Below are 121,812 nucleotides of genomic sequence, written 5' to 3'. Positions count from 1 at the left end.
TATTAAAGATAAATGAAAGCATTAAAAATGAAATGAAAATGATTACAATTGCCAATTTAGCCGAGCATAAAGAATACAATTGTAAGAATTTCATTTACATTGTTAAATTAGAGGAACAACTTATTAAAAAGATCATAATTTATGTTCAATAAAAATTTTGTTTACTAATAGAGTACATGAAAATGTCATTTACTTTTGTCCCGCTGTTCTATTGATATACCTATCAATGAAAAATGTTGGCATTGATAAACTTGTCGCTTATCAACGCAATGATTGCGTTCTTGGTACAGGAAGGTAAGTGAAAAAACTAAAGAGAAATAAAACTTATGGTAAACAAAAATTAGTATTTTTACAACTTTGAGTCGAATTTTTTGTACGGTCAACCTATACGTTGTTACGATTATAATTTTCTAAACGTGTTGTCATAATAAATTTATTTATTAATTTATTTTTTTCAAAACTCTTTCTTATACCTACGAATGGTAAGGAAATCTGTAAGTTTTCATTGAATGTAAAATTACGATTTTTGTTTATTCAATCTAACCCTGATGTTTGGTAATTATATAATCTAATACTTATACAAATAATATGCAATGTAATAGAAATTTTTATAAATAACTTTTTTAATTACTTTTAGTAGTATGCCCCTTTTGCAAACAAAAAAACCATTTGAATAACAATTATGAATGGCAAAAAATTATTATGTTACTTGACATGTGATTGAAACTACTCTACTTTCGTAAAGTAAAAGTTGAAGACAATCCCCAGAGTTATTATAAGTAACGAAGATAATAATTATATTAAATAAACAACAATACAAAGTAATTTTCGATTCACTTATAAAAAGTGCTTTTTGGCTTCATTTTTTACCTATACATATATAACACACGTAGTAGCGATGAAGCAGTGATCCAGGCTCGCTTTCGTCCTTGACCTTTGACCCAAAAAAATGAATACTTCATACCACCGAAACCTTTAGTCCGAGGTCGATATGTAGACTTCCTACTGATGTTATTTCTGCAGCGGAGAATTAGCTGGCATTTTGTATGTCGGGGTTTGGATTAGGAAGCTATAGAGACCATCCTTACATTATGCAGATGAGAGCTACTAAACTTTTTAAAGGCAGCACCAGCAGATCATAAGCAGACTGCAGAATAGGAGTTGGCACCTAAATAGTAAATATACCTACCTATAACTATATGTAGCAGCAGCAGCAAACTTGTTTATAATACTGGCTGCATCAGCTGTTGAAGCTTGCTCGGGTCGCCGAAGGCGGCGCTGATACTGGGCTCAGCACAGTGACGTCACTCGACGTAATGGGTTTTCGAACCATATACATATATTATAGGTATAGCTCCAGTAGACAACAGTGCAAGTGATTATACCCATAGAAAGGTCTAAAAGAGAATACTGATATGGTCAGATGCGAGTGAAAATAGACAGGTATGTCTAAACTTGATGAAAAAAAAATGAATGAATTTAGAAAACAAGCTCCCGAATGCACCCAACAACGAAAAAGAAGTCATCGTAAAGCCGTACTATTAATAGCTCGCATCGCCAATACACAGCAATGTCATCCAAATAAGTAAACAAAACTAAAAAAAACAAAGCGTAAGCGCGTAATAATTCGCAGACAAGATAGTGTGTGCAGAGGCGAATCTCGACCCGATAAAACGCGTCGCTCATATTTTAGTTTATCTAGCAAGTTAATGAAAGTCTCTGCTTTAGTTGTTGATCACTTCATTTATTTACGTAAGCGCACATAAGTAGGTACTTTTTTCTCCGAGCCAAAAGAGACAGCAAAAATAAAATTACATCAGCGCATAGGTAGAGCACAACGTCGCTTCGCGCGCCCCGCTTTTCTTGCCGAAGACTATATTATAGAATAATATATAATTAAATTAATCTATGCAGTATATACAGGTCGAATTCTTATATATTTGCCAATAAGTATTTGTGCGCATGCATTTATATTCATACATACATGTATAGAATGGAGCAGTCGTCGCGCGTGACAGTAAGAATTAAGAAGGACGGCCTGTTCCATCGACTAGATCAGCTGCAGATACTTTCGTTATCGACCTACATAAGTAGCACAGGCGCGTTAAAAAACGCGCTAGAGACAGATCACAGAGCGAGAGAGAGGCTATGCAAATAGATTAGAAACAGCGAGACGAATCCGCATCATCTGGGGACTTTGATTTCGAAGTGAGAGTGCGCCTTCGCAAGAAGTTAGAAATAGTCACAAGTCCCGAGCGAGAGAGAGAGAGAGAGAGAGAGAGAGAGAGAGAGAGAGAGAGAGAGAGAAGGAAGTTCGAACAGCTGCGGCTCGCAGCTGGTATACTGGACATATATACCTCTGGCTGGGCTGAAGATAGCTTATATCTATATATACCTACCACAGTGGGCGCTTGAGGAGCATGCTCGTGTAAAAATCAGCAGCTCGGGTGTGTACTCGGGGGAAAGAAAGAGCGAGAAAACGGAACAAAGTGCAGCGGCAGTACACGCGTGTGCAGTGGGGGACGAAGAGAGAGAGAGAGAGAGAGAGAGAGAGAGAGAGAGGGAGGGAGCAGAATAGTAGAGAAGAGAGCGCGCGAGAGTTCTCGTACCGTATGTATGCACGCCACTGCTCGTGCTCACTGCGTATTAGTCATATTTCAGCTGTTGACGACTCGCGCGCGCTCCCCCTTCTGTGCAGCCCTTTTCTGTTGTGTATGTGTGTGCAGTGTGCACAATTGTCTTATGTAAAATGCAGCTACTACGAGGATGATCGTCGTGCACTGATGCATTTAAATGGACTGATGCCTACTGGCAAGACTGGCAGCAGCAGCAGCAGCAACAAGAACCAAGTGCGTGTGTTTGCGTAGAGCAGCGTACAGCATAATCTCGTCAACATTAGGACGCAGCACGAAAACGACGTGATGAGCAGACTGTACGCGTTTGTGGTGGACGAGTTCTTCGCCGTTGATCCGTGACCATAAACAACGGAGGAGCTAGCTCTAGCCTCTGACGCGGCTGCACGTTCTTTGTTTGGTTGGAAAATCGATTCTTCCAGTAGCAGCAGGATGTATGCCTTCAAGCCCTTTGTTTTTACTAAGCACGATGTGCAAAGCCTTGAGAAGCCCAAAGCTCGCAGCGGTCACAGGGTTGTCTGTGATGAGAGGAACCTCTACTCGTACGGTGGCTTCAACCCCAACATCGATCGCAATGACCCAGACATGCAGAATGACCAAAGCTGGACAGCCAGCAGACCGCTCTTCAAAGAGCTCTGGAAGTTCAACTTTGCCACCAAGTGCTGGAGGCGACTACCCTGCCAGAAGATGATGCCCAACGAGCTGGCATCGAATGCGGTTGTGCTTAGAGGGGGAAACCTAGTGATTCACGGTGGCACTGGGGTTCCCTTTGGTGAAAACTGCAATAACAATGTGTACATATGCAACGTGAACGATGGTGAGATGCATATTATTCCTGCAAGCGGTGAGCTGCCAGATCCGCAATATGGACAGGCTGTGATCTGTCATGGACATTATTTATATACTGTTGGTGGCACAACTGGTTTGGAATATACGTGCGACATTCACAGATTTGACCTGAAAAATCAAGTGTGGGAATCGGTTTACATATGTGCTGGCAGAGATCAGTGTGAACCCAAGGGCAGATACAGACATGAACTGGCATTTGATGGGAGAGTCATTTACGTATTAGGCGGTGGTACTGCATCGGAAGCTTTCGGCTTTGCGGTATGTCTCAGAAATACAGCAATATTTTTTATTAATCCAGTCATACTATTCGTATTTTTCATCTCTGAATCATTTGATCTATACAGCTTAGTTCTATTTAATAGCTCTTTACTTGTGTTTCAGGAAATCCCTGCTTTTGACACATTTGCTAACAAATGGATGACTTTGTGCGCTCAAGGCGACAACAAAGAGAAGACTTTTCCTGCTGCGCGGCGATGCCATGGCTTGGTTCAGTATGTTGATGAAAGGACTAACTCGACACTGGTTGTCATATCTGGAGGATACAATGGTACACAAGTTTTTAATGATATCTGGAGGCTAGACTTGAGTATTCTCCAGTGGACCTGTTTGACAATGTGCGCATTACCTCAACCAACATATTTTCACTCTACCACTCTTACTCCAGCGGGTCAAATGTTTACATTTGGTGGAATAGTTAAAGAAGACAATGAAGTATGTACTAGACAATTGACTTAAATATTATTCAATATTATTTTCTTTCTTAAATAAGAATTAAAATTTAATGAAATCATTTTTTCATAGGTGGCAAGAACAGATGAAACTCATTCAGTATGGCTGACTATACCAAAACTTTCAGAAATTTGTTGGGAAGCACTGAATTTTTATCATCCAGATTTAAAGAAAAAACGACAAGAAGATCTGCTACATATTGGTGTACCTTTAAAATTTATTCAAAGGTTTGACACCTCATAATGATTATTTTATTTAGTTGAATCTACATTTTTAGGGTGCTATAAATTTACTTGTTACCAGTTAATATTGAAAGGAATATGATTGTTATATGTGAATGAGAAATTTTACTTATATTTTTGTATGCCTTAATATATACATTGTGATCAAAGGTCAATGATGTTAGTGATATTGATTGATATGGTTCTCAAAAAAGTAAACAAAACAGAGAACAAAAATCAGTTTGCATACCGCTGGATGTGAGCATACTTATTTTTACACACAAATTTTAGTGACAAATTATAACAATTCAAATCATGCTAACAATTCTTACTTATGTTAATTAATTAATTAAATTTACTGTAACGATTTTTGTTATAACCAAATCTTTAATAGTATTTGGAAATACCTCAATTATAATATTATTTTTTAAAGTATAAATTTTCAAATAATCATGTGTGCGTTAAGTATAACATATTAGGTTTATTATATTATGAAAGACAATATTTTTAACTTTATTTTATATTTAAAGATTATTTTTTATAATCTATGCCACAGTATAAGAAAAAAATACCATGTAAGAACACATAATTGATAATTATAACAACTGTATATCATTTTTGATAAGATGAATTAAATGAAAAAAACTATGTCATCAAGGTATTCATTAATAGCATTCAAGTAATTAATTATAATTTGGAATACTTACTATTTTCTGAAATACTAGCAAAAATCGTCTAATTTATCGAAACTCCAAATATTGTCATAATGACATTATGTAATGATATGACTTTGGATATCTATTTTTTACGTCTTTATCATCGCAACTTGTTAAATCTACTACAATTTTCAATGTTCAACTTATTTCAAAAGAATTATAGGACTCATGTACGTATGTACTTAAACTAAAATTTGATTACTAAATTTGAATTTCAAATCCTAGGGTAAATGAATCTTTCAAAAACTATGTTTTCTTACATTGTGGTATTAAACTAAAATTAATAAAGAATGCAATCTTAAATTATAGAGGCTAATCATCATTTGACTTATTATGAAAACAAATTAAATCTTAAAATTAATATGTAAGTATACTCAAATTATTGTAAATGCTGAAAAAATTTAATGCTTTAAAAAATAAATTTTTATTTGCAAATCATCACTTGAAATAAATAAAACGTTATTGGCCAAAAACTCAAAGAAAATTTCTAAAATAATTTAGGATTTTCCAATTTTATTTTTGATCACCGAACTTAAATAAAATTGTAAAAATTAGATCATTTTAATTAACTAAAAACGTGTATTTGAAATATAAAATCTTATTAAAGCGTTTATAAATGTAATCTACAATTTTTTTATTCATCTTTAAAATTATAAATATTGATATATTTATTATAGAACGATCAGTAAAAGAAAAAATCAATTGTATTGCCTACAAGTTTCTTTGCATTAACAGTAATTTAGTATTTTTATAAAAAGAACATTTTTTTTAATGACCAGATTTGACAAAAAAAAAAATGTAAAAAGGAAGGAAACAATATATGTTTATTCATAGCTCCTAGCAAACTGAACTGTGAAATAATGGACGAATTTTATTTTTATATCCGGAAATGTATAAATTAAATTGATTTTATTATATACACTTGTTTATTTATCCAATATAACAGTGTTAATCAATTTTAAAAATTTATTTGATAAATGAAAACACTAATTCGATTATAAAAAATTGATATAAACATTTAAACGTTAAAAAAAAATTATGTAAATTCGTTTATTGTAGAATAAAAGTGAGAATCATTAATTTATATAACTATAAATACATACATATAAACTTATATTGAATTATTTAATTTATATACTATAGGCATATACTAAACGTTTCAGGATGGCTTAGGTGTCTGTACACAAGTCTTATAATAAGTGCGTGTATTCTTATTAGCGCTTCTATATAAATGGATGTTTGGCGACTCATCTGAATGGCATATTTTTAGCGCAGTACATCTTATTGACAATCGAATTAGATGCAATTTATATTGGTTTTACAGATTGAAAATAAAGGAAAGTTTTATCCTAGATAACTTGTATCAAATGAATGAAAGCGGACAAAATAAAGCCTTTGCCTGTTAATTTACATTTTTTAACTGCATATCTTGTTTTTCTTTTCAATTTCAAACATTGTTAAAGTTTTAATCGTTTTATAGATATAAAAATGCAAAAAAAAAACCATTTATTACAACAATATAGTGCGTGTACCGCGGTTTAAGTGGATTTTTTGACAGTCTATATGGTTACAGTATATATTCGTACTGTCAACTCTGCACTAAGTCTAAAACAATCCACTTTACGTCCTCGGTACACAATACACTCCATCTAAATCTCAAAAGTTTGAATTTGAACTATGTATTTTATAACATACAATAATATTAAAGTAGTTCTAAGTAAATAGACAACAGATATGGTTAATTTATATTTTGGGATATTGAATACTTCTTAAAGCAAACTAAAGTTTGAAGGAAACGATTGTCAATATTTTGTGGAAAATTTATACATGAATTTTATGGGATAGCTGTTAAACATTGCAAAATTAGAGTAATTCTATAAATATTTCAAATCTTATGAGAGTTATTGCAAATAAATTAAAACATTAAATCAAATGCTTTAACTATCACTATCTGTAAGTATCTGTCTTTTTCCAAATTTATTAAAAATATTTAATTTCGTTTCACGTAATCCTTGAGAAAAAAAAACAGATTATTTTCATAAGTTGCTATCTGTTAAGCATCTTTTTATAAAATATAAATCTGGAACTTAATTTGAGGCAAACAAGATGTCTTTTTTTAAATGGGAAAAATTACATTTTGTATCTTGAAATAAGCTCTATTCCACTTTTCGTGTAAAAATAACAAAAATTGTCAACCTACATGGGTCCATTTTTAAAATTCTGTGCGAGTCCATACAAGACGATCGCATTTGATCGTTTATTTCATTCAATTTATTGAATATACACATTCTAGAATATTTGTACTACCTTGCGAACATTTTTTTATAATTTAGCGCGAAACCATAATTACGATGCCAATTATCTAATACCGTTTAATTGTTTACGTTCTAAAGTGTGTTTTCTATTGATACCATGCACGACAATTAAAAATGTGTTCCATAATAAACGTAAATGGCAGTATTAAAATTACATCGAAAAGTGGACTTATTATGTTTTGCCTCGAATCCACAATATTGTTATAAAACGCGTTATACATATATGCTTCGTAGTAAAGGATGTTAAATATATTGCTGATATTTAATATATACGAATTTTATTGTTTTGCCGCTTTCTCCGAACATAAAATTCACTATGTAAGAATAGCTATTGTACATAGGAAATATTTTGAACCTCTATAATAGAGATCAGCTCGAGCTAAGAGAATACAATATAATATGATGAATTTATATTAATTCAAAATATTAAAGTAATTTGTTCATCTCAGCTTTAAGCAATAATAATTGTTGATGCCGTCGAAAAAAGCTATAATGCATCAGTAGCGTATATATGTATTTATCGTCTAAATAATTATAATCTGCAGTTCTGCCTTAAACAAAAGTGAAAATCCAAATGAAGCTCAAATTGTTAGATAGCAAAACGATCTTGAAACATTGATTCTTAGTAGGCGCAATAAAAGCTACGAGTATACTTACTTATACTGGTTTGCAATAATGCTCCCGAGTGCTTTGATTCGTCTTTTATTCAACGTCATTGTGTAATGCGATTCGCATGAACGAAATGATACGAATGTGTTTTAGTTAGAATTCAGAGAATCGTCGAATTGTAAATAATAATTACTTATAACAGCAGAGTAATAACACCGACAGTTAAATGCAATTTTATATGTTTAATAAAAATCGATATACTAATATATCAAACGTATTGTTTGTTTTCATTTGCGTTCCTCCACCAAGTCATAGCCATTTTCTATAACTTTTGCTGAACTTTTAACCGAAATTTTTATTTTATGGCGATGTCATTTCAACACTTCAAAAAAAGCAATTTTCAGGACTGTACGATATACTTTTGTGACCAAGAATATAAGCAAAGTTACATAGCTCCGCACGTACTTTTTCAAAGTTTATAAGTAAAACCTGTAGTATAGTATTATGACGTTGGATGCGGGAAAATTGGGAATCCGCAGCGAATATTAGGTATAGTATCGAGTATCTCCCATGCGAATTAATATTGGATAAACTATATTAGTTTGAAGTTAGCGAAACGTCGAGGTAATCGCGACGGTCGCATAAACATCTTGTCTAGACACATGTTTAACTAAATAATGCGAAATTTGTAGAAGTAAATGCAAGCCTGTAAAATATAAACGTCGTTTGGCAGTTCGTGCTAGACGTTATAATAAACTGTATTATAGAGAGAAAAGTGCGTAATTCTTCACAGCCAGTCAAAATAGAAGATGGCCTGCAATGTTTGCTCAATTTATAAATGTCGTGTTACGAATGAATCATAAATGGCGAATCAGCCAATTTCAGGCTGTGAAATAATAACACTGATGCGTAAAAGTTGCCTTGCTTCTTTTGAACGCGGGAACATTTAAATCACCTACTACAAATCCAGTGTACGTCTTGCGAAAAAAGGTTTATTTAACTTGCGGAGTTTTTTGGGATCTAAAGATTAAAAGAATTGAAAAAGAGTAGCTTAATCAATTCAAGCTAAATCACACGAACGATCAACATGTAAGAGAGTGTAAAGGCAGTCAGCGATACGTTACAAAAAGCTCCAATTCGCATATAAAAATATGAATTCGTCTTATTTATCCTTTCCGTTGACTGTTTCAAAAACCATAATAATTTGCTCGTTTATTGTCGCTTGATCAACTTGCCTCACATCGCTCTATTTACTGCAGTGTCAGCGAAGAAAGCTCAAAGGACAATGCACTCTCTGTACAAGCTGAGAATCTGATAAGTATAAAAGATGTTCGCGAGTGATTCACGCAGCAGTCAATACACGACAAATTGCCGCCATCGCGTAGCGCAATTGTAACTCGTACAAACTACAATATAACATGTGATTTCATTTGAAAAAGGGATATTAGAATTGGGAGCTCCAAAATTGCCTTAAATATAATTTGAGGTTGACGAAACAAGACACGAACAGCGAACTGTTTCAAATCAAGATATATTTTATTGTATAATTGCATGAATACTTAGGCGTATATCTCGGTCGAGTGCTAGAACGCGCGCGGTTTGAAAGCCATTGCAGACTTGAACTTTTTACTCAAAACTTAATTACCCGCTTGGACAGTTCCTGCAGTTGTACAGCGAGTCGAGTTTCAAATCGTCCCACTGCTATAGGCGATCGCCATTTCAGAGACAAAGATCGTTTGTCAAATATAACTGCTCTGTTATTTTTGCCTATGCATATTGCGGTACATGCAATGCACATTGTATAAAATACTACCTCATTAGTGACACGAGTCTCGCATGAGCAAGCCCGGTCATAAGCGCAATTACATAAAGCATTCGGAGAGTAAAAATAACTTTCTTATGCCTTTTTATCTAACCAGCCACAGCGCGCTCTAAGGATTCCCCAGATCTATCCGTAATCCACGCAGCCCTGACTCCGTGACTCGCGTCGTGTGCTACTGATTGCCTGTTGGCTGTAACGAGTCGTCCTGAGGACGCGAAGGACGTATATTTAATTGAAAAAAGTGCATCAAGATCATCTATGAGCTTCTGCCTATTAGTTTATTTAAAACGCGAAATCGCAACCGAGTGCAGAGCAAACGAAAACGCGCAGCGTACACACCTGGCGTAGGTCCATCCGCGCACGATATATCAGTAATCTGCAGTATAATAAAGCGCGAGTATAGGTGAGCGCAGGCGCCCGGGCCGAGCGCTCCGTCACTGCGGCTGCGCTCGTACGTCCTCGTGACGACTCGGCTGGCCTCGTGGCTATAAGAAGCCCGAGCGTCGCCTCCACAGCCCAGAGAGCCGACGACGTTTTCCGTATCCACATCGACTCCGCCGCCGCCGCCGCCACAGTGAGTTTCCACACAAACAGCCTCCGACTCTCGAGCAAAAAAAAATAATAACAAGGAGAGAAGACGGTGCGAGAGTCTCCGCAACATCGAATACACGGCGAGCACAGTCGACAGCCGGGGAGGATCAGAGAGAGAGAGAGAGAGGGAGCCGCAAGTGCCAGGAGTCAGTCAAATGCAGTCGCACCATCATCGCCTCGGCAACGTCGCGGACGACGACAGCAATATTACGAGTTCACGAGGCAGTAGCAGCACGTGCAGACCTCGGTTACTCAGCTCTTAGGGGAAGCCTCGTCGCTGCGCGTCCGTCGTCTCGGCACTGCACAGTAGGAGAGCTGGACTTTTATTCCCATCAAGGGCGCATACGTCGCGTGTAACGCAAGTACGCATCCGCACACTTATAGCCACAGCTACAGCTAGGCGCATCGCGGAGCGAGGAGAGAGAGCGCGGGCTGCTCTTTTTTCCAGAGAGACTGGCGACAGAGGCACGCGCCACGGACAAAATGGAGCAGAAGAGGCTTTACAAGCTCGTGCTCACGGGAGGTGAGTCTCAGCGAGATCAAAGTTCGTTACATCTACTCGTGTTCCCTTCGCGCGCGCGTCTCCGCCCCGAGGATAATGTATACCTGTACTTTATTTACCTCTCGCGCGCGCAGTCGCCCAGGTTTAACCTCAAAAACGCCAGACGCCCCCTTCTCCGCTCTCGCGCAAATTCCGAGCGTGCGACTAACGATACTGGATAACCCGGTTTTTCTCGGACACAGCGCCGCGATAAACGCACTTCCATACTGATCTGTTGCGTATTATGATACAGATATAGATTAACTCGCTCGACGACGCGCGTCTGCACGTGCTTTCACGCGCCACGTGCTCTCCCGCCGTCGACGAGATGCACTTCTCGCGCGCTGGCCGTCTTCCGTTACGATCTCAAGGGTACAACGCGGACTTCCGTCTCCGGCGATGCGTGCTGATCTCGCCCTTCACTGCGCCTATACTCACCTATACTAATTACTAAGTATATCGCGATTTCGCCTACCCCGTGCTGCTCGCGCGCGCGGAAAGGCGACGCAGAAAGAGACGCGACGCAGCGCAGCTCGGCTTGAAACATTGATTTTCATCGCGAGCGAGAGGGCGAAAGCGCACAGACGGAGAAAGGACGTCTCACTCTGTATATACGCGTCGCGTGCCATGTAAGTGTACCTGATGTGTATGCAGTCCGTCTGCGATGTGCAACTTTTTGCCCAATATCGTTCGACTTGTTGCTCGGGGATCTTACTAATTCCATGCATAGGTGTACAGTCGAGGTGAACGCGTTCTATGCGTTGGAAAGGGCTTCGGAACTACGTCAGACGGAGCGACGTGTACTTTGCCCTGTCGAACCGAGTGACGTAGTTTCGCGGGGTCGGACAGAGAGAGAGAGAGAGAGAGAGAGAGAGAGAGTGCGGGTTATTTCAAAGCTACCGCCCGGCCTCGAGACTCCGCGCAGTTTTACGGCCGGATTCGTGGTATACTGCGCCCGACCTCGAAAAAGAACTAAATTTTCGTAAACTATTGTCCTGTCGGTCCCCGCAGGAGATTTATTATTATTATTATTATTATTTATATCCTCGTGCCTCTTGACGCGCTGTTAAAGTGCTTGGCTATCGTCTTTTTTCAGGGTACAAACTTTGCTGTTTTTGTTTCGCCGCGTCTGCGTCTTTTCTGTGTTTGTCTTCCAAGCTGCCGCTCGAGTTTTCTACTCGCGTTTCCAGTTTCGAACAACTTTGGTTTTGAAACGTTCAAAGGAACTAACGTCATCGGTTATGCTGAAAAATGCTCGTACAAGCAATCTGATCGTTAAAATCTGCACGAATCACCTTCGACCATTGAAATATCTCGATCGCCGGTCCAAATTTGGCGCCGATAATAAGGCGCGCATACTCGACTGTTGAATGCGGACTCTAAACTACGCCGATAACCAAAGACAAGCAAATTCTTGTTTGATAAGGTACTCTAATTAAGTGCGAATGAAATCCCCGGGCAGATAGAAACCCGCGAAGCGATTAGCGCGCGTGTAGCATATATTACACAATATACAGTCGGGAATTGCCTGAAATTTGATGGAGTGATTTTACTCTTTTTCCTGATGCTATAAGTAGGCGCACAGACATCAGTAGCGCGGCGCGCTGTTATTATACAAAGCTCTAAAATTAAAGCTTGCGCGCCAAGCTTCCGTCAATATACGTCAAATTTAAACGCTCGCGTGAGACCTTGCACGCCGAGAAATTTCCGACCGGTCCGTGCAATGTTGCTCGAATTTCTTTGGTTCTTTAAAATTGTAATTTACTTCTCAAGCGACTATACCAAGCGCAATCAGTTTTTATTTAACGGATGCGTCGCCTGAGTCATAGGGTGATAAATAAACCATTATACATGCGGTGCGGAAACTTTGCTTATAATTAACGCTCCCATTGCTTACACATTTCTTCTGTCTATCCCGAGGCGTTGAACTTGCTTTTCTGAATAGTATAGTGTTAAAATTGTATCAAGAGTTGTCGTTATAGAAAAGATTGAACCAATCTCGAGGCATTTGAGAAAAAACCGAGTAGCTCTCGCGTAAATATAAAAAAAGAACGTATATTTAAAGATAAGAGCCGTCATCGATCGGCCCGCCTATATTGTATATCGAGCAAGTAAATAACCGCTAGATGCCGAGGTACATATAAGCATGCGCTCGGTTGTAATAATTCAAGAGCTCGTTTCATCAGAGCAACCCTATTTTCATCCGCTCAAACTCTCGCGGATCGAGCATATAATATACTTATATACAATAATATTGCGAAGCACGCGACTTGATTATTTAACCTTGCGTTTTGCCTCTCCTGACTCTGCGACTAATGACACTCGGCATTATAATTACACACACACACACACACACACACATATATATATCTCCGACTTTGCTCGTGATAATCGCGAATGAGCTTCCTTCGATTCCGCGAATTCATGCACATACAAGTATCTAATAAACGTCCTCGCATTCCGTTGCGTTGTAACGGTACACCGTCGGCGGCGGTGGCGACCAAAGAAGCGGAAGATTAATTTCGCTTTTAAGAACCGTATGAACATGCCAGAGAAATCTGCATTTCACAACGTGATTGTAACTGGTCCCGATGGATTTATCGCTTTATCGTTCAGAGAAATATTGGCGGCGAATTGTGAAGGAGATGAGTGTAGTCGGCGATTGGAGATTCGTGAATGGCGTATAGTAGTGTCCTTCAATTGTATAGTTCCTGCATAACTATAAGCAACGGAGCAATGAAAGTAATTGTGCGGAGATAAGCGAGAATGTCGCGTAATCTCGTGCACACGTAATGGATCTATACGTAACCCATGCGATATTCGTCTCAACTGAGACCGATTTGCCTTTGTTAGTAAAAATCTGCTTTAATGACTAATTGTTCATTAGTCTTTTATCGCGAGTTAAATTGATTGATAGCCGTAGAGGTATATGTATACCTATGCGATTGACAGGTTAATTACGCATCGATCTATGTGAGCAACTTTTTACGCGCCTCGTTGTGATTTATCATTAAAAACTGTATACATACTTTATTCGTGTTCTATAAAAAAAAGTATACTCCGGACGCACCCAGTACATGCATATTTACGATTTACATTTCGATGCTTTGAAAAAGTTACCTACACGTAGCACAAAATGTTATATCGAACGGTTTTCCTAATCGTTTGGTCGCTAAGCTTTGCTGCTCCGGTGACTGACACAAGGATCTCTTGACTAACCCCAAACATTGACAAAACGTTTGTTTGCTTACATCGTGTACCCGCAGAGTCGAACTCGTAGAAAGCTAAAATTAAATTCGGTCTCTCGAGCTTGTACACACACACACACACACACACACACACACACACACACTTCATTGTGAAACTGCGATAGAACGTGAAAAAAGTGTGATTGTACTCTTTTTACAAAATCCTAATAAACGCTGGATGCCCCATTCACGCATGGAAAAGTCTCATTTCCACTGGCTCGAGCATATAATAGTCGACAAAAGGCTCCTCTTCGAATAGCGTCTCTTAGTACATTTCCAATTCAAGACGAGCGGGACTTTCCGCGTCGAGAAAGCTCCTCACCTGACGCGGCTCATCCTCATTAACGCTCTTGTAAAACCGCCGCAACACATATAGCCGCGTCTGATGTCGAGGGCGGAAAAACTCGATCCAATTGGCGCAGCTATCTTTGAACTTTTTCTGTTTTACACGCGCCACGATCAAGCCGTGTCGTCATCTCGCCCCGGAGAATTCATCGTATAAGTATCGCATTATCAGGCGTAATATTCTAAAATTGTTCGTTATCTGCTTATGTACACCTGAAGACGATTGTCATTTTGACTTCCTTAAATCAATCTTGACGATACGAATCGTTATTACACGCGCGTGCCCGCGATATTTTCCGTTGTATCTGGAATTTCCGATGTTTGTAATGTCCTCTGTTTGTTTTCTGTGGGCAAATATTGTACGTTTTACATTCTCGTATTGGCGAGCTCAGTGTAGCTGCGGTGACACATTTTATTCTTACTAAGGTTGCTAAAAACGTTTAAACAGCAAAATGCGACGTTGCTTTTGAAAATATGATTGTTAACTGCGCATAACGATGCGACGTGTAACTTTATAGCTACTCTATCGCGTAGATAACTGGCTTACCTATGCAAAAAAAAAAAACAATTTCTAACAATGCCAAAGTTTATGTGCGTTTGCAATACTTTTTCACTCCAAAGTAAAAAAAAATATTCAGCTGTGCTATTCGGAAACAGCATTGCATGAGTATAATCAATATGTCATTGCAATACGATGGATTTTAGGCAAGACCTATTCGGACGAACATCCAGACGTTCAAAGTTTAACATGAGGAAACGATATTTTCGAAATTGAGATATCAATATATTTCATTGATAATAAAAATCGCGACGCCAGTTATGTCCTCATTAGCACTGCGCCAATCGGTTACTTGACCTTTACCTTGAAACAAAATTATCGCTAGCATGTGTCTGCGAGTGATTAACTTTATTAATTGTAAATTTTTTGTATGCTTTCAGGACCATGCGGAGGCAAAACCACTGGACAGACCCGATTGTGCACGTTTTTTGAGAACCTGGGATGGAAGGTGGGCATATTTTTCGTCTTGACAGCGTAAAAGTAGAGTTTTCGTTTCGCGTTCTCGCTGGTTGTATTAGTATACAATAACGTATTTCACATATTTCTCTTGAAATTAACAAAGAAAAATTAACTTCACATTTATTGATGCAAGTATTCAAAGTTGAATTTTGATTTTTGTTTTTATAAGAAGGAGAATAATTTTAAATCAGTCATCTTTCTTGATATTGAGTTTCGTTTTTCTTTCTGTCTTCTACTTACCGCCAAATCCGTCAACAACGAACCCTCTGGATTGTTTTAGACAAAAAAATTTCTCGTCTCACACGTTTCTAAAAACTTGAAAAAAAAATCTCTTTGCACTATGATTAGATGACTTATTTGATTTATTGAGCGGGCAAAATCAATCGCATAAACCAGTAAGACAGGCGTACATACTTGTGACTTGTTGAAAAACCCAGTGATTATTAAGCATTAAAAAAACTTTTGAATGTATTCTCTGTGCAGAGATTTATCAAACTTTCAACAAGTTTTTACATTGTCAATGTCTTTTTAATTTAACGTGTTAAATACAGAGATTAAATTTTTCTTTTTCGCAGAACAGATTGCCACGATATAATGTAGTACAGCATTAACAACTCTGTTTCGATTTAGCTTGATTATGGAACTTTAACTGCTTTTGTTATCAGGCAGCTGAGAAAAAAATAAATCATTGCAAAACAATGGCTTCTCGAGATTTCACATGTAATTGTATAGTATTTCCACGTGAGATTATGTATGCTTATTCAATCTTCGTCCAAGCTATTTTCTCCCACCGGAAGCGTCGGGAGAGTTCTCAAGCTACCGCTCGAGAGCTTTATACGCGCATCTGTCGACAAGCTCGTATACCTTTTGAAAAGCTGACCCGAGAAAACTTTTCGCGAGCGATGACGCAACGCGCAATGCACTTGAGAAAATTCTCTCGACAACATAAGTTTCCGCTCTTTTCTCGTCGACAGTACTTATATCTCTCTCGTCGATAAACATCGCGTCGCAGGAGTGTACTCGCGGGAGATGTGCGAATTTCAAATCACTGATTGATAAGCGCAACAAGAGATACGCCGTTCGCATGTGTAAAGCGCGATGGAGGGTAATTTCTCGGACGTGATAAGGAGCGATGGCATTGATTCGAGTGAAGTATTATTTATTGCCTCTTGATGAAACAACTTTTCCACGGTACTTAACGTTTTGTTTGCGCTCTCTGCAACAGGTGGAACATTTTGTAGAAGCCCGTGTATATAGTTTCTCGGTGCGAAAAATTACATTTCGTCAGCGCACTGTCGAGATTGATATTCTTGGAAATTAGCCGTGCATAGGAAAATTATGGAATTAGGATGGACTCGTCACTTGCTTCGGGCTTGTTTATGCGATATGTTCTTAGCTGCACCGGTGCTAATTGATATCAACAGGTTTTCATGTCAATCCATAAGTGAATAAAGCAATAGAGAATAATCGTGCATTGCAAAATCGGCTTTTTTCATTAATTATTCGATAAGAGTCGTTGACGCGCGGTGTTTAATAACGCAGGCACCAAAGGCTCGCGAGTTGAAAAATGACTTTAATTTCAGCGCACTCGCGTCGCGGTCTTTAATTACGCAAATTTTTCATCGCTCCGTTTCACATCTTCGCCTCGAGGAAAGGAGGATAAATTTTTATTGTCCATTAGGCGGGAATTCCGCTGCAGTGCACGACGTGCGTCGCGAGAATTCGCGTACACTCCTAACCACTCTTCATTATATTAAATTGCACTCGGAACAGCACTGGGTTTTCGTAACATAATGCTCGGGTAGTACTATATAGCTTTGTGCGATAAAAAATGTGAACGTCGTGGTCTATGCTGTATTGATTGGCTGCGCATTATTAAATTTTTTTTTTATTTCGCGCGTTCATCTGTGCAAACGAGAAGTTTGATTTTATTTTTGCATTTGTTTAAATTAATCAAATAAGTATACTCTGTACACGCGCAAGTCTTACTGGTTTATGCTCAATGAATATAATCCGACACTGTTTCGACGCTCTCGTCGAAAAGAGTGTCGAGGATCATGGTTGTCTAGCCCTTCTGGCAGAGAAACCTGACGAAACAAAAAGAACATATTGGTTTTGGGGTTGTCACCTTCGCTGTGGATTCGATAGAGTGGTGGTTGTCTTCTTTTTCAGGTGTTCCGTGTCCCCGAGACAGCGACCGTGCTGCTCAGGTATGCCACAATTACACGCTAACAAACTTCGCATTTCGAAAATTGAAGAAAAATGAACCGTCCCACCCACGCATATTCTAAAAAAGAAAGAGTTCTCTCTCCATTTAAAGATATAGATTTCAAACTTTGCCACGGTTCTTTAATTCTCAGCATCGAATTGTAGTCGAGGATGGTTTAAATTACTTTTTTTATTTGTGTCCATTAAATTTTTTGTTTTCAAATAAAACCATCTGTCTGATTCAAAACAACGACCAATACTTATATCTGCTTTGAAATTGCAATCTAGCAAGCATGACATTTTCTAGTCGACAGTATACACTTTGTCGGTAGACATTCTGCTGTACCCGAATATTATTTTTGCAGAACCCGCTATCTTGAATTTTAAAAACATATTCCTTTCTGATTAACCGCACTGGCCTCGATCTCTCTCAATTAAAACTTCAGAATCTCGTTTGCAAGAATCTTGTCACTTTCGCGTTTACAGCAAAAAAATTATTGTTTGAGCAATTTTCTGAAGGTCGGAATCACGGTTAGGGACACAGACTTTATCAGGCCGCAATTTCATCCTCCGTCTGCTTTTTTCAATTTCAGTGGCGGCATCAAATTTACAGACCTGAATGCGGAGCAGGGTGAGTTGATTTTCTTGTAATCTTATTCACAGAAGGAAATGTTCAAACTCGACGAAGGAAAATTCATGTTTACTTATCGTCTTGTGCGACTAGAAAATTAAAAAATTCCATCTAAATAAACAAAAGAGATGTCGCGATAAGTTTACATAAGCATAAAGTTTTAAAACCCGTTTTTTTCTTCCTTGCAAATTGTCCACATCTACGTACTATTCATGCTCGACACTTTGCAAGGAAAACAGTCTAACGAACAATGGCTAAAAATATTGATAATGACTAACGATCATTATACAAAGCACTTGGAGAAATAAGCGTGTGACAGGATATCCGGTTGTTATACTATTGCAGTCCGGGCGTTATCCGTGCTTTTCGATCAAAAGTCAGACTAATGATGCAAAGCCTCTGTATACACAACGAGAAGTGGCCGCTTGCCAAGTAACTTGGCCGCTCGCTCTCTTTCATTCTTCTCGTTTTCGAGGATAGCCGCTCGCGCATGAGGAAAGGAAGCTTCGCCGAAAATCCGCGGGCGTTGTGATAAATTACGCGGCCGTCACTTTATGCGGCTCGAGAGTCTCTGCCTTGTTTGCCATGCCATAAAAGACCGGGATGCTGGCTTAACGAAAAAGTAAAAGCAAGTTAAACCAATAAATTTGTTTGTTTACGCGCGCGTTGAAAGTAGGTATACGCTCGAAAAACCTTTGCACAATATCTAAAGCGCCTTTGTTGAGTACATCGCTGTCGGTAAATGCGCAAATTCGATTGTCAGTCGCGCGCTGCAGGAAACAGCAGCGTCAAAGTGACTTTTCTATAAACTCGTTTCGATCGTTCACCCGATTACGTAAAGAGCACTCGCTGCTCGGGAAAAATGTCAACCTTGAATGCAGCTACATTGTAACACGCAGCAGGTTTCCGATATACGATGGATTTTTTTTTCTACTGGCTTCTTTTTCTCTCTGCGCTATAGCTGCTGCTCGCGAATAGTATATATACATGTCTCAGATCAGGCGCGCCGGCTTTTAATTAGCTGGATTTCAAGTCGTCGCGAGAAAGAGTTGTATCATTACGAGTGCGGAAAAAGTGCAACTTGAACTGCGTCCGAGCAGTTGCTCGATGGTTGTATTCATATAACGGAACAGAGTAATTCAATTATGGAAACTCGAAATGGAAGTCGTACGTATACTCCGACCGGGCTTCGTATACCTTTTCGGTCGAATCGAATTCACTCGTACGTGGTCTACAAGCAAATTAGCCCGACATACATCACCGACGTATGTTCACAAGAAAATAGGTCCGATACCCTCGCTCAAGAGTGTGCATTCGCGTAATCGAGTTCTGCGTGTGAAAGTAAACACTTGTAGTCGAGAAAATGGACGTGCCGTGTCATTTGCCGGCCGCTGGCTTTTAGCCATCGAAAAGCACGTTTTATCGCTCAAGTCGTTAGACTCGCGCGGCCTTAACCCACAACTTGTTATGGCTCCTTCTCTCGGGATCCGAAGCTCCGAGCTCTTCGAAAACAGCGCGCGACTCTCGATTCTCCGGCCAATCGTCGTTAAATGTAGAATTTCAAAAAATATTCAAGATAAATCAAACATTCTCTTGGGCCATTAATCTCGAATTCACGAGGCGAAAATTCGAGACGCTTTTCAATAGGAAAGACCAATGGATGTCGGCCAGGAGAATTTCCACCCCTAATGAACGCGGCCATTCGGTGCTCTTTGATGTGTGCAATTAAACACCTCAAAATTATTAACGAACCTTGAGAATTTATCTCGGGCGTCAGAAATGCTCCGCAGTTTTCTCTCGATATTCCGAAATTTCCCGTCTGCAAAAAAATAAAAATAGATTACATTACGGCCCGGACAGCGAATGTAAAAATATATTCACAACAGTTGCGCCAAGTTTGACATAACGGACAGGCCTTAAAGTTTCTTGCGTTTCAAAGACGTGCCGAAAAATCGGCCTTCGTAGAAGAAAGAGTAACTCCGCGCGAAACGAGCCCATAATGTAATTAACGGATCGGCCTGTGCGTGCAATTAACTGTTTGTCCACCCGGCGTTTTGCCCTATTGGCGTTAGTCCCGGCGTAAATCACCGGCCGCCGAGTCGTATGACAGTGAATATCATTTGAGAGCATTCCTTGTCGCGATAGTGACGCAAGTGATGTAAATTTGCGCAATAGAGTTTTTGGACCGGCTCCAATATGGAACGTGCCCCTCGGCGCGCACATATAATATGAGCTCGTATTGAGGGAGCGCATTGTGTGTCGGTACGGGATATAACAGAAGCGGCCGCTAATTGAGCGCGTAATGCGCATTGTTATAAGGAGCTTTTTTGCACGACCGCGCGCGTTCCGTGAAATTAGTTGATGCCTTGATGAAGACTGATTGCCGGCATGAGTAGAGAGAGAGAGAGAGAGAGAGAGAGAGAGAGAGCTTCGTTTGATTGTTTGTACTGGCATCGCGGTCAGAAGTTGACGTATTCCGCGATGGTAGATTAAAGTCCCGGAATAAGCAGAGTAAATTAGTCCCTATGCATACAGTTAACCGTTTGATTGCGCAATACACGTGTTTCTTTCAAATTAGAGTAAAAAAACTCGCCCGTCGTCTCAGCTCGAACATTTTATCGTCCGCAGTCACGTACGGATATTTTTCTGCCAGACTTTTCGACTCATTACGAGAGCAGCCACTCTAGAATCTTTCGAGACTCGCGGCGTCTCAAAAAAGCTCTGAATTCGAATGAAGAACTTTGCCGAGCGCGAATTTCGCGAGATTGTTCGAAACGACAAATGGTATATGAATTGAGGAAATTAAAAAGGAAACACGCGTTGTTCCAATAACGACGGTTACTCTAAAATTATACGACTAGACAAAAAAAGCTCTTTATACTCGTTCCAGCTACTAAGCTCCGCCGATCGTCGTGTGACTATGCAAAGCGTCGACCTCTTTCGCATTTCAAAATATAAAGTGCCTGGGCGAGTTTCAACTAGTTGACATTTCGAACAAATCATTTTTTTTTTTATTATTAATATAATTTTTCATACAATTTTTTTATGCTTTCCGAGAGCTTGACGTAAGTACACAGGTTCTGCAATAAACGAACTCTCCTCGAGCCCTCGCTCAATAAGCCTTTGCGCAGCGATTCCGCCCCCGCGTTCACCCGTAAACCTGAAACTTCCCGTCGACTTCATCCCCATCAAGTCGACGCGTGCGCCTTATCTCCGACGCCACGTGACGCCGCGGCGCGCAATCAAGAATCTTCAGTCCTACAGCGCAATTTCCCCACTTTCCCAGTCGCCCTCCCGCAACATCCTCTGCATACAGCTCGAGACGGAATTTACGAGCCGAAGGAATACCGACGAGTCTCTCTCTCTCTCTCTCTCTCTCTCTCTCTCTCTTTAGCGAGTCAAGGTCGAATCGATAGCCGGAGTTCGCGGCATTGACTACAGCGAGAAACGAGAAAGCCTGGACAGATTTTATGGTGGACAGCTGCGCGCAGCTCGCCGTTTTTGTGCGCAGTCGCCGTCGGGAACGGGATTTCCTTGGGCGCGAAGTCGACGGCTGCGATTTGCTCTCTATAAGGCTCGAGCCAGATCTGGGTAGCCCGGGATTCCTGAAGCGCTTCTCGGGGTTACTTTTTTCTCATCCCACCTCCCTGCTTGACAGAGTGTTCTGGAATAATCCATCTAACTCGATCGTTTCGAGGGCTAAATTCGCCTCCGTCGCATGCCCTCCACTCGGGTATCGCTCATTACAATGGTATAGGTCGAAAAAATATAGCGAAGCGCGCAGAAAACCGATCGCGCGTATAATGCAGCAAAAGCGGTCAAGGCCATCCGTCGGCGGAAAATAATTTCGCTCTCGTTCATCTACAAGCGCGCACGACTTTTAACGAGAACGGACTCACTTGTGTGGGCTGTTGCCCGTCTCCGCGGCTATAGTTGGCCGGAAAAAGCGTGAGAGAGTCGAGTGTGACCCTCCTGACTTTTCGAACCGCGCCGCGCCACGCGAATGTCACGCCTGATTGCGCATTCCCCTTCCTACTCGGATAACTTCTTTTTATTCTAGTTCTGCGGTCGACGCGTGCGATAACCACGTTCGCGGAAATTGCTCACGCGAGCGAATGATTTTTTCCTTCATCCTCCGTGTGTCGCTTTTACGTGCGGTTCGCGATATTCGAGATGAACAATCGAGACAAAGGCGTATCTCATCGATTTAATAAGTCGCTTCTCTGTGTATTCAATATTGAAATATGATAGGAGGCTGCAATTACCATGTCTTATATGAGCGATGTAGCAAATTTTATTAAAGTCACTCTTCGATAGCTAAGCCCCTGGCTCAGGATTGGAGAGCTTCCGTTAAGGATCCCAGCATCAAATGGCCCGTGTTTCTTTCAGTCAGCTCCTTCGAGGGTGAGTTGACGCGTACGTATGGAGCAGCCTCGACTCGATTGAAAACTTTCCGTAAAAAGGCATCACCGGACTTATTCTGGGACTCGATATTCACGTTAAAATAATGCGTAGATCGCCAAAAAGTTAAAGATGTAAATTAGACATCGCTCGTTGAGATATTAGGATACGCCCCGCGAATACTGCGCACATCTTATGTCGATTCTCATGAGCTTGTGCTTTGAATTGCAGGTATATACGAGATTGCATCATTAGAGTAATTCCATTTTGCAACATAGACAGTCGTGTCATGTCCAATTTTTTTTTTTTTCAATCAGACAAAAACTGGATTTATTACGATGGATCACTCTTTTTCGTCGTTTTACGATGGAATAAAGCGTTCGAATTAACATACACACGCCTTTATCAATGGAACGGAGTCATTAGAATTAATCCCCGCCGCGACGCGATGAATATACCTTGAAGAATTCACGAAGCCGATCACGCGCCCATCAGCGTCGTTGCCTCCAAAAATACCCGAAATCCGGCGAAAAAATCCCCTGCAGCATCATCTCCAAACCTGATGCTCCGGCGTACATCGTATTAACTCTCTAACCGAAAAAACCAGTTTACTTATCGCGACCGACACGCTTCCGCGCACGTGGTGCCCGATACATCCGCGTATCTCACACTACACTCACATGCGCAGACTTCGAGCCGTTGCCTTGAACCTGAACTCGCGTCAGAAAAGCGGCTCATTCATACGAGCGCAAGCGAAGATGCTCCTCGCAGAAATGTGATTTATCGTGAGCTATAGGCGAGAGAGGGAGAGAGAGAAACGGGCCGCGATATCTCTGTAACGAAGTTCGCGATGATACATGCATGTGACGCAGACTATTTCTGTACGTGTGAGGACGAATCGCGAGCTGATTGACCGATCGTCAGGGCCAAGTTCGCGCCGATTTCGAGACCGAATGTTTATTGCGGGAAATTCGAGCGGCCGAGACGTATAGTTCTTTTCTGAAGCCGAGCCAAGTTGCGCGGTTGAGTTTTATTTTCGAGCTGACAAGCGATTAGAACGTGACGGTTTTTCGATGGACCGATGCGCGGCCGCTTCGCGAAGAATCAATTTTTTCCTTCGCGGGAGGAATGTCAATAACGTTCGAACCGAAGTGAGAATATGGCAATACGTGCTTTTTGCGTTGAATTTTAGCTGTCATCGTTTTCGCTTGTTTTTCATATTAATGCCTCGATTTGACGTTTCGCGTTTGAATTCTTTTGCGGAGCCACGCGCTGCTCATCGATCCGTTTTCTAGGGTATAATTTGTCCCAATGCTCGGAACACTTGAGCACAGTTCGCTTATCGGGACGTCCAATCATAATAAATTGATTTTTTTTAATCATGCTGATTGTAAATGTTTTTCAAAATGATCAAAACGCTGCGCACTTTAGCGCTAAATAAAAGACTCGATGTAATATACGCTCTGTGAATCACTGTGTACACTTCAAAGTTGTAAAATTATTCCTCTGCATACCGCAGGATCAAAAGCCGGAAAGTTATGGAACGCCGCAAGGCTGAAAACCACATTTTGTGGCTAATAGCTACAGCGACGATAGCGTAATAAACTATAAACCAGTATTATGAATCAACAGATATTATAAATGTATAATTACTCGTCAGTTGAACATTGAACCCGTGCGTTTCTTACAATTTATTATCATCGTTTATACTGCCGTTCAATGTTAAAGAAAGCGAAACACGCATTATCGAAGCGAATATATCTTAATTGCCCAGCTGATAACGCTCATCGTGTTCTTAATCGAGTGCTCAGCCGCCTCTCGATTCTATCCCGGGTATTATCACTCGCTTTTTTCCTCTGTTTACATTAATGCGCAATTCCGTCTGGCGATAACCATTAGACACTGTATGTATAGCATTATGCATAGCGTATCGACTCGACTTAATTAGCCTAAAAGTTTTACGTAATACCTACAGCATTTGTATGTCGATGAAATAAGCCGCACATTGTTTTAAGCTCCTTGGGAGGGTGTGTAGATAGTAATGCGAGAGTATTAAAACGCCGTTTATTATGCAAAAGGTGTATTATCGTCTGCAGTATAATTTTATATACGTATATACTCATCGCTAGTCCTGCTCACACGCTTATATTGCGCACAATTATAGTAATTATTCAACGAGTAATTTTCAACGCTATGTATCCACGTTTATCAATAATTCATCTCTCTTAATTAAGCTCTTTCCTCGCCCTCGAGTTTTAATTAAACTTTCACGACTACTGCAGGATGAATCATCCGTTTGTGTATGTAACAACGTTGAAATAACCGGCGAGGAGAGTGGTTAACCTTAATATATTACACGTGAATTGATATTCGATGTAGAAGGCCGCAGAAATTAAAGGATATCTTTTTCTGTTGCAGCATTCAAATTTCAAGAGAACCTGCTGAAAACGATGCTCCAGATTGAAAACACCTTCTTCCAGCTGGGCGAGAGCCTGTCTCGGAATTGCCTTATTATCTGTGATCGCGGTGCTATGGACGCATCTGCATGTAAGTTTCGCACATCAACCCTGATTAGATAATATATATATATATATATATAGACGCCACCCACCGCCAACACAGAAAGCGCAACGTAATAGGCTTCTCCGATGCTATCAGTGTTGTATATACTTGCAATTCGTATCTTTTCGATGTTTTTTTCTTTGATTATTGGGATCAAGACTCTTGTTTATTGTTTGGCTCTTGGGTATCGATTGCGCGTTTCAATTGAACTGATGGAGCTGTTAAGAAAATTGATTATAATTGGATAACTTGAAACTGTTTAATTACTATCTTTTAGATAATCAATATTATAGCCAATTTACGCAGTGCGCACATTGTTCTGTTTGCGTAAGAACGTGGGATAGCTGTGCAATAAAAGGCAAGCTAAGTAAGTCGTTTGGCAAATTGCAGTTATTTCAAAGGACAAGTGGGAGCTGATGATGGCGTCTAACGGCTGGAACAACGTGGAGCTGCGCGACAACCGCTACAATCAGATAATCCACATGGTCTCGGCGGCCAACGGCGCCGAGGACTTTTACTCGACGGAGGATCACGCCTGTCGCTCGGAAGGCATCGAGCTGGCTCGCGACCTCGACTACAAGGCTGCCTCGGCCTGGGTCGGACACCCCTACTTCGACGTCATCGACAACTCCCAGGACTTCGAGAGCAAGATCTGCCGGATGATCGAGTGCGTCTGCCAGAAGCTCGGCATCGACACGGGCGACCGTCTCCGGGCCAGCAGTCGCAAGGTCAAGTTCCTCGTCAAGGGGCCGCTGCCGCCGGACAGCGCGTTCCCGCCTTTCCAGGACTTCGATGTCGTGCACAACTACCTGCAGAGCAATAACCCCAAGACTCAGGCGCGACTCAGGAAACGCGGGCAGAAAGGTTGGCTGCTGCTCCCTTGCTTTTTCTTTTCATTCAATAAATCGCAAAGATCACAAAGTACTAAGCCGATCGCGCGCGCGCGCGCGTGTTTGCAGGACACTGGTCGTACATTCACACCCTCAGGCGGCCGAAGATGTGCGGTCAGGTGGTCGAGGTGAAGACCCAGCTGACCCACAGGGATTACTTGAACATGCTCGCTCAGCGAGACGATTCCCACTTCACGATCTTCAAGCGCCGCCGCTGCTTCCTCATCAACAATCAGTACTTTCAGCTGGACATCTACAGGGAACCCGGGCATCCGAGGTAAGCACACTCTCGTCGAGCGCACTGCCATAATAACGCTAGAATACTCTCTTACTCTTCATCGAATGTGCAGATGCAAAGGTTTGATGCTGCTAGAAACTTACACAGCGTTGCCAAGTGACAAATTAGAAAATATACTGCCTCAGTTTTTGACGATTGAAAAAGAAGTTACTGGAAACCCTGACTACAGCATGTTTAACTTGAGTTTACGCGAGGAATGGAATAGTACTAACAAATACTGTCATAACTTGAATGGTGAGTATTGATTCACAGCTTCGACGTCGTAACTTTCCTCATTCATCCTGCGCTTATCGGGAGTTTTCAAGTCATTTTAATGCGCGTAACATAATTATTCGGTTATATGCATATGTAATAAAATTGAATCGATGTTTCCAGGTGCAGTGAGCACGACGAAGACCAGCGATGTCAATCTCAGTGACATGAAGAATCCATTTTTGAAGAACGGTATTGATGCTATAGGCCAAAGCGTACTGACCAAAATGAACGGCACGACTAACGGCGTGCACGAGTCCTCCGGTTGTCAAAACGGAGCCGACAATCTACACAGCTCCTGCGCGACAAATGGTCAGGCTAATGGTAAGGAATCGAACGCTTGCCCTATGAGCAATGCGGTCTCGAAACCCAAGGGAAACGGAGCGCTTGATGAGGTGAATCACAAAAAGGATCTCGTAAACGGCGCGCAATAGCGATAGGATATTACTGTTGAGGTACCTCACGAATTATCGACGCAAATAGAATCAATTGATAAGAAATTAAGTCTGGATTGATTTTATTCAATAGTTTACTTTTAATCAAAATCTTTAGGTTTAATGGAGAAAATCATTGTAGATTAAAAGGTGACATTTTTTTTCAAAAATCTGCTCTGCATGTTATAGCGATACCCCGCCAATTTTACTGCAGTATTAGGGTGAATGTAAAAGACCAATGTCATTTTCTTTGTTTTCACGATACTATCGATTGATTCATCTTTCATATTTTTATCAATGCCATTTTTATAATTTAAACTATATGCAATAAAACGCCGCTGTTAGTGTAAACTCTTAGAACATGTTCCTATGGATCTAGCAGTTTCTAACTCGTATTACTTACATGAAAAATTGATGTTTTTGAATGGATAAAGCTATAGTCTTATAAGTATCGTTTTGTTTTAACCTTAACGTAATTAAACTCACTTTGAAAATGTTTAGAATGAAGGTATTAACTGAACAAATTATATAACGTATTTTTATTCAAGCGGTTAGTTTCAACTATTTGTCTACCACTTAAAATGTAACCCATGTTTTAGAAGTATGAAATTCTGTCAAGCGAGTTAAAAATTAAGAAAGAAAATCTCGATCGATTAGCGATTTGCTACAGTTTACCGCTATAGGGCGTCATAACGATTCATTAAAATACATTACAACAACAAAAGGCGTGATTAAATTACTGAGGAATATGTTATATTACTTCATTATGCTAGAACATAAGGGGCAGGAGAAAGACGCTAAAACATGAAAGATACATGTCAAATAGGACAAATTTCAATCATAGACTTGACAATGAAGTCATTAACATTAGCGAACAGTTGTGATATTAATATCTTTTAAAAATCACTCGAATTACACGAACTTGATTCGATATCTTGTTTCTATTACTGCAAGTTGTTACTATTGTAACTTTTTTAATGAATGCCAAAATTATCAATTTGCAAATGAGTGTATAAAACTTTAACGTATCAAAATAAGGTGTGTTCGTTAAAACTCAAAGTCTGCTTAATCCATTGACGTATCAATGAATAACTATCAATACAACACTATCGGAACGTCTGGAAATATATTCAAGTATGTGTTAAAACTTTAAGACGCAAAATTAGCTCGAGACATTAAGATAAAATGAATCATTTCGAAGAAGAATAATTTACGAACGAGAAGTTTGAGAGAGAAATTTTAATATCCTATATAAATTACCGTCAATCAATTATTGTTCTTACCGCCGTCTTGATAGTGTTAAATCAATTAATCGCTATTCGAAATTTTTTAAATCCGAGTGATTTTTTACTTTTCAATCATGTGAGTGTGAAATAAACTTTCAAACTGTTACACATACACATACCCTCTTATAGAGAATGATTTTTATATATAAATTAAATATTTCGATTGCAATGATTTTATTGATAATCTGTAATAATTAATCTGCGTTTACTGTAATTTCTACCTCGAATATTTTTATTAACTGCGCGACAATGATGACAAACAAAACCATAAACCTGCGACAAACTTTCCACTATATATATCATATACTTTACAATAGTCACGTTGAAATAATAATTTAAAAACATAAAACAGACAAGAGTATTGTAAGAAAAAAATTATTAAGGTGTACTTAACAATTCTGTATTCAATGCATTGATAACATCAATAGCAGCCTTAGTTTAAAAATATATATTTAGGTAGAATTTAAAATTATTTGTTTCAACAACATATTATTCTATTTTCGAGCTTCGCTTAGATCAAATGGTCATAATACAAGTGAATTTTATTTCTTTGGGTTTTTATGTAAATTGATTGATATTTGTTTTGGATTAAAATACCTCAGAATGTAAATATCATGTACTTATTAAGCAAAGAATGTGTAGCAAACTTGCTGAAGTTCTTACCACTGAAAAAGAAATGTCAAATAAAAAAATTCAAATTTATATGAAATTATTAACAATTTTGTACATTTATGTAAAAATGAAACAAGCACTACTTAAATTGCACATCATATGTTGAATAATTGTATAAATTATATAAATTAAAAATAAGTTAAGACTACAAATATTGCTTTTCAAATATTGTCTTTCATTGTAAAATCACAATTGTTACAATAATGAATTAACGTAATGTCAAAGTTGGAAATTATACCAACAAATTTTTTTACAATCTGCAACAAAATTAGGTTTTTTACGAAAAATTTGATTAAATAAAATAAAAAGCAAGAAAGCCACTTGATAATGGCCATTTGAATAAAATGTGCTGTGATTAATTTCGTTATGATTACTAAATATTTTTTAAGAAAGAATAACACATGCACAGTGTGAAACCAAAAATATTTCTTCTATAGTGTATTTTACTGTGATGATTCAATTTGATGTACGCTAAATAATAACTTATCACAGACCCTTCAACTTCTGGCAGAGACAACTGACAAAGTGCCTGTGACGCAAAAATGGAAAATAATGGAAGAATCATTATATTTTCAATAAATGTTGCAATGAAGATAATTGTCAAAATATGTATGTACATACCCTTAAATGCATACAATCTGAATTTATATTGTACTTATAGTGAATGAATAAAATGTCGTTTGTCCGCTAAAGCTTGTACATTTTTCTCTTTGCCCGAAGATCTTTATGGGAAAAGGATTTTGGAAATGTTTAAAAAAAAAACAAATCAAATAGACTGACATAGATTTTATTCTTTAGTAAAAATTCAAAACGAGTTAGGTGCACGAATTATAACAATGACATATTGTAAATGGATTTTTTCCCGTTTTTACTTATTTCTTACTAAAAACTGGGAGTAAAAACTCTCACTGAATTCAACGCCAATTTTTATTTTTTACAAATAACAATTTTACGAGAATAGCGTTCATGTGTAACGATTAGATAACTATAGAATGAGTTATTTATGGAAATATAGGTCTTTACAAGTTTGATTTTAATCAGTCAATCGCTCAAAGAAATCAAATCTATCAAACTTTCTTTATGTTTTTTTACAAAATGTTTAGTAAACTATGTAATGAAAGACAGTCATATAATTTTTAACGACTAGTAATCGCGCCTATTTTATAGTTTCGCAACATTTAAACATAAAAATAAAGTTAGTAAAGTTCTACTACGATTTGTTTTTGTACAGCACAGATTTTAAATTATTAATATTTATCGTTGTAATATGATAAATAGTGAGTACAAGAATGGTACAATTACTGTAACTCAAGGAAGATTGTTTAAATGAGTAGAATAGATATGATACAAATCATGATACAAAACGTAAACTAACAGCTGAGGCTTTTCTCTAGTAAAACAAAATTGTAAATTGTAATTTACTTTCTTTCTCCGTCCTTTAACAATTTTTACATCTACATAGTTAATAATACATATATATGGAAGTATAACTTGTGGATTTTATGAGTGTTATATTATAAGAGATCTCAACATTACATTAGCATATTAGATACTTTCTAACTAAAGTTCAACCCTACAATGACGGAAGCTAGATGATTAACAGGGCAAGACTTGTAACAAGAGAACTTTTCATATTTTTTCAAGAAAGTAACATACTTACATTTTAACTTATTGATTTAATCTCTCAATAATTTTCATATCTAATTACATAATTACTATCATAGATGGTACTTTAAAATAGCTTGAAATAGTTATGTATGAAAACGGAATAAAAAGGATAGTTGGACCCAAGCTTTAACTACATATATAAACCACTCTCCGTCACAGGAAGGTTAAGTATGATGCAACATTTTATGATTTATTTGTATGTTTCAAAAGACAGTTCTACTCTGTTTTTCAGTCTAAATAGTTATTTACTTCGTATCAATTACGGTATTTAGAGATTATTTTAGGACTGAACCTTTTTTCTTAATGAAGTATTTCAGAAACACGTATATAAATATGCTTATTAGTTTGGTGTTCATTAGTATAATTCGTAGATTATTTATGACTATACTTTGTAAAAAGGAGGTGTTTCAAAAATTTCAACTTTCATATTAATTTTGTGAATTGCTTGTGACTTGCTCACAAATTTATGAAATGGCCAAGAATGTAGAACTGACTTGTAACTATATAAAGCATTTTTGGTAAATCGCCTATAACATTGGAAACTGATTTTAACTAACTATATTATTAGTACTCATAGCAAAGAGCACATTGCTATTGACAATTTGTATTGACATCTGAAACAAGGACACTTCATGCTACTTTGAAATATGATTGTTTGTCTTATGACAAATTTTTACGAGAATCTGAACAGTGCAGAATAGATACTACAATAGAAGACGTTAGAAAATTGTAATTGATCAATGTGGAAGCCCTAACTACCAATAGGAAAGTGAGATTAAAAATCTTTTATCCGCGATTCTTTTTGTTGTAAAAGTTCTGAGTAACTTTTTTCTTTATTTTTCCTAAAAACACACTGTTTTTGCAGAGTAAACGTTCTATTTCAAAGTGAAAAGATGTCCATGTCTATGAAAATAGCTTCACACCCCGTTGCAATGCAATAAATATTTTAAGGTATTCCATAAATATTTTAAAATTTATCTACTAACTGCCTTGGCTTGTTGTGCTTTGTACATTTTCAAAACTTTTTTGCCAGGTACCAAAGTTTGACTCAAGCCTGGTCTTTTTTTACGCTTTTGCGTCTGGTTGTTCTCTTGGTCTACCTCATCGTCATCGTTGATTCTCACTTGGCCATTATATTGAGTTTGGCAGATAATAGTTTCCTGTGGTGCCCTCATAGCTTCTAATTCCGCTGCAGATCGATGCAAGTCCGAATCATGGGCAAAGGTACAGTTGTGGCCAAACCGGCATCTCCCCTTGCGATAGTTCCAGCATATTTTTCTGCCATTGATCATCTTGGTGTCATCCAAAGTGGGAGTCATCTTGACATGCTTTTCAAGAATAGCACTCTTAGCTTTTTCAGCTTCGACAAAGGGATTTTTGAAGACAGAGGTTTTCATGGTGGGTGCACCGTTGAAGTCAGGCGTGGGTAATGGAAGCTTATTATTGGAAGCAATGTCTTTCTGGTTCTCCTCATCTTCATTCTCGATGTTCTTCTCCTCTTCCGCTTCATCCTTAGAACTAACAGTTAGGCAATATCAGATTACAAAGAACCAGTTTGCTCTTACGATGTTTAGCTGATTTTCATATTAATCCAAACACAAAAATTTATGAACCGACAGTGCACATTAATTGATTATAAAGCCATGCTGATACTATTTCGCGTTGACTTTAATAAAAAAGAATCTAAATTATATTATTATAAAAGTTTTCTTGATTTGCATTTATATGTTACTTTTTAAAATTTTTGAACATTCATAACAAGATTCTCGAGCTCTGTGTGTATCGGCAAAAAAGTATGAAAATTCAACGCGAACCAGTTTGTTGACCGGGGCCTCAATTTGTCACAATGAAAGTCGACTAGAAAGTGTTTTTTTACGCGACCGGTTCGCGCAACAGCGCAATACGGAAATTCAAGGAGCCCGAAAAAAATCAGAACGTAAAACTCAATTATACGTTACATAATTTTTAATGACAAGCCTTCCACAGCAAACCACAAACCATACTCATTCCCCTTCATGAAAGCGCATAAGCGCACGTATAGCTATGGAAAACCAGTTCTCGTGCATCAGTAAAAAAAGTCGCAGCCAAGAGAGAGAGAGAGAAACGTTAAGGTCATTCGGAAGCGCGCAAAGCAGCAAAAAAAGGAAAACCCGATGTCACCAGCTATACAGAAGTGATTCCACGAGGAAGGTATGCACGGCCTCGGCGTATATATATATATATATATAATATAATATAATATAATATATAATATATATATATATATATATATATATATATATATATATATATATATATATATATATATATATATATATATATATATATATATATATATATATATATATATATATATATATATATATATATATATATATATATATATATATAAGTATAAGCTATAGGTAAACACGCACGTATGCAAGCGACTGCAGCGTCAAAGTGAAAATAAACAGAGCAGGTAGCCACAAATAGAGGTTAGAAAAAAGTGTGTACGTGAGCGAGATGAGAGCCAAGGGCGACGTAGGAGAGAGGGAGAGACGAGAAGAGCATCCGAGAGAGAAGTGCACTTACGATTCGGAGTCGGACAGCTCGTCCCTCTCGCTCTCGGAGCCCGAGGAAGTCCCGTAGTCTGCCACCAAGGAAGCCATGTCTGTCAATAGGATGACCAGTAGCCCTAATTCGACTAATGCTGATGGCAAATTCAATTGTGATCGGGATCCCCCGAGAGCGTGTACCGCCGCCGTACTTGTGCGCCTTGCGGCGGTGGAGTGCGTATACGCGCGCAATAGACGCACACCGCCGTGCTGTTAGCTGCTAGGCTGTAGCCTGTAGCTATAGACTAACCCCTTCCCACTGCCCTGCTGCTCCGAAATGACACACACACACAGCGGGGAGTGGGGGTATGCGAGACACGGGATATTTAATATTTGTAGCGCGCGCCGCCGCTGGAGTCTGATTATGTATCGATGTATATATATATATATATATATATATACAGCGGCTCGCCTACGCCGACGTGGCAACGTCGCTTTTGCGTCGAATTTCAAAGTAAGTACTGCTATAGCTGCTGCGCACCATCAGCTGATTTGAAATTTCCTCTAGGGCTCGAGTGGAAAAGTGCGCGACTTTGCGGGGAACGCGAGACGATGGCTCTCTGAGGATTGCGTGCGAATCGCTTTTAGGCGAATAAGGAACAATGGAAGTAGGTTTTTGTGCCCGGTATCGCCCGGCACTGATAATAGTGGAAATGTATGCTTCGCCAGTGCGTGCTTCTAACGTTTCAACGGGAAATGAGTATCTACTACACGTTTCGCATTAGCATTACTTATTCCGTTTAAACCATTATAACACGTATGAAACAACGATAGGTAAAATATCAACTCGAAAGTATCCCCTCGTCTTTGATAGTCACAAAGCACTTCTTTCCATCCTCCAATGGGTCACTACTCCACACGGATATCTCTCTCCTCTTGTTCTCCAACTGCGTTATCAACAACCTAACGTTCGGCACACCCAGCCAATAATTGCCCAGAGACGGTTTCAATTTCGCATTCGCAGTTATGTCGCTCTCGGCAAAGAAATTGTCGCCGCCCTTCTGGAGCCTCACCGTGTTCACGATCACGACCGCGACGCGCGAGTTGTTGACGAGAAATCTGCACACCGAGGCCAAATTGCTGAGAATAGGAGTCAGGCCAGTGTTGGGAACGATTGCGCACAGCGCCGATAACGAGTCGACGATCACGAGCTTCTTCGACGAATCGCTCTTCGGCAAGTTCGACAGGCAATGCAAGACCGTAAACAATTCGTGGATCTTGTGGATCTGGTAGACTCTTATGCCGCTCATGACTTCGCCCAATATCTGAAACGAATATAGCTTATTGGTTGCGCCTGGTGCGCAAAGTTCATATTGGAGAAACTATAATGTATAGACTATAGAGTCTCACAGTGTCGGTGCACTGCTTCGCCTCGAGCATCATTTGAATTCTAGAGGCGCAGAAATTCTTGCTGGCGTCTACGTAGTGCACTTCCGTTGAGGCGTTCAAAGTGGCGCACATGGAGATCCAGTGGCACAGCTGTGACTTTCCCGACGACGAGAACCCGCAGAATTCATATATTTTGTGACAGTGCAGACCTCCTTTCAGCAGCGCATCCAAGCTGGTGCATACATTAAATTTTGATGAAAAATATGGCATTATGTAGGTCTTTCTGAGATAATGAATTGTTTACTTGTTCGTCCCAGTCGGAATGACGTCTTGAATTTCGCGCTCGCCCAGATCGGCCGGATTGCCTATGATCTCGCCGCCAAAACTTTTGAAAATCGATTCCCTGATGCTTTCGATTTCCTGCAGCAAACAATGATATTATGTAGACGCAGGTAAGCGACTGTAGCCATATGCTGCTATATAGAGGAAAACGAACCTTAAAACTCATGCCAGTTCTTCTCATTAAGTCGTCGCACGTTTGCAGAATCATGAAATCGTAAACGGTGAAAATGTTTCTAGACTGTAGTTTCGCTATTACATCTTCTGTGAGAGCTGGAAACGTTTTCGAATCCAATCTCGCCATTCCTATCCTATGAACGCCGGATTAGTGCACGTGTAAAATTTGATGTACACTTTCAGCTGCGTCGATATGGGTGAGCAGTAGATGCCGAAACGCCTGTAAACCTAAAATAAAATTGAAGTTTTATTAGAAACGTGCTTTATGTGCTGTAGTTCTGTAGGTATACTGGAGAAGGTATAGGCGTAATACGCCTTTACGACGTTACGTTGCATTCTAAAAAAAGTTGTTTGGAAAACTCGCGGTAAAGTTGAGCAATAAGGTTTTTTTTTTAATCAAAATGTTGATCAAGATTGATTAAAAGAACTGGGTATTATAGAAATATTTAAATATTTTCCGTATAAAATGCTTTCGAAAACGAAAACATTATTTATTAAATATAGAGTTCCTATCGTAGCATTTTTTTCAAGCTCTTACGTAAACCCATTTTAAAGAAAGCTATTCAATAGACGCGAAAATGTATATACCCTCTTCAATTTTCTCCTCTTATATCAGCCCCTGTTACTGTATATATTTATCTTCCTTCCGCAGTTTTCTTTGACATATAATATCAATGCAACATAAACTTTTGCAACGAGGAAAATTTAGCTTCCGGCAGATGACGATTTTTCGATCAATTTCTTTTGTTCTACTTTATAAATTAATTAATACGTTCCCTCGACGTGTTTCGAAACTTCTCAGTAATAAGGATTATAAGAATGAAAATAAATACCTATTCAATATAAATTGCGCCTAGTTACGAGTACGTCTCCAATGTATCGTTAAAAATTTTCCTATACTATTCATATACTAAAAAATGTCCTCTTGACTATTTTGTTCTAACCACACCTGAAAGTTTCCACTCGGAAACAGTTATCAACATACAGTTAAAAACAACTTTTTTGAAAAAAAATCAATCGATCACAGAGCTACATTCCGAATCTAAAAAAATAAGCTTACAACTCCAAATCGAACTATATAATTGGCCATATAGTGGAGCGCCCGCAAGGGGCCGATAGCATAACAAGTGCACAAACTCGGCGGCTCTAGTATCCCCATCGGCGCATAAACTGTATAAACTAAACTCCAAATTCTTATCAAGGGAGCATAAAGACTACCAAGCGCGCAGCTACCTCCTCCCCTCCGTATCGAAATACCTATGTACATGCACACACACACACACATTCAAATCGGCGGTCGCCAGAGCCCAGAGGCCCAGAGCAGAGACTCGCAGTCCTCGCAGAGTAGTGTCTGTCCACGTGTGAGCCCCCGAAAAGAAGGCTACACTATACACATATATAGGTACTAGGTATATATCTATAAGCAGCAGTACACACAGCGCTCTAGACAAGGACCGAGAAAACGCGGCTGTTGCTCGCTCACTACGTCGAGGCCGACATCGTCGAGCAGACGTGCTGTCTCGGCTACTAGCAGCAGAGACTTCTTCCGAACAGCAACGGACAGCGAGCAATGGACAGCCGACGAAGAAGACGAGTCGGCAGAGGCGGCAGCGTGTACAGCTCTCGCGGCAACGAGCAGAAGCGAGTAGCGGATTGTTACAGGAGGCGGCGGCGCGAGGAGCCGCGAGTCAGTATGACTAGCGGCACGAGGCGGCCGCCAGCAGCAGGCACGAGGAAAAGCCGTCTTACCCGCCGGCTCTAAGTAGTCGACCTCATGAGGTGAGTTTTCTTCTGCATTCTTTTTTCTCCCCCGGCGCTCGGCTTCTTTTTCTTCTCTCTCTCTCTCTCTCTCTCTCTCTCTCTCTTTCTCTCTACCCGGTGTCTATTTACCTCGTGGGACCGGCCTGATGCTCATTTTGCGGGCTTTCCTCTATACTTACACGCGTGCACACGTGCGCCGAGTTCACTTGTATCTTTTAGCGGCTCTATGCAGGAATGTAGTTTCGCCACGATCCGGTTTGTTTATTACTCTGTAGGTAAACATTAGTACTTAGTGGCACTTAGCAGGCCGCGCAGTTTTAGAACCGACGCGATAAGTAAACGTTCTCTCTCCGCGATTAACGTTCTGCGGGAGAGTATAATATTCAGACGAACTGCGTAGTTCGAAAAGATATCGACGAGACGAATAAACAACGTCGTTATGTAAGTAAGGGCGCTCGCCGATGTTCGGAGTTGGTTAAAGTTCAAGTTTCGAGCTGAATTACTCGTGTGAGAGCCGGACGAGCCGCCAAAAGTATTTCAAACGATTCGAGGAGCCGAAACTAGTCGATTCCGTCATCGAAGACTCGGCGAGTCGCGAATTACTGCGGTAAAAAGCGAGCCGATGATACGCGATTATTCAAATTCGTCGCGACCACGTGGCGACGCAGTGACCGCGAGAAAAACGTGCGCGACGCCGCAGTAGAATAAAAAACACGGCGCCGGATGTTCGCCATCTTGTTCAGCCGCCCGCAGGCTGGTTGAAAAGGAGCCTCTGCTCTAGGCGGATTTCCAGCCCAAAGAAACATCTCTGCGCCCGGGGACTTGGCCAAGAGATTTCGCGAATCCGCGAGTCGAGCGCTAAGTCGATCGGCGGGGCGAATCATTCTTCGGCGCTCGCGTGGTTGGGCAGGAAAAAAAGGAGCTCACTCGCCTGACTCACCGGAAGCGCGAACTGCTCCCAGTTCGGCGCCGGAAACTCCACCCCTCCGCCGCTGTTGCCAGCTCTCCTCTCCGCGGCTCGCGACTTGTTCCTGACCGTCACGCCTACGCAGAGAGCGCGGGCGATGCACTCGCTGCAGCGAAACTGACGGTCACGCACCGGCGCGAGCGCCGAGCGGGCAAAGTTTCCCCTCCAACGAGCGGCGCAACGGAGGGGGCTGGCCGCAACCTCGCCGCAGCGGCAGGGCGGCAGGCCGTCGTGTTGTAGTGTCCCGGATGCAGCGCCATCTTGCGGGCCTTGCTCCGCGCGTCTCTTCCGTCTCTTGCGAGCGGCCAAAGCTCGCCGAGCCGCACGACGATTCGGATATACACACGGCGAGAGAGCGCGCGAGGCCCGGTCGCCCCCCAGGTCAGTGCGCGTGCGCGCGGACCCATCTCTACGCGAGCGAGGAGTGAACCCGGTCGCCATGTTTAGCAGTGCCGTGCCGTGTGTCCTTGAGTGAGTGCGAGTGAGTGTGCGCGAGTGCGAGGAAGACGGAGCGAGAAGACGCCGGTGGCGCCACGCCGCAGACATCGGACACACGAACGAAATAATAAGCGAGACCTGCGAGAGCCACGTTCGGGGCGCGGGCAGCTGTCGCGCGGCGCACGGACTGTGCGAAATAATCTCGAGAGGGAGAGAGAGCGCGCGCGCGCGCAGCAGCAGCAGTGGATGCGCGGCGAAATGCCCTCCGAGGCCCAGCAGCTCCGACGAGCAGCCTCATCGAAATAAGCGCCGTCGGGCGCGGCTTATCGGTGACCGCCACTCAGCTTGCGGCATCCATTTCGTGACCGACTGCGTCCGTCTCTCTCGCTCTCATTCATTCTCGCTCGCTCCCTGCACGAGAGGGATCGCGGAGGGCCACACAGACATACACAGTATAGACACACACAGAGACACACCGGGACCGCGAGCTCTCCTCCGCGCGTGCAGTGCGTGCACGGATGGCTCGCCGTCGCGGAGTTTCGCTGATTACGCTCCGGTAAGTCTGCAAAAGAGCCGAGTCCCTAGCTCTCTTTCTCTCTCTCACTCCGGCCTCTCCCTCCCTGCATCACTCTGTCTTTCTCTGGTTCGCACGCGCTGTATAGCACACACGCGCAACGGAGCCCCAATATGGCCGACGGGAAATTTCCTTTGTGCGAAGCGAGGCCTGCTGCAGTCTAGTGCAGAGTTGCAGCCTAGTCGGGGCCCCGTGGATACATACACGCTTCGGAGTCCGACGGCGCCCCTGCCTCTGCGTCTTGTGTATAGAGCCCCGGTGCACGACTCCGTAACTCCTCCTCTGGTATACGTTTGCCTTTTTTGCTCCGATCGTTACCCAGCATACCTGCCTCTCTCTCTCTCTCTCTCTCGCTCTCCTCTCAGCTCTTTTTCTGTGCCCGTAATTCCTCGGCTGTTATAGCCGTCCCGCACCTAGCGCTGCGGACATATACCTCTGTCCTTTTCTGCTTCACGCTCTCGCTCTGCGCCGCTCGATACATGTCTGCTCTTTCTCCTCTTTTATTTCCCCGTGCAGAGCCGTGTCGACTTTTCGTTTCTCGATTTCTTTGCCGCTTTTCGTAAAGTGTCGCGCGTTCGATGGTGTAGATATTTATGTATTTATTTTGATGATACGATAATACCAGCAGCCGACATTGCCGGCTGCTCGCAAGTATATATATATACACACACAAATTCGAACGCGTACAAGGTATTCGGGATTTGATTTTTTTATTGCCAAGCCGGTACAGAATGGACGCTGGCTCTTTCTCTTTTGTGAGCGCTTGCCACTTCCATTATTCGCCTCAGAACATTTCGGAGCACCGAGAGAGGGACGCGCGTTTATATAGCGTCGACTGGCTCTCTCTCTCTCTCTCTCTCTCTCTCTCTCTCTCTCTCTCTCTCTCTCTCTCTCTCTCTACCTATTGCTAGTTGCTCTCGTGCATTCTTCCTCAACGCAGCTTTTCGCTGTTTTGTTTTTGCTCCCCGAGTGCTTATATCGTTTGCGCCTTTGTTTCGACGCGCTACGTTCAAGTGTCAAGATCGTGTCGTCTGTCAAACGGAAAAAAGTCGTCGCTGTATTTCTTTTTTTTTCACCCGACTGCAATCAACAATCCGGGAGAGGTCTTTTCGTACACGCGCGCGCCTTTGAATGAACTTTTTATTTCTCCGAAAACGAGCGTCAGCAAACGTTGCGCGCTTACTTCTATCTCGGCTCTTCTCGCGCAGCTTTTACTTCTGATGTTTACTTCGTGCTTTGGAGCAGATTTGGCGAATCGCGTCGATAAAGTAGATTGTTCTGTTACATCTGGTTAACTTATGCCAAGGTGTAGGTGAAGGCCTGAATACGTAAAAGAATTTTTAACATGAGAGTTGTTAGATGCTTACTGAAAAGAACTCTTTGGCGTGTCGCTGGATGTTCATACTTTGTTCATGAATAATAAATGCACTGGTTAAAATCAAATACTTTGCACTTACCTTAGTTCTGCTTTTGTGCTTATTATTGAATTAAAGGGATTGAGCAAAATAAAGAGTAAAACCATTGTTGCGTCATTTTTCTTTAGTACCTTAATTTAGCAATTTTCTGCTGAAGGATTTGTTAAAATACTATTTTTGTTTTTATTACACCTTTTTGGAACTTGGGAATATTGCGTTATAATAATATGAATTATTTTTAACTCGTCAAGTAAAAAATCCCTTGAAAATTACTTTCTCAGAATGAATTTTACTCACCTTGGTATAATTTAATTTGCTGTAACTCAAACCCCATCCTATGAGCCGCATACCAATATTTGCCAATATGCTACCTTTAACAAGCCCAGAAATGTATATTGTATGCCCAGTTTCAAATTAAACAATGTTGAATCAACGGATGAATTTCTTTGTTTTTTAGTGTCATGTGTGATGAGTGATAAGCAAGGTGCGCCTACTTTGCCGCCCCTTACTGGGGGTGGAGGAAATAATGGGGGAAGCAATGGAGGTGCACCACAGCAAACAGTCAGTTTGCAACAGGTTTTTGCCAATGTCCTTAACTCAGCTAATGTACAACAGTTTGTCCTTGCCTCTCCTGGCCTCACACAGGTAAATATCATCGATACTTAGATTGCTTAAAATTTTATCCCGCTGCAAAATGATGTTAATATTAAGAAGATTCACTTAGATTTGACTTTTTAATTATTTAAAAAAAAAAAAAAAAATTAAGTTAAGGGAATACTTTTGAAGGGAAATTTTTGATGATGTCAACTATACCGAACTAGAAAGAACGGATGAATGTACCATTCACGTCGATCTTACTGATAATACCGAGGCATTTGTCTGAAAAAATACATAACACTAATATTACGCTTTTGCACTTTTAAAATAAATGTTGCTAAATGAGAATTTTTGGTGCGCAATTGCAGGTCATACCCAGCAGCGGCACGACGAGCCAGCCAATCGGCGTTACGCGTATCGTCAACCTGTCTGGCACGAATCCGCGCGTCAGCGTCGTTAACGTCACAGGTGCGAGCGGTAGCACCGGTACTGGCACAGGGACGGCGCTCACATCACCCAGCCGTCAGAATACAAAACTTGTGTTGACGACGTCGCCCAAACTCGTGCGCACCTCCATTGCCAACATGTTTGTTACGCCGACGACGCAAGCGTCGGTGCAGTCGACACCCGCTAAGAAAAAGCGGCTTTCCGAAGGTGGTGAGCGGCCCACATCCGTCGAGACGAGCGACGCGATGGGCTACCGACGCCGCATAATAGAGCATAAGCTCAAGCGGATGCGTGCTGTCCGCGATAAATACAACGACAACGTATCCGAGCTGTTCTTCCTCCAGAATGGCGGTAATCTCATGGACTACTACGCCTGGAGGAAGAGGCCGCCCACTGCACAGTACCTGCAATTCATGAAACAACAGAGGCTGGAGCAGGAGGACGGCGAGCTCGAGACACTCGGCCAGATTGCTGCACCGGTCGAGAACACAGCCGCGACCGTCAGTACTGCTGCGCCAACGACGAATACGGCCAGCACGACGACCGCAGCTGCCACCGCTACTACCACCACTTGCACCACGACTACTGTCGTCACAACGACGACAACGCCGGTGGCAGTAATGACGACAACAGCTACCACGAATGCGACGACGACGACGACGACGCAGAGCACGGAAGTCGCGGTTTCTGGTGGTACGCCCGTTGCAGTCTCGACGACCCTGCCTCCTGCTGTGGCACAACTTAGTCAACAAGGTAAAATTCGTTTGGATTTTCTGTCTATCAGTTATCTTTTTTTTTATCTGCTAATGGCGGTTCTTGATCGATACCAGCATCAAAGATAGATGAGCGAGTGCGCGTACATTTCTAGCGTAATACTATCATACTTTTAATTTTCATTTTTAGTCTTTTTTTTATTAATTAACACGATAGTTAGCTCTGAAACGGAGGATCAAGTATTTCGATTACTTGATGTGATGCATAGTTAAACAAGGATAAAAATACGGTTTTCGCAAAAATTTAAAGTTCAGCAATTAAATTTGTAAATGGCAATATAAACATAATATTTTATTTTTACGTTGTTAAATTTCATTCAAAACAATTACTGATGTAAATAAATGACAGTGCTACAAACAGTTCAAAATTTATCGCGGGACCCACTGAACAAATTTTTTTGCGCAATAGGGCAAATACCTGGTCGGCCTCAAGGGGGCCGGCATGGCATGGTCTTTACCTTCAGAGCAGCAATTCAGGCTTCACCAGTCACAGCTCACCCCTCACCTACTACTACCATAGCACCCGCTCTTATTATAGGTGATTACTGTAGGACTCTTGTCGATGTCTCTCTTTTTTGTTAATCCATTGGGGACACGAATTATTTGAATGAATTCAACAGTGCAACAATCGACGAAGGTGTCAGATTAAATCAAACCGCGCTATTGAAATATTTCTAAATGTCAGATCATATTATTAATCAGTCACATATAATTAGTGAAGTACATACTTATAAATTGATTTAAACAAATTTTCATTATAAGTGGTAATTATGTAGATGATTATGACTATCCACGATTCGTTTCCCTAAATTCAAGTTTACAAGATAAAATGTTATCCAAGTCTTGTTGTATATGCAATTTTGAAGGAATAGCCATGTATTGTTATTAGCATGTTTACATTTCTGAAGTAGACAATTTTACATTTTAACTATAATTTCTAGTATTCATGTTTCACATGATTTCATGCTATTTTTTTATCTTCCAAGATATTAATTAAATTTCAGTCTGAAAAAACTATAATTTTAATATTCTTTATTCCTGTATAGACTTTACATCTGTTTACGTGTTTTCTAAAAAAACTATTTTATCTAAAAAAAATTAACATTTTTAAATAATTATTTTTTGCTCTTTAAAACTGTCATTATAGTGTCCTCTCATGTAATTTTTTTTAGTGCATCTTTTCGTTACAGTAAGCTGCTTGCTTTATCTTTACTTCGATGTTTATTATACATTATGAACAGTTTCCCATGTTATCATTTTGCTGATTCTAGAAGTAAATCATAGAACAGTTACACATAATGTGGGGAGAGTATAACAAAGCATATGTAAGGCTGAGCAATACAATTTGTTTAGCCTAAGGGCGCTTTGTGACAACCATTTTTTATAAACAAAAACTTTGCTGTTATATGTGCTGTAGAAATAGAAATAAAAAGAAAATTTATGAATTCTGATGTTTAAGTAAAATTGGTTTATGTACTGTGATTTAGAATGGTATAACTATTTAATATAATTATATAAACATGGAATTAAACAATTATAGTAGGCACAAAAGTTGAAAGCATAAAAATCTGTTATAGGTGGAAAGCCAATTGTTATAGAATCTACAAAGTCCAATTCAACGCCAACAATCAATCCTGTAGCAGAAAAAGCATTAGCAGCCAATCCAGTTGAAAAACCTGCCACTCCACCATTAACATCTGGTCAACCTATAGTCAAACTTGTAAAATTACCTGCTTCTACGATAGCATCTTCCTGTGATAATGTTAGTAATCAAGAACAAATTGTAGAGAAAGCAAAACAGGTAAAGTTAAAATTTAGTTTTTAATGTTGCAAAGTTACTCCAGTCTTTCTGATGTTTGAATCATGTTCTATTTTTTCCACCCTAGGAGGCTTATGTAATGCAAAGGATTGCGGAATTGCAACGAGAGGGATTATGGTCAGAACGAAGGTTACCGAAAGTTCAAGAACCTACAAGACCAAAAGCTCATTGGGATTATTTACTAGAAGAAATGGTTTGGTTATCTACAGATTTTGCTCAAGAGAGAAAATGGAAAAAATCAGCAGCAAAAAAGTGTGCGCGAATGGTCCAGAAATATTTTCAAGAAAAGGCTATACAAGCCCAAAAAGCAGAGAAATTGGAAGAACTTCGTTTGAAGAAAATCGCAGGTTTTATCGCGAAAGAAATTAAAACTTTTTGGGCTAATGTCGAAAAGGTTACTATTATATTACTATTTATTTTTCGTAAAAAATCGATACCCCACACAATAAGCCGGCAATTTTAACTTACCTATGTTTTAACTGTGTGCTCGTTGTGGGAACATTAATGCTAAGATATATATATGCAACTGATTCTTCATAGTTTCAGTCAAATATTGTTTTAGAAACATTTCAAAAAAAGCTTCTAATGTTCTTCAGCTACTTCGTATTTACAATGATTAACAAATTAATTTTACTTTGTAGTTGGTGGAGTATAAACAACAAACACGATTAGAAGAGAAAAGGAAAAAAGCTTTAGATCAACATTTGAATTTCATAGTTGATCAAACTGAAAAATATTCATCGTGGTTAACTGAAGGTTTGAACAAACCTGAAGGAACGCAAAGCACGCCTGCATCAATCCATAGTTCTAGAATATCTTCACCAATCACATCTGGAAAGCACTCTGATGGTGTGTTTGATTTCAAATTTTTCCTAATTTTTTTAATTTAATGATTAGTATATAATAATGTTTCAATTTTTAGATGACTTCAAACCAAACCAGGATTCAGACGATGATGAAGAAACTATAGCAAAAGCTGAAGAAGAAATGAAATCAAACCATAAAGAAGAAGTAGAGCTTTTAAAAAAAGAGTCGGAACTTCCATTGGAAGACATACTTAAAGAATTACCTCCGAACTACTTGGAAGAAAGAGATAAAAGTTTATCTCCTTTGCCTAAAGAAGCCGAGGTAGAGGTGCGCATCTTTTTAACATTGTATTCTGATGAAATAAATTTTGAATACAAAATAAAATGTGTAAACGTTTTGTAGGAAAGTGATAATGTCGAGGAAGGTAAAGACACGGAATTCACTGTAGCGTCAGATCAATCCACAGACGATGAAGAAGACACAATTCAAGAACAAGAAAAGTTGGAGAAAAACGTTGATCATAAACAAGAGCTTGATGACCTGATGGCTGAAAATGAAATGTCCATTGATGAGTTGAGGGCTAAATATGCTAATGCTGTAGATACTCCAATGGACGTCGACGAAACGGATGAAGGTAAAAATATACGTCATAATTTCATAACTTTTGTACAGTAACTATTAACAAAGTATGATGAGTATCTACCGAATTACTGAAGGCTTCCTCATGCTGTTCATTTTCGAGGCATTTGTCTGACGATTAAATAAAAATGTCGATTATTTGAAAAGTTTTAATACTATCAAAATTTAACTGAACGTATTTTCTACTTACAGAATCTGATAAAGAGGAAGAAGAAGAGCAAGAGTCTGAATCAGAAAATGAAACCGAAAATGAAAGTGAAGATGAGACGCAAGACGATTCTCAGACGCAAAGTGATGAAGAACCTGCTGTTGGTTTGAAATCATTACTTGAAGATTTGTCGGATGAAAATAAGAGTATGAACGAAGCTGCGGAAAAACAGAGTGAAATGGATTCTGTTGCAGCTTTAGCAGAAAGTATACAGCCTAAAGGAAATACGTTACTTACTACAAGCGTAAGTTTAATTTCTGACATAATACATTATTTTCCTTAATTATATTAGTAAGGAAACCTTCTTATCCAAAGAGTTTGACTCATAAATAGCAGACTACTATTTCAGGAAGGTAGATTAAATGCAATCGCACCTGATTTTCAAATTTTTAAAAAAAAGAAATTTGTTTGGATAAAGTGATTGTAACACTATATTTTTTTAAATAATTTAATGGTTTATTCTAACAGTTCCTTAGTTTTTACTATAAACTAACGTTTAAATTTAATTTGCAGGTTGTTACAAAAATTCCGTTTTTACTAAAACACAATCTACGAGAATATCAGCATATTGGTTTAGATTGGCTCGTTACGATGTTCGAGCGGAAATTGAATGGTATTCTTGCTGACGAAATGGGTTTGGGCAAAACCATTCAAACGATTGCTCTTTTAGCGCATTTAGCGTGTGAAAAAGGAAATTGGGGTCCTCATTTAATTATTGTACCAACGTCTGTGATGCTTAACTGGGAAATGGAGTGTAAAAAATGGTGCCCTGGTTTTAAAATTTTAACATATTATGGAACACAGAAAGAAAGAAAACAAAAAAGGACAGGATGGACAAAACCTAATGCATTTCATATCTGTATTACGTCGTATAAACTTGTGATCCAAGATCATCAAAGCTTTAGGAGAAAAAAGTGGAAGTATCTCATTTTAGATGAAGCTCAAAACATTAAGAATTTCAAATCGCAGCGCTGGCAACTGTTGTTAAATTTCCAAACGCAAAGACGATTGTTACTCACAGGAACGCCACTCCAAAATAATTTAATGGAATTATGGTCCCTCATGCATTTTCTGATGCCAAACGTTTTTCAATCGCATCGAGAATTCAAAGAATGGTTTAGCAACCCGGTCACTGGTATGATTGAAGGAAACAATGAATACAACGAAAATATTATCCGCCGTCTTCACAAGGTTTGTAGTTTATTTTATCTAGGATACCTTACACGCGTGTATTTCGCCCCCGACCACGATTCTGTTCACATAACTGTGATCGTGTCTGTTTTTTACTTGAATGGCGATATATGAAAATTTCTTTATTAAAACTCGTGCGTTGAAAGTGGAAAGTATACAACGTGCGTATCCTGTCTAGAGAAACAAATTGCAATTTTACAAACTTTTTTGCTTAAAAAAAAACTTTGTTTAATTATATATTTAATTTGCAGGTTTTGCGCCCATTCCTTTTGAGAAGGTTAAAGTGTGAAGTAGAGAAACAACTACCAAAGAAATACGAGCACGTAATCATGTGCCGACTATCAAAACGGCAGAGGTATCTTTACGATGACTTTATGTCTAGGGCAAAGTAAGTAGAATTTTCTAAGTCTAAGATTTTATTAAAGTTTTTACATGCATGTTAAACGAGAATATCTTGCAGGACAAAGGAAACCTTAGCTAGCGGAAATTTGCTGAGTGTAATAAATGTTCTAATGCAACTACGTAAAGTTTGCAATCATCCTAATCTATTTGAGGTGCGACCGACAGTTTCGCCATTTCAAATGGAGGGAATTGATTTTCACACTGCGTCGTTGGCATGGAGCGCTCTTGACTATGACCCTTTCAAGGTAAGCTTAGTACATACATATTTTCTTCATTTATATTTGACGTTTTGTCACATTCTGTAAATTTTATTATACTTTCCTTGCCCACGTTATTTATTTGCTGATTCTAAATCTAACAATAGTACAGTTTCGCGTAATGTGGGAATAACGAAACCAAGCATATGTAAGACTGAGTGATACAATTTGCTTAGTCTAAGGGCGCTTTGGGACATATGTATTTTAACATAAAATAATTTGAATATATAATATGTACATGCTTCACAGAGTTTCAATTTTAAGATAAATATGATTTTCAATTTCAGCATATCGATTTATCCTGCTTGAATCTCTTATTAGTTGATTTGGAATTCGTTATGACTGCGTTTGTAGCTCACAGAGTTAGAAAATTAAAAACACCAAGAAAGCTCATCGAAGAAATTGATAGCCAACCAGAGTCGCCTCCGCGGTGTCCATCAGGAAAAATAAAAATTAATGTTAGATTATCTAATCAAGTATCAAAATCTACTGCTTCTACACAACAAAGTCAGCAGCAAATAAAGATCAAAAGTTTTCCTGGTATTTTACCAACGCCAAGAGTGGGTACCTCACCGTTAGTTAAAAGTGTTAACAGCCAAACCCCAACTGGACAAGGTGTAACTTTGAAAGTTGCTGGTGGTCAACCACTACAAGGTTTTCTGCAATTGGTACCGCATCAAGGTGGTGTCAAAGGTATGCATTTTTTCTATGTTTTTTTTGACATTTTTCAAGCATTATTGGTCATTGGCTGTAGTGCCCGATGCAAGGGCCTTGATATTTAAACCAGTTTATTCATTCATCAAAGGCATATTCTATAGAATTGAGATAACGTTTTTATTCATCACTAATTTTTATTTACGTATCCGTTCTCATTTTTCAAACTTTTTGTGATAAATTTATATATTTGCAGCTATCCCAATGGGTACTGTTGGGCAAAACATTTCAAGTACAGCAACAGTTACGACTACCACATCAGGTATTAATACTCAAAGAATAACAGTTGCTAACGCGAATACTAAAGATGGGCCACAAAGATTAACGACGCAAACTTATGCATTCAAACATGGCGATTCCGTCCAAAAATATGTTCCTAGTTTTGCTCAGTTAGTACAGACATCAACCGGCAGACATATCATCCTTACTAATCCTAATCAACAAACGACAAATGCTCGTAAGGATATTTTAACAATCTGATTTTAATAACTTAATGAGGCTTCGGCGCTTATAGAAAAAAAATCAAAGATGCTCTGAATCTTTAATCTTAATAGACTATACCAGATTCATTAACAAAAAAAACAACTATTTTAGTTAATGATACATTTTTTTTAAAATGACTTCCAAACAATTGGCATTTTACTTGCAGTCTTAGGGGATTCATCATTTAAATCAATTAATACTTTGGACCAAAATAATAAGTCAGCCAATCAAAAAATACTAATACTTCCCATCCTGATGAATCTTTTATTTACATACCTTTAAAGTACCCTTCACTTGATACAATACTAATTGCCGAAGCCTCTTTACGTGAATTTTTAATAGATCTTTGTTTTAATTTTACATTTTTATATTTTTAGTATCTTTCCCAGTTATGACGTCAACTGGCCAGAGGTTAACAGTTCTTTCGAAGCCTGTACAAGTCAACAAAGTCATCGGTAACGTGGTTACGTCGCAGGCCGGAGGAACTAGCGTAACAAGTTTGAAACCTGTCATGAGAGTTCCCCCTCTCAACGTAAGCAATTTACAATCGGCTGGGCAGATACAACCAACACAAATTCGATGTGGCGTGGTCACAAGAACTATTCAAAAGGATACGGAAAAAAGTCAAGTGAAAGAAGTACCCAAATCTGAATTTCACCTGGTAATTTAAAAACAAAATTATTTGAATAGATTTAGATTAAACACGTCACTCATTCAAAATTATTTCTTAAGACATAGAAGCATCACCGATCAGTGGTTGTACTATTGCAAGCACTTTTGCAGTGGTGCAAAAACAAATATACTCAAGCCAGCTTGTGCGTTTGCAATAGAACTTATTAAACGTACATTCTAAACTAGAGATGACATTGATATTTAAAAAATGCAATAATTAACATGTTATTAATATGTATGATTTGATAAAATAATTAAAATAATGTTCTAATGCTTCATTTTGCAGCCTCAATTGGAAAAAACTAGGCGACAGAGACGACAAGATAAGCTTGCAACTTTGGCTGACATAAACGAGCGAAGATGTGCAGCTTGTCCTCTGTACGGCGAGGATCTTTTTACAGCTCTGAGGATTAGTAAGCCAGCGACGGGTTGCCAATGGCACAGCGGATGGCTTCATTGTGTTGGTAAAAACAATTCTACGCGCACGAGACGCCAATATTTCTCACATACTGAAGCTCTGGCCGAGGCTATTCGTTCAACAGAACAAATTGTGGAAGAACTCAAGTCAGTCTTTGACAGATTTGTGGTGTACGTTCCTGCAGTGCGTGCACCCTTGCCTCGTTTCCATGTGTCTCATCCACCACCGCATAAACTTTGGAAAGAGCAGCGAATGGAAATGGACTTGCAGCGTCAGTTGTCTCCAAAAGTAGCTCTTTTCCATCCGATCACGAGTGCTATGATCACTCAGTTCCCCGACCCCAGACTTATACAGTATGATTGCGGAAAGTTGCAATCACTCGACCTCCTGCTTAGAGATCTGAAGTATAACGGTCACAGAGTTCTTATTTTTACGCAAATGACCAGGATGCTCGATGTACTGGAGGCTTTTCTCAATTATCATGGTTACATATACCTACGTCTCGATGGTGCTACCAAAGTTGATCAGCGACAGGTATATTTTATTTATTCTAAGTCTCCGCCAATAAAAATTTAGTTTATCTTTTCCCCTAATTTAACCAAGTTAATCTTTCTTTTAGGTTTTAATGGAAAGGTTCAACAATGACAAAAGAATATTCTGCTTCATTTTGTCAACAAGATCTGGTGGTGTTGGTGTTAATCTAACGGGAGCAGACACTGTTGTATTTTACGATAGTGACTGGAATCCAACCATGGATGCTCAAGCCCAGGACAGATGTCACAGAATCGGACAGACGAGAGATGTACATATTTACAGGTAAGTTAACTAAACAATTATACGTTATTTGAAAAAAAACATCGCCACCGACCACGATGCTATTGATTTATAACTGCAATCGTTTTTTATTTAATTGGCGAGATATTAAACATTCTTTATAAAAACTCGTGCGTTTTAAGTGGAAATTATATGACGTGCGTATCCTGTCTAGAGAAACAATTATTTTTAAAGTAAAATAATTGAGATATAACTTTTTGAATTCATCTAAATAATACTATACAATTTTTCAATGTTCAGATTGATAAGCGAAAGAACAGTGGAAGAAAACATTTTGAAGAAAGCAAATCAAAAAAGGTTGCTTGGAGATCTTGCTATTGAAGGTGGCAACTTTACCACTGCCTATTTCAAAAGTGTAAGTATGATTTTCAAATATGGATTTTAAAACAAACGCGTAGTTTTGAAAAACAAATTTTATTAATCTATTTTTTTTTATTTTATTTATAGTCCACAATTCAAGATCTGTTTGACGTTGATCAGTCTGAGACCGATGCTTCAGCGCGAATGGCTGAAGTGTTGGATCAAAATAAGGATAGAGAAAAGCATCTACAGAAAGAGACGATACAGCCAGAGGATAAAGCGATGATCGGTGCACTAGAAAGTGCTCTTGCTGCAGTTGAAGAAGATCAAGACGTACAAGCTGCAAAAACTGCAAAAGCCGAAGCTGTGGCTGATTTGGCAGAATTTGACGAGAATATTCCTGTCGAAGATGCAGATAACGACGATGCAGGAGTCAGTAAAGCTGAAATGGAAGTGCAAAACATTGTATCTCAGGTATTATCACATTTTGTTTGTTTTTATCAACTAATATTAAATATCCAACAAAAGTTCCTATTTCAGTAAAGAAAAGGTTATTTCTTTATTTTTTATTTTTGTTGGTATGGTTTCTGTACTCTATTTGATTTTCATCTCGCTTCCGACCACAAATCTGTAGTCCATTACAGTTATTGTTTTCATTTTAAAAGCGAGAGAATAAAATCTCTATTAAAACTCGTGGGTTGAAAGTGGAATTCATACAGCCTGCGTATCCTGTCTAGAGATACAAAATGACACTACTGACTTTTAAATTAACTTGAGCTTTTCTTAAAAATTTTAAATCAACATAAGCTTTTCTTTATTTGCATAGCTTACACCCGTGGAGCGCTACGCCATGCGCTTCGTAGAAGAGTCAGATGGAAACTTCTCAGCGGCTCAGCTTGCAGCAGCGGAGCGCGAACTTGAGGAGCAGAAAAAGGAATGGGAACGAGGTCGACTACGGGCCATGCGTGAGGAAGAAGAGCGCCAGATGCGCATGACGGACGACGACGAGAACCCGCTCACGTTCACGCGCGAGGACGCTCAGAATCAGGTTAATAACAGCACTAGCAATTCTAGGCGCGCATCAAGTAATAAGAAGCCAACGAGGCAAGTTAGGCGCGGCAGAGGTAGGCGGGTGGTTGTAGGGCGCGTCAGTCGTAGGTCGAATCGGAGTATAGAGCAGGAAGAAACATCAGAATCCGAGTCAGAGACGACTTCGATGTCGGAAACTGACTCGGAGAATGATGTCAATCATGTCCCGAAGAGAGGTAATAGCACCGATGAAGAAAAGAATAGGTCTAGCAAGGTAAGCAGCTCTGACGAGGAAAATGACGAAAACAATGAGGATGAGGACGAAGACGATGAAGAAGAAAACGAGGAGGATGAAGATGATGAGAGTACGATTCAATCAGGAAGGGTGCAAACTAGCCTGAGAAATAGGGTGCTTAGTCTGTCGAAAAAGAACCATTTCGATATTAACAGTCCTAGAACGAGATCCAGTGGTGATGTCAAGATTAATCTTTGGACTTTAGACGAAAGTCCAATATTACCAGAAAGCAAACCAAGAAAAAGAAAAAGGTCTAAATACAATAAGTCGCTTGATAAGTCTGACGAAAACTTGACCGTTCCGTCACTACTGGATCCAGATTCGAAAACAAGAACAGTTTCGGAATCGCTTGATGATATATCTAAGACAATGGATGTTTCTATAAATTCAAGTGCTGACGAAAGTATATGTGATGAAGAAGACCTTAATGACACGGAATTGACCAGTACGCCGAGAGTTAAAACTACAAGACGAGCAGTACCAAAAGCTATCATCCGAACCAACTTAAGGTCATCTGAAAAAGAAAGTAGCGCTTCTAGTGATATGCTTCAATTACCTACGGTTGAGTCAAAATTAATGAGTATCAAGGCAACGGATACGGAACTGAAAGTAAGCGGCCTGGATACGCCAAGCAATGAATCTAAAACAGCTAGCTCGACTCCCCATAGGTCACCTGGTAGACCGCGAAAGACTTCTCAGTCGGTACCGGTGACTCCACTCACATCTGAACCGCATGTCATTGCAACGTATTCTACTAGATCTAGTAATAAATTGTCCATAGCGCGTCCTTTACAAGATAAGCGGACAGTACCGCCAATCAAAATAAATTGTAAAGGTGACCCGGTAATCTGTGATATTAATAATACTTCTAATGCCCAAAACGAAGCAAAAGAAGCGAGTCAAAAGAGCACTGCTGCTGTCACTACTAGTACTACTACTGCATCACCTATTAAGGATGCATCAGTACGGCCTAATAAAACAGCAGATAGTAGTGCAATGAGTATAGACAACGAGGAGACGGTAACAACAGATAGCAATGAAAAGTCAACCGATATTACACTATCTGAAGAACAAGCATCGAGCAAAACGAATACAGAAAAAATCAGTTTAGAGTCTGAAAATCAGTCAGATATTCGATCACCCAGTCCAATTCTTAGCGTAAGAAAAGTTAAAGGGAGACGATCTTATTCACGAAATCGCACAGATTTAAAGGATAAAAAACCATCCTTGTCGGTTACTCCTGACGATTTGGAAACGGCAGCGATAAAACCGATTGATAATTCAAAAAATACAGATGCACCAGAATTGGTTCCAACAACAATGGAGGTCGATCATTCTCCATCACTCAAGGCTACCGATGATGCTGTGTTATCCACAAACAAAAACGTCACTCCTCATAGATCTAGTCCACCTCTAAGGCCTACGAAAATTACACGCTCTGCAGTTAAGTCTATCACAGATTCGACAGAAAATCCTGTAATTTCCAAAAATGAAACAGAAGCAAAAACTAAGGACACGGTACTAGTACTAGAAGAAAAACCTGATGAATGTAAGCATTCAGAAAAAGGTAAAAGTTCTGACACTGCATCTTCCTTGCCAGTTGCTACAGGTACTAATACGGACATAACTGAAACTTCGAAGAAAGACAAAAATCAGGCTCATCAGGTTAAAGGGAAATTGACCCGATCATCCACGCGTTCAATAACTGAAGTCAAATCAAAAGAGAAAACTGATGGCATATCTGTGGTTACTTCTGAACAGGCTAAGCCCAATGCTGAAAAATGTAGAGACTTAGAAACCACGATTTCAATGCCAATGGTTGATTCTAAAATAAATCCGACACAAAAGAGTGGAGGCGAAGAAGAGCAATTACAAGTTCCTGTAAAGCTAACTCGATCAATTGCACGATCAATGTGCGAATCTCAATTGAAAGTCTCTAAGGTATCTTCCACTGCAGACATTGTTGTTGTAGATCAGACAAAGACAATAGTTGAAAAGTCAAAGACTGAAGAAAGTATGACTATAGCAGAGAAAGAAGCAATCGTCGAAGCTGCTTCGAATCAGTCGAAGATACCGGAAAAAGAAAAAAGTCTAGAAGCGGAAAATGTTACAACAACAGTATCTAAAGAGGAAAAAGATCCAAAAGTTATAAAAGATATTGTTGTAGCTAAAACAATACAAGAACAACAATGTATAACATCTGCTCAAGATTCAAAAGATCCAGCACTTGTAGACTCGCCCGTGCCTGTGTCGTTGGAGCCAAAGACCAAGGCGTCGAAGTCTGAGACGCCGGTTGTTGGAGTAACAACCAGGCGTTCTCGTGCCAATCACAACGTTGATGTTGCTTCAGAGACATCAACTGTAGCTGCTGTGTCTACTGTCACCAACGAAAAGGTAATTTTGAGTAAAAAAGCAGATGAGACACAAAATAAAACTCTTTCTGTGACGGAATCACAGATGGAAAAATCTACGAATCAAAATGCTGATGCATCCTTTGAACAGCCAAAACTTACAAAATCAAATATGCAAGTACCTAATCCTATGTGCAGGCGTTTCCACAGTCCGACAAAAGTAGCGGCTCTTAGACGTAGACCCGACACTCCTATGCCTACATTTTATTCTATCCGTCCCGTCACTCGATCCTTATCCAACAACAGTAACAGTAGCAGCTCAGATGGTGAAGGAGGTTCGTCTAGTACCTCAAATCAGCAAAAACTCAGTCCACGTGGTTCCAGAACTTCGCTTGATAACGGTTTTGTGGTTCCTTCATCACCTCCTTTAACTGTGCGTCGCAGTCGATCTACAACTTATGTAAAAATGTCCGAACGATTAGCGATGGAACGAAATGAACTCGCGATACGTGGACATAACATCAGAGATGTGGCATCCGGAGAAAGTCTAACTATTAAACAAGTCTTTAAAAGAAGGCCAGGGACGCCACTGCCCACACCTGAACTACTCACCAGGGCTTCCAGAGCCAATATGGACAGCATGTACATGCAATCACCCAGATTGCTGCCACCCGTTCCCAAACTCAAACCCATACGTAGAGCTTCTGCTTTACCACCCCCTCCACCACTACAGCCGGCACCATCTAGATTACACCAGCAGCAACGACAGCAAATAAATTCCGAAATGACGGACGCTACGGACTCCAACGGTAACTCGCTTGAGTCGGAAATTGAAACATCCTCGAATGAAAAACCTCAGCGTACTGCCAAGGTCGTTGCCATCCTTAGTCTTGAATCTAAGAGCAGTAGCAGGTCAAGCAGCAGTTCCAACAATCAGCATAGCCTCAGCCCATCTCAGAGAGCAAGACAGCTTAACTCTGAGAATTCCGCTATGAATCACCCGAAGTCGCCCAGGTCTGGTAGGGCTATGAACGTTAACAAAACTTCAACTACCAGTAGCAGAGACGACAACAGCAGCAGTCAAACTATAACGATGATCGACCTGGATGACGATTCCGAATCTGAGCACGGCGAATCCGTTGCAAACGACTTTCAACGAATTGGTAAACGGGTATCGCGTACACGACTGAGTACCCAGCTATGTACGAAATCATCAATGAACAGCTTTCACAAGTCCTCATCCGCTAAAGAGATCCAAATGATTGAGATCGACGATGATGAAGATGATAGAATACCGTTAAAAAAATCTCGTAGTAGTGCATCTACTCTTGCCTCGACCGGTACGGCCGATAAGCTTAGTAACAGTAACCCCGCGTCTTAAGACGAGAATGACTGAATGGTCGTCGCAAGCGCGTTCGAGGAACTGGGACAGCTCAGCGTTCGAGAGCTACTCTTACTCCGATGACTTAGCGCTAGTGACGATCTATATATTATATATTATGTATTATACAACACAACAAATGACGTACGCGTTGCATAGAAATTTATATTTAGTTTTAAAGAAAATCGTACGTTCTCGTGCCAGCGTTCTCATACATTTGAGATGAGAAGTAATGAGAATGAAAAATAGCTTTGGGGATACGTTCTCTCATTTTATTTTGAAAACTTGATAGCAGGAGGAGAGGGGAGACGATTATCCTGTATGTACATAATGACAAATATGAATCAGTAGCTTTTAAGATTGAAATAATTCCGAAAAAGCGAGCGAGTGAGTGAAAAAAAGTTCACGTGGGAAAAAACAAGTTTAAAACGAGAATGTCTAGTGTTTCTAATTAAGCGTCTTTCAGTTCGTAATTGTTTTTTTTTCTTCTTTTTTTTTATATTTTGCGCGAAATTTCTTAACCAGATGCTCCCGTAAACGCGTTTAGATATTTAAGTTATTTTATAATTTATATTTCGTGATACAACAAACAATAACTAAACTCATGACTGTATTATATTAGTTGTGAAACTCACTGCAAGCCGAAAATGAGTTAAAAACGATATGAAAAATGTTGTATAACGATTTTGTTATGCATGTCGCGCAGTATAAAACTAGATGTTGATGCTCTTATAGGTGGCACTCGATTTTAAGGGTTGCAGATAGCAATATCTCAAAATTTAACAAAACACAACAAACGATGACTGCATACGCGATGCTCATACACAATTAACATAATCACACCTACATTACCGAAACGCATTCATCATTCATGCATTCATACACTATCGATAACATAGCATCGTGTATTGTTCTATCGAAAGACCTACTTTAATTGTTTTTTTCCGAAACCGTACGATTGTCCATCCTGTAGATGGGATGTGTCCTATTGTAATTAATAAGAAAAATGAGAGCGACTATATATATATATAATTATTAAGTTGCGTGCCTGTATTTTGTATGATCGAATGAGTCCTTAAAAAGGAAATAAATGAAATATTCCTTGCTATGAACAAAAATAATAAACGTGTTTATCTTATTTCTTGGTACATTTCCAAGTCTGTTCGATCAAAGGTTCAGTTCCGTTTTGGTGTCAAATTTGCTCAGTGTGCTTGTTTATATTTTGAAACTTCTTGCACGTTCACATAACGATACATTATCAGTTTGGTGTGGCAAGGCTGTCATGACCGCACGATAATTGATCTGATTAGATTACTTTTGAAGATTTCCTTTTCATTTACTTTGAATTTTAAAAAAATGAATAGACATCTCAAAGTAAAATGGCACCAAAACACTGCCTTTGCCATTCCAAACTTGGATACAGCCAAGATATAAGCAGGCACATTTATGAGCGTTCGCGAGGATTATTTCTCGTATATTCTGAGTCTGCGATACGCCAAGGAAGGGATGAAATGAGTCTTTGAACGAACAAGACGATTTCCTCAAAATCCCAGCAACCTCTGCAGTGCTTAATAAATTGAGGGTATTTTAAGCATTAATTATTCAAATACTAGCTTTTTTAAATTGCTACATATCAAGTTGCTTCGATAATAAGAAGTGATTGATTTTAGTTTGTATGTAGTTACCCTCGCTTTATTAATCAGAAGTTTTTACATTTGTTTATGCACTTATTAGAATCTTTTTTAATTTTTGTTTGTAAATCATTTGAAATTGCATTATTTTTCTAATTAACTTCATTTGTTTTCATTATTTGTGAAGTAAACCTGGACAATAGCAGAAATTCTTGACTAAAAAGCTAAACTTTGAATTAAATAACTATTGTAAATATTTTTGATATAAAAAACGTCAATTAAGTACTTCATGAAGCATGCTGAACTGAACATAAAACAATATGGTGTAGTAATTATCGCAGCACTTGTGAACTATACCATTAATTTGCTGACAGCACCATGAAAATCTTCAAGAATTTATAATTTATTCTGTGTCTTACAACTTACAGATTTGGTTATCAGAAAATACCATGGAACAAATGCCGGTTAGTATCAAAATACTTTTCTTATCGTCAAGTCATTTTCTTACTTTCAAAATAGTATTTCATAGTAGTCTTCTGACTTTTCCTATACTAGCATGCCTTTAAATATTTTTACCTAATAAATTGTCATATAGCATAACAAAATTTTCCGAACTAGATATTGAGTGTTTTGAAAATTGCTTCAATTTTAGTCTTATTACACATCGTAGAAAGATATCATTGTTAAACAGAAGGCCTCTTATACTTACAATGCCAATGCTATATTATATAGATTAGAATAACAAAATTTAAATTGATTTTTGCATTGTATGATCAGATGTGGTGCCCGCCAACACCGCCAACATCAGACAACGATGTGTACGTTGATTACTCGTTGGGATTCCTTTACGATAATACGCCAATGACGGAAGCACAACTACCACCAATCTACGTCAAAAAGGAAGCAAAGAGAAGTAGAGTCGATTCTGGTCCTGCTGATAGAGATGGTAAGACATCTAAGATTTTATCATATTTGTATGCAATGATGAAAGCGATAAAATTTTAGTTTATTGTAATTTAAACTGTTTCGTATAATAATACGAAGTTGATCAAATTTCAATCACTAAATCAACAATAAAAAATTCAATTAAATCATTAAAATTGACATAAAGGTCGCCGTCCGGTGAAAGTGAGACACAAGGAGGAGTCGGTGTACGCTCCTCGTTCGCTCTTCGACCGGCCATCGCCAGCTCTGACGAAAATGCGTCGCGACATGAAGTTGCACAAATACCGCGGCATGATGAGGCCACCGATAACAATGTCAGGGGTCAAGCCCTCACCTATGCTCAAAGTTGCCTCCGAGCAAGAACCAGCTCTTGAATGGATGATTCACGAAGACTGGGCTCTACTCCAGGCAATCCAAATCTACCAAGGTCTACCACTAAACCTATTGATCATCTCACCGGGACACACGCCTAACTGGGATCTTGTAGCCGACATCGTCAACAACACATCTAGGATCTACAGGTCACCCAAACAGTGCAGGAGCAGATATGAAGCCATTATTGTTCCCAGGGAGGAAGGCAAGCTGTTATACGACACGACCCCAAAAAAACAAAAGAAGCAGAAGGGCATTTACAAGATTCCACAAGTGCAAGAGGTGAGAATATTAGATTTTCTGTATACAATGAAAAACTTTTCAACGTTATCCCTATAATGGAATATTTATATGCTAAAAATTTTATTTGTATGTTACAGCAGCAGAGCAAAACTAATAGGCCTATGAGGACATCTCAGTTGTACAATCAAGATAAAAATCACTCATTTACGACAATGTGTTCTCAAAGAATCGACACTATAAAATCAGTGTTGAGCAAGCGTTCTCCTACAGTCAAGGCGTTATTAGTTAATTCAACGATGAAAAATGCAAAACACGCAGCCGTCTTGGCGGATTCCGGTATTCAGTATGATAGTCCGCTAGCTCCTATAGACGTCGCCACAAGAAGAGCAGAAAGATTGGCAAAGGAGAAACTGAAGAATGCTGTTAGCTCATCCGTAAGTTACAAGTTTCAAGTAATTTGCTTGCTTTAAAATAATGACGAATAATGCAAAGATAAAACAGTGATTTTCATATTTTCTTTTTGTACTCGGTTGGTAACACATTGAGTACTACATTGTCAAAAGGTTTTGTTTTACATCAGAGATAAAGTAGCTTGAGCATATTTAGTAGCACTCAAACTGTTAGTTCTATCAAAATGAATAAGCATCATGTTACTTTTGACTAAAATCATAACTGATAATTATGATTTTTATTTTAGACAGACAAATTTTAAGATAATAAAACTAAAGGACCCTATCACCAACACTGACAAGATCTAGTCCTCTTCTTCTACTACCTCTTCTTTGGTCTTTTTCCTAAGTTTTGTTAAATTTTGGTTATAGAGTCAACTTGCAACACTAATCGCGCAATTCTTGTATGTACAATAGTGTTTCATTATAAGTGTTATAATGTTTATAACAAATAAACGTCGATGATGTTAGTGATGGGATTTACGTAATTAATGGGTCCCTTCACTTATTAATTCTTACATACATTTTACTATACAATCTTCATTTAATCAAAATCAACCAATCGACATCACCAACACTTGATTTGCTATGTTAATAATTTGAATTTGTACTAGAAGACTTTAATTAAGTGTAAGTGCACTAATCCCATTTTAGGCAATGACGGCGGAACAACAGCAACAAGCCGCGGCTCGTCTCATTCAACAACAGCAACAACAGCAGCATCAACAACAACAGATCCTTGCACAGCAACAACAAAACCAGCAAACCTCGACGACAATAGCTCAAACTCATCAGGTGGCCCAAGCTGTTGTGACCGTGGCACCTTCTACGAGTGGCATTTCAACAATAAAGTCCTCCACCGCGCCTGCAAGCTCTCCAACAATTGTTACAACAAACGTCAAGGCCCGCGCAGCAAGTGCGTTAGGAATGCAAGACGTTCGCTCGACTCCAACTATTGTCGCGAATCTGCATACTGGTCAACGACTCTCTACTGGAAACCTCGTTGCCACGACGCAAAATCCTGCGGGTATTGCCCAGAAGAACATTGTCGGTTATACCGTAGCTAATAGTAAAAACCTTACGCCGGCCCAAATCCAACATCTGAAGCAACAGCAGCTTCTGCGACAGCAACATCTGAAAGCCATACAAGCTCAGGCAGCTGCTAGTGGTCAGAAAGTACCGGTAACAGTATCGGCGGCTGCTGCACAGCAACGTGGCGTTACACTTATGAAGCAGGTTGGAAGTACTGGTACAGCACTTGCACAACAAGCAGCTATCGCCGGAAAACACAACGTTACTACTCGGCAGGTAAGATCACAATATGTTTGCAAACTTCGTATTTATAAAATTGTAGATTTCTCAAAATATCTTTGCACTTGGTAATCGATATAATCTTCAAAGTATCAAAAATACGTATTTATTTCATGTTTAATATTTTATATATTATGTTTCTTAGGTTTCTGAAGCAGACATGGCTGCATTGATCAAACGACAACAACAACAACAGCAGCAAGGCAAGACTGTAACCCAAGTCCAGGTGCCGGCACAAGCCGGATTGGCAGCAACTCAAGTATTCACACAAGCGGGTCTGCAGGTACAGCAAGCTGGTACTTCAGGCGCTACCGCGCCGGTCGCAACTCTTGTAAAAACCGCGGGCACGGCCACTGGAGTGAGAACTGGAACGCCACAACAAATCAGGCATTTAGCTCTACATCCACATGTTCTGACACAACGTAAGCTACCCCAAAAAGTGGCTCAACTTGCTCAAGTAGCTGGCAAAGGTGGGGTTCAAACCCAATTGATTGTCCAACAAAAGGGTCCTCTGCAGGGAACGATAACTATGCAACAGTTTACACAGGTCATGAAGCAAGTACAACCAGGAACTATGCAGCAGTTTTCTCATGTACGTGTTATTTTTTCGTTAATACATTTTTTTGTAACTTAATGTTTCATAGATAAATTAATTTTAATCTACCATGACTTCTATAGGTTTCAGCTGGACAACCGGGATCAACTCAACCTGGTCAAGTGGTGTTGGCAAAGTCTCCACTTCAAACTCGAGTGATTCCAGTATCGTCGGGATTAAAGCAAACTATTCAAGTTGTAACAGCTAGCTCAGCACAACTTCGGCAAGCAACACCAGTGCAAGGCAAACCCATTGTAACAACAGCAAGAGCTAGTCCGGTACATAGTCAAGTAAGGTTACAGACTATCGCACATCAACAAGCCGTAGCGCAGCAGCAGCAACAACAGCAACAACAACAACAGCAGCAGCAGCAGCAACAACAGCAACAATCGCAAAGTTCAACTGATTCTCAACCGAAATGAATAATGATTTATCGCACAAATTGAGTAAAAGGTTAAATCTCATTGCAATTATAGCAATTAACTTCAAACGATAAACGTACTGTGAACTGTCCTTGCAAGAATTCAAATTGTATATTGAAAACGAAACATTCCATGTTTGCTTAAAGGTTATCTTAGCCTAATGATTGTCGGTGGTTTGTGTTGTACGTCGATTTTGTCATTAAGCTTGATCAAAGCGTTAGTAGACTCAGACGTAATAATTTATATATTAACGACAAAATAATTTTCAGTTCGTATTTTTTTTTTATAACAAAAGTTTCCTTTAATTACATTTATTATCAGAAAATTTATTTGATTTTATTATTGTAGAATATTTACACGGTTCTTTCTTGTTCAGTATACTTAAAAGAGGTTTATTACAATTCAGATAAAATATTTTTGTTAGTAAAATTTTTTTTAATCTTCAAGTTACCCAACTAATACACAAAATTATATGAATGCATTGGCAATCGTTTGAGTTTTTAACAACAATATTAATAGCAGTAATAATAATAATAATAATAATAATAATAATAATAATAATAATAATAATAATAACGATAATAATCCAGGAGTTATAAACTGGTGTTATAGATCAATTTCTTGTAAAAGATAGTAGATATGCATTATCTTGCAATCATAGTAAGATGATACAATAAAAGAGACTGATAATTCAATATTTCGGGATAATAATTAAGGACTAGAAGAGTGTATCATATATTCATTCAATTTTTGTAATTTTTGGTTATCGATCATGTTTAAATTCATACGTTAGTGTAAAATAAAATTGCTATTAGTTTTATAGTCAATATTACAGATATAAATAGATTATTACTACTCTTCTAGTTTCAAGTAACAATAATTTGCTCATATTTTATTATTTGCTACTGTCGGCGGATATTTTAACACAATTTTTAGATATCACTCACACGCATCAATCATAAAAATGTAGAAAAACTTTTAAAGAGACGAGTTTTGTCGTAAACAGCAGTCCTTATCGGTGATTATATTATTAAATCATAAATTATCTAATATTGTTACGTCCGTGACGTTTATGTCATGAAACTTGCTGATATATTGATAAAAATCATGATAAATAGATCTGTTTTCAATAATTTTAAATTAAATCCTTTTTGTTATGACATCGGCTTTTATTGTTCCTTCTTGTTATTTTAAAATAAGTTACAAAATATCGTGAGACATTCCGAGTAACTTGTACAAGCCCGGTCATAACATTTTGAAAAATTTCACAACTTGTTTTTTTGTGTATATATGACTTTAATAACATACATTAACGTCTTCCTCCGATTTTTTTACGGCCGTAACAATATTGTAAATATTCATACAATTTTGTACTTATCAAATGTCGTGAGCAAATTGAAAATGAGTGTATAAATGATGTGAGAATCAAGTAATAGGTTTTTAGAGAATAAAAATGACGAATGGCGTAATACATTCGGTGTATATAAATGTTAGTCGAAACAGTCTTTAACGCAGTGTAAATCTGTAAAGTATATAAAAATGGTCTTTACACGATTACTAAAATTGGTGAAGTTTACAATTTGAAACATTACCAATTTATACATGAAAAAAAAAACGCTAAGCTAAACTCTATAGAAAACAGAAATTGTACACATTCTAAACAGTATTTATAGGATTTATTTTATGTGAGCAGCAAGATTAATATAAAATATTGCATTAAATTGATAACATACTTTTAATTTACGATTCTCTTATTACTGTAGCACAGTATATAAATTAAAGAGGCATGGTAATCGATTTATTCTTTTTCCGCTTCTGATACTGACATGAAAATAATTTTAAAACATAAACTTGTATGTATTGTATAATATTTAAGTCCGCTCAATAGCCTGTAAGAGTGTAAGAGTAATTTTTGTCAGAGCGAATAAGATTGTATCGATATTGTATATGTTTAATTCGTGTACTATAAACATTTCAAATAAATTTCTTCTACGAAGAACTCTAATGTATGAAAATATATATTTTTTTTGACCAGACCACATTTAATGAATTCTCTTTCATTAATTTATCATTGCATAGAAATTAACTGATTGTTGAGGGATTAATTTAGTTTTCTGTGTAATTACTATATATAAATAAAAATAAATGCTTTCACAAAACTGTAGGCGTTGATATAACTAGTGATAATGCCTACAGCACAGTAATTATCTTACTTGTTAGCTCAATTCATATCCTTATGTTAAAAGGCCAGTCTCGCGAAAGTAGAATAAAAAAAGTACTAAAACAATTAGTTATTTATAGTTTTGTTTTGCTTTGATGCAACGTGATATTTAATAGATTTAAAATTTGAAATAGATCATAGCCTTGATTTGACTAATCTAGTCTATTGATGATCGACTTTAGAGTTTAGAAGACTTCCGTTTACATTCATTGATAACCATTCTTAAAGGTATTTTTCGTATTTTTAGAAAATTTTCTATTTCTATATCAATAAATGTTGTAATTGAAAAAGATACTATTTTCCATCTTTTCGAGCTTCGATTTCAAAGAATTTTACCTACCTATATACATACCTATACGTATAGGTACAATACGCGTATCAGACCGGATATCACCTATATATATATAATATTCGCTTAGTCAGAAATAAAACATGACTATCTTTATTTATTAATTTTCATATAATAGCGCGAATCGCTTTATAAACAATTTCAAATAAATTAATGAATTGTGCGACAGTCATTCGCGTAAATCATGCTTAATCAGGAATACGATAAAACAATGAATGAAGACATTCCCGCTAAAATTATAATTCTTCATTCACGTAGTACCTATGTACATCGCAGCGGAACTGGCGCCAGCGACGATGAATTGAGTCGCCATTCGTCCTCCCGGCGTCGATCGGGAAGGTCGCCTCGTGTTTCGTAAACTCAAAATGGTAAGACAATTTAGCTCTGATTCCTCTTCTTTGCAACATCATTACTTCTTTGAGGTTTTTCTTTTCGACGTTTAAACCAAGCTTGATTCAGTTTTTAATTGTAATTTGGTTCGTAACTTTTTTCAGGACCCGCGAGTTCGTGGGTCCATCGGAGCAATGTGAGTTATCGATGGCTGCGTCATTTCGCAGCAGGAAAAATCAGTTGCTGCGAAATCTACTTCTATATAGGCTTGATGGTAAGTATGTTTGAAAAATTGTATTAACATTTTTTAAAATATAACTGTTAATTGTACAAAGTGTTGTAATTGATCTTTGTCGCGCTCAAGGTTTCCCGCGTTTATATTGTTTTCTCTCTTGTTGCTTTTGGCTAAAAATAATTGTTTTTGTATTGTTGTTTGCATTAGTTTTAAAATTTAAAGAAAGCGTATAATTATAAGATTACTCGAAGATAATCCTATAGTTTTCGTTATTGAAGCTGAAAAATATTTTTTAGAGCATTTGGTTAGAAATTTTCTTTTCATTTATGTGAAATCCATAGTAATCATTAAAAATAATGCTATTTATGATTTCTATGCTAAAAAATGAAAAAATCGCTGCACGTTGTGTCACAGTGAGCCAGTAGATGAATATTGCATAATGAACGCCGCCATTACAATGGGGAACACAAAGGAGTTCCCATCAGGATGCAAACATGAAAAATTAAGCGAAGGGACTATCAAAGATTGGTATGTTAAATTTCTTTATAAATAAGACACTAAATTCGATTTTCGCTTTCAAATTTCAATTAATTTACGTGAGTGTATATTTCGAAACTTTTGATTTGCACAGATATTGCTGCATTAAAATGTTTGTAAATCTATAAAAACAAGGTTGATTTTGGTTTCGAAATTTAATTAATTTTTCTATGAGTATAATATAATACTTATTCTAAATGCTGATTCGCGCATTTTTTGCATTTAAATATTTAAAAATTAACAAAATAAGGTTGATTTTCGTTTTCAAAGTTAATTTAATTATTAATTATAAATTGCTGTTAGTTGCTTTATTTTAAAATTCTTTATACGTATATTCACAGTTTTTGTATTTAAACATTGCGCTGTGTGAACATTGTGACATATAGTAATTATAATATAAAACAGATTTATTAATCACGCGAATCTTTGTTTGCATATTTTTTTCAGATGGTTCCTGGATCAAGAAAATTTTGTGAGCTAGGTTTCAACTTTGAAAACATTATATTTTCAAATTTTTTGTATATACGTAGTGTTAAGTGTATTTTTATGTGTAGTTTTTAAGTATTTTTATTAATTAGTGTGGTTATTTATGTTGTTGACAGTAATTAGATTTTCGTTTTGTACACGTCCATTTATTATGTCACATTAAAGCAAAATAATTTTTATAATCAAAACTTCTGACTATTTATTTCCTGAACCTAAAAATAAATTTCCCCTATATCTTTATGCCTACAAAAGCATTCATCCCAATTCATTGTTATTGTCTTTTACTCTGGATTTAATAATTACATTAGTCAAAAACCATTAATATGTGTATCAATAATAACGTTTAAAAATGAATCATGGATGATTAAAGTTTTTTGTTGGCATCGTTTGCAGAGTTGTCACGGTAAATAAATAAAATCAAGCGAAGTAAATGCGATTGCCTTGCGAGCGTTTGATTTTCTCAAAAAAGAAACCTGCAAAAGCCCGCGCAAATTTCCCTCCAAATGCCGCGTAAACTCAAAAAGGACACGCATCTGTCTGCTCTCTCGCCGCGGGACTTAAGCCCCCAAATATATTCAATGAACAAGAAAAGCCCAGCTCCGTCGTACGTAACGTAACTCCAGGTAGTAGATGCAGTATACCTATCGGGAAAATCAGCGTGAATTTCATCCTCTACCGCGCCGTAACACCTGCATCGCAGTCTCCTCCAATCGCGGCTCGTCTATACCATGTCTACACGGCAAAAAAGCCAGGAGAGGTGGATGGGACCAGAGAGAGAGAGAGAGAGAGAGAGAGAGAGTGTAAGCTGATGCTCGCCGCAGACTGCAACGGCGCTCGAGAAACACAATACTGTCCGCTCTCCTCTCCGAGCGTGAGGTTATAGAATTTGCCCGTGTCTGTCGACTCTCTCTCCCTCCGTAAGATGTGCCGACAGCGTCTCGTCGCCCGCTACTTCTGAATGCCATGTCCGACTCGAGTTCACCGAGTCTTCTCAGCAACCTCCGGAACTTTCGCTTCCAGAAGAAGCCAGTCAAGAAGATGTTCACGTGTAAGCATAGCGCTTTTCTCCCGCATACTTATCATGTCCGCGCGCGCCGTGATGTACCGTTGCTCCGAAAATCATCGCTTGCTCGAGCGATTAAATTTCCTGCTCCGACTGTTGTCGTCGACTCGTTTTGTTTACCTTCGCGATGATTATCCAGCGAGGGCTTTGCTCAATGACACGTTCGGACGTTTTGGACGTCAGTGGCTTGATGGCCTAATACTTATAGCATGTAGTCCGCTGTCCGCGTTAGTTCGCTGATGGAAAATTCGCTGTAAGCTATAGACTGAAACATATCGCGTGTCAGTGGCAATTCCATGGTTATTTTTGGCAACGATGCCAGTTTTTACAGGTTCATTACTCGACGTTTCATTTTCATTGCGATTCATAAATAGTGTTACTGGTTGTGCAGGCATTCTAAGTGTGATCAGGAAAGTAATTTCAAGTTGAACTTATCTCTGTTCCAGCTGACGACGACAGTAATTTAGCTGCTCCGGAGGTACGTCGAAAGCCTGTCAATCGAATCGTTGACAGCGACAGCGATGGAGAGCATCCTGCCAAGGACTCAGCTTCAACATCTGATTCGGAGCAGAGTTCAGATATCAAGGAAAAGGAGCAGAAACTCAAGTACCTGACCAAATTGTTTCCGCACTTTGACAATATTGTGAGTTCATAATCATTAATTTACTTTTCTGAAAATTCAGAGAGGCTCTTTAATCACTGAGTTTTTTCCAGCATCTCCAAGATGCGCTACTAAAAGCAAATTGGGACGAGGAAGTGGCTAAACAGAAGCTCGAAGAAAGCCGCAAAAGACCATCTGAAAAAAGTCAAAAATCAAAGAAACACAAACGAAAAAAGCAGGATGCCGATGAAGGTGGGGATGCTGACTCAGATGATGGAGGGCATTTTAGCAAAGAGAAAGTTTTCGATAGGTATGAATCAAGATATTTTTCTTAATTTTGTCTACTTGTATTTCATTCTAAGCTGCATACTGTTTTCAGTGATGATGATTCAGATGTTGAGGTGTCCAACGATTTAACGGGTGATAAAAAAGCAGTATTACAATTCATGCAAAATGCATTACCTACGGAATTACTGTTAATGAATCAGTGTTCGCAAAAGAAGGTAAATGCAATCATTGAAGCTAGACCATTTGATGACTGGAGAGACCTAGTTACAAAGTTCCAGAACATCAAGTTTTTAGATACTGACCTTCTTAATTCAGCTCAGGTATTTTCAAAAGTTATAATCATTAATAATATTAAGAATTAAGAAGTAGATATTAATAAAAGGATAAAATGTTTGTTTTTCAGGATTTACTACAAACTAGAAACGTCATAGGGACTTTAATGAAAAAATGTCTTAAATTATCTGAGAAAATGGAAAAGGCAATATCTGCTGGTGCATCAACTATTAAAGAACAACCAAAGGGATTAGCTGATGGTTTGAAATTGGCACCTTATCAAATGGTAGGTTTGAATTGGTTGGCAGTGTTGCACGCGCAAAATGTTAATGGTATTTTAGCTGATGAGATGGGACTAGGAAAGACAGTGCAGGTCATTGCTTTTCTGACCTATCTCAAAGAAGCAGGTCTTACCAAGGAAGATGATGGTCCTCATTTAATTATCGTGCCTAGTTCAACTATAGGTATGCATTTATACGATTATTTTCTATGATCATTTCATAAATTTTCGACATAAATTTCATTTACAATCGTTACAGAAAACTGGAGCAATGAGTTAGAACGATGGTCTCCGGGTCTTAATGTAGTTAAATATTACGGTCAACAAGACGAACGTAGACAAATGAGATTCGGCTGGAGAAACGGAGATTTGGATGATGTTGATATTATATTAACCACGTACAATCTTATTAGTAGCACACCGGAGGAACGTCGATTGTTCCGCGTTATGTCTACAAAATACGTAATTTTTGACGAAGCTCACATGTTAAAAAATATGAGTACATCACGATACGAAAATTTATTTAAGATAAATGTAAGTGTTCTGCTTTATTCAGTGATTGCGTTGAATGGATGCATTTCCATGTTTATGAATTTTTACATTTTGTTTAGGCACAACATAGAATTCTTTTAACTGGCACTCCCCTCCAAAACAATTTATTAGAATTGATGTCATTACTCATATTTGTCATGCCGTCGATGTTTGCTGGTAAACAAGACGACTTGAAAAGTCTTTTTTCTAAAAATCCCGTAAGTATTTGCCTACATGACTGTTTCATTGTATTCTTTTCTGTGATGAAATATAATTATTTGGGTGATTTAATTTTAGAAAATTGCTGCAAACAAATCCAGCGAAGATAAACCACTTTTTGAAGAAGAACAAGTTAAAAATGCCAAACAAATTATGAAGCCGTTTGTTTTGCGTCGTCTTAAAGTCGACGTCTTAAAAGATATGCCCCCAAAAAGTGATGAAGTTATTTATTGTTCGATGACTAAAAAACAAAAAGAAATGTACAGCAACTTAGTTGCCAGGTTTTCAGCAGAAGCTGGAGAAAGTCTGCAAGTCGATGGCATAGGAATGATGATGAAGTTACGGAAGCTTGCGAATCATCCACTTTTAGTTCAAGATTATTATAAAGAAGAAAAACTGCGGGTTAGTTACAATACAACTAATATGATATATACGATATTGAATTTAGGCACTTATTGATTTGATCATTTTACAGAGCATGTCTAAAAGGTTAATAGGTGAGTCTGGTTGGAAACAAAAAAATTCTCAATACACGTATGAAGATCTCTTGTGGATGTCTGATTACAAAATTTATCAACTTTCACGAACTTACAAAAGTTGTGCTGGGTTTGGTTTACCTCAAGACTTAATACTAAAATCTGGTAAATTTAAAAAACTAGACGAACTCTTACCTCAATTAAAAAACGATGGGCATAGAGTTTTGATTTTTAGTCAATTTACAATGATATTAGACATATTAGAAGAATATTTAACAATTAGGGGACATAGGTATCTTCGGTAAGTTGTTATTTTTTTACTTTAAATAAGTTCGTGAGCACTGCTTGATCTAAGTTTTAACATTACTATTATTTTTTTTAGATTGGATGGCCAAACGCCAGTTATGGAGAGACAAGACTTAATAGACGAATATACTGAAGATTCCGAGATATTCATCTTTTTGTTGTCTACAAGAGCTGGTGGTCTAGGAATCAACTTAACTTCTGCCGATACAGTAATCATTCACGATATAGACTTCAATCCGTATAACGATAAGCAAGCCGGAGACCGTTGTCACAGAGTTGGGCAAACAAAGTAAATAACTTTCTCAATTTTGCTATCTCGATTTATTTTTAAGAAATGGTTAACAAATTATTTATCAATTTCAGGCCCGTACGAATAATTAGATTATTAGGTAAAGATACCATAGAAGAGGGCATGTACAAAATAACCCAAGAAAAATTGAATCTCGAGCAAAAAATTACCGGCAACGAAGGTGAATAAAGCAAAAGTTTACCAATACTTTAAATATTTGTCGAAATTGACTTTATTTACTTTATTTTCTTTTTACAGAAAACGATAATACGGAGAAAAAGAGTGTCTTGAAACTGTTGAAAATGATACTCGGAATAGAACACAATAAATCGTTATCTCTGTCACCTACCAAAAATGGTGCGTCCAACGGTTTTACAGAAGACGATTGATCGGTGTATGTGATATAGTACTTTTATTTCTATAATTTTCGTGAAGGATTTTGATACTTGAATATATAATCATGTTAGAAAATTCAATGTACAGGATAATAATGTTTGTAAAAATTTTGAATTCGATTTTTAATTTGTATAAACGAATAATTTACAACGTCTGCGTTAATTTTACGCTATAGATTTCAAGCGCAATTTTTTCATTAGCATGTGACTGATGATTACGTCATTCCTTCATTTTTATACTGGCTTTTAAATTATTTGTCCGATATTGTATATGTGTAATAACTTTGAATTCCTAATATGAATAAAATTATATTTTTATACGTATGAATCTTCGTATAACTTCGTGTGTTGTGGAAAATTAGGCAAATAAACAAACGAAAAGTTTTACAAAATACGAATTGTAGTGTACCATTTTATTTGCATTATCTTTTTTTTTTTTTTTAAACCGTACGTGGTCATTATAAAAAATTGTATTTGCCGTACAAATATCCTCTCATTCGAACTGTATAAGTGTATATGTATGTACATCATGCCTTAATGGAACATGCATGATACGCCAGCTGATAGATAGATTAGAAAGAAGCATCGATGTGTGCGAGTGCTAGAAATCAAGAACCGCTTTTTAGTTCAAGTGAAAAAATTGGTTATCATAGCTGAACTTTGCCGATAGTGAAGTTCACGCAGAAGAAGAAAATTTAGGCTTCTACGTTGTATGTTCAATCGATTCTACGCTGGGAAAATAAAAATTCTCCATGAAGTACTTTCACAGTTATACACCGATCTATAACCATTTTTAGATAATTCAATTTAGTAAGATGTGTCGCCGCATTTTCTAGAGTCGTCTCAGTCTTCGCGTCTGCCTTACATCCAAAGTGCAAGGATCTATCGACAGATGTTTGTCGATGGACTATACATTTGTATAGAGCATTACTGCAGGCTGGATATTCGCACCCAGGTAAGTACAGAGTGTCTAGCTGAAGCCCGAATACACCGAAAAGGACGGAGAGTCGTAAAGTCGCAGGCGGGGGTGCATACTTATATGGGAAAGAGAGCGGACCGTGGACTAGACACAAAAATTTCTCATAGGTACTCGGCGTTAGCAGACCGCTCCGAAATTTCGAGACGATTCCCCGATTTTCGCACAGGTATAAGAATTACATTTTTCATAAGGTTGCGCATATTCTCGCGTCACTTCATATTACGTCGTTTCCCAAAAATCATCAAGTTACGTCCGCTCGACAAATTCTCGTGAATCACGTTTCAAAGCAAACAGGCGCGTCGTGTCCGCGCGATTCACAGCCGCATGGGATTTCAGGACTGCATGCCACCCCCGCAGTGCGGGGAATAACCGAAAACGATAGCACGTATACACGAGGTCACACTATATACTGTGCGCGGTATCTAACGCTTATCGTCTAATACTTAGTATATCGTTTTGAGCGACGCGATTCCGAAAATTCCCACCCCGACACATCGGTTGAATTTTACGTAACATTTTTTACATAAACAAGCGCCTTTCTCCCATTTAAAATTGAAACAAGCTACAACAACTGCGTGCGCTCAGCTCCGCACAATACCTATAAGCTACACTGTCTGCATGCGCGGCGCTCGCCAGTCGTCGACTCGTCGTTGTCGCTCTCGCACACGAGTCACACGACGGCAACGGCATCGCTCGCTCGACCTTCCAAAACAAACCCCCTACCGACGCAAGCTGCATGTATAACGTACCGTGCACGACAACAGCGGAATCGCAGTACAGTATAGTAAGTATACAGCTGTGTACATACACGCGCTAGAGGCTAGAGCTAGAGCGACCGCGGGCGAATTTGCCGAGCAAAACACGCGCGCGCACGGTGCAGAGGCTCTCGGCGCGCAAACGCCGCCGCTTGTGCATCGCAGTCTCCTCGCAGGCCAGTATAGTGCTGCAGGGAACTGACTGCTGCAACTCGTTTTTCTCTCCGCAGACTCGCTGCAGCGAACATAAGTATCGACTCCACGCGCGGCATCTTCGGGAAAAAAGAACCTGCGCTCGCGGATCGAATTATTCTTACCTAAGAGTATAGTCGACGACATCAAGAGACAGAGAGAGAGAGAGAGAGAGAGAGGGACACGTGACGAGGTTCTATAACACTCGCAAGTATAGAAGCTACTCTAGTAGAGTCTAGAGTCTAGACTCGCAGCGCGCTGTGTTGTTAAATGTGAGCTCGGCTCTCCGGACGAAGAGCGTGCTGTGCTGCTGCGAGAAGCTAGAAAGAGATCGGGGATCTTTGGAGCGAGAGACGCGAGGCTGGATCCGGACGACAGCATGGCTGGGATCTTCGACATCGAGCTGCACGACGGCGAGACGACTAATCAGGACGAGTCCGACGACGATGTCATCGAGAGCAACGTGGTGAGTACCATCAGCTCCCACGCGCACGCCTTCAAGGTTACGTTTGCTCCTCGCTCAATGTGCTCTAACACGCGTTTTCTCTTCTCTTTCAGGGCGACTACGACACCGCGCCGAGCGTCGACTCCATGCTAGAGTGAGTATATAACATCCTCAGGAGCTTTCTTGTGCCGTTCGCTTCATTGCTCTGGCGGCTGCTCCGAAACGCGCGCGCGCGCGCGAGAGAGAAAGAGAGAGAGAGAGAGGATCTCGCTCGATCTTGGTGCAGCCTGAGCACAGCTTTGTTTTGGAGCAGCCTTTTGTCTCTCTGTGTTTTTATTGCTATCGCGCTCACACTGCTTTTGGACTGGCCTGTATTTATAGGACAAATTACTAAATTGCTGTACACTTAATGGCTGTTTATTGGTATTAATAACAAGTAGGTCACCCAATTGCCCCCTGTCCAACACGTAGAATATTTTGCTTGTTGGGAAAGTGGAGTAAAACTCCTTTTTTTCATTTTGTAATGGCTGCTGGCTTACGCAGGAATTCATTGAGCTTTCTTTCTTTGTCGCTATATTTAGAGGTGGCAATTTGTTCGCTAGGTCTGAGAATGTCGAGCGAGTTCAGCTATCAGAGCAGAATGTCAATCCTGGACAGGAGAAGACTGGTCCGCAGGACTTTGAACTCTGCAAGATTCTGGGAGAGGGTGGCTACGGGAAGGTCTTTCAGGTTCGAAAGATCACTGGGAAAGACAAGGGCAGCATTTTTGCTATGAAGGTATGTTAATGACATTTTATTAAAGTCGCTTTGTTAAACAATTTTGAAATGATTTTCAGTATCTAATGTTTCATTATTGTAGGTATTGAGAAAGGCATCGATAATAAGAAATCAAAAAGACACAGCCCATACCAAAGCAGAGAGAAATATTTTAGAAGCTGTTAAGGTGAGTAATTTGTTTTTTTAAAGACCTTACACAAAATCGTTAAAACCCATTGTATGTGAATCAATGTTTCATTTATTGCAGCATCCATTCATCGTGAACTTGATGTATGCCTTTCAAACTGGTGGTAAATTATACCTCATTTTGGAGTATCTCTGTGGAGGGGAACTTTTCACTTATTTAGATAGAGAAGGCATTTTCTTAGAAGATACAGCATGGTATAGTTTTGGTTTTTAAAATTTTGCTCATCGTTTTTTATGAAAAACCTTAATTCTACTACTTTTTTATTATAGCTTCTACTTATCAGAAATTATACTCGCCCTTCAACATTTGCACAATCAAGGAATTATATATAGGTAAGCATTTTATTAAATCTCAAGTACTTGCAATATTTTATACTTATGTAACTTATAAATGTTTACTAAGATAATTTACTGATTCGCTTTATTAGGGATTTGAAACCAGAAAATATACTATTAGATGGTGAAGGTCATGTAAAATTAACTGATTTTGGCCTTTGCAAAGAGCACATACAGGATGGCACAGTAACACATACATTTTGCGGCACTATTGAATACATGTAAGTTTTTTTTTTTTTTAATGAAACAAAACAGGCTTGAAAGGAATTAGGAAGAAAGAGAATCTAAAAATATCCTATGTTCTATGCAGGGCACCTGAAATCTTAACACGAAGTGGACATGGCAAAGCTGTAGATTGGTGGAGTCTTGGAGCATTAATGTTTGATATGCTCACTGGTGTGGTATGTATAATGCAGAGCTTGCTCTAAAACTTAACTCCATTGTAGCAGGTTATCATTAATTTTCAAACTTTTATTAGCCTCCATTCACTGGGTCAGATCGAAGAAAAACTATTGAGAAGATCTTAAGAGGAAAACTCAACTTGCCACAGTATCTTACAGCAGATGCTAGAGATTTAATTCGTAAACTGTTAAAGGTATACAACAATATAAACCATTGAAATTATTTGTATTGTTTTACTGTTTTCGCCAACTCGTTACTTTATTACAGAGACAAGTAGCACAAAGATTAGGGTCTAGCCCAGACGATGCAGAACAAATAATAAAACATGATTTCTTTAATCATATTAACTGGCAGGATGTCATTTCAAGAAAACTGGTACCTCCATTTAAACCCTCATTGGTAATCGAAATTGCTACATTAAATTCTTAGATTTTATTTACTCTGAGGATTTTTATAATTTGTCATAAATACATTTTCAGAAAAGTGCTGATGACACATCACAATTTGATGAGCAATTCACCGCGACAGTGCCTGTTGATTCACCAGTTGAAAGTATGCTGAGCGAATCTGCAAATATGATATTTCAAGTAAGAGATATTCCCTCTTATTGCAATTATTTTTTTATACTCCTTGCGCAAAGCTCATTTTCGCATACACTGTGTCAAAAAAGTGTACGCTAAATCGCGCTTTCCATACGTCATGTCGAAAAATACAGATCGATTTTAGCGGTAGCCTTATGTATGCACAAGACTTAAATCACGTTCTTGCACTTGTATCGAAATGTAATACTTCACCTTGCCATACCGAATCCTATGAATGTATTTAATATCATTCATAACTTTTCATAAAATGCTGTATAAAAAACATGTCTAATTTTTTGATAAAAAAATAAGTTTACGTAACAGTAATGAACTTTTTTCGTAGGGTTTTACGTATGTAGCCCCCAGTGTATTAGAAGAAATGTACAACCAACCACGTGTGGTGACTCCCAGAAGTGAGCAAAGGCTTAGTAGCAGTCACCACAGGCGTAATCACGGTTTTACGCCTAGGACGCCAGACGCGAACTTGCGATCGCTGTCACACTTCCACCATCATAGGTATATTTGATGCCATATACCCTTTTCTAATACCTTAAACAAAGTAAGTTAAACCATAAAGTAAATTGTGAATTTCAGGCTTACAGTTCCTGGTCACCACAGCGCCGATGACACTGAGATGATGGAAGTTGGTCCGATGCCTGGCCATGTATAGTATAGGAAATTTGATAGTTACAGTTTTTAAGCAACCGCCAAGTTTTCATATAATCGCGAGCTCAAAATCGTGAGGGATTTCGTTCACATCGAGAAACATGTAGTTCGTAAAATTTGTTATGTTGTACATACAAATCCGCGAAATCTGGTGATTGCGATTAGATAATTTACCTCTTTCTTAAACTGCAAAGTAATAGCAACAATTCATGCTAATTATGCAGCTTGAGAAAGTACTTTGCTTGATCGATAGGTGAGTCGCTTGCAAAGAGGCAATGTCTATACAGTAAGCATTTTACACAAACTGCATTGTTAATGGTTTAATAACAAAGCAGAATTGTGTGTGCTTTTGTGTATGTATGTATATATAAAGTTCGCGAAAATGATCGTGCAATTTGGCAAAACTTGAAAAAATTTTCATCTTCCCAAGACGGAAGTAAAAAGTAATTGTTGTCTTCAATTTCACAGGCGGATAGATAATATCTGAAAACAAAATAGTGCTTATAAATATTTTTTAAAACTAACTGTATATAAAAGCAAAATAGAGCATTGAAATTAAGCGAGTCTTGGGAAGATGTAGGTAACTTAATACATTGAAAAAATGTAAATTACGGCATATATATTGCATATATATTGAGTTTGGATTTCATTAATTTTGATAGTCGTGCTAGAGTAATTTGAAGGAATGTATAATGCATTTTGAAAAGTTAAAATTCACAATGTTCTGTACAGTAAAGATTGTCGCCAATTGGTAGGAAATTATATAATCTGACCCACTGACACTTCTTAAACAATTTTGCACAGTGATTATGTCAGAATCATTTCGATGAAATACCAGTTACCTATTTCAGTAGAATCAGTTGGATCATTGATATTATCATTATTTTTCATTATTCATAAATGAATATACAAAATAATAAATTATTAAGACATCATAGCTATTATTATTATAGCTAGTAAATGTGTTTGAATGAAATAATTGACCAATTTTTTAAGCAAGTATTTAGATTTATCAATCTTATGACATTGCCAGAATAATAACTTTTTATTATTTTTTCTGAAGGTTTATTATCTTCTACCAATAAATTATTTTGATAAACAATTTTATGAGATTCCTATTTTTCTATGAAAGGAAAATAGTTTAATACTTTCTCATAAAGATGACTTACAGAAAATATGATTTTTTAATAATGCTAATTAATCACAAACACAAAATTCATACTGTATACAATGCTTTTTTCATTTAAAAAATTGGAAAATTAATTTTATTAAATTTACAGTATTTCTTTTGTTGCATTGACATTTCAAATTGACGCAAAAAATGACGAATTGATTAAATATAGAAAATAATAATGAATAATGAACCAAACTGATTCTAATATATTACATGAAATAAAGGAGCCAAAAAAACATGGAATCCATGTGTGAGTGATAGCTCAGAATTTAAACTGCCCAAGTGTTCACCGCCATACTAGTTGGCTGAATGAATTTCACATAGATACACGCATACTATACGCATAAGATTGAAAACACTAGTTACTGTATGTATATCGTTATTAACTAATTATTATGGTACACATTGAGAGTGTAATTATATAATACAATCGATTAATCATTGTTCAAAGATCTCTAAAATTACTTTGTCCATTTAAATGAACAACAATTTTATTTTCACTTTCATGAAAAATTAACTAATGAAATGTATTGATACAAATGCAATCAATACATGCAGTTAATTCAAAATTTGTATTTGAATTGGAGGGAGGGATTTTATTCTTTGATATAATTTACATTATAAAAACTTATAATCTACGTTTAATATTACGAGAAATACGTGTGTCGTAATAAATTGATCCTTTGCATAAATTATGTAACATTAAGAATTAATATTTAAGAGTGTAATTTTGGTATATGTGAAAATATGTTTAATCACATATGTGCTAAAGCAATTTACTAGTGACAATTTAAAATGTTATTGTAGTTGTGTCATTTCATTAATGAAGCATTTTTATAATAATTTTATTAAGAATTTTTCGGTAATTTTTTCGAACTTATTGAATGTGTTTTTACATTAAATATATATTATAAATTATAATTTATAAAACAACATATTTTTTCCCTCCCTCATTGAAAATTTATTCAAAAGATATAAAACACTGAAACGTTTTCTAACTTTTCTTATATCAATATGAGTTTCAAAAATTTCAAATGACTTACACAGGATACGTGACAACCAAAGTTTTCTTAATTAATTTACAATTTTAACAATCGCTTATTGCATGCAATATGGGATACAATTTTTCTAAAAAATACTATTAGGGCGCTACCATAGCCCTTGATACTTATAAAACTTCTCAGTATTTTATAGCCTCCTAAATGCATAATGAAAAGTGGTTAATAAAATGATAACAAAAGATGTGATAAGATTTTGAAAATTAATAAATCACATAAAGTAAAGTATTCAATAAATTCAAGATAAAAAAATATTTATTGATAAATCAGTATTTTACTTTCTATACACATAATTTTGCTTATGTCCATTTTTCAAAGTAAATAGATTTTTAGATGTGTAACATTCGAGTTGCAAAAAATGGCGAGTTATTTTTGTAAATTTGTTTCAGAGTTTGGCTTTTAATACATAAAGACATGATAAAATAAATGGAAGCTTTTATTAGAATTTGTTTGTAAGTATAATATTATACTATTAAAAATGACCCATCATAGAAACAATTGATTTTAATTTAAAGATTATCGAAAATTCATTTACAATATTTATACAGATTTTTTTGCATAATTTATTTGCAATCAAAAAATAAATTTACCTAATGATAACACGGCATGAAATTGTTAAAACTTTAAGGAATAAACATTTCGAACTTCCAATGTAACTAACAAGATAACTTGTAAGGTTAAAACACAAAAGTCTTTGAAAATCTTGATGTTTAATCAATGCATAAAATTATAATTCGCGAAATGGTTTACCTAGTGAACTAATGTGTAATATGTAACAAATAAAATATTAACTTTTGCTCTAATTATATGATTTAAAACTATTTTACAAATAAAAATCAAAGTTATTTATAAATTACATTGTTGTGAATAATTTAAGCTAATTCACCTATATTATGCATGAAAAAACTATATATTAAACTTGTTATACAATGCAAGTTTTAATTTGTTTATTTACACTTAACATGTGACACATAAGTCACAAACATGACATTACTCTGTTTTTGTATCAACAGATTTGTATTTAAAGATTAAATCTAAACTGGTAGACGTTGTAGAACAATTCACTTATTAAATTATCTCCTTCGTCGCTTCTCATCTCTATGCCTGTATCTTTCATCATCATTTGATTCACTTGATCTTCTTTTTCTATTTCTATGACTTGAACTGGAATGCGATTTGTGTTTGTGATTTTCCTTTTCATCTTTGACTTTTGATTTGTGTTCACTTGTACTACTTCTTGACTTTGATTCTTTCTTAAGTTTACTATTCCTTTTTTCTTTCCTTCTTTCTTCTTCTGAACTGGAACTACTAGAATCACTGTCACTTTCACTACTACCAGTGCTACTATCAGAGCTGCTATCTTTGCTCTGTGAACTAACTTTTCTTTTCTTTGATTTCTTTTTCTTGGACAACTTCTTTTTCTTTTCCAATTTTTCTAATTTTCTGTAAGCATGGGTATAATTTTTTAAAAATTAAAATCAGTATTTAATACTTATTTTATATACACTTCAATAAACTACAAGTCCATACCTAAGAAGCTTCTTTTTTTCCTTTTTAGACAAAGATTTCAAAAAAGCCACTTCCGACTGCTCTTCATCTTCAGAAACCATTTGGTCTTGATGTTGTGGTACACTTAGATGTTGCTGAGCATTTAAAGCAGACCTGAAGAATACAAATAAAAGTTGCAATTTTTAAAACTTTTTATAGTTAAGTAATAAATTAATGATTTTCAAAAATTTTTACTTTTTTAATGCTAGTCCATCATCCCTCATTTGTTGAACTAGTTTCAATGCATCAGGTGCGGGTTGTGGTTCTTCTGCTCCATTGTTATTAGCTAACACAACACTCATTGCTTGACTGTATAAAGGACACTCCTTGTCTGAAATTTCCATGACAAAATTGATTAGATTCTGTTTATCATCATCATATAATATAATGATTTAATAATTCAAAACATATTTTACCCGTATTGATGTGACCCCATTTGTGACACTTTATACAACGTACATTTCTCACTTGAATACCAAACGGCTGATCTCTGATTTCACTGTCACCCTTACAATAGCTTTCTCTAGGTGCATTATATTTACGCTGCCACTCAAATTTATATTCAGGCTCGTTGTCTTCTTTTTCTCTTTCTTTCTTTGCTCCTGGAGGAGGCTCGTACATAAAATTCACACTGAGTTTGTCCTTACTTTCTTTGCTCAGTAAAGCTCTGAAAAATACAATCAGTTATTAATTTTTGCAAATATTCACTAAACTATGGAGTTTTGAAGATTTAGGCTTCAAACAAGTTTATCAGGGCCCAAAGCACGGGAGACTAAATTCTTTGATAAATGCAGATATTATAAACGCGAAATAACAATCAATAGTCAATACACGCTATATATTCTGTCTGCCAAAATGGAGCAAAATAGTCATAACCTCAAAACGGTGAGAGTACTACGCACTTGTTATTGTGAAGATCTTGCTCTTTCTCATACTGCATACGCAATTCCTCCTGCTTTTTCTTGTAGGCCTCGGCCTGCTGCTCGGCCATCCATACCTGCAAAGATACAAATCCCGTAATTTAGCGACATTATCCAAAAATCCATAAGCCATCAACCTCTGCGAAACGATACTTAGGCGCACGGCGCGTTTGCGTCTATGGTACACGTACGGCGTATCGACGATACTCACTCGCTTGAGATTATCCCTGGAGGCCGGATGAAAGAATTTCTTGCACATGTAGTTATTAAAGCCCTTTCCCATCTTGGCACTTTATTGCGGATTCACGATTAAGATTTGGAGGAGAAATCCGACTGACAGTTTTTCGACGGATGGCGTACGTACGACTACTCGGTCGGTCCAAAAACAACTCCCCACTTTGCGACTCTTTTCTCCGAGCTCACGTGACTATACGAGTATACGGCGGTCAAGCGGTGGGGCAGCTATACTTATACAAAAATATACGCCTCACCTCACATCAGCTCACAGCTGCAGCTGTGCCGAGATCGCTATATATATTTTGGCTTCGCGATTTCTTTCTACTGCAGTGTTTACAGGTAGCATTTCACTGTTCTAAAGGTCGTAAACTTTATCGCTCAGAAACAGATTAGGTATTCCAGAGCCGTTTTTGCTAATTTTGTTGTCAAGGACCGGTCGAGAGAAAGTTTAGTGTTTTTGGTGCTGCAGTTAAAAGAAAAAAAGAAAGAAAAATATTGAGCACCATTGCAAGTCGGTGTATAAACATAACCTGCCCCAGGTGTCTGCAGTGGTCCATGAATCATTTCGTGAACATCCGATAGACTGATACGTTATTCTCGAACAATAATCTAATCGAGATGCTTCTGATCCACTCGGTCAGGCTAAAGCTGTGAGTGAAATAGACATGTCGCTGGCTAGACGTTGGCTCTAGCGGTCGTGACCTTTGCGCAGATATTATTCGCAGATCCGCCCACCCTGTCTACGTGGTATAATTCGGACTTGCCTCAGGGCGCGAGTGAAGTGGCTAGCGCGCGAGATAAGCATCCGAACAGAAAAATGAAGTGCAACGAGAAGAATATGATAGCCTTTGCGACGTCATCGACGCCGGTGGATCGCGAGGGTTGGCTCAACAAACGAGGAGAGGTGAATAGAGGATACCAGAGAAGATGGTTTGTGCTTAAAGGGAACATTCTATTTTACTTTGATCGTCGAGGGGACAAAGAACCTGTGGGTATGATAGTGCTTGAGGGCTGTACAATAGAGCTGGCTGAAGACGAGGAGCAGTTCGGATTTAAAATTGTCTTTCATGGGCCTAATAACAGAAGTTACATTCTTGGAGCTGAATCTCAGGTGGGCATCTAATTATATGTATAGTCAATTGTATGCGTGAATAATTTATGAAGAATTAATTATTTATTTTATTGCAGGAGTCAATGGAGCAGTGGATGAAAGCCTTGGCCTGTGCTAGCTATGACTACATGAAATTGATGGTTGCAGAATTGCAGAGGCAATTAGATGCTGCTGAGGAGGAAACTACAGTCACTCCACCTGCAGAATTACCCAAACCGCCGCCTAGGCAGCGGCATAATCCATTTAATAGGCCAGAGTCACATCACAGATCCCAGAGCGTTAGGTCAGCACCAGGTAGAACAGAAAATATACCTAGAACTAAAGTGTCCTTTAAAGATATTCACAACATGTATGGAAGGAAAATCCTAGCTGATCTCAATAAATGGAGGCACGCCAAGAGAAATTCAGAAGCCCCATTGATAATTCTGTGACCATAAAACTTTGTACATATCTAAACCGTTAACAACGACTCTCTAAGATAATTATTTTTTCATGACTGTCATATTTTAGTGCTACTTAGTTAAGGTCCATTTATTTATTGTATTTAATGGAAGACTTGACTGGCTTCAATTTTCCAAGTGTTGATATTGATATAAACTTGCTTCTACGATGATTTAAATTAATATACAGACCTTTCATGGCTTGCCAAGGTATTATGATAAATGAAATTATATTGATTACATGATAGTATTTTAAAAATCTTTATTTTCTATTGTATTTAGTGTAACGAAATAATCAATTAAACAGCCAGCTGTGTTAAAATAAAGTTAATGCGGAACTGTAAAAAAATACATAATTAAATTCACTTGAATCCAAATACCGTCTAATTAATACGAATGAAGCCTCTACCTTCTACACTCCTGACAACCTGTATACATATAATACAATTTTTAAATAAGCGAGTCTCGGTCAAACAGATATTGCCAAAACTCTTACAAACGTACAAGGATATAGAAATATATTTTTATAAAAATAACGGATTCGCATACTCTATTGAAAGTCGAAGAGTCAAATTTTGTTACAAGTCCTCTAAAAATCGAGTTCAGTCATGTCACTATCGCATAAGTCAATCTTAAAATTTGCAAACAATTTACTTATTTAAATTTAAAGACGCTTTTTTTTCTCGCATCACCCGGCAGATGCCTAGCTCCAAGCAGAAGTCGAGCTTTATCTTCTTCTTGAGGAGTCACCTCCTCTTGTGGACCTCTTGGTTTGATTTGCAACTTTTGCTTGATTGCTTGACTGAGAATTACGCGTCTCGAGTCGCTTTTCATGGCCAATAAAAGATCGAGCCATGTCCATGTTACGTTGTGATACTCCAACGTCGGTATAACGAGAGCGAAATCTCGTACGTCTTCTAAATTCTTTTCTTTGTTACCCTGCAATCGAATTAAGAGATTTTATCGTCATAAATGTTTTTTCTTTTTTCACATAAGACAGTTTTGTGAGATGTAGCAATAATACATACCTTGTAAGATACTCGGACAGGTACTTCCGGTATTTTTATGTAAATGAATAACTTATTTTTATCGGCTCTTTCTTTCATTTTCTCTACATCTTCTCTTCTTTCAATGGGTACATAGAAAGACGAGTCCCTTTGGGGAACAGGTGGTTCCTCAATGCCATCAGGATCTCTCTCCGGAAAACAAAATTTCAACATCGTGTTGAAAAATTTCTTCGTTAATCCTAAAAAGATATATAAATTGAAATCGAAAGGAAAGTTTTTTTTTCGTTGTTTGCCTTTAATCATATGTCTTATCACGATCGTAAATATTTTATATCGCGATTACAATATTATGTACGCTTGTTCTGTAGTCTGTATTATATTAGTCACGGTTATCTACTCTTTGGAGTTTTGATAAAAATGATGTTTCATCGTACGAAAATGCGCGAATACGATAACAGCGCTATCGTTTTGTATTAAATTAACTCACCTATAGTCAATGGGACGACATTGATCTCAAAATGCTCTTTAACAGAAATACCAGCCACAGGCGCCTTCTCCCTGCAAAATACTCTAAGCGCCCTTTGCCTATCCACCGGCATATTATTCTGCAACTCCGTAGGTGTAAGTACGTCTGTGTAAACCTGATTGGGCAGCAGATTCGTCATCCTCACGTAGCCTAACTCCAATAGATGATCCACCGAGTCGTCGGTTTTACTCGTCTTCGTATACAAGAAATTCGTCAATATGAGATCTGCGATACCGAGTTGTCCATCCGCGTCCGTAAGTCGCCACTGAGCGTGCTTAAAGCAAATTTCAGCCGCACGGGCCACCGTTGCGGGCTTGTCCTTGAGGGTCGTGGATGCCGCGGCCGGAGCAGTCGTTTCTTTGTAACAGCTAAGCATCACATCGAGTTCATCCGCCTTGGCGCTTAGTTTTTCCTTGCATTCGAAGACTCGGGCTTCCAAACGCTCGATTTCAGCTAGTAATTCGGGACTGGATTCCTCAAGCAGGGCTTTCTGTACGAGATATGTCTCCTTTTCGAGGCGACGCAGCTTGGAGACCAGACCACGCACAATATTCTGACGTTCTTGGATCGGGCGCTTCTGGTCCTCCTCAGTGTGCAATTGAAGTTGAAACCTACGTTACGAAACATTCGTTAGTTTTTCAGCATTTTTTTTCTATGAATATTGAAGCAGTATAAAAGGAATCGACATCAACCTCATGCGCTGCAAACGCTCCAAAGCCTCCTTCCTTCTGGGCTCCACATACAGTAACAGATTGTTAACGATGTCCAGGATCATAGCATATTGCAGCGAATTTGTACAGACGTCAAGGTCATGATGCATCAAAGTGAAAGCGTCAGCGGCCGATAGGTCCTTGCGCTCCCAGGGACTGATGTCCTCGCCAGGAGGGGGTGGTACTTCGTCAAGAGAGCCTGAATCCAGAGCTTGACCATAGCCTACGTAAAAGAACTCGCACTTACAGCGCGACACGATGCGCTGCAACTGGTGCTGGGGTCCACCGCCTCCCCCAACGGTTTGACTTACTACCCCGCCGACGCTTTGACCTGAGCCCACAAGGGCTGGGACGTCCGGTAAGCCGGCAATCACTGTAGAGTCTTTTTCCTAAAATAATAAATTTATTTTTATTTAACTTACAATACTATTTTTATAAGTGAGCTAATTTAAAAAAAAATACCTGGATATTATCCAATGTCAACCACATTATGTTGTCGTCAATGTTATCATCGATATTTGCATTTACTGTGGCATAGTACTGCATGCATTCTAAAGAGCCGACCCAAGTTGTTTTAGACATGAGAGTTCTTTCTTTCCAAACAGGACGATGGACTCTTTGGAGAATTTCCGCTTTGGCTGCCGACAGAATGACGTAGCCTCTAGTTTCAATACCCTTTAGTAATACTTGACTGTTGACTAGAGCGACTGAAAAGAAAAAAATTAAATGGACGTATGTAAATAATGCGGCAATTTTGCTTTGCAAAGGTTATGATAAAGTTTTAGAGAGATAGAGCATCAAGTAGAACGAGTCCTGTATGGTCGGACGTTCCCTACAAGAACCTAATAATAATAATAATAATAATAATAATAATAATAATAATAATAATAATAATAATAATAATAATAATAATAATAATAATAATAATAATAATAATAATAATAATAATAATAATAATAATAATAATAATAATAATAATAATAATAATAATAATAATAATAAATGCGCAAACGTACTCAGCCAATTTTTATGCAGCACGTCATCATGATTACAAGCAGCGAGTCCTCTGAGTTGTTGACCCCTGGTTTGCACGGACATGTCGTCGCTGAAGGCAACAGGCTTATTAGCCGCCTCAGCGATGAGTCTTTGTAGCATACCGGCGGCTTCACCCTGCTGAGGCTGTTGTTTTGAGGCTGATACCGGCGTCACTTGGCTCGTCGGCGTACTGCTCTGGCTCTCCATGGCACGCACGCGGTTCTTGTGGGGCGTCAAGCTGTTCTCGCGGTGAAAACCTTTCAACGCCGCCGTCGACAGATTCTTCTTCAGCTGCTGTGTTTTGATAAACGAGTCGAAAAGTGCAAAGGCAACGTCGCGGTTCGTCTTCGTCCACGCACCCTTTAGGTCGTGTACGACCAGGCGGTGGATTGGCGTGTCGTTGCTTATCCCGGCTACCACTGCTTCTCTGTAAAATAAAGCAATGAAAAGGTATAAAAATAGGAAAACGGTTGTAAGTATACATGAATAAGCATAAAAATGATTAGAAACCTTCCATAGCTGACCCTGGCAACGCTCAGACAGTAGCACTTTTGCACCGGCTGCCTAAGCGAGGCGCTCTCCTCTTCCTCCTGCAATGCGCTCTTAAGCCAAATTTCGGCATCGCTAAGCTCGCAGGTCATGTACACGATAGACCATTCGGCACGTGGACGGTGTATCAGACCGTCGGTGATTGGGTGCAGAGTGAGATTGTGTTCGGAGCTGAGAGCGACACGGCCGCCAGTGACTTCGAAGCCACGCTGCATCGCGAAGGACATCCAGTAGCTCACGTGGAAGCGATGGAAACCTAGGGCTAGTCGAATCTTGCGGTAGTGACGACTAAGTTGCTTCTTACGAGGTCTGATATTACGAAATAGAGGCCCTTTTCGTGTCGGACGTGTTGCTCCGGAGAGAATGAATTTTAGGTTCTCGAACCACCGAAGTGTGCTGCCGTAGAGGATCGCTGTTGGGGCACTGGTAACCGTTGGAGAACCCGTGGGCTTCGTTTCGAGCGCGAGGATTACGTTGAGGTTCTGCAAATAATTTAAACTAATTGTAGATCGTATAACGAACAAAAGATGAAGAGATTATCGATTTGTACCCGCGCCTGACCATTAACGACTATTTCTACTGACAGAGCAAACGAATAACTTTCTCTGTAAATTGCATTATATTTTTCTTAATTTTGCAGAAAATCTAATGTCTTTTAAGATACCTGAGATCTGAAGGCACGGAACGAATCATGTTGTTGGTTACTCGTGTACTCGGGGAGCTTGTCAGGCGCACAGGGTAGCGCAGCATGATGGTCTCGTGGGTCACCCAGACAAACCCAAGCGAGTTTAATGCTCAACTTTACATTGGGTAAATGCAATAGACGGCAATCATCGTATTTGCTGGCGGTGCGTACATACACATCCAGATCGCCCTTAACTAGGATCTTGCCTGGGGTCCAGTCGAGTGCCAGATCAGACCAGGTCAACTCCATCTCCTCGGTCGTGTTGTACGGGTCAAGCGATGCGTGCAGCAGAACTGTCAACTGTTTAACGCACAAAGTTATACGACCGTGGAGTATCAGGCGCATTTTGTCCCAGAAAGGCAGCGGTGGACTCGGATCACGCGACGGGTGTACTATTTTTTCGAAGCTCAAGTTGCACTGAGCTATTACTGGCTCCCAACAAGGACCAAAGGCGTATCTGAAAATTTTCAGAATTATAGTTATAGATTTGTAAAAACGCGGATGCTCATGTTAGCTATCACGTAAACTTGATACCTGAATTTCCGTATATCCCAGTTCAGATCATGATAGTACTTCAGCGAAGTCATGCCCCGTTCGATGACGATATCGTCCCATGGTGCGCCAACCTCGATCCTCACAGTCCTCCTAGCTCTAGGCGGTGCAAGCGCTTCAGCCCCTGCCAACCTGCCCCAAATACTCAGAGCCTCGACCAGAAGCAGTGGCTGCGGGAAGTCCCTCAGCTGAAGTTTCCACTCGAGACATTTCAGCGAAATACCTCTGACCCAAAGCGTGTTGAATTCTAGACCATCATCTGGCCACGGAGAGTCCGAATCCATTTCTTGAATGGTGCGCGTAGCGCGTTCTAGACCGTGAATTGATGGATCGGCCAGAGCGATTATTTCCAGGTCAAGCATTGTCCAGGCAAAGAGCCGAGTGCGCGCTGGGCCTGCACGCTGCATTTGTTTCCAACGCTGCACGTATATCTCTGCGTTCTTTTTGTTTAGGCTAGTGTACAGTTCCTCAACTTTACCCTGAGGCAGAAGGAGATGAGCTCGACAAAGTTCTTGGACTTTGGCGTCCAGCATCTTTTGACGTTTCAGACTTTCCTTGTACTCATCTTCCAACAGCTCGTAATTGTCGCGCAGACGGACCTCGAATGGATCGTCGCTCACCTCGAATATCCACTCCTTTATCTAAAAAAAGAGTAGTATGGGAACACGTTTAATTAACATCGAAGTGACGATCTGAACTATTAATTTATTTCGAATCTTAAGAAATATTTACTTTTATGACTAGATCGCAAGGTAGCGGTTTTTCCTTTGGTGATTTAGACGAATGAATCTCTTTCAGCCACTTTCGCAAACTGAATAATTCGCTCTGGATAGCTTCGTGAAATTTATGCTCGTACGGGAAACAGGCCTTCGCCAAATCGATGCTCAACGCCCAGGTTTCATTCCATTCCAATTCGAATCCATCGTTATGCTGTCGCTCCAACCTGACTTCCTCGCTGTCCGCAACTCTGACCAATTTGAAACCTTCGATCGTGATTATGTCAGCCATGTCCAAGGCAGCTCGCAGATAATTAAGTCGCCATTCTCCTTGTGACCATCTCAAATGATCAGAAGACAGTTCCAAAAAGTGACGTGGAGAAATGTCAATGGTTAAAGAAATTCCACCGGTACACAGAATATCCAAAGGCCGCTTTGATTTGGTCTTATCTAACATTCGAAGACAAGAATAATTATTAAGAATGCACAAAGCAAAATAGTGTATATATATTTGTAAACATGAAAATAATACTTACCATCCATAACAGAGACCATTTTCTTTTGGAAAGCTATAGCCCGGAAGTCTGCCGACTCGATCCATAATTGCAACAGACGTAAGTGTAAATTGGGACTCCAGGCCAAGTTGGTATCATCTAGACTAACGTTTATAGCGGTAGGCGTAATAGCAGTCTTGCATTTTCTAACTGCTAAAAACGGATGACTTAACGCTTGTGCATGCTGACATACGATTGGTTCATTTTTATTCAATGTTATTGCACAAACTCCTTCCGCTACACCGACGAAGCGTTTAACACTTCGTTCCAAAGTTGCCGAATCGAGACGTACCATGATTGCCACTGAAATAAAACGTTTGCCATTATTTAAAATCGATTCTCTGGCATATTTTTCAAATAAAATACCTACATTCATTCTCTGCAATGAAGAAAAGGTTGCAATTGGAAACTTTAAGATTTAATTGTGTAGTTTCGTCGTTAAACCTACTATGCCTTGAGTCTCGGGATTTTTTCCGCTCATTATAATACCTAGTGAAAACCAAATGCAATGATTACCAAATTTATTTTGAAATTCAACAGATTCCATTTAAACTATTGGAAAATATTATTACAGTAATCCACGTTCGAGAAATTTTGCTAATTCCAAGCTCCACTCAGTTCTGAGGGCGTCAATAGCAATTCCTACAGCATTTTTGCGAGTAGTTGCAAGAAACACTCCAATAGAGAGAGGATTTCCCCACCTATGAGTTGCATCGGATACATTGGCATTAGTGCCATTAAATGCACAACAAAGCGATTCAAGAGTTAATCTTGTATTCCATTCGTCAGCATTGTCTGAATATAAACAAAAGTAATTTATGGCTAGTATGTTTATATCTTTAAATTTATTAAAATTAAAAACATTAAAGCAAATTTACCTGTCAATCTATCCATGCAAAATTTTACATGTGTTACAGTACAGGACGTTTCTTGTACCTCCGGTAATTTTATAAATAATGAACCCTCATATAATTCTGTGATGGTATGCACTTGTAGCCATGCAAAGGAATTCTTTGATGATGTTTTAACATCGGACCTAAGAATATCCTCAGCACTACTTGTCAAAATTGATTCCCAATCCTTATAATCATAAGTCATTGATAGATTATTTAACTGTGTAGCAACTTTCAAAATATTCTCTTCCATCTAAACATTTTGAAAATAGTATTAGAAATGCATTTACTGTTGTGTGAAATCGAGAATTTGATACTGAATTAATTGTGCATTTAAATTATTACCTTTGATTCTATTGATAGAGACCGTAATGATAATACTGGAAGCTTTCCACGAACAGATATTCCGTCCATATTCAAGGCTAAATAAAGATTAGGCCCACTTGGTTGGAATTTTGCATTGACTTGTAGACTCTTCATTGTACATTCTAAACCTAAATGAGAACCATCTTCTCTTCCAGCAATTATAGAAGAACTACCTAACTTCACTAATAAGTTCTGAAATGTTGAATAATAATTGTATACTTTTAATGTAAAAATAAGTATAAAAACAATAATTTGCATATGATTTTAGTTAAAACACACTAATTTTGATATTGTGATAGCTACTAACCTTTGGTAAAATAGGAGCAAATCGGGCTAAAACATCATCGCTAAATTGCTTAGGTGCTGTAGAATTCAGGGTTTCAGGTGCCAATGATTTCCTATCCTTCAGAAATTGTAGAAGACCAACACCTCCAGAGCCTTCAGTTTGGGTAATTCCAATAAACAGTTTCTAAAATAATAACTCAATTTAAATATCCTTTCAAAATTAAAAACATAGAATATCGAATTGCTTTTACCCCATTCGAAAAAAGTTATACCTCAAGTGATAATTCTCCTTGGGCTCTTAGAGTTCCCTCAATGGTACCTGCAAAATTAATTTGAGCCAAACATGCATCTGATGCATGACGGAGCAGTTTCATAGTTCCATTAACAATAGTTGCAGTCCCAAGTAGAGTTCGTGCTCCATGTACAACACTGCCATCAAGACTAAGAGTCTCAGTACTGCCATTGCCTAACCAACCACTTCCAAGAGCCAAAAGGCTCAAATTTTCAATGTTTATTGCCAAAAACTATAAAATAAAAAAGTACAACAAGTAATTATAAATATTTTTCATCAGAAAATCTTGAAAGCTTACTTGTACAACTGTTATTATAAATGATGGAATCTTTGTATTTCGAAAATCCAAAACTTTATTTGAACGATTTTTATGTTTGACCAAGACTGCAGGAACATCTATATTAACCCGCACACCTCGTAGCATTACAGATAGCAGCTTAGCTACCTCACTGCTAAACAGACTACTCCGTACACTACATTCTTCAATTTCCTACAATTCAATTCATTGTATACACAATTTATCAATATCAAAATTTTCTTGCACAATGATTATAAAATCAAACTTACGATTGTGAAACCATTTGTAGAAATATTGACATCTCGTACAATAAAGTATGGAAGTGAGATATGGCCAACTTGTAAATCTATTTTGTATTTTCTTTTTACAAGCCATGCCAAAAATCTTGGAATAATCCTGTCAGTACGAAATAAGCATAAATAAGACATAAACATGGGGAACAATATTATTATATATGATATTTCTTATAGGATATGTCTTACCATGTACAAATGCAATACACAACAAAACAAATAATTAAAAACGTTAATAAGCCCATCATCTTGAAAACTTTATCAAACACTTGTTTTCCAAATAAAAATTATCACATATCTTATAATTTATCAAAAACAAGTAACACAACACTTAACAATTTGGAGAAATTTATTGACATTTTTATTTGATTTCAATCTTGGAGAAAACAAGTATCGTCTTATGATATAAACTTTGCACTATACGCATTTCATTATTCCTAATATTCGTGGAAAATCTCATTTTATTGCTTGAAATTTTAACAGGCAGGCTAAACGATTTCCAGTTTCCTAACCTAACCTACGATATTATTCTTGCCAATTGACACACTAACAGGAGGTGTATGGATCGAGTGTACTGTAGCATATATGATGAGCAGACATATTCATATACAAACTGCGTGATGCAGTCATCCTGCGACATATAATTTGCCGCCACAACATATACACGTGTGTTTTTCATGCGACGTGACTTTTTTATTCCGTATTCAATCCTTCACCCACTTTACAAACCTATACTAAGCATCAAGAGTGCAAGAAAACTTTTCGAAAAAGCATCTGATTGTTGTGATGTGGCCTTGTTTTTGTTAAGGTGCTGAGGTTATGAACAGTATAAACAAACGTAAATCTATACAAAATTTATACAAACAAAAATAAAAATATTAGCATGCATATATGTTGCGTATAAAATAAATTTTTTATTTTGTTTAAATGAGTACATCAGTGTAAAGTGTAATAAGAAAATATTTTAATTCCATTTTTAAGAGTTGCTGCTATTTTAACAAAAAAAATAGTATCAAAATATTCAGGAAAGTTAAAATTTCTCATTTATCCTATCTACATGGCTAATTACAAGAGTCAATATTGTGACTTGAAGCGCAAACTCAAATTTCTGATTTATGAAAATGAGTGTTTTCAAGAAGCTTTACGTTCTACACAGAGACAATTATTAAAAGCTAACAGAGATAAGAGTTTTCTGTTAGATAGATTATTGCCGTACGAAAGAGTTGATGCGTCTTTGAGTGATAGTGACGAACAAACAGATTCTTCTGAAGAAGAAGACATGAAAGTTGAGTTTTTTAAAAGAAGGAAATCAGATGTGGTGCTAACAGGTCAATCAACAAATTTTATGTCAGTAGCAGTTAAATCACAACAATTGCACAAAAAGAAGAAACCTATTGTGAAATCCATGAAGACAAGCGATATTGCATCTATGGATACAGATAAAATTTTACCTTCCTTAATTTCCGACGGACACATGACACCAGAGGAAGTTGAACGACACCTTGAATCTCGTCAAAATTATCTGGAATTAGTACCTGAAAAGGCACCCCCGACTGTGCCGACTGAAATGTTTAGCAATGATGTATCACTAGATAAATTAGAATAATAATTTTGTAATACTGTGTATTAAAAGGACTGTATAATGTAAAAACATGGCATTAAGCAAAATTCTGTACATTTTGTATATGACACTCATCAATTTTTTCATTTCATGATAATTAAATATAAAGTGAAGAAAAAAATTAACTTATTGAATAATTAATTCATATGTGTGTTTCTTTCCAAAATCACCTGTGCATGCATTTGTTTAATCTTTTTTCTAGTTAATTCTTAGCAATAATTTAATGTAAATCCAATTACAATTGATTACGATTTTAAGAAAAAAAAGCACGAATTTGTATTATATTTTTTAAGACTAATATTCAGATGCAAATTTCATCTTTTAGTTTTTGCTAATAGAAAGTACATGGTGTTTGAAATAAAATAACAGAAATTCACAAGTTTAGGTTTATTAGTATATAGGTATATAATTTTATTTCTTTGTACAATACTGTGTGACATATGTTTACATCGATGTATGATATACAAACAATTGTAACATGTGATACTATTCGCTCTATATTCTACAATTGCTCTCTTTTATGTGGCTACAATGACACCACCTCTCGATATAGATTCAATCTTCAGTTACATAAATTTTTCGCTGCTTCTTTTCCTTACCATTTTATGCAATGATATGTGTGTACTGTCCAACGTGAAAATGCTGAGAAATACGTTTCCAATATAATTTCTTAATGAGTTGTCTATGGTAATGCCTGATTAACAAATATATCATTCTGAATGAGATGATTAACAATGGTTTTATTTCACTCGAGTGAAATAATGCCTGAGTACTAGCTTACATCAATCTGCACAATAATTATAATCGACATGCACATGATTCTCCCCTTGTCTCTCCTTAGAATTTATTAATTTCATATAGCGTAATATTTAAATGATTTACACGTCTATGCCCTTAATGTATTTTCTTAATTTGCAATGATTGTTATCTGTAATAGTACAAAATATGAAATCAAATATATTGACAACTTGTAACATTGTAGAATCATCATCAACTGTGCAGAAAAAAAGTTCTACTTTGGAAGATTTTTGCGTCTAGCTACTTATTGGTTTTCACAAGTCGGTATCGAGATTAATCCTAAGGTACTGAGACTCGAAAAAATGTCGGTGATATTGTACAAGGATAAGTTTTCTTTTGGTAAAAATACGATTTTGCACAAAAAGAGAACAAATCTTCTGCCAAATTGATATTTTTTTTGTACGTGGTTTAATGACAACATGAATATTTTATAAAAATTTAAAAAACTCCTCCACTTCAGTACCTTAGCACTTAATTACAATGTAATATTTACTTTGATAGTTTTAAAATTTAAATTATTTATAATAGCGCAATTTACATAAGGTATCTTAATTAAAAAAGACTTAAACTAGCATATAGAAATCTCATCGCTGTTTTACATTCGACATTAGTTTTGGTACAACATGGTGTTTGTTATTTTTTCTTCCTTTTTTTCGTTCAGTTAAAAGTTTCTTCGCAATGCAAAAATCTCGATTGTATTCAATTTAATCTTTCTCTTCATCATATTTTCTTAACAATTGACAAGGAATGAAGTCAAGCGGACTGTTTCCCCGAGTCGGAACAAAAATACTTGTTAAGTTCTTAAGATCTACGCTATCTACTCTACAAAGCATAATCTAGTCTTTAGATTATCCTTGGTGCAACTGTAATACTTGCGTTAAATGGCGATAATCATTTCGATCACTTATCGTCTCCTATTACAAATATTTATAAAATTTCTATATATTATATACATATACACGTATGTAATGCAGTGTTTATTTTTTTTTTCTTCAACACAGTGGATCAGTATAACCTGCCCGAGCTGCCTCTCTACTCACACTTTCAAACACTGTGCTCCGTTTTGCTTGTTACCTTTGTGTCTTTTCGTTATTTACGAATCCAGGATGAACAACTGATATTGTACGTATTTAATGAGTCAGACGAAAATGCGCGCTTCGGTTCGTAACGAAGGGATGGACAATGCAACGGAGTGAAAGGCCGGAGGATGTATACATGTATACTCAAATGCATTGAATCGTCAATAAACATAATCGAAATAAACACTTCAAGTCCATTGTACACAATTCACGTAGTCTAATTTCTTTTGCAATTAAGACTTGCAAATAATAATAAACATAATGATAACACGGAAGATTCGACGGATTCCCTGACGCAAAACTAAATGCAATTACTATATTTTGTCATCGATGAATTTCTTACGATATATGTATATATACTCTTTTAGCTGCCTCTACACGATGAAGATATGTCGAACTAGAATAACAAAGCTGGATCAAAGGAAACCAGCCAACAGTACAAATGTCGAAAACTATGACGGCAGACTTTGCGAATTTCACAAAGTCCGCGCGTCCTGGCAGTTTTTTCGCTTCGAATCATACAGTGTATAAATCTTTTTGTGCCGGTTCGATATCCGTAAAACCAAAGGACTTGCTTTTTTGCAGACGAACGCGATCAAGTTTAGTATAATCAGTAATACGAGCATGTATACAATCTTGTCTCGAGCAGAAGTCGAAAATTCTGCGATAAAAAACGGTGAACGGCTGAAGAAAGGAAAGAAAACTAACGTACAAAATAATATACTACTAATAATATGATATGATATATAGGTGAATAAATTAAGTCGCGTAATCCTAGCGCGTGTATATTACAAGGTATACACAAATATAAGAGCTGTCCGGCCAAATGAGGGAGACGAAAACGAAAGAGGAATTGAGTCGTATGGTGAAAAGTCACATTCCGAGGTCTGCTGTGAAAGATGCATGTTTTGAGGTATGCAACGTACGTAACAATAATAGCGGCGGTCAATCGACGATCGGAGAGAAAAAGGTAAGGTACAAATCGATAAATCCTCATTCCTCGCGAAGCCAAAACAAGCAACTTCGGCATGACGCGCGCGTATAAGTACATCGAACTCTCGCGCATTCCTATAGGTATATGCATACACGCAGCAAACGATAATCGCGACTACACGAGCGTTTTCATCCCGCTAAACTAAGCCAAAGCCTCTCGGTATATCAAAAGTATATTTCTCATCATCACGTTTTCGTACTGGACAGTGCGCTGCTATAATGCCTTTTCGCGCGGGCTGCTCGATTTTATCTTCTCGCTTTTTATATATATATTTTTTTTTTTGGTTGCGTCCCCATCTCCCACTTTCCCACGAACTACTTTTAGCTTTTCATCTATTACTCGAGAAACGGCGAAACGGAAAATCAATCGGAGGATCGACGGCCGAAAACGATAACGAGAGCGTGGCGAACGCGCTCGCTTGCCCTGGTTGCCGAAACGTGTACGCAGATGTACGGTATCGAAAATAATTAAACCGACGAGCTCTTAATTTGGACTTGATCGATCGCTCGCGTTTATTATAAACTGCGGCTCGATGATTCGGGCGAATTTTTTCTCAGCGCATAGCCGAATATTCGAAATCGATGAGCGCACGCGGCAGAGCTGCCTGATTAAATTGTTAAACGTATCGGGGGGCGCGGATTACACGCTATATCAATTACTCGCATCCTCCGAAACCAGGACAAACGCGAGCGCGCGTGGCCGCGTGCTTCGAAACTCAAACTCCTCGACGCGTATAATTTAATACGAAAATAGTCGTATGCATATCTCTCTCTCTCTCTCTGTATACGTATCGTACGTGTATGCGACGTGTCTACTGTGAGCTCGCGCGCGCGCGCGCGATATCGGTAATCGATGGTCCCAAAACTCGTATCTCCCGGGAATACACATAACGAACTACTGACCGCCTCGCGAATCAATGATCGGCGCGCAATCAAGACGAAGCTGGAAAATCGCGATCGAGATGAAGGGGGCTCGGAGGGATACAAGTTTTTCCATCGCGCGAGTGCGATCGAGTTGGCAGAATAGACGGCGAACAGCTTTGATGAGCCGAGCGAACGGGAGGGAGTGGAATCACTCGCAGGGCTTCCGGCGAGTCGCGTTATATTACGCGCTGCACCTGTCGCGTACATTCGATCGCAGGAGCTGTTCGAATTCCTTTCGGGGAATCGCGCGGGCTCGAATTAACGATTCTCGTCATCAGTCTTTTGCACATACGCAGTTCGTATCTCTTCTACTCGAGCGCGGTCTAGAGCGATTTCGTCCGAGTATCCCTCCTCGGGGGCAGCGAAGATGGCGTGAAAAATAAGGGGAGGGGGGGGGGCGTCCTCAAGTGTCCGCAGAGTTGGCAGAGCCGCGCGTGCGATGTCTGGGACACGAATGAGCGAACGATGAGGATGACGACTTTGCAGTACGTAGCAGCAGTAGCAGTAGAAGCATGGTGGAAGTGTGTGCGTGTGTGTGTGTGGTAATTCTCAGCTTGTCGCTAGACACTCTTTCTCTCTCCTCTCCATGCGTCTGTTCCGTCCTCTCTGGCTCGTGTGTGATGTTGTCTCGTGATGCTCTAGTGTCGTGCTGACTGGGCTGCAGGTAGCGACGCGCCTCGTCGGCGCGCCTCAGCCCTAGAGAACAACGTCGGGCAGGGAGCAATGCCACTAGGCGAGTTGGGTCCCGCTTCTCACCCCGTGATGGTGGCCCGAGCCGATCATCGAGTTGCCGGCTCCGGCGTAGCTGTTGTTGCCGACCATGTGGTGGCCGACGTGGCCGTGGCCGTGGCCGGCGCCAGCCATGCCCACGGCGACGGCGCCGCTGCCGATGTCGTCGCGCACGATTTTGCGCTCCTTGTAGTAGATCTCCTCGCTCTCCTTGTCGCAGAGCAGCAGGACTGCGCCGCCGAACAGGAAGATCGCTGCGCCCCAGCCGACGCCGTACGCCCAGCCGAACTCCCACATCGGTCGGTTGCCTGTTTAAGCATTGCTTTCGATTAGTATCTTTTGTATTTTTGTTTATGATCTGATGAACTCTCTCTCTCTCTCTCTCTCTCTCTCTAATTTTTCAATTAAATTTCGGTCAAGTCAACAAAAAGTTCCAAACGAGACATAAATATATTCGAGGTAATTTCGTCGATGGCTGCATTAAATTAAAAAAGGAAAACAAATCAAGTCGGTTCGAGTTAAACCCAACAAAGCGCTTACAGGTGTAACGAGCGAACGGCGTCCAATTAACCGAGTCCTTTTATATGCGACGTATACAATCGTCGGAAAGCGCATCGTTGCGCAACCCTCGCGTCAATTAGCGACGCATGCATAAGCAAATTCATGTATATAGGATATAATACTGCAGTACGTACCGAAGTTGAGTTCGGCAGCGAAGCACACGGGGTAGATGACCAGCGCTATCAGGAGCGAGACGACTGCAAGCACAGAGAGAAAAATAGGGCTATAGTGCAGTGGATAACGACTATACTTATATTATACTTATATTATAAAAGGAGAACAAAGCGAAAACTTACGGGCGATCCCCATGCAGAAGACCGCGAATCTGTAGTACTTGCGCTTGTCACAGTGATCCTGGCACCTGAGCCCGAGGCCGGTGAGCACGGTGGCCGCTATGTCGGCCAGCAGGCACACCACGCACAGGGCCGCGGCCGCTCTGATGTAGCCTGTCGGGGAAAATCATTCTCTCGCTCAGATTAATCCCGATATATAAGTTTTTTTTTCTTTTTTTTCCCCGCGTTCCCGCGCGCAAATCCTTGGCAATATCGAGCGGGAATTCTAAATAAAGCTCTCGCTAGAAATTGATATAACAGTTGGTGGGGAAATTGGTCGAAGGAGAAAATGATATAACAGCGATTCGGTTATATAGACGGCAAAAGTGTAATCGCGCTGAAGTAAGTTAGACTGCTGCAGAGCTGCATTATAATAATGATGATATAATAATTCCGTCGAAGCCGGCAGAACTCGCGCGCTGGGCTGTATATTAGAGAGGCAAAGTGAAAAGGAAAACAAGGCGAATTGTGCAGCGTATCTCCGCGCGGCAGTTGTCGCGCTATTTTGTCCCAACTTTAATCCACTTAGCTGCGCGCAGTACGCGAGTGAGTAGATTGTAGTAGAGTAAGTTTCGCTTGCGCGCGAATTAAATAAAATATAGAATATGCAATATGCAATATGCAATATGCAGTATCGGGACTCACCAACGTCCCTGGCCTGATAGCAGCCGGGAGGATCGGGCATGTTGAAGGGCAGAGGCGTAGGCGCGCCCTCCTCGATGCAGTGGGCGAAGAGCCCCTGCCGCCAGCCTAGCGACATCAGCCAGTCCGTCGACGCCAGGCCCATTATCATCAGCAGTATCACGATCACCCCGCATATGAACGCGATTACCTGTGGACAACAGGCAGATCACTCGTACAGCCAGTCCCCAAACGCACACTCCAAAAAGAGTCATTCTAGTGTCTCAGTCTAAAATTTAATAATCGCTTGTGTTTGGTGCAGGCATCGAGTCGACAGGCTATATCTTATCGGGCGGGCGCGCGAGCGCGGCTGTCGGCAATTTGCCCTTTTTCAATTATAGCGCCGTTTGACGTTCAATTTAATTACTCTTCACAATTAGTTATAGAGTCGAGATTAATTAAGGCTCCTATTTTATCTTCTATAATGCTACATAATAGCGCTCGCCCAGTTAACCATATTTATCTCGAGAAAAGAGCGCGATTGTCAAATAAAGCCGCGCCGCGAGAAGGGTCGGGCTTTCATTGTGCCTTCGTTATTTTTCAGCGTTCGAGCAAGGAATTCGAAAATACGGCATATTACTGCAGGATAGGACGGAAGAATTTTCTAAAGAATTCGCGCAGGCAGCATCGAAAGTCCGAGTTTCAAGGGAAAAAATATGCGAAACAGTCGGCAAAATATTGCTGCGCGCGCGGCGTATTTTTCCGCGTTAATATTGCGCAGCTTGCATAATCCATATCGTGTATATACGGTAGATGAGCATATGGTTTGGCCAGGCAGACCGCCTTGCACATGTCATTGAGGATCGATCGGAAAGCACTTATAATTTTTGATGTAATATTGAAACTCGCTAAAAAGTATTATCGCGGGAAGCGTTATAAAGCCGAGAACAGGGATGAGAGGAAACGGATCTGTATGCACTCGCATTCGCATAATATAGGTATAATAATTGCGCGCGATTAAAATCCCTGTAAAACGTTTGCGAATGCGGATAAAGCGATGTGTATAGGAGAGAGCAGAGTGCGGACATATTCGAATTTCGTCGAAATGCAAACAACAATGATCTCTGACCTACATAAACCGGCTTTAAAGAGTTTGTGATTTTTGAAATTGGTTTCAATGGAATTTTCACCACTGTTCACAGCCGAGTATAGGACACTTTTTTGGATCGATAGAAGCCACGAGCTGTACTCTGCACAAAGTAGCCTGCGTGTATATGTATACAGGTATAGACTGGTATAGAGACAAGAGTCAGTCCATAAACCGATCCCTTATATTTTCGCATGAGAGCATCGAAAAAGCTTCACAGTAGAGAGCAGCTCTATATACATACAGACTCTTTCTCGGCTTGGAAACATGGGCTCGCGAGGAAAATTGATCATAATAGATAGAAGCCGTCTGCTGCAGAGTGCCAGGCCGAGCTGGGAGAGAGAAAAGTAAGAAAGGAAAGAGAGAGAGAGCAGCCGGATAAGATTGCCGAGGAGGACGAAGGAGCGACTGCAATTCTGATCGATCGGCTCTTAAATCAGACAAACTCGCCCGGCGCGCGTGCGGATTCCCTTGGCACGCGGACAGATCTTTCAATCGTCGCGCTGCATTTTTTCTCCCTTACCCTCCTATCATCTGCTAGTTTTTATATCGGTACAGGCCTGATGAAAGTCGGAGCAGCGCGCGCGCCCGAGAGAGCCGCAGGATTGAACGTATGTCACCGAGGAGGGAGAAAAAACAACGCCGATGCACGTGCCGATCGATATATTTATAATTGTCGAAGGAAGGCTGTAATATAAAGGCACAGCGAAGTTATTTTCAGCGGAGAGAAAGTTTTAATACGGCGGAATGCGAAATTCCGAGCGAGCGATTCTCCATTATCGGAACAAAGTTGCAGGAGAGAGCAACTTGTCTTTGGGCGTCGCGGCGTGCAGGAGTAGGTAATTAACCGTGACTTTGTATATTTTTACACATTTTCCCGGCGCACGTATACGCACGCGCGGATCCAATGTTTTGCTGTAGGATTTGCGGCTTTATTATAGCGAAGCCCCTGGAAAGTTATACTCTCTCTCTCATCCGGCAATTATGTATTATTCACCATTCAACGATTAATTATCCTAGAGCCTCCAATGAATCGTCATTATTGCGCGGGCAACGAAAGCGAGCGCAGTGTATAGGTAGGTGTGTGCAGCGAGGGTGGCAGGCGCGAGTTACAAGTGTCTAGGCAACAACTAAAAGAAGGCGCGCGCGTGTAACATCGATTTTGGCCTTTACTCCTACCCCTATATAGGCGCTGCACGTATAGCCTTAAACGCTCGAGCGTTTTTCGCCTCTGGCCCTCTCTCTCTCTCTCTCTCTCTCTCTCTCTCTTTTGCGAACTAGGTCGTGGCTTTTCGTCGCCTCGAAGCCCGCCTGTGCAGGGCCGCGGTGTTTTTTCTTCGCAAGCGCAGCTCTCTCGGGAGCTGGTTTATGGTTACCTGGGCGATCTCGTTCTCCCCCATGTGCTCGTCGGCGACGGTGTACATGATCATGTTGACGGTCTGCGTGCGGGTCTTGCCGCCAGCGACGAGGGCGACGGAGGTGAGCGTCTTGGCTGGGTAGTCAGCGGCTGGCCGGGGTAAGAGCGGAGCCTCGGCGGCGGCGGCGGCGGCGGCGGCGGCGGTGGCGGCGGCGCGTCAGGTGTACTGCTGCAGGAGCCTCGGCGCTCGGCTGGCGCTGCCGATGATGATGCTGCCGCGGGCCGCGTTATCGGGGCCCGTCGCCGCGAGGCTCGATAGCCGGCGCTTCTGCTGCTGGATCAGTCGGGCCGTCGGGCTGCTGTGGCCGCTGCTCTCGCTGCTGCTGCTGCCGCTGCTGCCGCCGCCGCTGCTGCTGCTGCTGCTGCTGCTGCTGCTCTTGAGGGTATACGACGACGCCACTGCTACGCTGCACTGAGCGCGACTCATGTAGAGACATATATGTGCTGCGCGAGCCCGGTGGCAGTAGCTATTCGCGTCCCAGCTCGCTCAGGCTTCCCGCTGCTCACGGCGACGAGTGTCTATCGAGGTACTATCAGCAGCCATGTTCGGACGACTCAGTCTCTCCTGCCTCTCTCTCTCTCTCTCTCACTCTCTCTCTCTCTCTCACTCTCTCTCTCTTTCGTGAGCTGTGTGCAAGTGGAGCCGTTGCCCTGGCCAGTGTCGCGCGAGAGACTGCTGCTGTAGCGCACTTGCGCACTCGTGTGCGGCGGCGGCGGCGGCGGCGGCGGCGTCGGCGTCGGCGGCGGCACAGGAGCTGCTGTCGCGCCCAGTCGTAGCGGCGGCAGCGCGACCCTTGGGCGCCTGCGTCGTGTACGTCGTGCCTGCCAGCAGTGCCAGCCCTCCGTCGTTACGTTATATATAGCGTATACGAGATCGGCTGTTGCCTCGCGATGCCACCGAGATTATGCTTTCGCGGTCTGCTTTTTCTTCCTTCAGGCGCGTGTACAATAGGCATTTTTTGCCCGCGCGGCAAACAAATTGTTTCGCCTCCCTCCCTCTCTCTGTCTCTCTGATTAATCTTCCTCTCTCCCGGCGGGCTTCGTGACAATGCGAGGGTGTACGAGAGGGCTCTCGTGTAACGGGAGTCTTTTGCTACGTGCATCGTAAAACTGCGCGCACTCTTTGCGACGTTTTCCCCGTCGGATACCTTATACCTATAGCGAGGGAAATCAAAGAATTCTCTTTGAAACGCTCTCGCGACGACGAGAATAGGATTTCGCTATAAGCCGGTTGCGAGTCGCTCAATCGAGTTAGCCCCCGGATGTGCTTATATATTATGTTAAATTTTCGAAATGGGGGCACAGCACTTTCCAGGTCGATTTCTTTTGTTGACGCGCTGTTTTTTCGCCCATTCGCGGATTCATCGGAGACACTCAATCTTTAATTTCAAAAGAAGAACGTCGAATGCGCGTGTTTAAGAAAATATAAGCCATTTGTTTTCCTCTTTAGGATTTTTCGATATTTTCTACCAAAGACAACTGCTTATTCAACCGACCGTCGGCAACGGTCTTGTTATCTGTGACAACTGAGTAGTCGGCGTCAAAACACGGTTTGGAAAATTTGGTCCTCGCTGACGCCGAGAACTTACGGATCTAAAAAAATATTCCAGATCCAGTACTACAGCTAATTTTCAAAAATCGTGTTTTTCGCCCAAAGTCGCGAAATAGTCGCAGTGATGTTACTCTTGCGCTTATTCATCGCGACCGACAATGAATTCAATTATTTTTATTGTCGCCTAATTAAAATCGCGCCCCAAGCGATAGATCGCCTCGTGCTCTGATTAACCGTGAGGCGCGTGTGAATCGGCCCTACGCGAATTTGCACATAATGCCCCCGCGAATGAAGAAAGCGGAGAGTTTTCCAAGGATTCGGATATATACGTTTCGGACGGGCCGTGTGAGTCAGCAGGATATTTTTAACGCTCGGTTGTGAATTGTCTATAGGTGCTATATATATATATAATATAATGCGAGAATGAGAGTTGTAAGATTCGACCGAACTTGGCGTGAATCACAAATTCGCAACAGCTGTGTTCCGTATACACGCTTACTCAGACTTGTGTGCGAGCGAATTCTGGAATTTCGCTGCCTGTGCATTTGTTGTCAATAATAAGTGACAGTTTATGCAGTGCAATTTTTACACGGTTGTAAAATAACTAAGCTTGACTGTGGATTAGATAACGAACGAAAGTTAAAATCTTCTCCAAAGTCCAAGCCAAGCATGATTCTTCAGGTGTGTCTTGGAGATTTCTGACTGTACTGGCATTTTTAGATAAGAGACCCGAGATACATTATCTGCCTTGAGACGCTCATAGATAAATACACATTCGAGTCCTTAAATCTTATCTCTTATATTGGGTCTATTAATATCAGAAATGGTATGCTTACCTTCAATGGCCGGGTGATTGTGACTGTTTCAATGGTCGTTGTCTGAGACATTTTGAATGTCTGTGTTGTTGACTGGAATAGAGAGGAAGCAAAAATAAAAATCATGAAACAATAAGAGGTCAAACTTAAATTTAACGCAAGCAAAATGAAACAGGGAGACAAAATTGTTCAACTGCGAATGACCAAATGAAAGAAAAAAGATGTATCGTGGAAATTATTCAAGCACAAAGAAATATTTGAAATATTTGAGATGCATTTTTATTATGTATCAAAGGTATGTTCAACAGATGTTTGTCGCTGGATACGTTGCGAGCTACAGTCACAGAATATACTTATGTGGAACACTTGTTAGTACACTTTTTCATGATTCTCACTTGATAGGTGTGAAATACAGAGCATTAGTTCACAATGAGTCATTCGTCCTCAGCATTGAAATAACGAATATCGCACTCACAGCACTAGCAAACGCATTAAGGTTATGACAAAACTTTCCTTTCTTGAAAGGCCCACAAAGCCCCCAGGGGAATAGCTGCCAAACCTGGGAGTCTTTATCTCATATCCTCGTGAGCACATAACACAAGAGGAATAAAGGCGTTTAGCAGAGACAAAGTAATAAGTAAGTATATGTTAGATGAAAGATGCGAAAGAGAAGAAAAAAGAAGAAAAAAGAAGGAAAAAGAAGAAAAAAGAAGAGAGCGAGGCACAAAAACTTACACGTCCGTGAGTCGTCGATTGTTTGCCAATTCTAGCAGACACAAAGTGTCCCTCAGCAGCTGCAGCAGGAGCGTAGCCTAAGATTGTCGCACGACACTATCGGGAGCTGCAGGAGGACGTTAGTCATTGCACCCAGTAAGGCCCGAGCATGTGGCGATGCGATGATCAATGCTCGTCAATTAACATTGAAGGTGTGGATGTTTACATCGGACGGAGTAGGCGACGATCTGGAGCTGAGCTGTGCTATATACTGTGCGGGGCCGCGAGTGAGAGTAGCGAGTAGAGTAGACTGTAGAGAGAGCGCGTGTGTTTGTGAGAGAGATGCGTGAATCAGCCGCCATTGAGCGTGGGGAAAACTCGCGGAGGGCGCTGCCTGTCTCTGGTTGGAGTCGTGTGCTCTCCGTGAGCCGTGGCCCGTGAGCGTGTGCGTCAGGCGTCAGCACTCAGCCGTGTCAGTGTTCGATAAAACCACGATTATAGTTTATACCTACTCGAGAGTCGAGAGCTGGAGCCGCTGGAGGTTAGGTTACTTGGCGGCATCTGTTGGACAAGAGTGATCCTGCGTCGAGAAATCGTGGTAACTGATGGTAACAGGTAAAGTAATCTGTAATCGCTAATCGGTCGAGCTCGGCGGCTTTTTTATCGGAAATTACAGTCTCTTCATGTATTTATTTACAATTACAATTAACTTCTAGATCCACTTCACAAAGCAACGATGGTCAAAATATGAATCTAATAAAGGTCAAAGCGCGATACAAAGAACATATAGTGGGGAGAACAATTATTCGTTATTTTTTAACACTCACGGTATTACAAACCATTTTGTGACAAAAACAAGCACGAAACATGGGTTGCAACGAATAATAACACGAAACTGACTTTGCTGCTTTTGTGCTTAAAGTAAGTAGCAGGACAACTGACAAGCGAGCTCGCGACGAACTTGTTCTACGTAAGTATTGGATGTTTGAAAATATTAATTTTATTTCTACAACTTCTGCCATTCAAATTTTATTATGACCAGTGCATTTAACGCAAGAATATCCGATTATGAAGAGAAGTTAGAGTGCGAAAAATGCCGAATTTGGTCAATTTCGCGCACACTCATCCTTTTGAAAGTAGTTCCAAAATTGTTCAAAATTGCTTCAAAATTTTAAGCTTTTATAAAAGTAATAATACGAGACTGCGATGACTTTTGGATTCCGTGCGGCGTATATTATCTACGACAGCAAAAAATGCAAGATCTTATAATGATTTATTTCTAAAAAGTTGGCTGAACCAATAATTCTAGTCAAGAAAATTAAAATATGAGAATTGAATGTTTGGCACTAAACTTAACAAAAATCATGAGTTTTTACAAATCTTGGTGACGGGATTGATCTTACAACTTCGTACATGGATTCTAGCTATATCAAAGTCCAGTGTCATCCTTTATCACCATTAATGACCTATAGAAGTTTGCATAAAGCTTTACAATACTATGTGCAATGAGCGATGGAAGTCCAAATCGTTGCTCAAAAGCCAAATCATTTCCTGTACCTACGTTGTACCTTATTTTAAAGATCTAGTCTTGAGGGATATTATTATGTATCTATTATAATTTGAGTACATTTTTCCAAAGCCAGGCTTTAGATCGACTTATTTGCCTAAAGGTGGAGTAGAAAATCGTCAGTTTCGAGTGCTATCAAAAAATGTTACGGAGTGAAAAATAATCAGACATTTTGCGTGACTCAAAATGCACGATCACTATTATACTCAATTACTTTAAGGGGATGTCGGCGCAAAAGCTTATTCGCAAATCCGCCACGGAGTATTGTGTATTAATTCCAAACTTTTAGAAAAACAAAAGGTCCGATAGAAATTTTCTTTCGGTAGAACGATTCATTAACGATTCATTTGCAAGCTTTATTTAAAAAGTTGTAAAATTATGTAAAATTAGATTTTAAGGTTGGCGCAAACATCTGTTCGTATTTCCAAGATTTTATAAAAACTAAACGTCCGATCGAAATTTCCCTTATAGTAGAATCATTTATTGAACCTAACACTAGAGCGCTACAAGCTTGGTTTTTTATTATAAGCTTTATTTTAAAAGTTATATGTAATAGAACCACAGTGCTTTTAGTGACGACATTCCCTTAATGCATGTATTGGTTTCCAAGATTTCAATAATTATCTACCTGAAATTATTTCAATGTGTGCATTATTATATATGCATGGAATGCCAATTCTCTGGCGGTGTCGCAAATAAAATGTTTGTAACACAAGCAAGATTTTCACGTTCTTCTGACCTATTAAGGGGATGTCGTCCCAAAAAACACTGTTTTTCTACTGCATAAAACCTTTCGAATAAAGTTTGCAAATGAAAAACCGAGTCTGTAGCGCCGTAGTGTTAAGTTTAATAAAAACTCGAAAAATTCGATCGGACTTTTTGTTTTTCTAGAAGTATGGAAATACAAAATACCCCGTGCTGGATTTGCGAAGCTTTTGTGACGACAGCCCCTTAAGCGGGACTAAAGTAACTCTTTTCAGACCGGCGGGAAAAATTAGTACATTACGATACGTGTGACTTAAATGGTTCAGTTTTACACGGCGCTTGGGTGCTAACTGCGCCGTGTAAAAAAGAACCATTTAAGTCAGACGTATCGTAATGTACTATTCTTTTGCCTGCATATGCGGTATGTGTATTGTGTGTGTGTGTGTGTGTGTGTGCGTGTGTAACCGCGGAAATCAGTACATGCGTTACAAAAAATATGGTGTGCACCAAGGGCCTCGTGTGGTTGCAGTAATCGTCTGCGACTCGTAAACGCTCTCGCCTTCGGCTCGGGCTAACTCGGCTTGACTCGTACTGCAAACTCCACACTCGACCTAAAAAAGCCCACTTTACGCCCTTGGTACACAATATACTATTAATTGCGTTAGCGTATAGATACGATGCAAATACAATTAATATTTCTAACCTAAGGAAAACGAACTGCATGTAACTTATTCGATAAACTTCTAGAAAAAGAAAACGAGATCTTTGGATAATCGCATATTAGGACGGCAATAACATGTCATAATTACAATTTTTCACCGTATATAATAAAACGCGTTAGTGTTAGTGCAAAGTTATACTTATAAAGAAAACATAAACGAAAAGTATCTAAAAGGTAACTACAAAATAAATAATAAATGCGGTGATATACACATACAATACCGATCCAAGGCAATATTTTTATTTAAAAATACAACAAGCTCATATAAATATTATTATAAACTCCTATCTGCCATAGCAACCGCGCCTATCAAATAAAATATTACTTACCTGTCTACGTTAAACGTCTGCGCTTCGTGTAAAATTTCTCTTTTAAATAGAGATATAACTTCTTTATAGACCAGACCTGTGCGAACTTTTTGGAATGCGTTTTTCTGGAACTATCAAACACACCTCTCTCTCTCTTTCCATGTGTGTACATCAATTAATATGTATAGTCTATATGTATAGTCATAGTAGCAATCGACCGACAGGTCGACTCTTCTGAAAACCGAGCGGTCGTTACGCCAAAAATTTGTCCCAAAAATTTTAGGCTCGATAAAACAGGACTGTTAATGAATTTCGTAAACAGGACTATATAGTTCACGGAATTTCGACATTAATTCTTATATACATGCTAATACATCTGTTTGGGCAACAAGTAGGTCAAAAGTCTGAGTGGTATTTATGATATCAGAATTCAGAAGTTGACTGGATAACCGATTCTTATGATTATTTCGTTCAGCGCTTTTTCGTTATATTATATCTACAAAAATAGCAAGTATTTCGTGGATATTCAAATTCGTTTATTAATCATCCACGATTGAGCGTTTTTATAATACAATATTTATACACGTATTGTAGTTTAAAGGTATCAATAACAAAATTCTTTAGTGTAGATCGGTGTTGTTTCGTATCCTTAATTATCCTTTATAATTAATATACGTACTACTTTATGATATCAGTACATTTTATAAGATAATTAAAATTTATCTTCAATCGCTCTACATATATATATATAGAGAAAGTTCATTTGATGTGACCAAGGCTATTCCTCCTAGAAAGCCACAGCAATTCGCCATTTATTGGGCAACATTCTTCTGTAAGTGCAAGAAATGAGCGTCGTAGAAACGCTTTTTCGAACATATTTTATAACCACTGGGAGGGTACCCCTCTGCTCGCTTTACTTGCCAACTCCTATACGTTTGTCATGGTATAAATTTCAGTTTTAGCTGTGTAAAAATGTACAATTATAGTTCAATTATCTAGCGATATGTGATGAAAAAGACGTAATACGCTATCCGAATATCTGTATCGGTAATTGAAAGGATACAATTTCCAAACACTGAAAAAAAAAACACAGCCATTTTAACTGAACTCGCACCAGTAATCCGTCATTGTACGAAGACTCGACAAAATTACCGTAGAGTTCAGTAGTTTTAAAGAATCAGTTCGGTCGTTTTTGCTGGTGTCCCGCGTAAGCGACCAATTTTACGATAAAACTACCGGACTTTACAGCAGAAACGACTTTGTTTTTTTTTCAGTGAACGCCGTTTATATCCACCGTTATCGTCATTTGACAATATCGTTTATACGATGACAAACGTGGCAATAGAGAACACTGTTGCCAAACAATACTTAAAAAATTAAACCATTTTATAAGGGGTTTGATCGTTTTCAAAGATTTTATTGCTATCGCTTAGAAGATGTCAATGTATAATATATTTTATTGACCATAAAAACAAAATATTTTATAAAACTTTGATTGTTATTGACAATTACAATCAGTAATCGTTTATTAATTTTTACTCGAAATTTAAAAATATGCAAAATATAATAAGTTTAATAAGTTTCGCCGATGCCGCCACCGCCGTTGATTTAGAAATTTTGCCCCTCAATTACTGCCTCTCGATTACTGCCCCTCAATTACTTCCCATCAATTCGTACCCTTCAGCTACTTGGTTACTAGTTCGTTTAAAGCATAACTCGGAGAACAATAAAGGCTACACTCACTAAAATGTCTTCTATAAATCTCTTCTACGTTTGGTACCAAATGAATTAATTTAAATTTTAGGAAGAATATCTATACTAATATTAAGAGTAGAATTTCGTATATAAATGACATTTTTCATTATGATCAGGAAGACCGTTTTGTCAGTGTGGGCTAAATGTTCCTGCCTGGATTGCCAGGGCTGTATACTCTCAAAACTATAATCTTGTTCTCAGCAGACAAATCGATTTAAACAATAGCTACTTGATTTTAATCGAAATCAATTAAGTTTAAAAATACACACCCGCTGGAATGTAAAACCACCAATTTTTATTATTAACTTACGATCCGCTGACCCCTATAGTTCTAATTAACATTATTAATATATCTTTAGAAATAAGCTTGAATTAAACGCGATTAAAAATTTAAATTATTATCCAGATTTATGAAAAATGGAAAGGCCGAAAATTGTGCAAGTATTATACAAATTTACAAGTACATATGAATGCTCCACTAATTGAAATAATAAATTATAATAACCTAACCTGTATTTTTAAGAATAAATATCTGTAAACGGAAATCGCAAATCGGTACTTTTAAGATTGTCCTCGATCCAGAGGTTGGCTTTATTATTAAGCTCAGGTGAAAACATCTTGTGCCATCCTTGACTTTTTCCTTGTCTGATAAATTCATCCGTTTTGAAAAACACCTTCAAACTATTTTGACTTAAATTCACCATTTTATTATTTTTGATGTTGGAAAACTGCAGGTGATCGACTAATTGTTTATACTGCTCGTCGGTGTACGTTTTCCCCAAAAACTTTGCTACCTTTTTCGTCACTGCTAAGAGATCCTGTCGAAGATATTGTAGAAATATGTATGGTACGGTGTGGTGAAAGCAACTATTTATAAAAAGTACAAATACACAAGTATACTCACGTGAGTCATTTCCTCATAAAATAAAAATAATAAATTCGAATTATGTCTCTGAGCCCATGCCTCTTTTATGTGTTCCCAATAAGGTCCCCAGCAAGCTTTTAAAAAAGATTGGTTAAATTTAAGCTAGGAAATATGAAAAAATAAAACAACAGCACGTACACTTTCACGACATACAAATATAAAAAAGAGGTATATACTTTTATCGTTTTGAAAATAATCCCAGAATTTATCAAATTCGCCGCCATAATCGTAAACTTTTACCGTTTTATGAAAATGATAATAAGAAACTGCAACATCTTTTGGATTCCGCGCAACGTATATCGTCTGAAAAACAAGACTTCCACTTAGTATTCTCTTAAAAATATATGATAAAATACGAATATACGCGTATGTACATACTTTACAATCTGACTTGAGAATGTTAGGAACCAAGCTCAGCGGAAAATGAGTTTTTATAAACCTTGGCGAGGGCATTGACCGCGCGGTTTCGTACGTAAATTCCACATTCGAAACCAATGATTGTATTTCGGAATTCGCTCGGTTCTCTTTGAGAATATTTTGCGATGTGACGTCGTTTATAGCCATCGAAAACCTGAAAAAAGTGGATGCAAAATATTCGACCGATCAGGTTATTGAATTGAATTTTCTTTTCGTATATAATGCATAAATGTTAAAGAAAAAAAGCTGTTATACTCCAGAAAAGGATATCTCTTCACGAGCGGTACCGATTTGGCGGTTGCGAAATCCAAATTGTTACTTAAAAGCCATACCAGTTCTTGTGTCCATGTTGTACCTTATTGGAAAAAATACATCGAGATCAGTCAAAACTTGTTTTTATCGAAGCATTCGATTTTTACCTATAATTTATCTCTAATGGCGATACCTGATCTTGGAAACGTGACGATCCATGTGTCATCAGGTTTCACTTCGAAATTGTAATACAGCGGACATTGCTTTGCGTATTTTGCGGGCAAAAACCATTTTTTTTCTCCTACCAAAACCCAGCCAAGTTTTTCGCCTTTAAAGTCGGCGAGCATTTCTTTTGTTGTTGATTCATCCAGATAATCGATTGACGGTAGCTGCGTATTGACATCCATCATTACACTTTACTAATTTTACGTATTATCTGAAATTAATGATGGCTTTTCTTCAGTTACGTACACGCTAAAGGAGTTTTTTCATATTACTATAAAATTTTATTTGCAATTATGTTTTATTTTTTGAGTGAACAAATTTGAAATTTGGGAGCACACCTACCCGACCACTTTTTTTTCGTTCTTTAGGTCATATAGAACCCGAAAAACCTTGGCTTTCTAAGATTAAAAATACCTATTTTTTGGAATTTAACACGGGGAAAATTATTGAAAACAAGCCACGATTCAACTTTACCCGCTCAGTGTATGAAGGTGCAATCCAAAAATGTGTTCTGCAAGGATCGAAGTATCAGAAGAGAGCTTCAATTTAAGGACTGGTGAGTTAAAAATGGTTGCCTGGGCAAAAAGTTGTCTAGGCTTGAAAATAGTAAATAGTCACGAAAAGTAAGATCTTTTACGAAAATCAGCGATCTTTTTCTTATTTTTAAAATTCTTATAACTTTTGATCCAAGCGGCCAATTTTAATAATCTAGGGCTCAAATTAAAGCTCTTTTATTCTTTTTTCGTTTAAAAAATTAACATTTACGGATTAACATTTTAATTTTACGATCAGCTATGTATATGCCTATCAATTATGGCCGTTTTTTGGCCGTTTTCATCGTCATATATCTAGCTGATCGTAAAATGAAAATGTTAATCTAAATTGTCAAACCGAAAACGGAAGACAAGAGCTACAATTTGAGCCCCTGATGGTCGAAATTGACCGCTCGGATCAAAAGTTATAAGGATTATAAAAATAAGAAAAATCGCTGATTTTCGTAAAAAATCGAAAAATTGGCGATTTTTTGCCATTTTCAAGCTCAGACAACTTTTGACCTAGGCAGCTATTTTTAACCCACCAGCCCTCAAATTAATTCTTTTTTTTAATACTTTGATTCTATTAAAACAAATTTTTGGGTTGCGCCTTCAGACAAAAAGTGTCAATTTTCTGATTTTCGTTAATTTCCCCCGTGTTAAATTCCCATAAGAGAATTTAAACTGCCCTCTCTCTCTCTCTCTCTCTCTCTCTATACGAATATATATATATATATATATATATATATATATATATATATATAGAATGAGAGTTGTAAGATTCGACCGAACTTGGCGCGAATCACAAATTCGAAACAGCTGTGTTCCGTATACACGCTTACTCAGACTTGTGTGCGAGCGAATTCTGGAATTTCGCTGCCTGCGCATTTGTTGTCAATAATAAGTGACAGTTTATGCAGTGCAATTTTTACACGGTTGTAAAATAACAAAGCCTGACTGTGGATTAGATAACGAACGAAAGTTAAAATCTTCTCCAAAGTCCAAGCCAAGCATGATTCTTCAGGTGTGTCTTGGAGATTTCTGACTGTACTGGCATTTTTAGATAAGAGACCCGAGATACATTATCTGCCTTGAGACGCTCATAGATAAATACACATTCGAGTCCTTAAATCTTATCTCTTATATTGGGTCTATTAATATCAGAAATGGTATGCTTACCTTCAATGGCCGGGTGATTGTGACTGTTTCAAAGGTCATTGTCTGATATGCTATGTATATGCCTATCAATTATGGCCGTTTTTTGGCCGTTTTCATCATCAGCTGATCGTAAAATGAAAATGTTAACCTAAATTTTCAAACCGAAAACGGAAGACAAGAGCTACAATTTGAGCCTTTGATGGTCGAAATTGACCGCTCGGATCAAAAGTTATAAGGATTATAAAAATAAGAAAAATTGCTGATTTTCGTTAATTTTCCCCGTGTTAAATTCCCATAAGAGAATTTAAACTGCCCGGCAAAAAATAGATATTTTTTAATCTTGGGATTGAATTTCTATAAAAATTTTCCGATTTTTGCGAAACTGTCCCTAATAAACATATTTAAATATTCGCAACTTTTAACCGAATTTAAAATTGTTTTCCCAAATACAATAATTTTTTACAAACATTTTTTTAAAATTATTCACTTTGTATATAAACCTTCTAAAATTTCCAAAAACTTTTAAAACTTTGAGGTTTGTCTGTCTTTGTCCAAGGTTTTCATGAACTTAGCCAACAAAAGCATCCAATAAAAACGTAAAATACTAACATTTTAAGTAATATAAAGTCGCGAGTTGTGCTAGTTTTCGTTTGAAAATTTGAACTGTGCTAGTCTTCGTAGGGAGCGACGATATGACCTAAAGAACGAAAAAAAGTGGTCGGGTAGGTGTGCTCCCAAATTTCAAATTTGTTTACTCAGACCCCCTGAAGTGTCCGGATTTTTCTGGATTTGCACTTTTTCAATATAAGTCAGTGTATGTTACAATTTATTTATAAATTAACATTTCCTGGCACTGAATGATTTCATATAATGGGTATTTCATTCAAATCTGCAAGCTCATTGAAGATGTTTAATTACAAGTAGATGATAAGCAACGCACTTTTCGTCTTACTGATATTGCATCGAGAAATTTAAAATTAATTATAAATTGCGTCCGTCAAAACTACAATATTAACTCGTGCTCGATTACCGAAAAAATAAAGAAAACCCGTATATAAATCATATACGAAACAATTGTTAACACACAATCACTTACCCGTTACCAATGAAAAACTGCAAATCCTCAAAAATCCCGATCTCGACTGCACTATATCGACGCGCGGGATTGACTTGCATCCAGCACGACGTCTCGCGAAAAAAGATCGTTTACCAGCGGCCCGCGCCGCTTCTATATCTGTGCATATATCCGCACTCCCGTGTATCCGACACAGATATACACAGACCGCAGAGCTGGTAGGGGGCAAGTGAGCTCTCGTTTCGCGATGTGACTTCGTACCCGTGCGGCTATACGCGCTATACCTATACGTCTAATGATCTAACACCGCGCGCTACGTTGAAAGTCAGCGCGCTTTAGATCGGATTTCGCGCGTCCGCGCAAGGTCATTCTTCTCGCTATTGTACCTATGGATGCATTTTAGCCGATCTTTTATTGCGATGTGTAGCTGTACACCGCTACAGCGCGCACACACACATCCCAGCTGGAAAAAGGTAATCGAGTGCAGATCGAGGCGTCGGATTATATACCTATTCGCGGGCGACTTGCGATCGTAATCTGGGCTAGGTATAGCTCTATAGTCGCCTTCATTACGTAGAAACTTACAAGCGAGCTGCTCTGCACTTTTGTAATGGTGCTGTTCTGGCGGATAAATTATGGGGACACGTTTGATGCTATCGCCTTTCTAGGGACTTGACTTTTTTTACTCCTGTATGCATTGTGATCGCTGCTGAGCTTGTGATTCGCTATAACGTTCAACATTTGTTTTATACTGCTATTATAAGAAATCGCTGTTGAAAAAAAAATTAGCTGTGTATAGATAGGATTATTGTATTATTCATATATAATAGGCGTCATTTAATACGTATATGCGAAACACCGATTAAAACTACTTTTCACATTTTCATATCTAGATTACAGCTGGCCGGCGTTGCCTCTAAAGTTAAGTAAAAAGATACCACAATCGCGGACGTTGTCCTTGATAGTTTTCACGAGAGAAAAATATTTAATCCGCCACCTATAAACATCGACATTTATTTGCCGATGTAACTAAAAACGTTTCACCTCTATATTTTGAACAACAATAGAATCAAAAACATTTATGACCCACGATTTAACTTTTGTAACTAAGAGTAGCTACTCCGTTATGTTTTTATTAGGCACGACCGCGACACGGAAGTGCCTTTTATTGTTTTGTCATCGAAAAATGTGTGAGATGCGATATCTCACGCAATTTTCGACCGATCGGGCTGAAATTTTGGAAGGAGTCTCCTCTTGCACAAACCTAAAAACTAATTTTTTTTATCCCGATCGTCTACGTTTTTTTAAAATGCCGGTACAATTTGTTCAATTTTTGCGTGTTTTTTGAATAAAAATGTTGGTGTTACACTATTATCTCTAAGAGACTTTTATCAATCGGGCTAAAAATTTGTGTGCGAACTCCCATCGTAATGGTAAGGTGCCAAATTTATTTTGGGCTCGATCCTGCATGTATACGCAGAATGCGGTCACATCCAAAAATCGCTAAAAATGTTTTTTTGGCTCTAACTCGGTTTTTACAAAAAATAGTTGTAGAAAAAAGTTGTAGATCTCGAAGAAATACAACTTTTTCCTATCTACACTTAAGCGTGAAAATGCTTTTAATTCGAGTTAACAGGCCAAAATCGATTTTTTTATAGCAATAAATCAGTATTCATCATACAAATTTTAGGCTATACATTATACATAAAAACCTTAAATGTAAAAGTTGTAGACATTTTAAAAACACATTTTTTTACCGTGACAAACATTTTTTCCAAACGCTTATGCATAAACAACAACCTTAGAAACGATTTTTGGTCCATATAATTGAATACCAATTTCGGTGTGACACGCCCTATCTGGCCCAACAGCTTGAATTGATTGCCTAACGCTCGCGCGAGCATCAGACAATATCGAGGCGAGCGCGACAGCAAGCAGGGCAGCAAGCAGGGCTGTGCCTAGAACCATTTCATAAAACCGACGTACCAACCTCCAAAAAATTCACTAGCAGCATGGCTCACTACTACACGCCCAGCGTGGCCGTGTCGGTGTGAGCTCTCGGCCGAGTGATGGCCAAGCATGCGCAGTGAATTCGGCCGAGCCAAGGCGGGGATGAAAATTTTTGAATTTTGCAGGTGATAAATGAACTGAATAGCTTGTTATTTTATTTAAAATGACAGCTGTTAAAAGACTTCGATTAAACATTGAGTCTGGATAATGCACAAGATTTGACTCATGCAATTTTTAGTCGAAGAAATTTTTAAAAACTCAATTTATATGAAAGTGATGTATCGTATAAACTTGAAATTTGATATTCAAGTCATTTGCATGTAATTAAGCATATCTAGAAAGTTTGAACATTTAAGTTGAACCAGAAGATCCAGTTCACCCCAAGTAGACGCATTTGGCGCAGGTTTTTTGAAACCAACTGGATCTTCCAGTCATCGCTGATTCATCAAACTTTAGAAATATGTTGAAACACATTGCAAGGGCTTGTCTATCAAATTTCAAGTGTAAACCATGCACCAAAATTGAGATTTGCTATTTTTATTCATAAGATTTTGAGTAAAACTGAATTTTTTCAAAAGGGATGCATCGTACAAACTTGACATGCAAGTCATTTGCATGTAATAAAGCATATTTATAAAGTATAAACACTTAAATTGGACCAGAAGGTCCAGTTCATCCCTATTTTAAGTGTAAACCATGCGCCCCTATTGAGATTTCTTGTATTTGGTTATAAAAAATTTAAAGACCGTACTCTTTTTAAATTGGAATTCTTTAATATAATTAACCCATGCACCGAAACCTCAAACATGAGAATATTGTTAAAAACGAGTTTCGCTTTGGCAAATCGAAGGAAGGCGAGCAAGAGCAAGCCTTCAAAACAAAAACCCTTAAATCTAGCTAACCCACGCTCTAAAATCATGAACACAAGAATATTTTTAATAACGAGTTATACTTTGGCAAATCAAAGGAAGGCGAGTGGGAGCAAGCCTCCAAAACAAAAATCCTTAAAACTAACTACCCCACACTTCGAGGTTCCTTACAAGAAAATTTTTTTTAAAGCAATTACGTCGGCCAATCGAAGAAAGTCAAGCTAGAGCAAGAAGCAAAGCTCCAAAACGAAAATTCTTAAATCTAGCTACCCCAAGCACAAAGACTCCTTATACGAGTATTTTTTTTTCAAAAATACGTCAGCAAATCGGAGGAAGGCGAGCAAGAGCTAATATTAAAGCTCTAAAACAAAAACTCTTAAATCTAGCTGCCCCACACACCGAGACTCCTAACACGAGTTTTTTTTTTAATTCGTCGGTAAATCGGAGGAAGGCGAGAGAGAGAGAGAGAGAGAGAGAGAGAGAGAGAGCGAATATTATAGCTTCAAAACGAAAAACCTTAAATCTAGATACCCTATGCTCCGAGACTCCTTATACGAGTATTTTTAAAAAGATAGTAGGTCGGCAAATCGGAGGAAGGCGAGCGAGAGCGAGAAGCAGAGCTCCAAAACGAAAATTCTTAAATCTAACTACTGCACGTTCCGAGACTCCTTATACGAGTAGTTTTAAAAAGAAAGTACGTCGACAATTCGGAGGAAGGCGAGCGAGAGCGAGAAGCAGAGCTCCAAAACGAAAATTCTTAAATCTAGCTACTCCACGTTCCGAGACTCCTTATACGAGTATTTTTAAAAAGAGAGTAGGTCGGCAAATCGGAGGAAGGCGAGCAAGAGCTAATATTAAAGCTCTAAAACAAAAACTCTTAAATCTAGCTGCCCCACACACCGAGACTCCTAACACGAGTTTTTTTTTTAATTCGTCGGTAAATCGGAGGAAGGTGAGAGAGAGAGAGAGAGAGAGAGAGAGAGAGAGAGAGAGAGAGAGAGAGAGAGAGAGAGAGAGCGAATATTATAGCTTCAAAACGAAAAACCTTAAATCTAGATACCCTATGCTCCGAGACTCCTTATAAGAGTATTTTTAAAAAGATAGTAGGTCGGCAAATCGGAGGAAGGCGAGCGAGAGCGAGAAGCAGAGCTCCAAAGCGAAAATTCTTAAATCTAACTACTGCACGTTCCGAGACTCCTTATACGAGTAGTTTTAAAAAGAAAGTACGTCGACAATTCGGAGGAAGGCGAGCGAGAGCGAGAAGCAGAGCTCCAAAACGAAAATTCTTAAATCTAGCTACTCCACGTTCCGAGACTCCTTATACGAGTATTTTTAAAAAGAGAGTAGGTCGGCAAATCGGAGGAAGGCGAGCGAGAGTGAGAAGCAGAGCTTCAAAACGAAAATTCTTAAATCTAGCTACTCCACGCACCAAGACTTCTTATCCGAGTATTTTGTTTTTCAAAAAAAAATACGTCGGCAAATCGTAGGAAGGCAAGCTAGAGCGATCCTCCAAAACGAAAATCCTTAAATCTGGATATCCCACGCTCCGAGACTCCTTGTACGAGCATTTTTAAAAAGAAAGTACGTCGGCAAATCGGAGGAAGGCGAGCGGGCAAGCAAGTAACAAGGCTCCAAAACGGAAAACCTTATATAGAACTAGCTACACTACGCTTTGAGACTGTAAACACGAGAATATTAAACAAGACTTATAATTTGGCAAACAGTTTTTTTTATATATTATATATTTTTATTGAAATAAGGTGGCAAATCGAAGGGACGTGAGCGAGAGCGAGAGACCAAGCTTCAAAACAAAAATTCTTAAATCTAGCTACTCCACGCGCCGAGAGCCTTTATTGAAGTCCTATTTTAAAAAGTTCAATGCTCAAAACCTAAAGTCCTTAATATCTATTACGTGTACCCCAAGTGCCGAGATTCTGTATAAAACAGTATCTTTATAGAAATATAATGGCACTTCAGAGGCATTCGAGGATAAACAATAAGTACAGCTTCGAAATGGATCTCTTAAAAACAACTGACAAAAATCTCAAAACACTGAGATCGATGTAGATCGTTTTATGGGCTTCTTTCCTGAGCATTACTAATTTTCGCTCAGCTTGCCCCCTGTAGTTATCACGTAATTTTGACAAATCTTGAAAGAGTTTATGGTGCGTGTGGCAGTTGGTTTCACAGATCAGCATTTAGGAACAGAAGTTTATAATTCTTTAAATGATACTCTCTTACAAATAGTTGCTGCAATTGTAGCATTTGGTTTGAAGAATTCACGTTTAGAGCAGTACAGTTAACTGTCGCTTGTCTCCATTCAATGTGCCATTGTAATTTTTGAATAGATGACGCTTTTATAAAGAATCTCAGGGCATTGGGTAGCTATAGTTTAAAGAACTTTCGTTTTGGAGCTTTGATTCTTGCTCTCGCTCGCGTTCCTCCGTTTTTCCGACGTACTCACTTTTTAAAAATACTCGTATAAGGAATCTCGGAGTGTTGGGTAGCTAGATTTAAGAATTTTCGTTTTGGAGGCTTGCTCTCGTTCACCTTCTTCCGACTTGCCGACATACTTTCTTTAAAAAAAAACTCGTGTTAGGAGTCTCGGTGTGTGGGGCAGCTACATTTAAGAGTTTTTGTCTTAGAGCTTTAATATTAGCTCTTGCTCGCCTTCCTCCAATTTGCCGACGTATTTTTGAAAATCAAAAAATACTCGTATAAGGAGTCTTTGAGCGTAGGGTAGCTAGATTTAAGAATTTTCGTTTTGGAGCTTTGCTTCCCTTACGAAAAAGACTCAAATTTTGAGAGTAAAACCCTCAAAAAACTCTCAATTTGAGGGTAGTTTGGCACCCTCAACTGAGAGTTACCCCCAAGTTGAGTGTATACTCTTAAGTTGAGAGTAACTCCAGTTTTGAAGGTTAGCTTGAGTGTAACTCTCAACTTGGGTATTCGGTTGAGAATAACTCTAAATTAGAGAGTTACTCTCAGTCAAGTCGAGAGTAATTGAGTAGTTATATACACTATATATAAAAACATATATAGACCCTTATTGTGTTACTCTTTTCTATTTATTATAAACTGCAAAAATAATAATACATTAATAAATATATATTTTCTGAAGTACGAAACAAGTACATTTTTTAGAATTTTTATACTTATCTGAACATACTTATAGATACCTTCTATCTTTCTTAGCCAAAATGGCTGTACCCATCACATGCAAAACACAGTTGTCGGCTACATACTTAAAACAAATCAGGATTTTTTGCCAAACAATTGGCTGATCACAATAAGTTATCACGTAACTCAGAACATATTAATCTTCAACTAAATCAATTTTTTTGCCATACAATTGGCTGATCAAAGAAAAAAAATCGTAAATGTCTTTACGTTCAATCTCTAATGATCTTATATAAAATTTAAGAATTTAATCCTTTAAGGTGAGAGTTATATTCTCAATGTTTAAGAGTTAACGCTCAGAGTTGAGGGTTAGTTTCTCAAAGTTTAAGAATTAACACCCAATCTTTAATAGTAATTCTCAATGTTTGAGAGTTAACACTAAATGTTAAAGGGTGTACTCCCAACTTCTTGATTTAACCCTCGAGTCCCGAGTGTTAACTCTCAATTTTTCAGAGTATACACGCAACATTGAGGGTAAAACCCTCGATTTTAAGAGTAAACACTCAATTTTGGGAGTTAACATTCAATTTTGGGAGTAAACTCTCAAATTTTGAGAATCTTTTTCGTAAGGGGAGCAAGAATTCCTGCTCTACTTGCCTGTAAGGAGCCTCGAAGTGTGGGGTAGTTAGTTTTAAGGATTTTTGTTTTGGAGGCTTGCTCCCACTCGCCTTCCTTTGATTTGCCAAAGTATAACTCGTTATTAAAAATATTCTTGTGTTCATGATTTTAGAGCGTGGGTTAGCTAGATTTAAGGGTTTTTGTTTTGAAGGCTTGCTCTTGCTCGCCTTCCTTCGATTTGCCAAAGCGAAACTCGTTTTTAACAATATTCTCATGTTTGAGGTTTCGGTGCATGGGTTAATTATATTAAAGAATTCCAATTTAAAAAGAGTACGGTCTTTAAATTTTTTATAACCAAATACAAGAAATCTCAATAGGGGCGCATGGTTTACACTTAAAATAGGGACGAACTGGACCTTCTGGTCCAATTTAAGTGTTCAAACTTTATAAATATGTTTTATTACATGCAAATGACTTGCATGTTAAGTTTGTACGATGCATCCCTTTTGAAAAAATTCAGTTTTACTCAAAATCTTATGACTAAAAATAGCAAATCTTAATTTTGATTCATGATTGACACTTGAAATTTGATAAACAAGCCCTTTCAATGTGTTTCAACATATTTCCAAAGTTTGATGAATCCAAATGCCTCTTCTTGGGACGGACTGGATCTTCTGGTTTAA

At 38.7% G+C, this 121,812-nt stretch overlaps 12 protein-coding genes and 1 long non-coding RNA gene across 43 annotated transcripts; 7 read left to right on the top strand and 6 right to left on the bottom strand.

Annotated features, from left to right (window-relative positions):
- Positions 1-1,723: 1,723 nt before the first annotated feature.
- Positions 1,724-2,216, bottom strand: LOC116416370. Its single transcript, XR_004226819.2, has 2 exons — positions 1,985-2,216; positions 1,724-1,873 (listed from the first exon to the last, which is right to left on the bottom strand). It is a non-coding gene; the product is annotated as an uncharacterized LOC116416370 (long non-coding RNA).
- LOC100116087 (kelch domain-containing protein 10 homolog) lies at positions 2,006-8,345 on the top strand. The gene is made up of 3 exons (XM_001600590.6): positions 2,006-3,740; positions 3,864-4,193; positions 4,284-8,345. The coding sequence occupies exons 1-3, from the start codon at positions 3,066-3,068 to the stop codon at positions 4,452-4,454; spliced, it is 1,176 nt and encodes a 391-aa protein (XP_001600640.1). The 5' UTR covers positions 2,006-3,065; the 3' UTR covers positions 4,455-8,345.
- Positions 8,346-10,402: 2,057 nt separating this feature from the next.
- LOC100116049 (TRPL translocation defect protein 14) lies at positions 10,403-29,963 on the top strand. Of its 5 annotated transcripts, none has more exons than XM_016982700.3 (10): positions 10,403-11,008; positions 15,559-15,626; positions 17,810-17,847; positions 18,439-18,476; positions 22,794-22,892; positions 25,296-25,424; positions 25,830-26,303; positions 26,399-26,606; positions 26,680-26,861; positions 27,003-29,963. In XM_016982700.3, the coding sequence occupies exons 1-10, from the start codon at positions 10,969-10,971 to the stop codon at positions 27,311-27,313; spliced, it is 1,587 nt and encodes a 528-aa protein (XP_016838189.1). In that variant the 5' UTR covers positions 10,403-10,968; the 3' UTR covers positions 27,314-29,963. The 5 variants fall into 5 exon arrangements, with proteins under 5 accessions (XP_016838189.1, XP_016838190.1, XP_001600611.1 ...); XM_016982701.3 differs by having other exon boundaries at positions 22,794-22,880; positions 27,003-29,868; XM_001600561.6 differs by lacking the exon at positions 22,794-22,892 and having other exon boundaries at positions 10,404-11,008; positions 27,003-29,868.
- A 79-nt stretch (positions 29,964-30,042) lies between these two features.
- LOC100116009 (DNA repair protein RAD51 homolog 4) lies at positions 30,043-38,227 on the bottom strand. 7 transcript variants are annotated; one of them, XR_004344541.1, is made up of 6 exons: positions 37,322-37,930; positions 35,362-35,609; positions 35,170-35,285; positions 34,887-35,097; positions 33,514-34,801; positions 30,043-32,450 (listed from the first exon to the last, which is right to left on the bottom strand). XR_004344541.1 is itself a non-coding variant. In XM_032596407.1 (6 exons), the coding sequence occupies exons 2-6, from the start codon at positions 35,506-35,508 to the stop codon at positions 32,452-32,454; spliced, it is 732 nt and encodes a 243-aa protein (XP_032452298.1). In that variant the 5' UTR covers positions 35,509-35,609; positions 38,074-38,227; the 3' UTR covers positions 32,340-32,451. The 7 variants fall into 7 exon arrangements, 6 of the variants coding, with proteins under 6 accessions (XP_001600575.1, XP_031780347.1, XP_032452298.1 ...); XM_032596407.1 differs by lacking the exon at positions 37,322-37,930 and adding an exon at positions 38,074-38,227 and having other exon boundaries at positions 32,340-32,457; positions 34,550-34,801; XM_032596408.1 differs by lacking the exon at positions 37,322-37,930 and adding an exon at positions 38,083-38,227 and having other exon boundaries at positions 32,340-32,457; positions 34,550-34,801.
- On the top strand, positions 36,827-64,136 carry LOC100115939 (helicase domino). 12 transcript variants are annotated; one of them, XM_031924485.2, is made up of 28 exons: positions 38,351-39,103; positions 40,994-41,181; positions 41,502-42,333; positions 42,763-42,891; positions 43,931-44,154; positions 44,240-44,566; positions 44,814-45,021; positions 45,095-45,300; positions 45,382-45,613; positions 45,811-46,070; positions 46,340-47,017; positions 47,269-47,405; positions 47,478-47,664; positions 47,964-48,369; positions 48,587-48,847; positions 49,251-49,534; positions 49,832-50,497; positions 50,583-50,779; positions 51,038-51,152; positions 51,245-51,571; positions 51,924-52,145; positions 58,213-58,248; positions 58,562-58,730; positions 58,896-59,383; positions 59,482-59,778; positions 60,448-61,101; positions 61,250-61,696; positions 61,783-64,136. In XM_031924485.2, exons 2-28 carry the CDS (start codon positions 41,005-41,007, stop codon positions 62,119-62,121), a joined length of 8,505 nt encoding a protein of 2,834 aa, XP_031780345.1. In that variant the 5' UTR covers positions 38,351-39,103; positions 40,994-41,004; the 3' UTR covers positions 62,122-64,136. The 12 variants fall into 12 exon arrangements, with proteins under 12 accessions (XP_032452293.1, XP_031780342.1, XP_016837736.1 ...); XM_016982249.3 differs by having other exon boundaries at positions 45,095-45,306; positions 59,485-59,778; XM_016982248.3 differs by having other exon boundaries at positions 45,095-45,306.
- A 2,927-nt stretch (positions 64,137-67,063) lies between these two features.
- On the top strand, positions 67,064-71,386 carry LOC100115899 (SWI/SNF-related matrix-associated actin-dependent regulator of chromatin subfamily A containing DEAD/H box 1 homolog). 2 transcript variants are annotated; one of them, XM_016982453.3, is made up of 12 exons: positions 67,064-67,327; positions 67,789-67,985; positions 68,057-68,253; positions 68,323-68,551; positions 68,635-68,968; positions 69,044-69,318; positions 69,396-69,533; positions 69,613-69,936; positions 70,010-70,311; positions 70,393-70,605; positions 70,680-70,786; positions 70,864-71,386. In XM_016982453.3, the coding sequence occupies exons 1-12, from the start codon at positions 67,243-67,245 to the stop codon at positions 70,992-70,994; spliced, it is 2,532 nt and encodes an 843-aa protein (XP_016837942.1). In that variant the 5' UTR covers positions 67,064-67,242; the 3' UTR covers positions 70,995-71,386. The 2 variants fall into 2 exon arrangements, with proteins under 2 accessions (XP_016837942.1, XP_003424919.1); XM_003424871.4 differs by lacking the exon at positions 67,064-67,327 and adding an exon at positions 67,522-67,673 and having other exon boundaries at positions 70,864-71,328.
- A 112-nt stretch (positions 71,387-71,498) lies between these two features.
- LOC100115857 (ribosomal protein S6 kinase beta-1) lies at positions 71,499-80,287 on the top strand. 5 transcript variants are annotated; one of them, XM_032596399.1, is made up of 16 exons: positions 71,499-71,757; positions 71,837-71,955; positions 72,965-73,392; positions 73,485-73,525; positions 73,974-74,148; positions 74,231-74,314; positions 74,396-74,529; positions 74,605-74,667; positions 74,763-74,891; positions 74,981-75,071; positions 75,149-75,265; positions 75,340-75,471; positions 75,552-75,659; positions 75,997-76,169; positions 76,248-76,317; positions 80,110-80,287. In XM_032596399.1, exons 3-16 carry the CDS (start codon positions 73,306-73,308, stop codon positions 80,215-80,217), a joined length of 1,512 nt encoding a protein of 503 aa, XP_032452290.1. In that variant the 5' UTR covers positions 71,499-71,757; positions 71,837-71,955; positions 72,965-73,305; the 3' UTR covers positions 80,218-80,287. The 5 variants fall into 5 exon arrangements, with proteins under 5 accessions (XP_032452290.1, XP_032452289.1, XP_031780668.1 ...); XM_032596398.1 differs by having other exon boundaries at positions 71,708-71,955; positions 73,953-74,148; XM_031924808.1 differs by lacking the exons at positions 71,499-71,757; positions 71,837-71,955 and adding an exon at positions 72,616-72,763.
- A 3-nt stretch (positions 80,288-80,290) lies between these two features.
- On the bottom strand, positions 80,291-81,486 carry LOC100115823 (corepressor interacting with RBPJ 1). The gene is made up of 4 exons (XM_031924814.2): positions 81,231-81,486; positions 81,002-81,096; positions 80,516-80,766; positions 80,291-80,430 (listed from the first exon to the last, which is right to left on the bottom strand). The coding sequence occupies exons 1-4, from the start codon at positions 81,300-81,302 to the stop codon at positions 80,291-80,293; spliced, it is 558 nt and encodes a 185-aa protein (XP_031780674.1). The 5' UTR covers positions 81,303-81,486.
- A 2-nt stretch (positions 81,487-81,488) lies between these two features.
- LOC100113741 (sesquipedalian-1) lies at positions 81,489-83,184 on the top strand. The gene is made up of 2 exons (XM_001600622.4): positions 81,489-82,367; positions 82,445-83,184. Exons 1-2 carry the CDS (start codon positions 82,074-82,076, stop codon positions 82,796-82,798), a joined length of 648 nt encoding a protein of 215 aa, XP_001600672.1. The 5' UTR covers positions 81,489-82,073; the 3' UTR covers positions 82,799-83,184.
- On the bottom strand, positions 83,053-92,108 carry LOC100115780 (protein KIAA0100). Its single transcript, XM_008210740.4, has 20 exons — positions 91,758-92,108; positions 91,545-91,671; positions 91,276-91,467; positions 90,958-91,209; positions 90,708-90,869; positions 90,380-90,592; positions 90,020-90,287; positions 89,714-89,936; positions 89,512-89,630; positions 89,124-89,444; positions 88,604-89,037; positions 87,854-88,512; positions 87,299-87,776; positions 86,596-87,116; positions 86,067-86,512; positions 85,513-85,757; positions 85,033-85,439; positions 84,302-84,951; positions 83,836-84,053; positions 83,053-83,746 (listed from the first exon to the last, which is right to left on the bottom strand). The coding sequence occupies exons 1-20, from the start codon at positions 91,814-91,816 to the stop codon at positions 83,462-83,464; spliced, it is 6,279 nt and encodes a 2,092-aa protein (XP_008208962.1). The 5' UTR covers positions 91,817-92,108; the 3' UTR covers positions 83,053-83,461.
- A 6-nt stretch (positions 92,109-92,114) lies between these two features.
- LOC100679824 (INO80 complex subunit E) lies at positions 92,115-93,330 on the top strand. Its single transcript, XM_003424869.5, has one exon. It carries the CDS (start codon positions 92,626-92,628, stop codon positions 93,172-93,174), a length of 549 nt encoding a protein of 182 aa, XP_003424917.1. The 5' UTR covers positions 92,115-92,625; the 3' UTR covers positions 93,175-93,330.
- Positions 93,331-93,561: 231 nt separating this feature from the next.
- Positions 93,562-105,371, bottom strand: LOC100115694 (transmembrane protein 47). Of its 2 annotated transcripts, XM_031924812.2 has the most exons (7): positions 104,893-105,363; positions 104,179-104,250; positions 101,750-102,202; positions 99,251-99,437; positions 98,570-98,719; positions 98,408-98,470; positions 93,562-98,020 (listed from the first exon to the last, which is right to left on the bottom strand). In XM_031924812.2, the coding sequence occupies exons 3-7, from the start codon at positions 101,801-101,803 to the stop codon at positions 97,713-97,715; spliced, it is 762 nt and encodes a 253-aa protein (XP_031780672.1). In that variant the 5' UTR covers positions 101,804-102,202; positions 104,179-104,250; positions 104,893-105,363; the 3' UTR covers positions 93,562-97,712. The 2 variants fall into 2 exon arrangements, with proteins under 2 accessions (XP_031780672.1, XP_031780673.1); XM_031924813.2 differs by lacking the exon at positions 101,750-102,202 and having other exon boundaries at positions 104,895-105,371.
- Positions 105,372-108,071: 2,700 nt separating this feature from the next.
- Positions 108,072-114,732, bottom strand: LOC100115651 (sulfotransferase 1C4). 4 transcript variants are annotated; one of them, XM_032596401.1, is made up of 9 exons: positions 114,534-114,673; positions 114,193-114,326; positions 111,715-111,957; positions 111,525-111,624; positions 111,231-111,423; positions 111,029-111,155; positions 110,832-110,926; positions 110,438-110,745; positions 108,072-110,199 (listed from the first exon to the last, which is right to left on the bottom strand). In XM_032596401.1, the coding sequence occupies exons 3-8, from the start codon at positions 111,929-111,931 to the stop codon at positions 110,446-110,448; spliced, it is 1,032 nt and encodes a 343-aa protein (XP_032452292.1). In that variant the 5' UTR covers positions 111,932-111,957; positions 114,193-114,326; positions 114,534-114,673; the 3' UTR covers positions 108,072-110,199; positions 110,438-110,445. The 4 variants fall into 4 exon arrangements, with proteins under 4 accessions (XP_032452292.1, XP_031780670.1, XP_032452291.1 ...); XM_031924810.2 differs by lacking the exon at positions 114,193-114,326 and having other exon boundaries at positions 114,534-114,680; XM_031924811.2 differs by having other exon boundaries at positions 109,435-110,745; positions 114,534-114,732.
- Positions 114,733-121,812: the final 7,080 nt, after the last annotated feature.

This window comes from Nasonia vitripennis, chromosome 2 (genome assembly GCF_009193385.2).
Source record: "Nasonia vitripennis strain AsymCx chromosome 2, Nvit_psr_1.1, whole genome shotgun sequence".
Taxonomy (NCBI): domain Eukaryota; kingdom Metazoa; phylum Arthropoda; class Insecta; order Hymenoptera; family Pteromalidae; genus Nasonia; species Nasonia vitripennis.
The sequence above is the reverse complement of the archived record's forward strand: the minus strand, read 5'-3'. Positions and strand labels throughout refer to the sequence as shown.

Coding starts and splice junctions, on each gene's coding strand:
- LOC100679824 (XM_003424869.5), top strand. CDS start 92,626: ATGGCTAATTACAAGAGTCAATATTGTGACTTGAAGCGCAAACTCAAA.
- LOC100115939 (XM_031924482.2), top strand. CDS start 41,005: ATGAGTGATAAGCAAGGTGCGCCTACTTTGCCGCCCCTTACTGGGGGT. Junction 44,567..44,813: donor TTTGGGCTAATGTCGAAAAG/GTTACTATTATA, acceptor TTTACTTTGTAG/TTGGTGGAGTATAAACAACA. Junction 48,370..48,586: donor GCATCAAGGTGGTGTCAAAG/GTATGCATTTTT, acceptor ATATATTTGCAG/CTATCCCAATGGGTACTGTT.
- LOC100113741 (XM_001600622.4), top strand. CDS start 82,074: ATGAAGTGCAACGAGAAGAATATGATAGCCTTTGCGACGTCATCGACG. Junction 82,368..82,444: donor TTCTTGGAGCTGAATCTCAG/GTGGGCATCTAA, acceptor ATTTTATTGCAG/GAGTCAATGGAGCAGTGGAT.
- LOC100115857 (XM_032596398.1), top strand. CDS start 73,306: ATGGCTGGGATCTTCGACATCGAGCTGCACGACGGCGAGACGACTAAT. Junction 74,149..74,230: donor GCAGCATTTTTGCTATGAAG/GTATGTTAATGA, acceptor TCATTATTGTAG/GTATTGAGAAAGGCATCGAT. Junction 76,318..80,109: donor TTGGTCCGATGCCTGGCCAT/GTATAGTATAGG, acceptor TTTCCTTTTTAG/ACAAAGATTTCAAAAAAGCC.
- LOC100116087 (XM_001600590.6), top strand. CDS start 3,066: ATGTATGCCTTCAAGCCCTTTGTTTTTACTAAGCACGATGTGCAAAGC. Junction 3,741..3,863: donor CGGAAGCTTTCGGCTTTGCG/GTATGTCTCAGA, acceptor CTTGTGTTTCAG/GAAATCCCTGCTTTTGACAC. Junction 4,194..4,283: donor TAGTTAAAGAAGACAATGAA/GTATGTACTAGA, acceptor ATTTTTTCATAG/GTGGCAAGAACAGATGAAAC.
- LOC100115780 (XM_008210740.4), bottom strand. CDS start 91,816: ATGATGGGCTTATTAACGTTTTTAATTATTTGTTTTGTTGTGTATTGC. Junction 91,468..91,544: donor CTACAAATGGTTTCACAATC/GTAAGTTTGATT, acceptor ATTGAATTGTAG/GAAATTGAAGAATGTAGTGT. Junction 90,593..90,707: donor TTGCTCCTATTTTACCAAAG/GTTAGTAGCTAT, acceptor TCAACATTTCAG/AACTTATTAGTGAAGTTAGG.
- LOC100116009 (XM_032596407.1), bottom strand. CDS start 35,508: ATGGCGAGATTGGATTCGAAAACGTTTCCAGCTCTCACAGAAGATGTA. Junction 35,286..35,361: donor GAACTGGCATGAGTTTTAAG/GTTCGTTTTCCT, acceptor TGTTTGCTGCAG/GAAATCGAAAGCATCAGGGA. Junction 35,098..35,169: donor ATTCCGACTGGGACGAACAA/GTAAACAATTCA, acceptor TGTATGCACCAG/CTTGGATGCGCTGCTGAAAG.
- LOC100116049 (XM_016982700.3), top strand. CDS start 10,969: ATGGAGCAGAAGAGGCTTTACAAGCTCGTGCTCACGGGAG. Junction 25,425..25,829: donor TGCTATGGACGCATCTGCAT/GTAAGTTTCGCA, acceptor GGCAAATTGCAG/TTATTTCAAAGGACAAGTGG. Junction 26,862..27,002: donor ATACTGTCATAACTTGAATG/GTGAGTATTGAT, acceptor CGATGTTTCCAG/GTGCAGTGAGCACGACGAAG.
- LOC100115823 (XM_031924814.2), bottom strand. CDS start 81,302: ATGGGAAAGGGCTTTAATAACTACATGTGCAAGAAATTCTTTCATCCG. Junction 81,097..81,230: donor CCAGGGATAATCTCAAGCGA/GTGAGTATCGTC, acceptor GTATCTTTGCAG/GTATGGATGGCCGAGCAGCA. Junction 80,431..80,515: donor ATGGGGTCACATCAATACGG/GTAAAATATGTT, acceptor TGGAAATTTCAG/ACAAGGAGTGTCCTTTATAC.
- LOC100115694 (XM_031924812.2), bottom strand. CDS start 101,803: ATGATCATGTACACCGTCGCCGACGAGCACATGGGGGAGAACGAGATC. Junction 99,438..101,749: donor GGGAGAACGAGATCGCCCAG/GTAACCATAAAC, acceptor TGTTGTCCACAG/GTAATCGCGTTCATATGCGG. Junction 98,021..98,407: donor CGCTGCCGAACTCAACTTCG/GTACGTACTGCA, acceptor ATGCTTAAACAG/GCAACCGACCGATGTGGGAG.
- LOC100115651 (XM_031924811.2), bottom strand. CDS start 111,931: ATGATGGATGTCAATACGCAGCTACCGTCAATCGATTATCTGGATGAA. Junction 111,424..111,524: donor AAGAGATATCCTTTTCTGGA/GTATAACAGCTT, acceptor CACTTTTTTCAG/GTTTTCGATGGCTATAAACG. Junction 111,156..111,230: donor TTCTCAAGTCAGATTGTAAA/GTATGTACATAC, acceptor CTTGTTTTTCAG/ACGATATACGTTGCGCGGAA.
- LOC100115899 (XM_016982453.3), top strand. CDS start 67,243: ATGTCCGACTCGAGTTCACCGAGTCTTCTCAGCAACCTCCGGAACTTT. Junction 67,986..68,056: donor TTCCGCACTTTGACAATATT/GTGAGTTCATAA, acceptor AGTTTTTTCCAG/CATCTCCAAGATGCGCTACT. Junction 68,552..68,634: donor ACCTTCTTAATTCAGCTCAG/GTATTTTCAAAA, acceptor TTTGTTTTTCAG/GATTTACTACAAACTAGAAA.